The sequence below is a fragment of the Bufo bufo genome, chromosome 8 (assembly GCF_905171765.1).
Source record: "Bufo bufo chromosome 8, aBufBuf1.1, whole genome shotgun sequence".
NCBI classification, from domain to species: Eukaryota; Metazoa; Chordata; class Amphibia; order Anura; family Bufonidae; genus Bufo; species Bufo bufo.
Window position 1 is genome coordinate 1,656,838 of NC_053396.1, and position 117,410 is coordinate 1,774,247.

At 49.7% G+C, this 117,410-nt stretch overlaps 2 protein-coding genes and 1 long non-coding RNA gene across 10 annotated transcripts; 1 reads left to right on the top strand and 2 right to left on the bottom strand.

The window, feature by feature from the left end:
- Positions 1-38,897: 38,897 nt before the first annotated feature.
- On the bottom strand, positions 38,898-45,786 carry B3GALT9 (beta-1,3-galactosyltransferase 9). Its single transcript, XM_040405435.1, has 3 exons — positions 45,726-45,786; positions 45,521-45,664; positions 38,898-40,162 (listed from the first exon to the last, which is right to left on the bottom strand). The coding sequence occupies exons 1-3, from the start codon at positions 45,784-45,786 to the stop codon at positions 39,048-39,050; spliced, it is 1,320 nt and encodes a 439-aa protein (XP_040261369.1). The 3' UTR covers positions 38,898-39,047.
- Positions 45,787-46,834: 1,048 nt separating this feature from the next.
- Positions 46,835-98,679, bottom strand: VAV2 (vav guanine nucleotide exchange factor 2). Of its 5 annotated transcripts, none has more exons than XM_040406011.1 (27): positions 98,424-98,679; positions 87,461-87,577; positions 69,366-69,424; positions 66,649-66,717; positions 63,667-63,763; positions 60,267-60,362; positions 60,108-60,176; positions 59,926-60,023; positions 57,346-57,445; positions 57,170-57,265; positions 56,551-56,619; positions 55,573-55,659; positions 54,944-55,029; positions 54,729-54,861; positions 52,649-52,758; positions 50,740-50,841; positions 50,530-50,618; positions 50,433-50,449; positions 50,183-50,204; positions 49,586-49,713; positions 49,442-49,507; positions 49,296-49,333; positions 49,104-49,220; positions 48,919-49,006; positions 48,088-48,202; positions 47,483-47,637; positions 46,835-47,070 (listed from the first exon to the last, which is right to left on the bottom strand). In XM_040406011.1, exons 1-27 carry the CDS (start codon positions 98,625-98,627, stop codon positions 47,020-47,022), a joined length of 2,478 nt encoding a protein of 825 aa, XP_040261945.1. In that variant the 5' UTR covers positions 98,628-98,679; the 3' UTR covers positions 46,835-47,019. The 5 variants fall into 5 exon arrangements, 4 of the variants coding, with proteins under 4 accessions (XP_040261945.1, XP_040261946.1, XP_040261944.1 ...); XM_040406012.1 differs by having other exon boundaries at positions 49,296-49,330; positions 60,267-60,365; positions 98,424-98,627; XM_040406010.1 differs by having other exon boundaries at positions 46,836-47,070; positions 60,267-60,365.
- Positions 98,680-98,726: 47 nt separating this feature from the next.
- Positions 98,727-99,851, top strand: LOC120977878. Of its 4 annotated transcripts, none has more exons than XR_005773985.1 (3): positions 98,727-98,840; positions 98,873-99,264; positions 99,339-99,851. It is a non-coding gene; the product is annotated as an uncharacterized LOC120977878 (long non-coding RNA). The 4 variants fall into 4 exon arrangements; XR_005773988.1 differs by lacking the exon at positions 99,339-99,851 and having other exon boundaries at positions 98,873-98,928; positions 98,961-99,314; XR_005773986.1 differs by lacking the exon at positions 99,339-99,851 and having other exon boundaries at positions 98,755-98,840; positions 98,873-98,896; positions 98,929-99,314.
- Positions 99,852-117,410: the final 17,559 nt, after the last annotated feature.

Sequence of the window (117,410 nt, forward strand, 5' to 3'; positions counted from 1 at the left end):
CTTAACCTGCTTAGCACACACCTCATTTATCAGAGCTTCTATACTGGTCCAGAACGCTTTAATCTTTTCACAGTGCCACCAAATGTGTGACAGAGAGCCTACGTCTTTTCTACACCTCCAGCACTCACTTGGGAAATCTGCATTAAGCCTATGCAAGAACTCCGGGGACTTGTACCATCTCGTGAGCAGCTTATACGAGTTTTCTTGTACCTTAATACAGCGGCTAAAGCCGTGAGAGTGTGTAAGGACAAAAGCCCTTTCCGGGTCTGTAAGGTGGATGGACAATTCCCTTTCCCATGAAGAAAGGAAATGTAGCTCAGGAGGGGAGGCTGAGAGTAACTCCTTATATATAGTAGACAGCGGTTTAGGGATCCTACGGGCATCTGATAGTCTCTTAGACAGCCAAGAGGGGGTTCCAGAGGTGGTGGGGGGTGGTAGCTTAATCATCTTAATTTCCTTCTGCAGGGCAAAACTCTGTAGGAAGGAAGCTTTTTTGACTTTAGGGTCATTCAAGACCGTGGACCAATCCAGGGACCCATCCGGGGACCTAATCTCACTTAAAGGGATCTCGGCCAAAAGAGGCCAGATACCTGAGGGCTTCTCGGCTTCCGGATGGACATAAAACTGTAAAGAGGAAAGCGGAGTACCCGGTATGGGAAACTCAAGTGTTCTATCCTTAAACTGCTTGGCCCACTCAACAAACATACCCTTCCATAGGAGTGGCAAAGAGGAACTACCCGGAGAACAAGGGGACAGCCCCCAGAGAATCCGCTTCATTCTAGTGGAGAGCAGAGAGCGCTCAAGACACACATATGGAGCACTATAAGTGCTATTGAGGAGGGATAGACCTCTAAATAGTTGAAAGGCCACATAGTAGGAACGTATGTCGGGCAGACCAAAGCCGCCAAACCTCCTCTCTCTGGTCAGCACCGAATAAGCAATTCTGGAGGGTTTACTTCCCCACAAAAAGAGGGAGAAAACTCTGCGGATGTCTACAAAAAATGAGTGCGGCAGCCAGATAGGCAACACCTGCAGAAGGTACAAAAATTTAGGAGCTATAAAGGTCTTGAGGTAGTTCCTCTTGCCACACCAGGAAATAAACGGCAGTCTAATAGAGTGCAGCTGCCTCCTAACTGAGGACAATAAGGGGGCATAATTCAGAGCAAATAAGTCCTTCGCCTGAGCCGGGACGTGCACTCCTAGAAATACTATGTCTTTTGTAGCCCAGTGAAAGGGGGTAGTAATCTGAAGGGCCTCTTTAACCGATTCTGGACAAGTAACGTTTAGGGCCATTGACTTGCTATAGTTGATTTTAAAGTTTGACACATAGCCAAACTCCTCAAAAAGAGACAAAAGCCTAGGGAAGGATGTTTCGGGATTGGAGGTCATGATAAGTAGGTCATCTGCAAATGCGGCTGTCAAGTGGGTCCGAGAATCAATGGTCAAGCCCCTAACCACAGGATCCTGCCGGATCTTACACAGCAAAGTCTCCATCACTATGACAAACAGAGATGGGGAGAGAGGACATCCCTGCCTCGTCCCATTGGATATGGAAAAGGAGGGAGAAAGCGTACCATTTATTTTGAGTTTGGCGGACGGGGCTGAGTACAGAGTGAAGATCGCAGATATAAACGAATCTGGGAAACCAAACCTCGACAGGGCCCGCGACATATAATGCCAACCGACCCTGTCGAAGGCCTTCTCCGCGTCCGTGCTCAGCAAAGCCAGAGGCGTAGAGGAGCTTCTAGCCCAGTCCATAAGATGGAGCAAACGTATTGTGTTTTCACAGCCCTGTCTGCCACGCACAAACCCCACTTGCTCGCTATCAATAAGATCCGGCAGGATCAGCTGTATTCGCTGCGCCAGAATCTTGGCCCACCACTTGACATCCGCATTCAGCAGTGAAATCGGGCGATAACTGCCACAGTGGAGGGGGTCTTTGTTTTCTTTATGGATTATAGTTATGTGGGCCTCTAACGTTTGGGGGGGTAGAGAACCTCCAGACAGGAGGAAATTACAGAGTGCCTGAAAATGAGGAGTCAAAACGTCTTTGAAGGTCTTGTAATACGATATAGGGAGTCCATCCGGGCCTGGACTTTTACCTGAAGGAATGGAGGAAAGGACCTTGCCAATTTCCTCTCTTGACACAGGGGCGACTAGTTGGGAAGCTTGTAGGGGACTAACAGAGGGCAGCTTCAGAGTGGACAGGAACTCATCTGTGGCTTGCTCAATAGAGGCTGAACCAGGACGGTCTGGAGTGGGGAGGTTATATAGATCCGCATAAAAAGCACTAAACGCTTTCGCTATATCGTGAGTCGACTTGTGCTTATTGCCTTTCGCATCTAGAATAGCAGGGATAAATGAATCCGCGTGGCGTTGCTTAGCCATGGCAGACATCAGTTTATTCCCTTTGTTCCCATGAGCATAAGCTTTAAACCTGGAGCGGAATATAAGTTTCGCTGATTTGGCGTTGAGCAAGTTTTTCAGTCCCGTCCTGGCCTCCGCTAATTCAGCAGCCACAGCCTGAGCCTGGGTTTGCTTATGGGTCAGTTCAAGACTCGCTATGCGGGACAGCAGGTCATCTACAGCCTTGGAGCGCAACTTTTTAACATGCGAGCCCAGGGAAATTAATTCTCCTCTAACCACCGCCTTATGAGTCTCCCACAAGATGGAGGGAGAGGGAGGAGGGTCGCCCACAGCATTAAGAGAGAAGAATTCAGACATAATCCGGGAGATTCTAGCTGCATTGGTAGGGTCGGAGATCAATGTGTCATTAAGACGCCATATTCTCTCTCGTTTAGGAAGAGCTGTCATAGACACTCGGAGAAATACTGGGGCGTGATCAGAAAGCGTAATGTTCCCAATCCTCGTGTCTACCACCTGAGAAATATGGGGGGAGGATAAAAACAAGTAGTCCAACCTATGGAAGGATTTTTTAGCGTTTGAATAAAACGTATAATCCCTACCAGAGGGATGCATAGTGCGCCACACATCAATAACCCGCAACTTCTTCAGCGCAGTCTTCAGACGTCGTAGAAGTTTGTGGGATAACTCAGATCTCTGAGAGGACGAGTCAAGGTCAGGCTCCATAGTCACATTAAAGTCACCTCCTATAGTAGTTATATTCTTGTACATAGGAGCAGTATTATAGTAGTTATATTCTTGTACATAGGAGCAGTATTATAGTAGTTATATTCTTGTACATAGGAGGCAGTATTATAGTAGATATATTCTTGTACATAAGAGGCAGTATTATAGTAGTTATATTCTTGTCCATAGGAGCAGTATTATAGTAGATATATTCTTGTACATAGGAGGCAGTATTATAGTAGATATATTCTTGTACATAGAAGCAGTATTATAGTAGTTATATTCTTGTCCATAGGAGCAGTATTATAGTAGTTATATTCTTGTACATAGGAGGCAGTATTATAGTAGTTATATTCCTGTACATAGAGCAGTATTATAGTAGTTATATTCCTGTACATAGGAGCAGTATTATAGTAGTTATATTCTTGTACATAGGAGCAGTATTATAGTAGTTATATTCTTGTACATAGGAGGCAGTATTATAGTAGTTATATTCTTGTACATAGGGGCAGTATTATAGTAGTTATATTCTTGTACATAGGAGCAGTATTATAGTAGTTATATTCTTGTACATAGGAGCAGTATTATAGTAGTTATATTCTTGTACATAGGAGGTAGTATTATAGTAGTTATATTCTTGTACATAGGAGCAGTATTATAGTAGTTATATTCCTGTACATAGGAGCAGTATTATAGTAGTTATATTCTTGAACATAGGAGCAGTATTATAGTAGTTATATTCTTAACCATATTTCTTTTTATTGAGGTAAGAAAACAAGGCCACATGCCTACATAAGACATCAGTATCATAACATTAAAAGTTACAGTAGTTATCCATCATACAAGTCATATGTAGACAATACTAGCGATTATCATCATCATCATCACCATAAAACAAACATCAAAAGGAGGAGAAAAGGGGGGAGGAGGGGGAGACAATGGGTTAGGTGGGGGAGGGGGCAGAGAAGTGAGGGGATCCTGCTCTATCATGTGAAATTCCTGTGTGATTTCCATGGGGACCATAGCTTTAGGAAACAATGGCGAGAGTTTGTTTCCCAATGCGCCAGTTCCTCAAAGCGGTAGATATGATCTACCTTGTCCGTCCACATCTCTAGATTTGGTGGGGAATCAGTTTTCCACAAAAGGGGAACCAGTAATCTCGCAGCTGTGATCAGCATTGTAGGGAGATTATTCTTAGCAGGGGTTATCGTGCTATTAGGGCACCACAATAGGATAAGTTTGGCATCTAATAGGACTTTAGTTTTGCAAACGCTATTAATCATTGATTCTATCAATTTCCAAAACGGTTGAATCTTATGGCAGAGCCACCAGATATGTGATAGTGAACCGGTTTCTATGCCACATCTCCAGCACACCTCAGGTACCTCAGGATTAAGTTTGTGCAAGAATTCAGGAGTTTTGTACCATCTACTTAGTAGCTTAAAAGAATTCTCCTGAATTCTTACACAGCGACTGAAGCCATGAGAGTGGGCTAAAACAAAGGCCCTCTCTGGTTCCGTCAGGATCATAGAAAGCTCTCGCTCCCATGAAGTCACATAACCGAGCTCTGGAGGTAAAGAGGAAAGCAATTCCCTATACATCTGGGATAATGGCCTAAGAGGAGGCCTAGGGGCCAAGATTTTCTTTTCAAGCCAGGAAGGGGAGCTATTACTAGCAAAGTTCACTACGCATAACTTAGTATCTCTCTTAAAGTCTGCTAAGTGGAAGAAAGGAGCTGACTTGATTTCGGGGCGATCCATTATTAAATCCCATTGCAAACTACCGTCTGGGAGAAGGACATCCCGCAGGTACAAACCAGCGAGCCTAGCCCAAATCCCGGAGGGGTTTGACACAGAAGGATGAATATAGCTCTGTAACAATTTAAGAGGCATACAGGGGTTAGGGAAGTTAAACTGCTGGGATTTGACCATTTTAGACCATTCTACTAGCATTCCTTTCCAAACCGGGGAAGAGGAGTAGTGATTGGCTGAAAAGGGCCTAACACCCCATAGAGTGAGCTGATCTTGGCTGGTGAGTAGTGCAGATTCGAGCCGTGAGCAAAGAGAGTTAGATTTGTGGGTCAGGGCAGATATACATCTACATAACTGAACAGCAGTGTAATATGACTTTACATCAGGCATCCCAAAGCCTCCAAACTTCTTGTCCCTTGTAAGGACAGAGTAGGCAATGCGTGGAGACTTACCATTCCAGAGGAAGCGCGTGAACACTCGGCGGACTTCTGAGAAGTATGAGTTTGGCAGCCATATGGGAATGGCTTGCAGCAAATAAAGAAATTTGGGGAGAATGAAAGTTTTCAGATAGTTTTTCCTCCCTATCCACGAAACAAAAGGGAGTTTCAGATTCTGTAAATAGGTGCGAACCTCTTGCAGGAGTGGGGCATAGTTAAGGGAGGCTAGGTCTTGAATATTGGCCGAAACCCGTGTTCCTAAAAATGTAATGTCTCTGGAGGCCCAGGTAAATGGGGTGGCTTGTTTTAGACTATTGACTACAGATTGGGGACATGAAATATTCAGTGCCATGGATTTCCCATAATTTATTTTAAAATTGGATACAAATCCAAAATCCTCAAAAGTATTCAACAACTTGGGCAAGGCCTCTGTAGGGTTGGAGGTCATGACTAAAAGGTCATCCGCGAATGCTGCAGTAACATGGGTTTGCGAGCCAATCTGAAGGCCTTTGATAGCAGGATCTGACCTAATTTTACACAAAAGGGTCTCCATGACCAGCACAAACAGTGCCGGGGAGAGGGGGGACCCTTGTCTTGTTCCGTTTGTGATGCGAAATGGTGGGGACAATGCTCCATTGACTTTGACCATGGCAGAGGGGGCCGAATAAAGGGTGTTAACAGCACTAATAAATTGGTCCGGGAGGCCAAACTTCGACAGGGTCCGCGACATAAAGAGCCAGCTGACCCTGTCGAAGGCTTTTTCCGCATCCGTGCTCACCAGGACTAAAGGTTTAGAGGATCTCTTGGCCCGATTCACAAGATGTAGAAGCCGCACCGTATTCTCCGACCCCTGTCTGCCATGGACAAAACCTACTTGTTCCTCATGTACAATGTCGGGAAGAACATCCTGAAGCCTGGTAGCCAGAATCTTCGCCCACCACTTCACATCATTATTGAGTAAAGATATTGGCCTATAGTTACTGCAGCATGTTGGGTCTTTGTTTTCCTTATGGAGGACAGTGATGTGCGCCAATAAGGAATGAGGAGCAAGAGACCCCCCTGTCAGAAGGTAGTTGCACAAGTTCCTGAAACGTGGGATTAACACATCCTGAAAGGATTTATAGTATGCAATGGAAAATCCATCCGGGCCCGGGCTTTTACCCGATGGGATAGACATAAGGACCTTGCGCACCTCCGAGTCTGAAATAGGCTTAGTCAGGAGGGAAGTTTTTAATGGGGATACAGAGGGAAGATCTAGAGACTGCAAGAATTTATCAGTGGCCTCGGATAAATCTCCTGGTGTAGTCCCATTAGGGGGCGGCAAATTATATAAGGCCTCATAGAAGGTACAAAACGCCTTAGCGACATCTGGGGTGGACTTATGTGTTTTGCCCTTGGAGTCTTTAATAGAGGAAACAAAGGAGTCAGAGAACTGCTTCTTGGCAATTGCCGACATCAGTCTGTTTCCTCTATCCCCATGTGCATAGGCCTTAAATCGGGAACGAAGTATCAACTTTGCTGAGGTGACATTCAATAGATTTTTTAGTTTTGTTCTGGCTTCAGTTAGTTCTGCTAGGGTGCTTATAGCCCGAGATTCCTTATGGGAGGATTCTAAACGGGTTATGTTCGCCAATAAGGCGTCCAGGGCTAGTGTCCTTTGTTTTTTCAAAAAAGCTCCCAAAGCTATAAGCTCCCCCCTGAGGACCACCTTATGGGATTCCCATAATATAGAAGGAGAAGGAGGCGACTCTGGGGTATCATTAAGCGTGAAAAATTCAGATATTGAGGCCTTAATTTTGTCTGCATGTCTGGGGTCTAGAATCAGGGTATCATTGAGACGCCACAAGCGCTCCCTTCTCTGTGGTCCAAACAGGGAAAAACTAACAATGACAGGGGCATGGTCGGACAATGTTATATTACCTATCCGGGCTCCAGAGACATTACGCACGTGAGAACTGGACAGGAAAATGTAATCTAATCTGTGGAAAGACAGTTTAGCATGTGAATAAAAAGTATAATCTCGGCCATTGGGGTTTAGGGCCCGCCAGACATCTAGTACTTTAAGTTTCCTCAGGGAGATTTTTAATCTTCTCAGGAGCCTGTAAGATACTGAGGGTCTGCCCGCCGAGGTGTCCACCGCTGGCTCCAGGGCAACATTGAAGTCGCCCCCCAAAACTAGTAAGCCCTCAGAGAAGGAGGACAGCGCATTAAGGGTCTGAACGAGCCATGGTACTTGGCCTTTATTGGGTGCGTACACGTTGGCAAAGGTCACTGGAGATTCGCCCAGTAAACCCCTTACAAAGATGTACCTGCCCTCTGGGTCCGCTGAGATAGCCGAGTGCTTAAAGGGGAGGCATTTATGCACAGCTATACTAACCCCTCTACTGGTGGAATCATGAGTACTGTGAAACCACTGGACAAATTTCTTGGGGGGAAGTTTAGGAACTTTGCCTGTTCTAAAATGGGTCTCTTGCAAAAAGGCTACAGAGACCTTATCTTTCAGAAGGAGAGATAGAGTTTGAGACCTTTTACATGGCTCGTTCAGCCCGTGCGCGTTTAGTGAGGCGACTGTTATAGAAGACATTTCTGAATACATTCAGGTGAGTAAATGCATAATACATCCATGGAAGTATGAAAGAGCACACAGATGATATGAGCAGGAGAAGGGAAGGAAGGTAAGGGAAGTACAAAAGAACAAAAAATGAGTAAGAGAACATTAAACATGTCAAGTTGACAAATGAGTGACTCAGACAAGATACCGGTCCGAGGAGGGTTAGGCACTCTACCTATCACCAGCCAAGACAGGATTGGACTGGCGAGGGGGCAAGTAAAGCACCTGTGGTCTGAACAAAAGAGACCAAAAACGAAAGATGTGTCCAGCATCTTAATCTATCCGGCCATCGCCCTGCAGTGAGGAACAGAATGCAATGTTCTAGAGGTAGCGTCCTGTAGCAGCCATGACACGGCACAAGGCCCTTTAAACATAACATTGGGCCCAGTAGGCCACAAAAATATAACACTAGAAATGTAGAAAACATTGAAAATGTAGGAAGATCATGTCCGCCTTCAATAACCTGTATAACACATAGGTGAGCATCAGTCATCTCCTATTCTGTGGAGGTAGAAATATCAGCAGGGTATGCTTACAAACACCTCTAATCAGGTGGGATCCCTTTCCATCCTGCTGCGTCCCGAACGGTCCGACTTGCCCGCAGACGCTGTTTGCCAAGCGTTGACACGAGGTGGTATGGGGAGGGCGCCATCTTGGTCAGCCGGTAACCATGAGGGGATTTCCATCGGAGGAACGTCCAGGGACCGCCAGACAGATTCCAGGTCAGCAGGTGAACGCACGGTCAGTAGCTTACCATTCCTGGAAATCGCCAACCCAAAGGGGTATAACCAGCGGAATGGGGTCGAGGTTTTTCTCAGGATATCCAGGAGAGGCCTGAGAAGGCGCCGCTTAGCCAGGGTGGATGGCGCGATGTCCTGGAACATCTGGATCGGGGTATTTTCGTATTCCAGTACCTCTAATTCTCTTTGGCTTTTGAGGATGGCTGCGGTATCAACGTAACTTAACAAGCCACAGATTACATCACGTGGCGGTTCTTGCGGTTTAGGCCTGGGGCGCAGCGCCCTGTGTATGCGCTCCACCACGATTCCCGCCGCTCTGTCAGGGTCCAGCAGCTTAGAGAACAATTCACGTGCCACTGTCGGTAAGGCCTCCGCTGCAAACGACTCAGGTAGGCCGCGGATGCGGATATTGCGCCGGCGGCTACGATTTTCTTGGTCTTCCAATTTTAGGAAGGCATCATTTAGCAAGGCCTTGTGAGACGCCAGCACCTCCGACGCTTTACTCTCATATGTCATGATGGCCTCCTGAGTGGCTTCTAACGCCACCACTCTCTGCCCCAGATGCTTCATGTCGTCCTTGATATCAGACAGGTCTTGTTTTAAGGGCGAGAGGGCAGATTCAAGGACCCGGCGCAGGGTTCGCTCTGAGAGAGGTGGGTCTCTGGGTCTCTTGTCCGAGACATCGGAGCCGCTGCCTGCGTCTGACAATTCCCCGGCGTCAGAGTCCTGTGCAGCAGACGTCGCCATATTGGGGCCTTTCTGCGCCGTGAACCTCGACGTTTTCCGGAGAAACTTCTCCATCTCTGGCTGTTTGGAGCGCAGTGGGGTGGACTCTGAGCTTCCTCTGTTCTTTTCTCTGCCAGGTTTCCCCATAATCAGGCAAATTATGAGCTTTTATAGGGCAAATGAGCCGGAGTGCTGGAGGAGCTCAAGCTCGTGCGGCCATTCAGCAGCGTGGCTCGGCTCCGCCCCTTCTATAGTAGTTATATTCTTGTACATAGGAGCATTATTATAGTAGTTATATTCTTGTACATAGGAGAAGTATTATAGTAGTTATATTCTTGTACATAGGAGCAGTATTATAGTAGTTATATTCTTGTACATAGGAGCAGTATTATAGTAGTTATATTCTTGTACATAGGAGCATTATTATAGTAGTTATATTCCTGTACATAGGAGCAGTATTATAGTAGTTATATTCCTGTACATAGGAGGCAGTATTATAGTAGTTATATTCTTGTACATAGGAGGCAGTATTATAGTAGTTATATTCTTGTACATAGGAGCAGTATTATAGTAGTTATATTCTTGTACATAGGAGCAGTATTATAGTAGTTATATTCTTGTACATAGGAGCAGTATTATAGTAGTTATATTCTTGTACATAGGAGCAGTATTATAGTAGTTATATTCTTGTACATAGGAGCAGTATTATAGTAGTTATATTCTTGTACATAGGAGCAGTATTATAGTAGTTATATTCTTGTACATAGGAGCAGTATTATAGTAGTTATATTCTTGTACATAGGAGCAGTATTATAGTAGTTATATTCTTGTACATAGGAGCAGTATTATAGTAGTTATATTCTTGTACATAGGAGCAGTATTATAGTAGTTATATTCTTGTACATAGGAGCAGTATTATAGCAGTTATATTCTTGTACATAGGAGCAGTATTATAGTAGTTATATTCTTGTACATAGGAGCAGTATTATAGTAGTTATATTCTTGTACATAGGAGCAGTATTATAGTAGTTATATTCTTGTACATAGGAGCAGTATTATAGTAGTTATATTCTTGTACATAGGAGGTAGTATTATAGTAGTTATATTCTTGTACATAGGAGGCAGTATTATAGTAGTTATATTCTTGTACATAGGAGGCAGTATTATAGTAGTTATAGTCTTGTACATAGGAGCAGTATTATAGTAGTTATATTCCTGTACATAGGAGCAGTATTATAGTAGTTATATTCTTGTATATAGGAGGCAGTATTATAGTAGTTATATTCTTGTATATAGGAGGCAGTATTATAGTAGTTATATTCTTGTACATAGGAGCAGTATTATAGTAGTTATATTCCTGTACATAGGAGCAGTATTATAGTATTTATATTCTTGTGCATAGGAGCAGTATTATAGTAGTTATATTCTTGTACATAGGAGCAGTATTATAGTAGTTATATTCTTGTACATAGGAGGCAGTATTATAGTAGTTATATTCTTGTACATAGGAGCAGTATTATAGTAGTTATATTCTTGTACATAGGAGGCAGTATTATAGTAGTTATATCCTTGTACATAGGAGGCAGTATTATAGTAGTTATATTCCTGTACATAGGAGGCAGTATTATAGTAGTTATATTCTTGTACATAAGAGACAGTATTATAGTAGTTATATTCTTGTACATAGGAGCAGTATTATAGTAGTTATATTCTTGTACATAGGAGGCAGTATTATAGTAGTTATATTCTTGTACATAGGAGCAGTATTATAGTAGTTATATTCTTGTACATAGGAGCAGTATTATAGTAGTTATATTCTTGTACATAGGAGCAGTATTATAGTAGTTATATTCTTGTACATAGGAGCAGTATTATAGTAGTTATATTCTTGTACATAGGAGTAGTATTATAGTAGTTATATTCTTGTACATAGGAGCAGTATTATAGTAGTTATATTCTTGTACATAGGAGGCAGTATTATAGTAGTTATATTCTTGTACATAGGAGCAGTATTATAGTAGTTATATTCTTGTACATAGGAGCAGTATTATAGTAGTTATATTCTTGTACATAGGAGCAGTATTATAGTAGTTATATTCTTGTACACAGGAGCAGTATTATAGTAGTTATATTCTTGTACATAGGAGCAGTATTATAGTAGTTATATTCTTGTACATAGGAGCAGTATTATAGTAGTTATATTCTTGTATATAGGAGCAGTATTATAGTAGTTATATTCCTGTACATAGGAGCAGTATTATAGTAGTTATATTCTTAACCATATTTCTTTTTATTGAGGTAAGAAAACAAGGCCACACGCCTACACAAGACGACTGTTTCATAACATTAAGAGTCACAATAGTTATCCAGCATACAAGTCATGTGTAAGCAATACCAGCTATTATCATCTTCATCAAAAACATACATCAAAAGAAACGAAAAGAAGGAAGGAAAAAGGGAAGGAGAAGTGAGGGGATCCTGCTCTATCATGTGAAATTCCTGTGTGATTTCCACGGGGACCATAGCTTTAGGAAACAATGGCGAGAGTTCGTTTCCCAATGTGCCAGTTTCTCAAAGCGGTAGATTTGATTTACCTTGTCCGTCCACATATCTAGATTTGGAGGGGAATCGGTTTTCCACAAAAAGGGGACTAGTAGTCTAGCTGCTGTAATCAGCATTGTAGGGAGATTATTTTTGGCCGGGGTTATCGTGCTATTAGGGCACCATAGTAAGATAAGTTTAGCATCTAGTACGACTTTGGTTTTGCACACGCTATTAATCATTGATTCTATCAATTTCCAAAACGGTTGAATCTTATGGCAGAGCCACCAGATATGTGATAGTGAACCGGTTTCTATGCCACATCTCCAGCACACCTCGGGTACCTCAGGGTTAAGTTTGTGCAAGAATTCAGGAGTTTTGTACCATCTACTTAGTAGCTTAAAAGAATTCTCCTGAACTCTCACACAACGACCAAAGCCATGAGAATGAGCCAAAACAAAGGCTCTCTCTGGTTCTGTCAGGGTCATAGAAAGCTCTCGCTCCCATGAAGTCAAATACCCAAGTTCTGGTGGTAAGAAGGAAAGCATTTCTTTATACATCTGGGATAATGGCCTAAGAGGAGGCCTAGGAGCCAGGACTTTCTTCTCAAGCCAGGAAGGGGAACTATTACTAGCAAAGGTTCCAACGCATAATTTGGTATCTCTCTTAAAATCTGCCAAGTGGAAAAAGGGAGCTGTCTTGATTTCGGGGCGATCCAATATTAAATCCCACTGCAAACTACCATCTGGGAGAAGGACATCCCGCAGGAACAGGCCAGCGAGCCTAGACCAAATCCCAGAGGGGCTTGACACAGAAGGATGGATATAGCTCTGTAACAGTTTAAGAGGCATACAGGGGTTAGGGAAGCTAAACTGCTGGGATTTGACCATTTTAGACCATTCTACTAGCATTCCTTTCCAAACCGGGGAAGAGGCGTAGTGGTTGGCTGAAAAGGGCCTAACACCCCATAGAGTGAGCAGATCTTGGCTGGTGAGTAGTACAGATTCGAGCCGTGAGCAAAGGGAGTTAGATTTACATGTTAGGGTAGATACACATCTGCATAACTGAACAGCAGTGTAATATGACTTTACATCAGGCATCCCAAAGCCTCCAAATTTCTTGTCCCTTGTAAGGACAGAGTAGGCAATGCGTGGAGACTTACCATTCCAGAGGAAGCGCGTGAACACTCGGCGGACTTCTGAGAAGTATGAGTTTGGCAGCCATATAGGGATGGCTTGCAGCAAATAAAGAAATTTGGGGAGAATGAAAGTTTTCAGATAGTTTTTCCTCCCTATCCATGAAACAAAAGGGAGTTTCAGATTCAGTAAGTGAGTGCGAACCTCTTGTAGGAGTGGGGCATAGTTAAGGGAGGCTAGGTCTAGAATATTGGCCGAAACATGCGTTCCCAAAAACGTAATGTCTCTGGAGGCCCAGGTAAATGGAGTGGAACGTTTTAGACTGTTGACTACAGATTGGGGGCAAGAAATATTCAGTGCCATGGATTTCCCATAATTTATTTTGAAGTTGGATACATATCCAAAGTCCTCAAAAGTATTCAACAACTTGGGCAAGGCTTCTGCAGGGTTGGAGGTCATGATTAAAAGGTCATCCGCGAATGCTGCAGTAACATGGGTTTGTGAGCCAATCTGAAGGCCTCTAATAACAGGGTCTGATCTAATTTTACACAGAAGGGTTTCCATGACCAGTACAAATAGAGCCGGGGAGAGGGGGCACCCCTGTCTTGTCCCGTTGGTGATGTGAAATGGTGGGGATAATGCTCCATTGACTTTGACCATGGCAGAGGGGGCCGAGTAAAGGGTGTTGACAGCACTGATAAACTGGTCCGGGAGGCCAAACTTCGACAGGGTCCGCGACATAAAGAGCCAGCTGACCCTGTCGAAGGCTTTTTCCGCATCCGTGCTCACTAGAACTAAAGGCCTAGAGGATCTCTCGGCCCAATTCACAAGATGTAGAAGCCGCACCGTATTCTCCGACCCCTGTCTGCCATGGACAAAACCTACTTGTTCTTCATGCACAATGTCAGGGAGGACATCCTGAAGCCTGGTAGCCAGAATCTTCGCCCACCACTTCACATCATTATTGAGTAAAGATATTGGCCTATAGTTACTGCAGCATGTTGGGTCTTTGTTTTCCTTATGGAGGACAGTAATGTGCGCCATTAAGGAATGAGGAGCGAGAGACCCCCCTGTCAGAAGGTAGTTGCACAAGTTCCTGAAACGTGGGATTAACACATCCTGAAAGGCTTTATAGTATGCAATGGAAAATCCATCCGGGCCCGGGCTTTTGCCCGATGGGATAGACATAAGGACCTTGCGAACCTCTGAATCGGAAATAGGCTTAGTCAGGAGGGAAGTTTTTGATGGGGATACAGAGGGAAGATCTAGAGACTGCAAGAATTTATCAGTGGCCTCAGATAGATCTCCAGGGGTAGTCCCATTAGGGGAAGGCAAATTATATAAGGCCTCATAGAAGGTACAAAACGCCTTAGCGACATCTGGGGTGGACTTATGTGTTTTGCCCTTGGAGTCTTTAATAGAGGAAACAAAGGAGTCCGAGAACTGCTTCTTGGCAATTGCCGACATCAGTCTGTTTCCTCTATCCCCATGTGCATAGGCCTTGAATCGGGAACGGAGGACCAGCTTTGCTGAGGTGACATTCAATAGATTTTTTAGTTTTGTTCTGGCTTCAGTTAGTTCTGCTAGGGTGCTTATAGCCCGAGATTCCTTGTGGGAAGATTCTAGACGAGATATGGTCGCCAATAAGGCGTCCAGGGCTAGTGTCCTTTGTTTTTTCACAAAGGCTCCCAAAGCTATGAGTTCCCCCCTTAGGACCACCTTATGGGATTCCCATAGTATAGAAGGAGAAGGAGGTGAATCTGGGGTGTCATTAAGTGTGAAAAATTCAGATATTGAGGCCTTAAGTTTGTCTGCATATCTAGGGTCTAGAATCAGGGTATCGTTGAGACGCCACAAGCGCTCCTTTCTCTGCGGGCCAGACAGGGAAAAATTTACAATGACAGGGGCATGGTCGGATAATGTTATATTACCTATCCGGGCTCCAGAGACATTACGCATATGTGAACTGGACAGGAAAATGTAATCTAATCTGTGGAAAGACAGTTTAGCATGTGAATAAAAAGTATAATCTCGGCCATTGGGGTTTAGGGCCCGCCAGACATCCAATACTTTAAGTTTTTTCAGGGAAATTTTCAATCTTCTCAGGAGCCTATAAGATACAGAAGGTCTGCCCGCCGAGGTGTCCACCGCTGGCTCCAGAGCCACATTGAAGTCGCCCCCCAAAACTAGTAAGCCCTCAGAGAAGGAGGACAACGCATTAAGGGTCTGAACGAGCCATGGTACTTGGCCTTTATTGGGAGCGTACACGTTGGCAAAGGTCACTGGAGATTCACCCAATAAACCCTTTATAAAAATGTATCTGCCCTCTGGGTCTGCTGAGATAGCCGAGTGTTTAAAGGGGAGGCATTTATGAATAGCTATACTAACCCCTCTACTAGCGGAGTCGTGAGTACTGTGAAACCACTGGACAAATTTCTTAGGGGGAAGCTTAGGAATCTTGCCCGTTCTGAAATGGGTCTCTTGCAAAAAGGCCACAGAGACCTTATCTTTCAGAAGGAGAGATAGAGTTTGAGACCTTTTACATGGCTCGTTCAGCCCGTGCGCGTTTAGTGAGGCGACCACTATAGAAGACATTTCTGAATACATTCAGGTGAGTAAATGCATAATACAACCATGGAAGTATGAAAGAGCACACATATGATATGAGCAGGAGAAGGGAAGGAAGGTAAGGGAAGTACAAAAGAACAAAAAATGAACAAGGGAACATTAAACATGTCAAGTTGACCAGTGAGTAATTCAGACATAACACCCGTCTGAGGAAGGTTAGTACTCTACCTATCACCAGCCAAGACAGGGTTGGACTGGCGAGGGGGCAAGTAAAGCACCTGTGGTCTGAACAGAAGAGACCAAAACAAAAAAAAAGTGTCCAGCATCTTAATCCGTCCGGACATCGCCCTGCAATGAGGAGCAGAATGCGTTATCCTAGAGGTAGCGTCCCGTAGCAGCAATAATACAGTACAGAACCGTTTAAACATAACATTAAGCCCAACTAAGAGATAGGCCATAAAAATAAAAACTCTAAGAATGCAGAAACCTTTAAAGTGTAGAGAGGCCAAGTCCGCCTTTAGTAACCTGTGTAACAGAGGTGAGTAACAGTCATCTCCTATTCTGGGGAGGTAGAAATATCAGCAAGGTATGCTTACAAGCAACTCTAATCAGGTGGGATCTCTATCCATCCTGCCGCGTCCCGAACGATCCGGTTTGCCTGCGGACGCCGTCTGCCATGCGGTCACACGAGGTGGTGCGGGAAGGGCGCCATCTTGGTCAGCTGGTAACCATGAGGGGATCTCCATCGGAGGAACATCCAGGGACCGCCAAACAGAATCCAGGTCAGCAGGAGAGCGTACGGTGAGTAGCTTACCATTCCTGGAAATCGCCAACCCAAAGGGGTATAACCAGCGGAATGGGGTCGAGGTTTTCCTCAGGATATCCAGGAGAGGCCTGAGAAGGCGCCGCTTGGCCAGGGTGGATGGGGCGATGTCTTGGAACATCTGAATCGGGGTATTTTCGTACTCCAGTACCTCCATTTCTCTTTGGCTTTTAAGGATGGCTGCGGTATCAACGTAGCTCAATAAGCCACAGATTACATCACGTGGCGGTTCTTGCGGTTTAGGCCTAGGGCGCAGCGCCCTGTGTATGCGCTCCACCACGATTCCCGCCGCTCTGTCAGGATCCAGCAGCTTAGAAAACAATTCACGTGCTACAGTCGGTAAGGCCTCCGCTGCAAACGACTCAGGTAGGCCGCGGATGCGGATATTGCGCCGGCGGCTGCGGTTTTCTTGGTCTTCCAATTTCAGGAAGGCATCGTTTAGCAAGGCCTTATGAGACGCCAGCACCTCCGACGCTTTACTCTCATACGTCATGATGGCCTCCTGAGTGGCTTCTAACGCCACCACTCTCTGCCCCAGATGCTTCATGTCGTCCTTGATATCAGACAGGTCTTGTTTTAAGGGCGAGAGGGCCGATTCAAGGACCCGGCGCAGGGTTCGCTCTGAGAGAGGTGGGTCTCTGGGTCTCTTGTCCGAGACATTGGAGCCGCTGCCTGCGTCTGACAATTCCCCGGCGTCAGAGTCCTGTGCAGCAGACGTCGCCATATTGGGGCCTTTCTGCGCCGTGAACCTCGACGTTTTCCGGAGAAACTTCTCCATCTCTGGCTGTTTGAAGCGCAGTGGGGTGGACTCTGAGCTTCCTCTGTTCTTTTCTCTGCCAGGTTTCCCCATAATCAGGCAAATTATGAGCTTTTATAGGGCAAATGAGCCGGAGTGCTGGAGGAGCTCAAGCTCGTGCGGCCATTCAGCAGCGTGGCTCGGCTCCGCCCCTTCTATAGTAGTTATATTCTTGTACATAGGAGCAGTATTATAGTAGTTATATTCCTGTACATAGGAGCAGTATTATAGTAGTTATATTCTTGTACATAGGAGGCAGTATTATAGTAGTTATATTCCTGTACATAGGAGCAGTATTATAGTAGTTATATTCTTGTACATAGGAGCAGTATTATAGTAGTTATATTCTTGTACATAGGAGGCAGTATTATAGTAGTTATATTCTTGTACATAGGAGCAGTATTATAGTAGTTATATTCCTGTACATAGGAGCAGTATTATAGTAGTTATATTCTTGTACATAGGAGCAGTATTATAGTAGTTATATTCCTGTACATAGGAGCAGTATTATAGTAGTTATATTCTTGTACATAGGAGCAGTATTATAGTAGTTATATTCTTGTACATAGGAGGCAGTATTATAGTAGTTATATCCTTGTACATAGGAGGCAGTATTATAGTAGTTATATTCCTGTACATAGGAGGCAGTATTATAGTAGTTATATTCTTGTACATAGGAGCAGTATTATAGTAGTTATATTCTTGTACATAGGAGCAGTATTATAGTAGTTATATTCTTGTACATAGGAGGCAGTATTATAGTAGTTATATTCCTGTACATAGGAGGCAGTATTATAGTAGTTATATTCTTGTACATAGGAGCAGTATTATAGTAGTTATATTCCTGTACATAGGAGCAGTATTATAGTAGTTATATTCTTGTACATAGGAGCAGTATTATAGTAGTTATATTCCTGTACATAGGAGCAGTATTATAGTAGTTATATTCTTGTACATAGGAGCAGTATTATAGTAGTTATATTCTTGTACATAGGAGGCAGTATTATAGTAGTTATATCCTTGTACATAGGAGGCAGTATTATAGTAGTTATATTCCTGTACATAGGAGGCAGTATTATAGTAGTTATATTCTTGTACATAGGAGCAGTATTATAGTAGTTATATTCTTGTACATAGGAGCAGTATTATAGTAGTTATATTCTTGTACATAGGAGGCAGTATTATAGTAGTTATATTCTTGTACATAGGAGCAGTATTATAGTAGTTATATTCTTGTACATAGGAGGCAGTATTATAGTAGTTATATTCTTGTACATAGGAGCAGTATTATAGTAGTTATATTCTTGTACATAGGAGCAGTATTATAGTAGTTATATTCCTGTACATAGGAGCAGTATTATAGTAGTTATATTCCTGTACATAGGAGCAGTATTATAGTAGTTATATTCTTGTACATAGGAGCATTATTATAGTAGTTATATTCTTGTACATAGGAGGCAGTATTATAGTAGTTATATTCTTGTACATAGGAGCAGTATTATAGTAGTTATATTCTTGTACATAGGAGCAGTATTATAGTAGTTATATTCCTGTACATAGGAGCAGTATTATAGTAGTTATATTCCTGTACATAGGAGCATTATTATAGTAGTTATATTCTTGTACATAGGAGCAGTATTATAGTAGTTATATTCTTGTACATAGGAGCAGTATTATAGTAGTTATATTCTTGTACATAGGAGGCAGTATTATAGTAGTTATATTCTTGTACATAGAAGCAGTATTATAGTAGTTATATTCTTGTACATAGGAGCAGTATTATAGTAGTTATATTCTTGTACATAGAAGCAGTATTATAGTAGTTATATTCTTGTACATAGGAGGCAGTATTATAGTAGTTATATTCTTGTATATAGGAGCAGTATTATAGTAGTTATATTCTTGTACATAGGAGGCAGTATTATAGTAATTATATTCCTGTACATAGGAGTAGTATTATAGTAGTTATATTCTTGTACATAGGAGGCAGTATTATAGTAGTGATATTCTAGTACATAGGAGCAGTATTATAGCAGTTATATTCTTGTACATAGGAGCAGTATTATAGTAGTTATATTCTTGTACATAGGAGCAGTATTATAGTAGTTATATTCTTGTACATAGGAGCAGTATTATAGTAGTTATATTCTTGTACATAGGAGCAGTATTATAGTAGTTGTATTCTTGTACATAGGAGCAGTATTATAGTAGTTATATTCTTGTACATAGGAGCAGTATTATAGTAGTTATATTCTTGTACATAGGAGCAGTATTATAGTAGTTATATTCTTGTACATAGGAGGCAGTATTATAGTAGTGATATTCTAGTACATAGGAGCAGTATTATAGCAGTTATATTCTTGTACATAGGAGCAGTATTATAGTAGTTATATTCTTGTACATAGGAGCAGTATTATAGTAGTTATATTCTTGTACACAGGAGCAGTATTATAGTAGTTATATTCTTGTACATAGGAGGCGGTATTATAGTAGATATATTCTTGTACATAGGAGCAGTATTATAGTAGTTATATTCCTGTACATAGGAGCAGTATTATAGTAGTTATATTCCTGTACATAGGAGCATTATTATAGTAGTTATATTCTTGTACATAGGAGCAGTATTATAGTAGTTATATTCTTGTACACAGGAGCAGTATTATAGTAGTTATATTCTTGTACATAGGAGGCAGTATTATAGTAGTTATATTCTTGTACATAGGAGGCAGTATTATAGTAGTTATATTCTTGTACATAGGAGCAGTATTATAGCAGTTATATTCTTGTACATAGGAGCAGTATTATAGTAGTTATATTCTTGTACATAGGAGCAGTATTATAGTAGTTATATTCTTGTACACAGGAGCAGTATTATAGTAGTTATATTCTTGTACATAGGAGGCAGTATTATAGTAGTTATATTCTTGTACATAGGAGCAGTATTATAGTAGTTATATTCTTGTACATAGGAGGCAGTATTATAGTAGTTATATTCTTGTACATAGGAGCAGTATTATAGTAGTTATATTCTTGTACATAGGAGCAGTATTATAGTAGTTATATTCTTGTACACAGGAGCAGTATTATAGTAGTTATATTCTTGTACATAGGAGGCAGTATTATAGTAGTTATATTCTTGTACATAGGAGCAGTATTATAGTAGTTATATTCTTGTACACAGGAGGCAGTATTATAGTAGTTATATTCCTGTACATAGGAGCAGTATTATAGTAGTTATATTCTTGTACACAGGAGGCAGTATTATAGTAGTTATATTCTTGTACATAGGAGCAGTATTATAGTAGTTATATTCCTGTACATAGGAGCAGTATTATAGTAGTTATATTCTTGTACATAGGAGGCAGTATTATAGTAGTTATATTCTTGTACATAGGAGCAGTATTATAGTAGTTATATTCTTGTACATTGGAGCAGTATTATAGTAGTTATATTCCTGTACATAGGAGCAGTATTATAGTAGTTATATTCCTGTACATAGGAGCAGTATTATAGTAGTTATATTCCTGTACATAGGAGCATTATTATAGTAGTTATATTCTTGTACATAGGAGCAGTATTATAGTAGTTATATTCTTGTACATAGGAGGCAGTATTATAGTAGTTATATTCTTGTACATAGGAGGCAGTATTATAGTAGTTATATTCTTGTACATAGGAGCAGTATTATAGCAGTTATATTCTTGTATAGGAGGCAGTATTATAGTAGTTATATTCTTGTACATAGGAGCAGTATTATAGTAGTTATATTCTTGTACACAGGAGCAGTATTATAGTAGTTATATTCTTGTACATAGGAGGCAGTATTATAGTAGTTATATTCTTGTACATAGGAGCAGTATTATAGTAGTTATATTCTTGTACACAGGAGGCAGTATTATAGTAGTTATATTCCTGTACATAGGAGCAGTATTATAGTAGTTATATTCTTGTACACAGGAGGCAGTATTATAGTAGTTATATTCTTGTACATAGGAGCAGTATTATAGTAGTTATATTCCTGTACATAGGAGCAGTATTATAGTAGTTATATTCTTGTACATAGGAGGCAGTATTATAGTAGTTATATTCTTGTACATAGGAGCAGTATTATAGTAGTTATATTCTTGTACATAGGAGCAGTATTATAGTAGTTATATTCTTGTACACAGGAGCAGTATTATAGTAGTTATATTCTTGTACATAGGAGGCAGTATTATAGTAGTTATATTCTTGTACATAGGAGCAGTATTATAGTAGTTATATTCTTGTACACAGGAGGCAGTATTATAGTAGTTATATTCCTGTACATAGGAGCAGTATTATAGTAGTTATATTCTTGTACACAGGAGGCAGTATTATAGTAGTTATATTCTTGTACATAGGAGCAGTATTATAGTAGTTATATTCCTGTACATAGGAGCAGTATTATAGTAGTTATATTCTTGTACATAGGAGGCAGTATTATAGTAGTTATATTCTTGTACATAGGAGCAGTATTATAGTAGTTATATTCTTGTATATAGGAGCAGTATTATAGTAGTTATATTCTTGTACATAGGAGCAGTATTATAGTAGTTATATTCCTGTACATAGGAGCAGTATTATAGTAGTTATATTCTTGAACATAGGAGCAGTATTATAGTAGATATATTCTTGTACATAGGAGCAGTATTATAGTAGTTATATTCTTGTATATAGGAGCAGTATTATAGTAGTTATATTCTTGTACATAGGAGCAGTATTATAGTAGTTATATTCCTGTACATAGGAGCAGTATTATAGTAGTTATATTCTTGTACATAGGAGGCAGTATTATAGTAGTGATATTCTAGTACATAGGAGCAGTATTATAGCAGTTATATTCTTGTACATAGGAGCAGTATTATAGTAGTTATATTCTTGTACATAGGAGCAGTATTATAGTAGTTATATTCTTGTACATAGGAGCAGTATTATAGTAGTTATATTCTTGTACATAGGAGCAGTATTATAGTAGTTGTATTCTTGTACATAGGAGCAGTATTATAGTAGTTATATTCTTGTACATAGGAGCAGTATTATAGTAGTTATATTCTTGTACATAGGAGCAGTATTATAGTAGTTATATTCTTGTACATAGGAGGCAGTATTATAGTAGTGATATTCTAGTACATAGGAGCAGTATTATAGCAGTTATATTCTTGTACATAGGAGCAGTATTATAGTAGTTATATTCTTGTACATAGGAGCAGTATTATAGTAGTTATATTCTTGTACACAGGAGCAGTATTATAGTAGTTATATTCTTGTACATAGGAGGCGGTATTATAGTAGATATATTCTTGTACATAGGAGCAGTATTATAGTAGTTATATTCTTGTACATTGGAGCAGTATTATAGTAGTTATATTCTTGTACATAGGAGCAGTATTATAGTAGTTATATTCCTGTACATAGGAGCAGTATTATAGTAGTTATATTCCTGTACATAGGAGCATTATTATAGTAGTTATATTCTTGTACATAGGAGCAGTATTATAGTAGTTATATTCTTGTACATAGGAGGCAGTATTATAGTAGTTATATTCTTGTACATAGGAGGCAGTATTATAGTAGTTATATTCTTGTACATAGGAGCAGTATTATAGCAGTTATATTCTTGTATAGGAGGCAGTATTATAGTAGTTATATTCTTGTACATAGGAGCAGTATTATAGTAGTTATATTCTTGTACACAGGAGCAGTATTATAGTAGTTATATTCTTGTACACAGGAGGCAGTATTATAGTAGTTATATTCTTGTACACAGGAGCAGTATTATAGTAGTTATATTCTTGTACATAGGAGGCAGTATTATAGTAGTTATATTCTTGTACATAGGAGCAGTATTATAGTAGTTATATTCTTGTACACAGGAGGCAGTATTATAGTAGTTATATTCCTGTACATAGGAGCAGTATTATAGTAGTTATATTCTTGTACACAGGAGGCAGTATTATAGTAGTTATATTCTTGTACATAGGAGGCAGTATTATAGTAGTTATAGTCTTGTACATAGGAGCAGTATTATAGTAGTTATATTCTTGTACATAGGAGCAGTATTATAGTAGTTATATTCCTGTACATAGGAGCAGTATTATAGTAGTTATATTCTTGTACATAGGAGGCAGTATTATAGTAGTTATATTCTTGTACATAGGAGCAGTATTATAGTAGTTATATTCTTGTATATAGGAGCAGTATTATAGTAGTTATATTCTTGTACATAGGAGCAGTATTATAGTAGTTATATTCCTGTACATAGGAGCAGTATTATAGTAGTTATATTCTTGAACATAGGAGCAGTATTATAGTAGTTATATTCTTAACCATATTTCTTTTTATTGAGGTAAGAAAACAAGGCCACACGCCCACATAGGACATCAGTATCATAACATTAAAAGTTACAGTAGTTATCCATCATACAAGTCATGTGTAGACAATACTAGCGATTATCATCATCATCATCACCATAAAACAAACATCAAAAGGAGGAGAAAAGGGGGGAGGAGGGGGAGACAATGGGTTAGGTGGGGGAGGGGGCAGAGAAGTGAGGGGATCCTGCTCTATCATGTGAAATTCCTGTGTGACTTCCATGGGGACCATAGCTTTAGGAAACAATGGCGAGAGTTTGTTTCCCAATGCGCCAGTTCCTCAAAGCGGTAGATATGATCTACCTTGTCCGTCCACATCTCTAGATTTGGTGGGGAATCAGTTTTCCACAAAAGGGGAACCAGTAATCTCGCAGCTGTGATCAGCATTGTAGGGAGATTATTCTTAGCAGGGGTTATCGTGCTATTAGGGCACCACAATAGGATAAGTTTGGCATCTAATAGGACTTTAGTTTTGCAAACGCTATTAATCATTGATTCTATCAATTTCCAAAACGGTTGAATCTTATGGCAGAGCCACCAGATATGTGATAGTGAACCGGTTTCTATGCCACATCTCCAGCACACCTCAGGTACCTCAGGATTAAGTTTGTGCAAGAATTCAGGAGTTTTGTACCATCTACTTAGTAGCTTAAAAGAATTCTCCTGAATTCTTACACAGCGACTGAAGCCATGAGAGTGGGCTAAAACAAAGGCCCTCTCTGGTTCCGTCAGGATCATAGAAAGCTCTCGCTCCCATGAAGTCACATAACCGAGCTCTGGAGGTAAAGAGGAAAGCAATTCCTTATACATCTGGGATAATGGCCTAAGAGGAGGCCTAGGGGCCAAGATTTTCTTTTCAAGCCAGGAAGGGGAGCTATTACTAGCAAAGTTCACTACGCATAACTTAGTATCTCTCTTAAAGTCTGCTAAGTGGAAGAAAGGAGCTGACTTGATTTCGGGGCGATCCATTATTAAATCCCATTGCAAACTACCGTCTGGGAGAAGGACATCCCGCAGGTACAAACCAGCGAGCCTAGCCCAAATCCCGGAGGGGTTTGACACAGAAGGATGAATATAGCTCTGTAACAATTTAAGAGGCATACAGGGGTTAGGGAAGTTAAACTGCTGGGATTTGACCATTTTAGACCATTCTACTAGCATTCCTTTCCAAACCGGGGAAGAGGCGTAGTGGTTGGCTGAAAAGGGCCTAACACCCCATAGAGTGAGCTGATCCTGGTTGGTGAGTAGTACAGATTCGAGCCGTGAGCAAAGGGAGTTAGATTTACATGTTAGGGTAGATACACATCTGCATAACTGAACAGCAGTGTAATATGACTTTACATCAGGCATCCCAAAGCCTCCAAACTTCTTGTCCCTTGTAAGGACAGAGTAGGCAATGCGTGGAGACTTACCATTCCAGAGGAAGCGCGTGAACACTCGGCGGACTTCTGAGAAGTATGAGTTTGGCAGCCATATGGGAATGGCTTGCAGCAAATAAAGAAATTTGGGGAGAATGAAAGTTTTCAGATAGTTTTTCCTCCCTATCCACGAAACAAAAGGGAGTTTCAGATTCTGTAAATAGGTGCGAACCTCTTGCAGGAGTGGGGCATAGTTAAGGGAGGCTAGGTCTTGAATATTGGCCGAAACCCGTGTTCCTAAAAATGTAATGTCTCTGGAGGCCCAGGTAAATGGGGTGGCTTGTTTTAGACTATTGACTACAGATTGGGGGCAAGAAATATTCAGTGCCATGGATTTCCCATAATTTATTTTAAAATTGGATACAAATCCAAAATCCTCAAAAGTATTCAACAACTTGGGCAAGGCCTCTGTAGGGTTGGAGGTCATGACTAAAAGGTCATCCGCGAATGCTGCAGTAACATGGTATAGTAGTTATATTCTTGTACACAGGAGCAGTATTATAGTAGTTATATTCTTGTACATAGGAGCGGTATTATAGTAGTTATATTCTTGTATATAGGAGCAGTATTATAGTAGTTATATTCTTGTACATAGGAGCAGTATTATAGTAGTTATATTCTTGTACATAGGAGGCAGTATTATAGTAGTTATATTCTTGTACATAGGAGCAGTATTATAGTAGTTATATTCTTGTACATAGGAACAGTATTATAGTAGTTATATTCTTGTACATAGGAGCAGTATTATAGTAGTTATATTCTTGTACATAGGAGCAGTATTATAGTAGTTATATTCTTGTACATAGGAGCAGTATTATAGTAGTTATATTCTTGTACATAGAAGGCAGTATTATAGTAGTTATATTCTTGTACATAGGAGCAGTATTATAGTAGTTATATTCCTGTACATAGGAGCAGTATTATAGTAGTTATATTCTGGTACATAGGGGCGGTATTATAGTAGTTATATTCTGGTACATAGGAGCAGTATTATAGTAGTTATATTCTTGTACATAGGAGCAGTATTATAGTAGTTATATTCTTGTACATAGGAGCAGTATTATAGTAGTTATATTCTTGTACATAGGAGCAGTATTATAGTAGTTATATTCTTGTACATAGGGGCAGTATTATAGTAGTTATATTCCTGTACATAGGAGGCAGTATTATAGTAGTTATATTCTTGTACATAGGAGCAGTATTATAGTAGTTATATTCTTGTACATAGGAGCAGTATTATAGTAGTTATATTCTTGTACATAGGAGCAGTATTATAGTAGTTATATTCTTGTACATAGGAGGCAGTATTATAGTAGTTATATTCTTGTACATAGGAGGCAGTATTATAGTAGTTATATTCCTGTACATAGGAGTAGTATTATAGTAGTTATATTCTTGTACATAGGAGGCAGTATTATAGTAGTTATATTCTTGTACATAGGAGGCAGTATTATAGTAGTTATATTCTTGTACATAGGGCAGTATTATAGTAGTTATATTCTTGTACATAGGAGCAGTATTATAGTAGTTATATTCTTGTACATAGGAGCAGTATTATAGTAGTTATATTCTTGTACATAGGAGGCAGTATTATAGTAGTTATATTCTTGTACATAGGAGCAGTATTATAGTAGTTATATTCTTGTACATAGGAGCTGTATCATAGTAGTTATATTCTTGTACATAGGAGGCAGTATTATAGTAGTTATATTCTTGTATATAGGAGGCAGTATTATAGTAGTTATATTCTTGTACATAGGAGCAGTATTATAGTAGTTATATTCTTGTACATAGGAGGCAGTATTATAGTAGTTATATTCCTGTACATAGGAGCAGTATTATAGTAGTTATATTCTTGTACATCGGAGCAGTATTATAGTAGTTATATTCCTGTACATAGGAGCAGTATTATAGTAGTTATATCCCTGTACATAGGAGCAGCATTATAGTAGTTATATTCCTGTACATAGGAGGCAGTATTATAGTAGTTATATTCTTGTACATAGGAGCAGTATTATAGTAGTTATATTCTTGTACATAGGAGCAGTATTATAGTAGTTATATTCTTGTACATAGGAGCAGTATTATAGTAGTTATATTCTTGTACATAGGAGCAGTATTATAGCAGTTATATTCTTGTACATAGGAGCAGTATTATAGTTGTTATATTCTTGTATATAGGAGCAGTATTATAGTAGTTATATACTTGTACATAGGAGCAGTATTATAGTAGTTATATTCTTGTACATAGGAGCAGTATTATAGTAGTTATATTCTTGTATATAGGAGCAGTATTATAGTAGTTATATTCTTGTACATAGGAGCAGTATTATAGTAGTTATATTCTTGTACATAGGAGGCAGTATTATAGTAGTTATATTCTTGTATATAGGAGCAGTATTATAGTAGTTATATTATTGTACATAGGAGCAGTATTATAGTAGTTATATTCTTGTACATAGGAGGCAGTATTATAGTAGTTATATTCTTGTACATAGGAGCAGTATTATAGTAGTTATGTTCCTGTACATAGGAGCAGTATTATAGTAGTTATATTCTTGTACATAGGAGGCAGTATTATAGTAGTTATGTTCCTGTACATAGGAGCAGTATTATAGTAGTTATATTCTTGTACATAGGAGCAGTATTATAGTAGTTATATTCCTGTACATAGGAGGCAGTATTATAGTAGTTATATTCTTGTACATAGGAGCAGTATTATAGTAGTTATATTCTTGTACATAGGAGCAGTATTATAGTAGTTATATTCCTGTACATAGGAGCAGTATTATAGTAGTTATATTCTTGATCAAATTTCTTTTTATTGAAGAAAACGCAAATAGTCATGTGACAAATCAATCACTTAAATACCAGGCGCAGCTGGACAAATGCTTATTCACTAAGCGCATCAATTCAAGTGCAGTGGCGACATGACTCAATAACACATTAACATGTGCATAAAAGTAATTAATACGGAAAAGTAGAGACAAGACATGGGAAGAGCGGAGGGGGGAGAGAAGGTAAGGGGGGGGGGGGGTAATAGATGTCTATCATATGCTTCGTGTGAATCTAGAAGTTACGGTAAAGCTTCCAAGGGGACCATGTTTTGATAAACTTTGCTCTAGAGTGAGTCTCCCAGTGTGCAAGCTCTTCAAACCTATAAAGCTGATCCACCTTCTCGGTCCACATCAAGAGGGATGGAGGAGAATCATTTCTCCATAACAATGGAATCAATAGGCGAGCTGCTGTTATAAGCATAGTCGGTAGATTTGACCTTGAGGGGGTCAGCGTGTCATTAGGACACCATAACATTAGGAGTTTTACGTCTAATCTAACCTGGTTTTTACAGGTCTTATTTATAGTATGAAACAATATACTGGGCACTCGCACTAAACGTGGAAACATACGACAATATAGTAGTTTAAACAGTTTATTAATAAGCTTGATGTGAATAATATAAAATAAAATAAAATAATACGCAATATACTACACTGGGCTTATTTAAAAGTCAAAAAATGGATACATTAGGTATAAAAACCGTGAAGTAACGTTAGACTAAAATTGATACAATAAATACAAAGAATTAATAGTGCAGTTGAAATAAAAGATAGCAGCGATGATGTTTCATAAGTAATGTCTCATTCCAATTTGGGAATAGATAGTAGGTTGGGAAAAGTCTCCGATTATTTCAAAGGACAAAGAAAGCAGTACTCTGTTGTAGTGAGTGTTTGGTTGCGGCGTCCCGCTTTTACTCACTGTTCAGTAGTTACTGATGTTAATGTCACTGCTGGGGTTCCGGTTCTCTGTGTCTCCGACTGCTCGCCTTCTGGTTATCTCTGCCTCCGGTCTATGTGGCTCTAGGCACCGCTCCGTGCGTTTTCAAGAGCCGATGTCCTCCAAGCCTCTATTTGCCTGCTTCCACACTGGTATGACTCTGCGGAAAAAAGAGCTTGTTCTCTGGATATGAGAACTACAGGCTCCTCGTGAGTCAGCGTGCCAGGTCCTCTTTGCTTGAGAAGCGTGCCGGATTTATAGCGCCAACCTAGAATGACTGCGGCAATGGGTACAACAGGAGTTCGTGTGTAGGTAAGCTGGGGGTCTTGAATCAAACGCGTTTCGGGGCTTCACGTTGCCCCTTCCTCAGTGATAAACAATCCCCCTTACAAAAGGCCTTTTTATTCCAAGATGTGCTGCTGAATCCAATTATCCAATTGTCCAATTTTGTGTTGCTCCTCCTATTTTCCACCTTATGATGACGATTAGTACGATATGTGTGTCCAAAGCTTTATTACTCTGTGTGGATCTACCTTATTACCAGTCATTTTGTTAAATTTGATCTATATGTAAGCCGCTTATTCGTTCATACGGCATGTTGTAGTAATACATAGATAAGGGATCATCCTGTACAACAATTGTCAAGGAGTAATAGTCACAAACTCCATAATAATCTGTATGTGACATCCATATACATAAAATGAAATAAAATAAAATAAAATGATAAACCAATACATCCTATTTAATAGTTGGGCTATTTCTATAGTTCTATATTTCTACCAGCACTATAAAAATGTCGCTAAATTAAAATGCGAAGCATCTATACTGGTCATATATTCAATAACCAATTGTTACTGGGCACACAGCGATAATAATAAGTATAATAAGTATATGTGTATACAGGGATAATCGATTAAATATTTAGAGACATTTGATAGCCTTACTATCTATAACAATAAATTCCACTGTATATCTTAAAACGGAGTGATATCTGACGATACTAGTAATAAAACTTAATGAATAAATAAATGAAGTAGTTGACGATCCTTATTTTTTCAAAAATACGTTAGTTCTATTAATTTGGTTGTCTTCTTGATTGTACACTGCACCTTTTTAATACTAGCGATGTTATTCCTTTCTTGTTGGCTTTAATAAATAATTCAACTTGTGACACTTAATGTCGAAAATGACAATGTGGGGTTAAGTGGTCTGTGGCTCTGAAAATATGATGTATGATGAATAAGTGGATGTGTCTCACTAAGGGCCGAACCCCCCAGCTTAAATACACTGAAAGGGGTTTTGCCGTCAGCGGGGCACATCCACCCAAATTCACAGAAACCCGAACAATTCAAATTCTGCGTTCAGTCCCCCCGGCATTAGAGTGTTAAGTTCGTAGATTCTTTGTGTCTCTAGCCTGGACATCTTGCTTATATGGTCCCCTCCCCTCCATCCTTTCTCTACTTTATCTATTGCTGCGAATATTAATCCTTTTGGATTCTTGTCATGTTTCAATTTAAAATGTTTAGATAAAGCATGTGTGTCCAAACCTTTTCTAATATTAGCTATATGTTCGGAGATGCGTTTCTTTAAGGTTCTTTTTGTTCTTCCCACGTACTGACGTCCGCATGGGCATTCAATAATGTAAATGACGTTATCCGAATTGCAAGTGAGGAATTCTTTTATTATATGTTTATGATTATTTGTCCTGGACATAATTTCTTTAGTTTTGCGGGGGAATGTGGTTTCCTTGCAATTCCCACATTTGCCACATCTATGGAAACCTTCCATATTTAACCATTTTTGGATACTTTGTGTATTCGTATCTTTCCTTTTTATCGTTGGAGCTACAAGAGTACCTAAGCTAGGGGCTTTAGTGAAGGAGATTTGTGGTTTCATTGGTATTAGGGTACCTATTAATTTGTCTTTTTGGAGTAAATGCCAATGCTTGCCTATTATTTTTTGTATATTTCTGTATTCCTCATTAAAGGGCAAAATGATTCTCAAATCTTCTTTCTCTCTTTCTTTATCCTTTTTACTCACTAGGAAGAATTCTTCTCTTTTCATACTCCTAACTTTATTTAGGGAACTGTTAATTAGTTCCTCAGGATAATCCTTCTCCAAAAATGCCTTCTTCATTTCCCTAGCTTCTTCCTCAAAATGAACGTCTGCTGTACAATTGCGCTTTATTCTACGGAATTGGCCCTGCGGTATATTGATTAGCCAGCTTGGTAAATGACAGCTGCTATATAAAATATAGCTGTTCCTAGTTGTGGGTTTTATATAAGTACAACTTTGCAGTGTTGAGCCTTTTGTAAAAATTTGTAAGTCCAAAAATTCAACTCTCTCTTTATTAATATTATGGGTAAAATTTAAGTTAAAATTATTAAAATTAATCTCTAATAGAAATTTTTCCAATGTTTCCCTACCCGACTTCCAAATAAAAAACACATCGTCTATATATCTTTGCCATAGTACCAGGTCCACCCCCAGTCGGGGGGCTATGATCCGCTCTTCCCACTCTGCCATGAACAAATTGGCATAACTGGGGGCGAACCTGGTACCCATGGCCGTACCCCGTGTCTGGAGATAAAAATCTGATTCAAAATTAAAATAGTTGTGCGTTAATATAAAATCGACACTCTGAATTAAAAAGTCTATTTGTCCTTCTTGCAATCTTCCTTCCTTCCTCAATTGTGTATCCACTGCTTCTTTTCCTTGTTCATGTCTTATGATTGTGTATAATGATTGAACATCAAGGGTGCCCATCCACCACTCATCCTCAAATTTCTAATTTTCTATAATATTAATTATTTGCGTGGAGTCTTTAGTATATGATGGGATTTTCTTGATCGTAGGTTGTAATGAGACATCGATGTATTTTGACAGATTGCACGTTAATGACTGAATACCAGAAACAATAGGGCGGCCGGGTGGATTAATACTGTCTTTATGAATTTTTGGTATACAATAGAATACCGGCAATCTTGGGTATCTATTTAATATAAAATTGTATTCATCGTCCGTTAAAACCCCTTTATTCCTGCCGTCTTCCACTAGACCAGTTAATTCCATAAAAAAACGGTCTGTGGGATCCCCACATTTATCACTGAGGAAGGGGCAACGTGAAGCCCCGAAACGCGTTTGATTCAAGACCCCCAGCTTACCTACACACGAACTCCTGTTGTACCCATTGCCGCAGTCATTCTAGGTTGGCGCTATAAATCCGGCACGCTTCTCAAGCAAAGAGGACCTGGCACGCTGACTCACGAGGAGCCTGTAGTTCTCATATCCAGAGAACAAGCTCTTTTTTCCGCAGAGTCATACCAGTGTGGAAGCAGGCAAATAGAGGCTTGGAGGACATCGGCTCTTGAAAACGCACGGAGCGGTGCCTAGAGCCACATAGACCGGAGGCAGAGATAACCAGAAGGCGAGCAGTCGGAGACACAGAGAACCGGAACCCCAGCAGTGACATTAACATCAGTAACTACTGAACAGTGAGTAAAAGCGGGACGCCGCAACCAAACACTCACTACAACAGAGTACTGCTTTCTTTGTCCTTTGAAATAATCGGAGACTTTTCCCAACCTACTATCTATTCCCAAATTGGAATGAGACATTACTTATGAAACATCATCGCTGCTATCTTTTATTTCAACTGCACTATTAATTCTTTGTATTTATTGTATCAATTTTAGTCTAACGTTACTTCACGGTTTTTATACCTAATGTATCCATTTTTTGACTTTTAAATAAGCCCAGTGTAGTATATTGCGTATTATTTTATTTTATTTTATATTATTCACATCAAGCTTATTAATAAACTGTTTAAACTACTATATTGTCGTATGTTTCCACGTTTAGTGCGAGTGCCCAGTATATTGTTTTGTATTGTTCATTTGTTAAAGGAAGGGCGAATCCTTTATTACTGAGAGCACCTCCCTCTGTGGTTTCACTCACTCCTGTGCGTCTCATATTAGCTACTCTCTTATTTATAGTAGTTTCGATCTCTATCCAGACAGGCCGGATCTTTTCACAATTCCACCATATATGAGAAAGAGAACCAACATCTCCTCCGCACCTCCAGCAACGGTCGGGGATATCAGGATTGATCTTATGAAGATATTCTGGTGTTTTATACCATCTCGTGAGCAATTTGTAGGAGTTAGCTTGTATCTTAATGCAACGGTTGAATCCGTGCGAGTGTGTGAGGATAAAAGCTTTCTCAGGTTCTGACAAAGTTATGGATAACTCCTTCTCCCAAGCTGAGAGAAACCATAGATCTGGAGGGGCGGAGGAGAGCAGCTCCTTGTATAATGTGGAGAGAGGCTTCCGCGGGCGTTGGCCTACTGAAATCTTCCCCTCCATCCATGAGGGATCATTTGTGGGTCGTGGGACCTTTTCAATAAGCTTTAGGTCCTTTTTAAAGGCCATAACTGCCAAAAAGGAAGCCTTTTGGACCTTTGGAAGAGCGAAAACATCACTCCAATTTAAAGCACCAGACTCAGATATAATATCTTGTAACCTTAAGCTAGATAGTAGGGCCCAAATTCCTGATGGTGCAGTGGTGGCGGGATGAATATGGGCCTGAAGCAGGTGCAGGGGGATATTCATACTAGGGAACTTAAGGACTGACGCCCGATATAGTTTGGACCACTCTAACAGTAAGCCCTTCCACAAAGGCGAGGCATAAATGTTATTAGCAGTACTTTTCCGCAAACCCCATAAGACCAGTTTATCTTTATAGGTGAGCATATCACACTCCAATTGGGAGGCAAGATTGAGAGGGCGCCAGGAGAGGAGGCTTAGAGCTCTGCTTAGCATTGACGCTTTATAATAAAGGTATATGTCAGGCAGGCCGAAACCTCCCAATCTTTTCTCCCGAGTAAGGGTGGTGTATGCTATTCTGGGGGACTTACCCGACCATACAAATGCTGAGAAGATTCTGCGGACCTCCACAAAGAAGGAATGGGGAAGCCAAATAGGTAGTGTTTGAATGAAGTAAAGTAGTCTAGGGACAATGAAGGCTTTAATATAATTCTTCCTTCCAATCCACGAAATGAACGGGAGTTTTAGGGATTGCAGGTGTGCTCTAATGGATCTAAGTAAAGGGGCTTGATTAAGCTCGTAAAGGTCCTCAGGATTCGCTGATATATGGGTGCCCAAAAATGGGATTGACTTGGGGGCCCACGTAAATGCCGTGGAGCGTTTGATCATTTCTATGGAAGTGGCTGAGCAGGAAATATTTAGGGCCTGTGACTTACCGTAATTGATCTTGAAATTAGAGACCAAACCATACTCCTCAAAAAGAGCTTGGAGCCTGGGAAATGAGGTCGTGGGATTGGACGTGATGACTAAGAGATCGTCTGCGAAGGCAGCTGTCATATGGGTATGAGATCCCAAGGTGATCCCTTGGATGTCCGGATCTTGCCTAATTTTGGCCAGCAGTGTCTCCATAACAATAACAAAGAGGGCCGGTGATAATGGGCAGCCTTGCCTCGTCCCATTGGTAATGGGGAAGGTTGGAGAGAGTGTGCCATTGATCCGAATCCTGGCAGAGGGGAGCGAATAGAGTGAGAAGATGGACTGGATGAACTGGTCCGGAAGGCCAAACTTCGACAGTGCCCGAGACATAAAATGCCAGTTGATCCTGTCAAAGGCCTTCTCTGCATCTGTACTGAGAAGGGCTAGCGGTATAGAATTCCGCCGAGCATGCGTGATTAAGTGTATGACGCGGACCGTGTTTTCACTCCCCTGTCTGCCAGAGACGAATCCCACCTGCTCCTTATTAATAATGTCAGGGAGAACCGACTGGATCCGATGGGCCAAAATCTTAGCCCACCATTTCACATCAGTGTTCAAAAGCGAAATAGGGCGGTAGCTCCCGCAGTTTAGGGGGTCCTTATTTTCTTTGTGAATTACTGTGATATGGGCCGATAGCGATTGTGGGGGGAGGGAGCCTCCTTGGAGTAAGTAATTACAAAGGATATTAAAATGTGGGATCAGGATGTGCTTAAAGGTTTTGTAGTAGGAGATGGTAAAGCCGTCAGGGCCTGGGCTTTTCCCGGAAGGTATGGAGGAGAGGACCTTGCTGATTTCAGAGTCCGTGATGGGGGATAGGAGCTGGGCCGACTGTGATGGGGTGATAGTAGGCAGCTGGAGGGAGGAGAGAAACTTCTCAGTCGCTTCCCCTATTTGGGCTGGGGAGAGTTGGTTTGGTGGCTCTAAGTTATATAGGTCCCTATAGAAGGCACAGAAGGAATCCGCTATGTCTGGGGTACTTTTATGTAACGTACCTTTGGCATCCTTGACAGCTGCGATAAAGGAATCCGCTTTCTGTTTTTTAACTAAGGCGGACATTAGCCTATTCCCCTTATCTCCATGGGCATATGACTGAAATTTGGCCCGTAAAAGTAGTTTGGCTGACGTGACATTCAGCAAATTCTTAAGCTTTGTGCGAGCCTCTGACAGGTCCGAGGCACATCTAAGGGCCTGCGAGTTTTTGTGCGTTATTTCTAGCGCCTGTATCTGGGAGAGGAGGGCCGCCACTGCTTGGTTCCGCTGCTTTTTAATATGAGCCCCTAGAGCTATCAGCTCACCTCTCAGAACCGCCTTGTGGGTCTCCCAAGTGATGGGGGGAGGAGGGCGCGTCCGGGCCTAGGGGGTTAAGTGTGAAAAATTCTGTTATGGTAGAGGACAATTTAGCGACATGGGAGGGGTCAGAGATAATGGTGTCATTAATACGCCAATTCCATTCCCTCTTTGGGAGGTCCTGCAGAGAAACACTCAGGAATACCGGGGCATGGTCAGACAGGGTGATGTTCCCTATGTGGGATCGGATAGCCCTATTAGCATGGGTTTTAGACAGGAATAGATAGTCGAGTCTATGGTAGGAGGATTTAGCAGCTGAGTAGAAGGTGTAATCCTTACTAGAGGGGTTTGTGGTGCGCCAAATATCTATTACACCTAACCTATGTAAGGCGAGTTTGAGGCGCCGTAAGCGTACATGTGTAATGGCGGACTTCCCATTTGAGGAATCTATGGAAGGCTCCAGGGTGACATTGAAGTCGCCGCCTAGAATCACCATACCTTCCTTAAAGGTGGATAACAAGCCAAGGGTCTGAACGAGCCAAGCAACCTGCCCTCTGTTGGGAGCATATACAGTTGCCAGGGTAACAGGAGTGTCAGCGATAGCGCCCTTAACAAACAGGTAACGGCCCTTAGGGTCCGAGGAGACGGCAGAATGCTTGAAGGGGAGCTGTTTGTGGATCGCTATGCTGACACCCCTGCTAGCCGAACCATACGTGCTGTGGAACCATTGGGAAAACCTTTTGGGGGGCAATTTGGGGGTCTTACCCTCTCGGAAGTGGGTTTCCTGGAAGAATGCTATAGACACTTTATCCCTTTGTAAAAGGGCCAGGATTTGGGACCGCTTGCAAGGCTCGTTCATTCCCCGGGCGTTGAGGGAAGATATCACAACGGACGACATTCTATAAGTGAGAGACAATAATCAGCATCTACATAGACTCTATATGACATCTGACTACAATGGGGAGGGGGAGACACAAGAGGGAAGGAGGGGAGACAAACGGTTAATGAACACAACAATAGTGCAAACAAAGCTTGTAACAGAAGCTCCACTGAGCACCTGACTGTGAGGCGACCCTTTCTCATCACGGCTACCAGCCGGGGTCTGTCAGGTGGGGGGTCCCGCAGAGCTAAAGAGGGCCAATGACTGACCATCAAAAGGGGAAGGGTGACCCGTAGGTAAAGCCGGGTTAACCCCTGCAGACTGAGGTGAGAGCAGGGAGTGGGAAATGACCAGACCATGGTAATAACCATAAAAGCCTGGAAGAAGAGGGATCCATTATTAACCAGTAAACAGACAATAAGGCACAGAGTCCCGTATACTTAGAGTGGAACTGGAACAGGAAACGCAGAGAACCTCTTCACGGTCCTATATTCAGGTCTAGTAGTTATATTCTTGTACATAGGGGGCAGTATTATAGTAGTTATATTCTTGTACATAGGAGCGGTATTATAGTAGTTATATTCCTGTACATAGGAGGCAGTATTATAGTAGTTATATTCTTGTACATAGAAGGCAGTATTATAGTAGTTATATTCTTGTACATAGGAGCAGTATTATAGCAGTTATATTCTTGTACATAGGAGGCAGTATTATAGTAGTTATATTCCTGTACATAGGAGCAGTATTATAGTAGTTATATTCTTGTACATAGGAGGCGGTATTATAGTAGTTATATTCTTGTACATAGGAGCAGTATTATAGTAGTTATATTCCTGTACATAGGGGGCAGTATTATAGTAGTTATATTCTTGTACATAGGAGCGGTATTATAGTAGTTATATTCTTGTACATAGGAGGCGGTATTATAGTAGTTATATTCTTGTACATAGGAGCAGTATTATAGTAGTTATATTCCTGTACATAGGGGGCAGTATTATAGTAGTTATATTCTTGTACATAGGAGCGGTATTATAGTAGTTATATTCCTGTACATAGGGGGCAGTATTATAGTAGTTATATTCTTGTACATAGGAGCAGTATTATAGTAGTTATATTCTTGTACATAGGAGCAGTATTATAGTAGTTATATTCTTGTACATAGGAGCAGTATTATAGTAGTTATATTCTTGTACATAGAAGCAGTATTATAGTAGTTATATTCTTGTACATAGGAGGCAGTATTATAGTAGTTATATTCTTGTACATAGAAGCAGTATTATAGTAGTTATATTCTTGTACATAGGAGGCAGTATTATAGTAGTTATATTCTTGTACATAGGAGCAGTATTATAGTAGTTATATTCTTGTACATAGGAGGCAGTATTATAGTAGTTATATTCCTGTACATAGGAGGCAGTATTATAGTAGTTATATTCTTGTACATAGGAGGCAGTATTATAGTAGTTATATTCTTGTACATAGGAGGCAGTATTATAGTAGTTATATTCTTGTACATAGGAGCAGTATTATAGTAGTTATATTCTTGTATATAGGAGCAGTATTATAGTAGTTATATTCTTGTACATAGGAGCAGTATTATAGTAGTTATATTCTTGTACATAGGAGGCAGTATTATAGTAGTTATATTCTTGTACATAGGAGGCAGTATTATAGTAGTTATATTCTTGTACATAGGAGCAGTATTATAGTAGTTATATTCTTGTACATAGGAGCAGTATTATAGTAGTTATATTCTTGTACATAGGAGGCAGTATTATAGTAGTTATATTCTTGTACATAGGAGGCAGTATTATAGTAGTTATATTCTTGTACATAGGAGCAGTATTATAGTAGTTATATTCTTGTACATAGGAGCAGTATTATAGTAGTTATATTCTTGTACATAGAAGCAGTATTATAGTAGTTATATTCTTGTACATAGGAGCAGTATTATAGTAGTTATATTCTTGTACATAGGAGGCAGTATTATAGTAGTTATATTCTTGTACATAGGAGCAGTATTATAGTAGTTATATTCTTGTACATAGGAGCAGTATTATAGTAGTTGTATTCCTGTACATAGGAGCAGTATTATAGTAGTTGTATTCCTGTACATAGGAGGCAGTATTATAGTAGTTATATTCCTGTACATAGGAGCAGTATTATAGTAGTTATATTCTTGTACATAGGAGCAGTATTATAGTAGTTATATTCTTGTACATAGGAGCAGTATTATAGTAGTTATATTCTTGTACATAGGAGCAGTATTATAGTGTGATGTGTTGAGGTCGCCCTTAGCTCTCTGGGTCTGTAGCGGTTATAATCTATCGCGGCTGTTTTTCTCTGCGTTGTCTTTTGGGTACAGGTGACGGGTAGATTTTCCTGTCTTGTGCTGTTGGTCCTTATGTGATAACTGGCGCCTGAGGTGTTTGCAGCCGCTTCTCTCCCCAATTCCCTCTGTTAGTGACATAACCTGTGCGTTCAGACGAGTTTTGCAGTCAGATCATCGGTTATTCCTTTTATTCTGGGAGACATTTTACATTCCACATGAGCAGCATTCGACAGCAGCACCGCAAGCATCAGATCTATACACAATGCAGGAGGAGAATGTGGCTGGAGCGTGAGGCACGGCGTGGCTGGAGCTCTGGATGTGACTGGAGCAGAGATTAGTAATGGATTTACTGAGCGCCGTCTCTTTATGACCCCGTTTTATTCTCATCTTCCTTCAGCTGTGTCCAGAAGATGAATCCATGGTTGTCAGGCCAGAGCCGGCTCTTCAGAAACCCCAACCCCCATCATTCCCTGAGTTGTAGTACTTGATCCTGTTCAGGTACGACCAGACCTTGCAGGACACCAGGCCATAGTAGGTCTGCAGTTTGGAGCAGCCCTCTCCTTGGCTCAGGTCTGTCCACACCTTGGACATGTCGTCGCCGCCGCCGACCGCGGCTGATGAGAAGATGACCCGGTAGCAGCAGCGATTGTAGCGGACGTGCTTGGCCCCAGAAAAGCGTGAGCTGTGGACGGGGAGGACTCCGGCCTGATGAGCACAGAGGCCAATGAAGACCTCGGCGGGCACAGCCAGGCTCACCCTGTCAGAGACCAGGTACATCTTCCTAGCCGCCTGCTGGGAGACCACCATGGCAGAGGCGCTGCAGTAGTCAGGATAGAAGGTGTCAGAATATGATGTCATGGGGACGAAGCTTTGACTGTGGGGGTCTCTGTCGGGTCGCGCTTGGTGTACGACCCTCCCAGTATAGATCTCGGCAGTGCGGGCCTCCAGGGTCAGCAGGTGACGGCTCAGACTCTCCACATTGACAAACACCTGGTCGTCAGCCTTCAGGATGAACCTGGCGCTGGGGCAGCTGACGATCCACTCCAGCATCATGGCGGCCTTCAGCGCTTCAGAAGGATCTGGAAAACATCCTTGCACCAAGTCCTGGTGGAGCTGAGCCTCATGGAGCAGGTTGTCCTGTGCAGCCTCCACCTGCGGCCTCCCCAGCATGAAGACGCGGGTGACCCGGAGGCCTGGCAGTGTTGTTGTGTTGGCCCAGGTCTGGCGGATTCTCTCCCGTCTGATCCTGTTCTCAGGAGAGCTGAAGACGACCAGGAGCAGGAAGAGGTTGCGGTCAGCGCAGCGCTCCGAGCCGCTGATCACGTATGACCTGGAAATGTTCTCCCGCTGGAGGCTGAGGTTCAGCGCCTGCGCTCGCTCTCTCAAATCCGCAAACTTGTCGTCAGTGTACGCAGATGGGGCAGAGCGCAGGAAATATTCCTCCAAGAAATCTGCGCCAAACATCAGAGCATGAAAGAGGGCGACATTGAAGAGGATGAAGCAGAGCTGATGGGTGCGGAGCCGGCACAGAGACACCTGCAAGGTAAGGCAGGGTGAGGGAGGCGGCCGCCGATACAGGAGGGGCAGTCACCCACAAAACACTCGGGGGTGAGGCCGATACAGGAGGGGCAGTCACCCACAAAACACTCAGGGGGTGAGGGGGGCGGCCGATACAGGAGGGGCAGTCACCCACAAAACACTCAGGGGGTGAGGGGGGCGGCCGATACAGGAGGGGCAGTCACCCACAAAACACTCCGGGGTGAGGCCGATACAGGAGGGGCAGTCACCCACAAAACACTCTGGGGTGAGGCCGATACAGGAGGGGCAGTCACCCACAAAACACTCTGGGGTGAGGCCGATACAGGAGGGGCAGTCACCCACAAAACACTCCAGGGTGAGGCCGATACAGGAGGGGCAGTCACCCACAAAACACTCAGGGGGTGAGGGGGGGCGGCCAATACAGGAGGGGCAGTCACCCACAAAACACTCAGGGGTGAGGCCGATACAGGAGGGGCAGTCACCCACAAAACAATCTGTGGTGAGGCCGATACAGGAGGGGCAGTCACCCACAAAACACTCTGGGGTGAGGCCGATACAGGAGGGGCAGTCACCCACAAAACAATCTGTGGTGAGGCCGATACAGGAGGGGCAGTCACCCACAAAACACTCTGGGGTGAGGCCGATAGAGGAGGGGCAGTCACCCACAAAACACTCGGGGGTGAGGCCGATACAGGAGGGGCAGTCACCCACAAAACACTCGGGGGTGAGGCCGATACAGGAGGGGCAGTCACCCACAAAACACTCGGGGGTGAGGCCGATACAGGAGGGGCAGTCACCCACAAAACACTCTGGGGTGAGGCCGATACAGGAGGGGCAGTCACCCACAAAACACTCAGGGGGTGAGGGGGGGCGGCCGATACAGGAGGGGCAGTCACCCACAAAACACTCTGGGGTGAGGCCAATACAGGAGGGGCAGTCACCCACAAAACATTCTGGGGTGAGGCCGATACAGGAGGGGCAGTCACCCACAAAACACTCTGGGGTGAGGCCAATACAGGAGGGGCAGTCACCCACAAAACACTCGGTGGTGAGGCCGATACAGGAGGGGCAGTCACCCACAAAACACTCAGGGGGTGAGGGGGGCGGCCGATACAGGAGGGGCAGTCACCCACAAAACACTCTGGGGTGAGGCCAATACAGGAGGGGCAGTCACCCACAAAACACTCTGGGGTGAGGCCGATACAGAAGGGGCAGTCACCCACAAAACACTCGGTGGTGAGGCCGATACAGGAGGGGCAGTCACCCACAAAACATTCTGGGGTGAGGCCGATACAGGAGGGGCAGTCACCCACAAAACACTCAGGGGGTGAGGGGGGCGGCCGATACAGGAGGGGCAGTCACCCACAAAACACTCTGGGGTGAGACCGATACAGGAGGGGCAGTCACCCACAAAACACTCGGGGGTGAGGCCGATAGAGGAGGGGCAGTCACCCACAAAACACTCGGGGGTGAGGCCGATACAGGAGGGGCAGTCACCCACAAAACACTCTGGGGTGAGGCCGATACAGGAGGGGCAGTCACCCACAAAACACTCGGGGGTGAGGCCGATACAGGAGGGGCAGTCACCCACAAAACACTCTGGGGTGAGGCCGATACAGGAGGGGCAGTCACCCACAAAACACTCAGGGGTGAGGCCGATACAGGAGGGGCAGTCACCCACAAAACACTCTGGGGTGAGGCCGATACAGGAGGGGCAGTCACCCACAAAACACTCAGGGGGTGAGGGGGGCGGCCAATACAGGAGGGGCAGTCACCCACAAAACACTCTGGGGTGAGGCCGATACAGGAGGGGCAGTCACCCACAAAACACTCGGGGGTGAGGCCGATACAGGAGGGGCAGTCACCCACAAAACACTCAGGGGGTGAGGGGGGCGGCCAATACAGGAGGGGCAGTCACCCACAAAACACTCTGGGGTGAGGCCGATACAGGAGGGGCAGTCACCCACAAAACACACGGGTGTGAGGCCGATACAGGAGGGGCAGTCACCCACAAAACACTCGGGGGTGAGGCCGATACAGGAGGGGCAGTCACCCACAAAACACTCGGGGGTGAGGCCAATACAGGAGGGGCAGTCACCCACAAAACACTCTGGGGTGAGGCCGATACAGGAGGGGCAGTCACCCACAAAACACTCTGGGGTGAGGCCAATACAGGAGGGGCAGTCACCCACAAAACACTCAGGGGGTGAGGGGGGCGGCCGATACAGGAGGGGCAGTCACCCACAAAACACTCTGGGGTGAGGCCAATACAGGAGGGGCAGTCACCCACAAAACACTCGGTGGTGAGGCCGATACAGGAGGGGCAGTCACCCACAAAACACTCTGGGGTGAGGCCGATACAGGAGGGGCAGTCACCCACAAAACACTCGGGGGTGAGGCCAATACAGGAGGGGCAGTCACCCACAAAACACACGGGTGTGAGGCCGATACAGGAGGGGCAGTCACCCACAAAACACTCAGGGGGTGAGGGGGGCGGCCGATACAGGAGGGGCAGTCACCCACAAAACACTCTGGGGTGAGGCCGATACAGGAGGGGCAGTCACCCACAAAACACTCTGGGGTGAGGCCGATACAGGAGGGGCAGTCACCCACAAAAACACTCAGGGGTGAGGCCGATACAGGAGGGGCAGTCACCCACAAAAACACTCAGGGGTGAGGCCGATATAGGAGGGGCAGTCACCCACAAAACACTCAGGGGTGAGGCGGATACAGGAGGGGCAGTCACCCACAAAAACACTCTGGGGTGAGGCCGACACAGGAGGGGCAGTCACCCACAAAACACTCAGGGGGTGAGGGGGGCGGCCGATACAGGAGGGGCAGTCACCCACAAAACATTCTGGGGTGAGGCCGATACAGGAGGGGCAGTTACCCACAAAACACTCTGGGGTGAGGCCGATACAGGAGGGGCAGTCACCCACAAAACACTCTGGGGTGAGGCCGACACAGGAGGGGCAGTCACCCACAAAACACTCAGGGGGTGAGGGGGGCGGCCGATACAGGAGGGGCAGTCACCCACAAAACATTCTGGGGTGAGGCCGATACAGGAGGGGCAGTCACCCACAAAACACTCGGGGGTGAGACCGATACAGGAGGGGCAGTCACCCACAAAACATTCTGGGGTGAGGCCGATACAGGAGGGGCAGTCACCCACAAAACACTCGGGGGTGAGGCCGATACAGGAGGGGCAGTCACCCACAAAACACTCTGGGGTGAGGCCAATACAGGAGGGGCAGTCACCCACAAAACACTCCAGGGTGAGGCCGATACAGGAGGGGCAGTCACCCACAAAACACTCGGGGGTGAGGCCAATACAGGAGGGGCAGTCACCCACAAAACACTCTGGGGTGAGGCCGACACAGGAGGGGCAGTCACCCACAAAACACTCAGGGGGTGAGGGGGGCGGCCGATACAGGAGGGGCAGTCACCCACAAAACACTCTGGGGTGAGGCCAATACAGGAGGGGCAGTCACCCACAAAACACTCGGTGGTGAGGCCGATACAGGAGGGGCAGTCACCCACAAAACACTCAGGGGGTGAGGGGGGCGGCCAATACAGGAGGGGCAGTCACCCACAAAACACTCGGGGGTGAGGCCGATACAGGAGGGGCAGTCACCCACAAAACACACGGGTGTGAGGCCGATACAGGAGGGGCAGTCACCCACAAAACACTCAGGGGGTGAGGGGGGCGGCCGATACAGGAGGGGCAGTCACCCACAAAACACTCTGGGGTGAGGCCGATACAGGAGGGGCAGTCACCCACAAAACACTCTGGGGTGAGGCCGATACAGGAGGGGCAGTCACCCACAAAAACACTCAGGGGTGAGGCCGATACAGGAGGGGCAGTCACCCACAAAAACACTCAGGGGTGAGGCCGATACAGGAGGGGCAGTCACCCACAAAACACTCAGGGGTGAGGCGGATACAGGAGGGGCAGTCACCCACAAAAACACTCTGGGGTGAGGCCGATACAGGAGGGGCAGTCACCCACAAAACACTCTGGGGTGAGGCCGACACAGGAGGGGCAGTCACCCACAAAACACTCAGGGGGTGAGGGGGGCGGCCGATACAGGAGGGGCAGTCACCCACAAAACATTCTGGGGTGAGGCCGATACAGGAGGGGCAGTTACCCACAAAACACTCTGGGGTGAGGCCGATACAGGAGGGGCAGTCACCCACAAAACACTCAGGGGGTGAGGGGGGCGGCCGATACAGGAGGGGCAGTCACCCACAAAACATTCTGGGGTGAGGCCGATACAGGAGGGGCAGTCACCCACAAAACATTCTGGGGTGAGGCCGATACAGGAGGGGCAGTCACCCACAAAACACTCGGGGGTGAGACCGATACAGGAGGGGCAGTCACCCACAAAACATTCTGGGGTGAGGCCGATACAGGAGGGGCAGTCACCCACAAAACACTCGGGGGTGAGGCCGATACAGGAGGGGCAGTCACCCACAAAACACTCTGGGGTGAGGCCAATACAGGAGGGGCAGTCACCCACAAAACACTCCGGGGTGAGGCCGATACAGGAGGGGCAGTCACCCACAAAACACTCCGGGGTGAGGCCGATACAGGAGGGGCAGTCACCCACAAAAACACTCAGGGGTGAGGCCGATACAGGAGGGGCAGTCACCCACAAAACACTCAGGGGGTGAGGGGGGCGGCCGATACAGGAGGGGCAGTCACCCACAAAACACTCAGGGGGTGAGGCCGATACAGGAGGGGCAGTTACCCACAAAACACTCTGGGGTGAGGCCGATACAGGAGGGGCAGTCACCCACAAAACACTCAGGGGTGAGGCCGATACAGGAGGGGCAGTCACCCACAAAACACTCAGGGGGTGAGGGGGGCGGCCGATACAGGAGGGGCAGTCACCCACAAAACATTCTGGGGTGAGGCCGATACAGGAGGGGCAGTCACCCACAAAACACTCGGGTGTGAGGCCGATATAGGAGGGGCAGTCACCCACAAAACACTCGGGGTGAGGCCGATACAGGAGGGGCAGTCACCCACAAAACATTCTGGGGTGAGGCCGATACAGGAGGGGCAGTCACCCACAAAACACTCGGGTGTGAGGCCGATATAGGAGGGGCAGTCACCCACAAAACACTCGGGGGTGAGGCCGATACAGGAGGGGCAGTCACCCACAAAACACTCCGGGGTGAGGCCGATACAGGAGGGACATGGTTCTCATTTACTGACAGCAAGCAGAGAACCAGATCACGCTGAGGAATTTGTTGTAGCCATCTGAATCGTGTTGACAGTAGCTTCACCCCAAATTCCTGAGCGTGATCTGGTTCTCTGCTTGCTGTCAGTGAATGAGAACCCTGTGCACCTGCTCTCAGCTGTGGACGCTCACCTGCATGGTGCCAACGGTACGACAGCTCCTCGCGCAGCTGCTTTCTCACGTCCTCTGTTTTTGGCTCACAGGGTAAAGTTACTTCCTGGGAACCTGACCCGTCTGCAGCGTCCGGACCAGAGCCGCGGTAATGGGACACCGACCCTACAGGTGAGGACACACCCGTCACGGTCTGCAGGGGCGCCCTCAGTACCAGTGCACCGACCCTTGATGTCGTCACCCTGCTTTTCTGTTCTTGTATCTGCAGTCATGGAAACATTGTGCATGCTCTGGGGTTGCCATGGTAACCTGAACAGCCCAATTGCATGGATTTCCTGTCATGTGACTTCCTATTAGGAATTTATTCTCTGAAAGGTGGTCACATTCAGGCAAGTCTGTTCATGTTACCATGGCAACCCCAGAGCGAGCAGGATACTCCCGGGGCTGTTCTTATACGAGGACGTCCACCCAGAGGACTGCTTGGATGATACTTCTTTGTGTGCCCGACCACTGTATTGATGGATGATGGGAGTTGTCTGCGCTCTTCTATACTGATGGTTGATGGGAGTTCTGCCCTATAACTATATTAATGGATGATGGGGGTTTTCTGCTCTATGTGTCCTATAAATATATTAACCCCATCATCTCCACAGCTGTTGTGCTCTGTAATTATACTGACAGATGATTGGAGTTATGTTGCTCTGCGTGATTAAACTGTACCGATGGATGATGGGAGTTATATGGCACAAACCATTGCAGATAACTATACTGATGGATGATGAGTGTGATCTGCTCTGCTTGTTGTGCTCTAAACTCCCATCATCCATCAGGCTAGAGCACGCATAACTCCCATCATCCATGTGTTGCTGTATGTGCCCTCTTTCACCTCATGGACTCTACCCCCAGACGGCGCACAATCAGGACCAACCGGCCTCTCCAGCTCCAGAACCCATGACATTTACAAATCTTTACTGCAGTGCTGCAAGAGTTAATGGCGGCAGTTTCGCTTTAGCTCCTGGTCGCTATAGAATAATGAAAGTGACTGCCCTGCACTGAAGGAGTTAACGCTCAGCTTCACTTCTGAATGTCATCTCTAAAATGTCCTGTGCTCTAGTCCCAACCAGAGCTGCAGTCACATGGCCTGTGAGCGCTGCTCATGCACTGGATAGTGGGGGTTGTAGTCCTCTATCCGGCTGCACATACTGTAGATAGACTCCACACCTCTCACGATGCAGGGGCAGCAGTGGGCGCCGCTCCTCTATCCTCAGCGAGCGGCGACCGCGTCCATTCATATGCAAGAGACAAGCGTCAGAAATGGAATGACTTTTATTCCCTTTAAAATCCGAACCCCCTCCCCCTCCTCGTACATTGCCGCTCATCAGAATTATAAATCTTATATACAAGTAATACCAGCGAGGAAGACCCCCTCCCCCGGCGCAAGCGCCGCCGCGAGGAATCGGAACCGCGTCCCTTCTGTGCAAACAAATCCGTGTGAAGAAAGCAAAGATTTCATCTGGAAGTCACTGCACCCCCCCCTCCTCCTCGACGTAGGTGGACGGGAACCAGCCGATCTGCAGAGACAGAGCTGAGGGGTCAGTACAGTGTATCATCACAAGTGCGCATTCACAAACAGCAAGCAGAGATCTTGGTCATCTCCAGGACTGACTGCAGGTATTTATAAACTGGTGCAATGAGTGGATAAATATGTGACCCCCCCACATCTCTATGCCCTTACATGGGACTTCACCGTGCTCGGCTATTGTCTTAAAGGGGTCGTCTGAGATAATTACAGATCTGACATCCGTCACGTACTCGCCCCGTGGTGGTCACTGCTGCGGTTTCCAGGAGTGAGGGGCGAGTACGTGATGTCCTTAGATTTCTTAGACGATCCCTTTAAGGGCCATAACAGTGAACGGCCCCAGGTGCAGCGGTTGGCGTATCCCTTTAAGCACGTGTCCCTCCGTGTACACGATAAATACGCACTTTGCCGTTGGTCTCGCCTTTCCACCATCCCTGATCCCCTCCGATCCGGCTGTAGATTTTCACCACGTCGCCTTCCCGCAGCGACAGCTCCCTCATGTCTCTGGCTGCAAAGTTGTACCTGGCGACAGCGGTTCCTACAGGACGTGGCGTGAAAACTGCCGAGAGAGGGGAAAACAAAGGGGGTGGAGTTACTACACGGACACCCGAAAACGGCAGCCATGTTCTCATGTGACAAATGGTGGATTCACGAGGTGATGATGATGATGATGATGAGCATCCGCTGCCTAGAAATGGCGCAGATGGCGGTGTAGTGAAAAGTTCTGGAACACACTGTAACAACCCCCCAGCTGATTAGTCTAATAGAGCGGGAGAAGCGGCAGTACCTGACCAGAAGGGTGTGGACGGGTTCTGACAGGGAAAGCTGAGACCCTGAGGACTGAGAAAAGAAAAGTTGTAGGAAGCGCAGGAGGCTGGAAGAGTCCAGAGAGCGGAAGAAAAAAGGGTTAAACTGCGGGAGACAGAGCAAAGCAAGTAAACAGTGCGACTACTGCAGAATGTGCTGCTGGGAGTTGTAGTAGTCAGTGGCACATGGGGCGCCCCCTCACCTGGGGACTTGGGGGTGCTGCGGCTCTTCTGCAGTTTGTAGGGGAACTTTAACGTCGTGTCCAGCTGCTTGAAACTTTCCTTCAGTGAATGCGTCTGGTAATATTCCACCAGCTCCTGCAAAATGTCAGCGGCCCATGAGCCCCCCGTCAGTACAGCAGCCTCCCCCCCTCCCGTCAGTACAGCCGCCTGCCCCGCCCCCCCCGTCAGTACAGCCTCCTCCCCCCTCCGTCAGTACAGCCTCCCCCCCCCCCGTCAGTACAGCCTCCCCCCCCCCCCGTCAGTACAGCCTCCCCCCCCCCGTCAGTACAGCCTCCCCCCCCCCGTCAGTACAGCCTCCCCCCCCCCCCCCGTCAGTACAGCCTCCCCCCCCCCCCCGTCAGTACAGCCTCCCCCCCCCGTCAGTACAGCCTCCCCCCCCCCCCGTCAGTACAGCACCCCTCCCCTCCCCCCCCGTCAGTACAGCACCCCTCCCCCCCCGTCAGTACAGCCTCCCCCCCCCCGTCAGTACACCCCCCCCCCGTCAGTACACCCCCCCCCCCGTCAGTACACCCCCCCCCCCCGTCAGTACAGCACCCCCCCCCCCCCCCCGTCAGTACAGCCCCCCCCCCCCCGTCAGTACAGCACCCCTTCCCCCCCCCCGTCAGTACAGCACCCATCCCCCCCCCCCGTCAGTACAGCCCCCCTCCCCCACCCCCCCCGTCAGTACAGCACCCATCCCCCCCCCCCCCCGTCAGTACAGCACCCATCCCCCCCCCCCCCCCCGTCAGTACAGCACGCCTCCCGCCTGTGCCCCCCCCCCCCCCCCCCCGGTCTCCCCAGTAGGCCTGTACCAGTAAACTTTCAAACTTCTTGGCCTCGGTGATGTGGATCCAGCCGTCCTTCTCCACCACCTTTATGTGCTTTACTTCATCGTTGAATCTGTCCAAAAAAAGAGAGAGGCCATGAACCTGGAGGCCACAACTACCACCCCCATCATCAGGCGGCCCCTGATATAACTTTTACATAGGACTCGCACTTGATGCTGATGGCGAATCGCTCGGCCTCGGCTGGTCGCTCGCGGATGAGGTAGGTGCCGCTCAGATGGGACTTCAGGAGGTTATCCGCTTGTGGACGCTCCACGTTCCCCGCAAACCTGGAAGAGAGGACGAGATGTGAGGCACGAGGCGCCGCCTGTCGGGAGGAAGGAGCGGCCGAGGTCAGCACCTACCAGGGGTGTCTGCTGTAATCCGAGCGGGTCACCGGCTGCTGCAAAACACACGTTAGGTCAGTGGATGATGGTGGTTCTACTCCCAGAAACTGGAGGTGCCCCCCACCCCCTCCCCCTCCCGGGGTCTCCTCTCTGGGGCCACTCACCACAGGACAGGGCTTGACGGAGGAGCTGGGGAAATAGCCGGATTTCCTGGTGAGTAGTAACCGTCCCTGCGGACACGAGAAGAGTGCGGTTAGTGGCCCCGCGCCCCGTCACCAGCGCCCTGTTACTATGGGGGTCACACTCACCTCCCACCACTGGGAATCGGGGTCCCCTCGCAGAAGCTCCATCACTTCTCCCGTCTGGAAGGTCAGCACCGGTTTCCCGGGAGGCGCCGGGTTCCCGTGGTAATTCTGGACGGCCAACATCTTGGGCCCTGGAGTCCGTGAACACAAAGGACACTGAAAACGGAATCGCAGTACGTGTGCGCCTTCTACTCTAGTCACAGCCAGAGCTGCAGGCACAGTTTTGCAATGGACTGAGATCCCACAATGCACCTCCCGATTCCTGTTGCAGCAGAGCCATGACCAGAACAGCTCTGCTGCATGTGTGTCCATTTCCCAGATCTCTGCTGCTGTCAGTGAATAGTGTCAGTCATTCTCCCGTCCAGTTTACACAGCTGAGGGTTTGCTACATTGTATTCAACTGGAATGTAACAGATTTCTGCTGCTACACTGTAACAAACCCCAAGAGCATCAGGTCTGAAGAGGGATTCATTCACTGACAGCGAGCAGAGGTCTTAAAACATGAAACAACACAAATCTGCTGATAAATACGTAAGAAAAATCTATAAAAGTGCGGAGAAAAGCGGTAAAATGAGAGAAACGACTGAGGGCGATCCTCACCTGAGACATTGATGACCGAATCCTGCAAGAGAAGAATACGTGTTATCGGCCGCCGTCTTGTGCCCAACTACAACCCCCATCATCCCCCGGAAAGCAGTACAGTGGTAATGTGTTACCGTGACAACCCATCATCACAGCAGGCATCCTGCCTCATTGTAACCTTATTCTTTCTGCAGGTCACATGTCTGGTAACTAGCCCCGCCCACTGCAGACTGGGGCGACACATGAGTGGGGGGTCGGGGGCTCTTACCATTTCATCCACAGGGCCTAAAACCAAAGAAGAAAAACCGCCATGAATACTGAGCGGCGACGGCGGGAGAGAGCGCGGAGGGCGCAGCGAGACTCACCGATCCTGCAGGGGGCGATCTTCTCCAGGCACTCCTTATGGACCCCGATGCCGCACTTGGTGCAGTAATATCCCTGATAGAAGGTTCCCCTGGAGGAAGAGAACGAGTGTCCGATTCAGCGCGGCACCTGAGGGCCACACCCCCTGCCTGAGAGCCCGCCCCCCCACCTGAGGGCCACTCCCCCTGCCTGAGAGCCACGCCCCCGCTCACCTCAGGAACATCCTGCAGGCTTTACAGCTGGTGGTCCGGTCAAACGTGAACATCTGGAAGTTGTGGTGATTCGCCGTCGCTTTGTCCGGTTTGATGTTGGAGCTGAGAATACAGGATGTGGTGGAGATCAGCGGCAGCGGCCATATTATAAGCCACTCCACCAGTCACTCGTCATGCTGACGGTCACCGCTACACCAGTCACTCGTCATGCTGACGGTCACCGCTACACCAGTCACTCGTCATGCTGACGGTCACCGCTACACCAGTCACTCGTCATGCTGACGGTCACCGCTACACCAGTCACTCGTCATGCTGACGGTCGCCGCTACACCAGTCACTGGTCATGCTGACAATCACCGCTACACCAGTCACTCGTCATGCTGACGGTCGCCGCTACACCAGTCACTCGTCATGCTGACGGTCACCGCTACACCAGTCACTCGTCATGCTGACGGTCACCGCTACACCAGTCACTCGTCATGCTGACGGTCGCCGCTACACCAGTCACTGGTCATGCTGACGGTCACCGCTACACCAGTCACTCGTCATGCTGACAATCACCGCTACACCAGTCACTCGTCATGCTGACGTCGCCGCTACACCAGTCACTCGTCATGCTGACGGTCACCGCTACACCAGTCACTCGTCATGCTGACGTCGCCGCTACACCAGTCACTCGTCATGCTGACGGTCACCGCTACACCAGTCACTCGTCATGCTGACGTCGCCGCTACACCAGTCACTCGTCATGCTGACGTCGCCGCTACACCAGTCACTCGTCATGCTGACGGTCACCGCTACACCAGTCACTCGTCATGCTGACGTCGCCGCTACACCAGTCACTCGTCATGCTGACGGTCACCGCTACACCAGTCACTCGTCATGCTGACAATCACCGCTACACCAGTCACTCGTCATGCTGACGTCGCCGCTACACCAGTCACTCGTCATGCTGACAATCACCGCTACACCAGTCACTCGTCATGCTGACGGTCACCGCTACACCAGTCACTCGTCATGCTGACGGTCGCCGCTACACCAGTCACTCGTCATGCTGACGGTCGCCGCTACACCAGTCACTCGTCATGCTGACGGTCGCCGCTACACCAGTCACTCGTCATGCTGACGGTCACCGCTACACCAGTCACTCGTCATGCTGACGTCGCCGCTACACCAGTCACTCGTCATGCTGACGGTCACCGCTATACCAGTCACTCGTCATGCTGACGTCGCCGCTACACCAGTCACTCGTCATGCTGACAATCACCGCTACACCAGTCACTCGTCATGCTGACGGTCACCGCTACACCAGTCACTCGTCATGCTGACGTCGCCGCTACACCAGTCACTCGTCATGCTGACAATCACCGCTACACCAGTCACTCGTCATGCTGACGGTCGCCGCTACACCAGTCACTCGTCATGCTGACGGTCACCGCTACACCAGTCACTCGTCATGCTGACGGTCGCCGCTACACCAGTCACTCGTCATGCTGACGGTCACCGCTACACCAGTCACTCGTCATGCTGACGGTCACCGCTACACCAGTCACTCGTCATGCTGACGGTCACCGCTACACCAGTCACTCGTCATGCTGACGGTCACCGCTACACCAGTCACTCGTCATGCTGACGGTCGCCGCTACACCAGTCACTCGTCATGCTGACGGTCGCCGCTACACCAGTCACTCGTCATGCTGACGGTCGCCGCTACACCAGTCACTCATCATGCTGACGGTCGCCGCTACACCAGTCACTCGTCATGCTGACGGTCACCGCTACACCAGTCACTCGTCATGCTGACGGTCACCGCTACACCAGTCACTCGTCATGCTGACGGTCACCGCTACACCAGTCACTCGTCATGCTGACGGTCTCCGCTTCCATTTGCCGATCTCCTGGTACGTACATCGCCATTTCGAACTGCTCCATCCATTTGCGCTTCATGTCCTCCGTCTTGCAGAAGAACTGGAATCCCTGCTTCCCCTGTAGGTGAATCAAGTAGAATCCGTACGACCACTGCGGAGAGAGCGGAGGTGAGGGTCGGGGCGCCGCCATGTTGTCACACGCGCAGCGGACGTTATGGGGAGGGGGGTCTTACCATTTTGCCGTGTGACTGCCGCAGCGTAAAGAAACCAGAAAGAAGGAGCGTAAAGTGCGAGAAACCATGGAAACGAAGCATCGCTCCCGGCAACCAGAACCCAACAACCAATCCCAGGGGTTCCGAGGTTACTGCCCTGTAAATGCGGCTTCCGATGTAACCAATGAGGGGGCGGCGCCCGCGGACCGCCAATCCGGTCACAGAACCGCGGCGATCACCGGAGCAGAAGAGAAGGAGGCGACTGCAGCGCAATCATCTCCCGTCATCTGCACGGGAAGCGCCATTTACACGGCAGCTGCAGACTCCCCGCGACCCATCTCTGCCCCCGTCTGTACCCGGTATCTACCCCTCCCCCCACCCGGTATCTCTCTATCTCCCTCCTCTCCCCCCCCACCCGGTATCTCTCTCTCTCCCTCCTCTCCCCCCCCACCCGGTATCTCTCTCTCTCCTCTCCCCCCACCCGGTATCTCTCCCTCTCCCTCCTCTCCCCCCCCACCCGGTATCTCTCTCTCTCCCTCCTCTCCCCCCCCACCCGGTATCTCTCTCTCTCCCTCCTCTCCCCCCCCACCCGGTATCTCTCTCTCTCCCTCCTCTCCCCCCCCACCCGGTATCTCTCTCTCTCTCTCTCTCCCTCCCTCCTCTCCCCCCCACCCGGTATCTCTCTCTCTCTCCCTCCTCTCCCCCCCACCCGGTATCTCTCTCTCCCTCCTCTCCCCCACCCGGTATCTCTATCTCTCCCCCTCCCCTCCCCTCCCCCCCACCCGGTATCTCTCTCTCTCTCCCTCCCTCCTCTCCCCCCCACCCGGTATCTCTCTCTCCTCTCCCCTCCCCTCCCCCCCACCCGGTATCTCTCTCTCTCTCCCTCCCTCCTCTCCCCCCCACCCGGTATCTCTCTCTCCTCTCCCCCCCACCCGGTATCTCTCTCTCTCCTCCTCTCCCCCCCACCCGGTATCTCTCTCTCTCTCTCTCCCTCCCTCCTCTCCCCCCCACCCGGTATCTCTCTCTCTCTCTCTCTCTCTCCCTCCCTCCTCTCCCCCCCACCCGGTATCTCTCTCTCTCTCTCTCTCTCTCCCTCCCTCCTCTCCCCCCCACCCGGTATCTCTATCTCTCCCCCTCCCCTCCCCCCCACCCGGTATCTCTATCTCTCTCTCTCTCCCTCCTCTCCCCCCCCACCCGGTATCTCTATCTCTCCCCCTCCCCTCCCCCCCACCCGGTATCTCTATCTCTCTCTCTCTCCCTCCCCCCCCCCCCACCCGGTATCTCTCTCTCCTCTCCCCCCCACCCGGTATCTCTCTCTCTCTCCTCCCCCCACCCGGTATCTCTCTCTCCCCCCCCCCCCCCGGTATCTCTCTCTCCCCCCCCCCCCCCCCCCTCTCTCTCTCCCCCCCCCCCCCCACCCGGTATCTCTCTCTCCCCCCCCCCCCCCCACCCGGTATCTCTCTCTCCCCCCCCCCCCCACCCGGTATCTCTCTCTCTCCCCCCCCCCCCACCCGGTATCTCTCTCTCTCCCTCCCCCCCACCCGGTATCTCTCTCTCTCCCTCCCCCCCACCCGGTATCTCTCTCTCTCCCTCCCCCCCACCCGGTATCTCTCTCTCCCTCCCCCCACCCGGTATCTCTCTCTCTCCCTCCCCCCCACCCGGTATCTCTCTCTCTCCCTCCCCCCACCCGGTATCTACCCCTCCCCTCCCCCGTCTGTACCCGGTATCTCCCCCTCCCCTCCCCCGGTATCTCCCCCTCCCCTCCCCCGGTATCTCCCCCTCCCCTCCCCCGGTATCTCCCCCTCCCCTCCCCCGGTATCTCCCCCTCCCCTCCCCCGGTATCTCCCCCTCCCCTCCCCCGGTATCTCCCCCTCCCCCCCCCCGGTATCTCCCGCTCCCCTCCCCCCACCTTCTTGATGTCCTTGTTGTAGGTGGGGTCGTCGGACATCTTGTGGTACAGCAGTTCTATCATCTCCTTCAGCTCGTAGTTGTCTCCTTTCCTCTTACAGACGATGACGACTTTATCAAACAGGAAGAGATATCTGCGGGGAGAGCGGCGGTGACATCATCACCAGGGGGCGGGGCCAGGACCCCAACCACCTCCGCAGGCCGACCCCCGCTCACCTGTCCTGTTTCGCCTGGTTTACGATCGATCGGACCTTTAATTCGCCGTCGATCTTTGGTCGCCCAAATTCTTCCAGATTCACCTGCTGTAAGAGACAAACAGCAGAGTTGGGGCTCATTCAGGCGACCGCGAAACACGGATACCGGCCGCGTGCGTGCCGCATTCTTTGTAATGGAACGTCCAGTCCTATCTTCTAATAGAAGTGCTGACACAAATATACAGGACCCCGGTGACCTCCGGAGCGGACCCCGTAATAGGGGCAAAACGTGGCGGCTGTGACCCCATGACAACACTTCCTGACGTGGACCGCGGCCCTATGACAACACTGGAAACGAGAGGAATGAGAACAGGAAGTGCTGTCAGGAGCCCAGCCGAGCGCGGGAGGAAACGACCCCCGTTACATAATATCATTATTACAAGACGCTTCTAAACCAGAGCTGCAGACACAAATCTGGTCCATCATATCTTCTACTCCAGTCACATCCAGAGCTGCAGCGTTCCTGTAAGTCTATAGGACATCCTTCCTGCTGACAGAGTGACAGCAGAATAGTGAGTGCAGCTCTGGATGTGACTGGAGTAGAAGAGGGTCAGGGTTTCTGTTGCAGCAGAGCCGACACATCTCGCTCACCAGGTTTTCGATGGAGTTCTGGAAGTCGCTGATCTTCTTCAGGGTCTCCTTGTCTCTCTTCACTTCATTAATATACATGGCCAGATCCTGGAAGAGAAAAGGGGGTCAGGGGTCAGCGCAGTGGATGATGGGGGTTCTTGGCTGCTGCTGGTTGGATGGATCCAGCTGTGCAGGAATGTGCTGAGTGCGGCCGCCCCCGCAGACAGACGCCGATCCTCGTTATTGGGGTCACCTCAGGGACAATCACTGTCAGGATCTCTGCTTACTGCCAGTGAATGAGACTGTCGCTGTCCTGCACAGCTCGTCAGTGAGCGTCCCCCCCCACCGCTGATGACTGACTGTCGTCTCTTCTGTGCTGCCCTCAGTGACAGGGTCATCATGAATCCTGCCACCAATCTAGGTCCAAGAGTCAAATCTGCTCATCCCCTGATCTCATCCGGACAGACGCCGCGAGCTCCGCGCCAGAACACAGGAACCGGCGGCAGCAACGAGAGCGAGTGAAACCCATCACAAAGCCGGGACCGCAAGGAAACAGCACCTACATGCACCACGTCCGCACCCTCCCATCTACTAAACATTATCACTGACAGCAAGCAGAGTTTTTAAAAATAGCAACGAAGGGGGGGGGGGGGGACTTTGTGGACATTTAGATTACATAAAGGTTTAAAGGGGTTCTCCGGGACTTCACTACTGACGACTCGTCGATGGGATAGCTCCTGAGCATCAAATCGTCGGGGTCTAACAGGAACAGGACAGCTCCACATACTGCATGGTAGCCATGCTGGTTACTGCAGCGCTGCTCCCGGCCATTCCACAGTGCACAGAGCTGTGGAGTTCTGGTGCGGAGGCTCCTGAAAACAGCTGATGGGTGGGGTGCAGGAAGTCGGACCCCCATCATCCATGAGAAGGTCTCAGAAAACCCCATTTAGGAGACTGGGCAGCAGGTGGAGGGCGGTTTATTGCAGCACGGACACTTACCTGCATGGCTTCCAGCGCTTCCTTCAGGATAAATCGCTCCGGACAGTCCGCTGTGTGGCTCAGCAATTCCTGTGAAGACAACGTTACAATAAAACCCCAGTTCCAGCCCAGCATGCCCACCTAACAGGGGCTCAAACAAGACCCCTGCCAAAAACGTCACTCTGATCCACACAGTTCTGGCGGAAGCTCCAACGTCCGCGCTGCCGAGACCAGAGAGAGAATCACTGGGGACAGGAGCACCCATGTTGTTGATACACCCGCCATCCTCCCCCCACCGTGCTGCAGATACACCCGCCATCCTCCCCCCACCGTGCTGCAGATACACCCGCCATCCATACCCCGCCGTGCTGCAGATACACCCGCCATCCTCCCCCCGCCGTGCTGCCGATACACCCGCCATCCTCCCCCCACCGTGCTGCAGATACACCCGCCATCATCCCCCCCCCCCGGCGGTGCTGCAGATACACCCGCCATCCTCCCCCCACCGTGCTGCAGATACACCCGCCATCCTCCCCTGCTGTGCTGCAGATACACCCGCCATCCTCCCCTGCTGTGCTGCAGATACACCCGCCATCCTGAACATGTCACAATGTAAAGGGGGAGGGGCTTGCGGCTGTACCTTTAGCAGCAGGTGATACTTCAGGACCCTCTGCATGGGAATCACCATCAGATCCTGCAGCTTGAACTTCCCGTCCTGAACCTTCATGGAACATTCCTGGAAGAGAAGAGCAGAAAGATGGACCCCAGAGATCCATGGACTCTAGGACTACAACTCTCAGTGGAGCCTGCACCCACCTCAATCTTTAATCGGACTTCATCCCGGGTGGCGATCAACTGGTCGAGCGTCTTCTGGGAATATTCAATGTGGCTGCAGTACTCGCCATAAATCAGCAGCCTGCGGGAGACACGGGGTTAATTCTCAAATCACACAAGACCCGGGAGCTCCGCCCGTACATCCGGGATAAGAGTAGTAGTACTGCGCACCGCCCATACGTACAGGATAAGAGTAGTAGTACTGTGCACCGCCCGTACATCCAGGATAAGAGTAGTAGTACTGCGCACCGCCCATACGTACAGGATAAGAGTAGTAGTACTGTGCACCGCCCGTACATCCAGGATAAGAGTAGTAGTACTCTGCAGGGTGCACTGATAGCAGGGTACATGTGCGGTACATGTGCAGTACATGTCTAGAACACGGGACAGTCCGTGTACAAGAGCGCAGTGAGCAGAGGATTTAACTCTTCAAGCACCGGCTCATGGATCCTGCACTGATGAGTTAGACGGGACAAATGCTGAGGTTACTGGTGACATTTCACCTTCCACCACTAGAGGGCGATCGTGAGGGAGAAGCGAGAGTGTTGTGCTTTTTCAGAAGTGTATAAAACATTTATCTAAATATCCTAATTATAGTGGATTTTATTATATATACCTATAAGATGCCATATTGCTAGATGTATGTATTTTAAAGATGGCCGAGAGAGGGTCATGGGAATGACAGTTCAGATAACATTTCTCCTCATGGACGTACCAGCCTTCTCGTCTCCTTATGGATTTATGACAGGAGATCAGGGTGCTCTCCAGACGCAGCTGGTGCTAATTACCTCTGCAGTTTGGTATTTATTAATGAGGCAGAAAATCTGTAATATCTATATACGCTTATAGTCAACCTTAGTTTTGTATAAGAAAATCAATAAGACATATGTATCAGTTTATATTGTTACGTATTCTTAAGGACGTTTATGTATCTGTTATCATATATATTTCTCAATAGGAAAGCATATATTCCTATTATGAAGACAATTTGGGGTATGGACTTTATTAATGAGTATCTGTAAAGATGTGGTGTTTTTACTAAATCAATTAACCGTTGGTGTAGCAGAGGAGGCACAGATATCTCTGTGAGAAAACAAGGCTCATTCATATTATCATCGGTCCCATAAATTAACAGTGTGAGAAACATTAAATTGGGCGCCTAGAAGTCTGTCCTTAATTGGTAGAAGTGTCAGAATTAATTCCTCTAGCTTTGATTTAGTTTCCATGTGTATAGAATGTGAGATAAAGTCATACTTGGATATTTAACCCTTAATAGAATGATACTAATATAGCTTAGGTAATAGTGTCACCCAGGGGTAAATGAGTAACATTACACCAACAGCAGAAGTGCATTTTGGGTAATACAATGACATCACAGTCCTTATCATATGTACACGCCTAGCCGACAATGATTGGAAAACTCCAAGCAAGGAAGGTGTGTCTAACTGATAAGTTTGTGATCATAAACCACACACACACATGAGAGAGAGGGACTACACCAATATTTTCACTATTCAGTAAAGATGCATATTACTGAATAAAAGATTGATTTCATAGGAAATTCTCTGATTGAAATAATTTCATTCCATAGTCCATACCAGGCTTGATAATTTAGATTGCTACCCCATTATCCGAGATTTGTCATAGTTGGGTGCAGAGCAAGGGTTCGTATCTTTTATTAACGTTATTGAGTTTTTATATCTCAAAAGTGTGGTTGGGACGTTATATTTCATCTTATGTCTGAGAGGTACTGTGTACAAGCTGGTATTTGTGTTGGTGCCATCTAGTGGCGTATTTTGGGTACTGCATATCACTGTGTACAATTGCAGATTATTGAGTTTCACATTGATTAATCTTTGACTGTATTTTCAATTATTGAATAATAAATCATTTATATTTTTGTATAGATGCTTGTACCTTGTTTTACTGATTGCACAATATAATTAAATAACCGATCAAACTCTTTTGAGGTGTTATATATGTCCACCTCGAGGATCAATAATCTTTTAAAATCTTTTATTTGATCCTTTCTTTTATATAAAGCCTTTTGCTTTATATCCCCGACAAGAGGCTGCACAGAAAACAACCAGCAGAGGTGCACCACTACACTGTAATGACAGTCGCTCTGCTGCAAAACATGGAATCTACAAGACATGATCCCCAATGATCTGTCTTATTCTGTATGAATAGGCGGTGAACACTACTCTGCATGCTGGGGTTTATCCTGGGTGCACGGTACTCTGCATGCTGGGGGTTATCCTGGGTGCACGGTACTCTGCATGCTGGGGGTTATCCTGGGTGCACGGTACTCTGCATGCTGGGGGTTATCCTGGGTGCACGGTACTCTGCATGCTGGGGGTTATCCTGGGTGCACGGTACTCTGCATGCTGGGGGTTATCCTGGGTGCACGGTACTCTGCATGCTGGGGGTTATCCTGGGTGCACGGTACTCTGCATGCTGGGGGTTATCCTGGGTGCACGGTACTCTGCATGCTGGGGGTTATCCTGGGTGCACGGTACTCTGCATGCTGGGGGTTATCCTCTTCCCATGATCATAACTCACTTCTCTTTAAAGTCCAGGAAGACTTGGCCGATGCTGCCGCCGGGCGTCATTGACAGCTCAATGGTTCGCAGGAAGTTGAGATGAACCTTTATAAGTTCCTGGGGGGCACAGAACATTGTGAGGTCAGGTCATGTGACCCAGGGTGACACACGAGGCCCCGGAAACCTCAGCGAGGCGCTCACCTCCAGGTTGATGAAGATGACGGCGATCTCGGTCGGGGTCAGGATCTGCTTCAGGGGTAACATGTAATTCTGGAAGAGAAGAGGCCGATCAGGTCACATGACAATGGCAGGTCGCACCTCTGGCCTGTGACCGCGTGGAGGCCGCCGCGGCGCACTTACCTGCCGGATCTCCTCCAGCGTGCGGTAGTAGCGCTCCTCGGTGTCGCGGATCTCCAGCAGGCAGCAGTTCCTCTTGTCATCTTCGGTCATTCCCATCTTCTGATTGAGAGAAAGGAGGTAAATGATCACAAGGCTCTGTCCACTGCGCCATCGGAGCGTAATCAGCACGGTCCATAGATCTCTGCTTGCTGTCAATGAATTAAACCATTCAAAACACATCCTGCTCAGACAGCTGGGGGATTGGTACAATGTATCTGACATCTGGGCTGTTTAGCTCAGAGGATACACTGTAACAAACCCCCAGCTGTGAAGTCAGAACAGGTTTTTGTCTCTAGATATAAATAAATGCTTTCATTCATAGACAACATGCAGAGATCTTGAAAATAGTGAGAAAGCGATGATGGGTGCAGTTGGTCGAATCTTTAATGATCTATGTTAAGTGCCCAGATGCCCACATAACCCCCCCCCCCCTTCTGCCCCCCACAAAGACATGTTACACAAGGCAGCACCCGGAGAGCAGCCTTACCTGCATGTACCGAATCTGCAGCATGGGGGAGGGGAAGAGAAGAACGTTTGTATTATACAGAGGGTCATCCATGTGAGGGGAAGGCCGCAGAGGGAGCATCGCGCAGAGCGCAGGGGAAGGCCGCAGAGGGAGCATCGCGCAGGGGAAGGCCGCAGAGGGAGCATCGCGCAGGGGAAGGCCGCAGAGGGAGCATCGCGCAGAGCGCAGGGGAAGGCCGCAGAGGGAGCATCGCGCAGAGCGCAGGGGAAGGCCGCAGAGGGAGCATCGCGCAGGGGAAGGCCGCAGAGGGAGCATCGCGCAGGGGAAGGCCGCAGAGGGAGCATCGCGCAGGGGAAGGCCGCAGAGGGAGCATCGCGCAGGGGAAGGCCGCAGAGGGAGCGTCGCGCAGGGGAAGGCCGCAGAGGGAGCATCGCGCAGGGGAAGGCCGCAGAGGGAGCATCGCGCAGGGGAAGGCCGCAGAGGGAGCATCGCGCAGGGGAAGGCCGCAGAGGGAGCATCGCGCAGGGGAAGGCCGCAGAGGGAGCATCGCGCAGGGGAAGGCCGCAGAGGGAGCATCGCGCAGGGGAAGGCCGCAGAGGGAGCATCGCGCAGGGGAAGGCCGCAGAGGGAGCATCGCGCAGGGGAAGGCCGCAGAGGGAGCATCGCGCAGGGGAAGGCCGCAGAGGGAGCATCGCGCAGGGGAAGGCCGCAGAGGGAGCATCGCGCAGGGGAAGGCCGCAGAGGGAGCATCGCGCAGGGGAAGGCCGCAGAGGGAGCATCGCGCAGGGGAAGGCCGCAGAGGGAGCATCGCGCAGGGGAAGGCCGCAGAGGGAGCATCGCGCAGGGGAAGGCCGCAGAGGGAGCATCGCGCAGGGGAAGGCCGCAGAGGGAGCATCGCGCAGGGGAAGGCCGCAGAGGGAGCATCGCGCAGGGGAAGGCCGCAGAGGGAGCATCGCGCAGGGGAAGGCCGCAGAGGGAGCATCGCGCAGGGGAAGGCCGCAGAGGGAGCATCGCGCAGGGGAAGGCCGCAGAGGGAGCATCGCGCAGGGGAAGGCCGCAGAGGGAGCATCGCGCAGGGGAAGGCCGCAGAGGGAGCATCGCGCAGGGGAAGGCCGCAGAGGGAGCATCGCGCAGGGGAAGGCCGCAGAGGGAGCATCGCGCAGGGGAAGGCCGCAGAGGGAGCATCGCGCAGGGGAAGGCCGCAGAGGGAGCATCGCGCAGGGGAAGGCCGCAGAGGGAGCATCGCGCAGGGGAAGGCCGCAGAGGGAGCATCGCGCAGGGGAAGGCCGCAGAGGGAGCATCGCGCAGGGGAAGGCCGCAGAGGGAGCATCGCGCAGGGGAAGGCCGCAGAGGGAGCATCGCGCAGGGGAAGGCCGCAGAGGGAGCATCGCGCAGGGGAAGGCCGCAGAGGGAGCATCGCGCAGGGGAAGGCCGCAGAGGGAGCATCGCGCAGGGGAAGGCCGCAGAGGGAGCATCGCGCAGGGGAAGGCCGCAGAGGGAGCATCGCGCAGGGGAAGGCCGCAGAGGGAGCATCGCGCAGGGGAAGGCCGCAGAGGGAGCATCGCGCAGGGGAAGGCCGCAGAGGGAGCATCGCGCAGGGGAAGGCCGCAGAGGGAGCATCGCGCAGGGGAAGGCCGCAGAGGGAGCATCGCGCAGGGGAAGGCCGCAGAGGGAGCATCGCGCAGGGGAAGGCCGCAGAGGGAGCATCGCGCAGGGGAAGGCCGCAGAGGGAGCATCGCGCAGGGGAAGGCCGCAGAGGGAGCATCGCGCAGGGGAAGGCCGCAGAGGGAGCATCGCGCAGGGGAAGGCCGCAGAGGGAGCATCGCGCAGGGGAAGGCCGCAGAGGGAGCATCAGGCAGGGGAAGGCCGCAGAGGGAGCATCAGGCAGGGGAAGGCCGCAGAGGGAGCATCAGGCAGGGGAAGGCCGCAGAGGGAGCATCAGGCAGGGGAAGGCCGCAGAGGGAGCAGAGCGCAGGGGAAGGCCGCAGAGGGAGCAGAGCGCAGGGGAAAGCCGCAGAGGGAGCAGAGCGCAGGGGAAGGCCGCAGAGGGAGCAGAGCGCAGGGGAAGGCCGCAGAGGGAGCATCAGGCAGGGGAAGGCCGCAGAGGGAGCATCAGGCAGGGGAAGGCCGCAGAGGGAGCAGAGCGCAGGGGAAAGCCGCAGAGGGAGCAGAGCGCAGGGGAAAGCCGCAGAGGGAGCAGAGCGCAGGGGAAGGCCGCAGAGGGAGCAGAGCGCAGGGGAAGGCCGCAGAGGGAGCAGAGCGCAGGGGAAGGCCGCAGAGGGAGCAGAGCGCAGGGGAAGGCCGCAGAGGGAGCAGAGCGCAGGGGAAGGCCGCAGAGGGAGCAGAGCGCAGGGGAAGGCCGCAGAGGGAGCAGAGCGCAGGGGAAGGCCGCAGAGGGAGCATCAGGCAGGGGAAGGCCGCAGAGGGAGCATCAGGCAGGGGAAGGCCGCAGAGGGAGCATCAGGCAGGGGAAGGCCGCAGAGGGAGCATCAGGCAGGGGAAGGCCGCAGAGCGGCAGGGGAGGCACAGAGCGGCAGGGGAGGCACAGAGCGGCAGGGGAGGCACAGAGCGGCAGGGGAGGCACAGAGCGGCAGGGGAGGCACAGAGCGGCAGGGGAGGCACAGAGCGGCAGGGGAGGCACAGAGCGGCAGGGGAGGCACAGAGCGGCAGGGGAGGCACAGAGCGGCAGGGGAGGCACAGAGCGGCAGGGAAGGCACAGAGCGGCAGGGGAGGCACAGAGCGGCAGGGGAGGCACAGAGCAGTAGAGAGCAGGGGAAACATGGGGCAGAGGAGGCAGCATTGGCACTTGTAGTCAGATGTGGCGCCACCTCTGATTAATAGGACAGAGGTGCGATGGGCAGGACACCTGGCGCTGTACATTTCGGCCGCACTCACCATCGGCTGCTGATTTTCCACTTTGATGATGTCTTCGTAAATGTCGTCCTCCTCGCACGGAACGTCATACGTGTCGTTCTCCCCCAAATCATGTTCACTGTGGCGGGAAAACAACCATCAGTGCGACCGGAGGCACACCATTAACCCCTCCGCGACCAGTCACCTATAACGACCCCAATATTAATCCCTCCACCACCAGTCACCTATAACAACCCCAATATTAACCCCTCAGCCGCCAGTCACCTATAATGACCCTAATATTAACCCCTCCACCACCAGTCACCTATAACGACCCCAATGTTAACCCCTTTGCCACCAGTCACCTATAATGACCCCAATATTAACCCCTCCGCCACCAGTCACCTATAACGACCCCAATATTAACCCCTTCACCACCAGTCACCTATAATGACCCCCACCATTAACCCCTTCACCACCAGTCACCTATAATGACCCCCACCATTAACCCCTCCACCAGTCACCTATAATGACCCCAATATTAACCCCTCCACCACCAGTCACCTATAACGACCCCAATATTAACCCCTCCGCCACCAGTCACCTATAATTACCCCCACCGTTACCCCTCCACCACCAGTCACCTATAATGACCCCCACCATTAACCCCTTCACCACCAGTCACCTATAATGACCCCCACCATTAACCCCTAACCCTCATATTTTCCGTACATTAAAAATTTAGTTGACAATACACAGAAAAACTGGGAAAAACAGAAACCGTCGCTGTGCCCGAAGCGCAGACGGAGCAGCGGGTGACATATTGTGGGTGACAGACGGTTACGTGTCCAGGAGTGCCGCGCCAATCATTACATTTATAATAAACCCTGATAAACGCCCAGAGGCTGGCACAGACGGGCAGAGCGCGGCACACAAGGTCACCCCTCCCCCACCCTCACCACAGGGCGCCGGGATACTAGGAAATGGCCATGTGACCGCGGTGGACAAGCTGTCAACACCGCAGAGGTGCCAATCACAGACCGCGACCCCACCGGTTATTAAAGGGCCAGCACAGGGTCATGTGTATCCGTAGACCGCACGTTTCACATTTGGCAAGTTGTTACATTGTATCCATCCTCCAGACCGTTACATTTTCCTGCACTGATACACTGTAACAGACTGTCAGGACAGGGGTCTGGGCGGACACACTGTAACAATTCGCCAGCTGTGAGCACAACCGATCATTATTACACACTGATCAGCAGACGCCATTACTGATAGTGGAGCAGAACGGCGCACCGTGCGGTACGAGGGCTATTACCGCCATTTGTTATTTTCAAGGATCAAAAAAAATATTTTTTCGACAATTAACCCCACGATGACCATCACATTCATGACACAGATGTGCCCCCCTTCCCCCGCCAAAAAAAAGAAATTGTCGCTGTCACATATTTGGTCATACTCTGCTTATCCGGAGCAGCGCTCGGTCTCCAGTGCAGCTCTGCAGGGGTTAACAGCCTGCGACACCCCCTCCCCGCGGCCAGTGGAGCGTGCACTCAGCGCAGGTTGTCGGCACGGCTCAGCCGGCTGCTGCTTCTGCCTCCGGCGGTGACTCGGGAGCCGCGAACCTCGCTGCCCGGAGGCCAAAACATGTTGGAAGAGCGCGTCCGGAACAAATCTGTGCGAGCGCCACCTCAGCCACTGATCCAGCAGGGGGTGCTACAACTGTGACTGCAGCTCTGTGTGTAACTGGAGGATAAGACAAAATGTAACAGCAGAATTGTGGCCGCAGCTCTGGATGTGACTGGAGGATAAGACATGATGTAACAGCAGAATTGTGGCCGCAGCTCTGGATGTGACTGGAGGATAAGACGTGATGTAACAGCAGAATTGTGGCCGCAGCTCTGGATGTGACTGGAGGATAAGACATGATGTAACAGCAGAATTGTGGCCGCAGCTCTGGATGTGACTGGAGGAAAAGACGTGATGTAACAGCAGAATTGTGGCCGCAGCTCTGGATGTGACTGGAGGATAAGACGTGATGTAACAGCAGAATTGTGGCCGCAGCTCTGGATGTGACTGGAGGATAAGAAGTGATGTAACAGCAGAATTGTGGCCACAGCTCTGGATGTGACTGGAGGATAAGACATAATGTAACAGCAGAATTGTGGCCGCAGCTCTGGATGTGACTGGAGTATAAGACATGATGTAACAGCAGAATTGTGGCCGCAGCTCTGGATGTGACTGGAGGAAAAGACGTGATGTAACAGCAGAATTGTGGCCGCAGCTCTGGATGTGACTGGAGTATAAGACATGATGTAACAGCAGAATTGTGGCCGCAGCTCTGGATGTGACTGGAGGAAAAGACGTGATGTAACAGCAGAATTGTGGCCGCAGCTCTGGATGTGACTGGAGGATAAGACGTGATGTAACAGCAGAATTGTGGCCGCAGCTCTGGATGTGACTGGAGGAAAAGACGTGATGTAACAGCAGAATTGTGGCCGCAGCTCTGGATGTGACTGGAGGATAAGACGTGATGTAACAGCAGAATTGTGGCCGCAGCTCTGGATGTGACTGGAGGATAAGACATAATGTAACAGCAGAATTGTGGCCGCAGCTCTGGATGTGACTGGAGTATAAGACATGATGTAACAGCAGAATTGTGGCCGCAGCTCTGGATGTGACTGGAGGAAAAGACGTGATGTAACAGCAGAATTGTGGCCGCAGCTCTGGATGTGACTGGAGGATAAGACATAATGTAACAGCAGTATTGTGGCCGCAGCTCTGGATGTGACTGGAGGATCAGGTGACGCAGTTTCTGTGGTGTTCTCGGCATTTACTAATACTGCTTTACATTGGTGATCACATGACCATTAAAGCAGGCTCCGCCCATTACATCCCACTTCAATCCATATCCTCCCCCCCCCCAGACAGATATAATCCTGGACTCTGGGAAGGGCAGGTGGTCATGTGATCTCTGGGGGCGGGGCCCGGGTATAACGAGTCGGTGATGACGCTACTCACTCGGCGAGCTCCTCCAGACTGCGGTACACGTCGTCGTCATTTTCTGCTGTGTCTTCTGATGGGAAGGATCTGGAAAGAGAAGAGACAGGAGGGGGTTAAACCTGATCGGCTCCTACAGAGGACGCGGCAGGACAGTCACATGACCAGGCGGGATGGCGGCCAGCACGGAATTGCGCGGCTCCTGTTTACTGATCTCATATCGGATTACGGAAGGGAAACCCCCATCATTGTACAAGCTGCAGCAATGACCCCTGTGCCCCAGGCCACGCCCCCTCACAGAGGCCCCTCCCCTTCTATGAGGGCCTGTAGGCTATAGTCTCTGCTCATACACAGCAGCCAGTGCAAACAAGCGGAGCTGCAGTGTAAAGTATAAGGGACAGAGTGCTGCAGGAGACTGGAATTCAGACTCCAGAGCAGCTAAATGCTGAGGATAACCTGTGACTGACAGCAAGCAGAGATCCTATAAATGGCTTAAGTCTAGAAATCAGCAGCAGTACTCTCCAGTGATGAAGCCTCGTCCGCTCCCTCAGGTCAGATCGGCGGGGGAGGGGGCGGCGAGCGCTCGGTGACCAGGTGCGTGCCAGCCGCAAGCATCCACCAGACGCGCAGGTTGAGCCGTCAGTTCCTTGCCGCTCGTCACCCGGAAAGACGGAGCCGTTACGACGTCTAACAATCGCTGCATCAGAAGACATGAAGCGAGCGAAGGAGGAAGAGACGCCGGGGGCGGAGCAACCACCGCCAGCGAGAACGGAGAGGACGTCTCCGCATCAGTATGAGGTCAGGTCACGGTGCGGGTCACGGTCAGGTCACGGTGCGGGTCACGGTCAGGTCACGGTGCGGGTCACGGTCAGGTCACGGTGCGGGTCACGGTCAGGTCACGGTGCGGGTCACGGTCAGGTCACGGTGCGGGTCACGGTCAGGTCACGGTCAGGTCACGGTGCGGGTCACGGTCAGGTCACGGTGCGGGTCACGGTCAGGTCACGGGGCAGAGGTCAGGTCACGGGGCAGAGGTCAGGTCACGGGGCAGAGGTCAGGTCACGGGGCAGAGGTCAGGTCACGGGGAAGAGGTCAGGTCACGGGGCAGAGGTCAGGTCACGGGGCAGAGGTCAGGGCACAGGGCAGAGGTCAGGGCACAGGGCAGAGGTCAGGGCACAGGGCAGAGGTCAGGGCACAGGGCAGAGGTCAGGTCGTGACATCACTTGTCCAAGTCCCATGATCTAGCAAGCAAAGCTGGGGGTTCACTGCTGTCTACTACGACCCCCATCATCTCCTGAGAACTGAAATATCGCACGTGGACTGAATGGTCTTCTAATGAAACCAATCCTGAGCCTTCTGATTCATGAACAGAATGCTAGAACCACAGTGCAGACTGACGCACCATTTACAGCCATGTCTTTGGGCAGAGCTACTCCTGGCTCATGAATACCATGCCAGTGCTTACAGTGAAGACTGACACTACCAGGAAGGAACAGGAGGAGGATGTACACAGGCTGCTGCTCCATTCAGGGTTTTGGAAAAGTTGGGTGAAATCCCCGGCGTCCTGTATACGTGACCGCCCGCGGTGCGCCATGTGCAGCGGGGGAGGGGTGTCCATCAGTATTTAGGTCAGTTCACAGTTACATTATCCGTGAAAATCGCAGGTGCGACCAGCGAGGCGACAGACGGCGCCCGAGCGTGAAAACAAGAGAGAAACAATCGGAAACGTGGCGGCGCCATTCTCATTGCCGGATGCACGGCTCAGCAGCAGCCAAGCGCTGGTCACCCAGCTTTCCCAGACCCCCCCACCATCTGCTGCACAGGACTCTAGGAGAGCGGGGGCCAGTCTGTAGGAACGGCAGCCATGTTGTCACCCAGCTTTCCCAGAGTCCTGACCCCCCCACCATCTGCTGCACAGGACTCTAGGACGGCGGGGGCCAGTCTGTAGGAACGGCAGCCATGTTGTCACCCAGCTTTCCCAGAGTCCTGACCCCCCCCCCACCATCTGCTGCACAGGACTCTAGGACAGCGGGGGCCAGTCTGTAGGAACGGCAGCCATGTTGTCACCCAGCTTTCCCAGAGTCCTGACCCCCCCACCATCTGCTGCACAGGACTCTAGGACAGCGGGGGTCAGTCTGTAGGAACGGCAGCCATGTTGTCACCCAGCTTTCCCAGAGTCCTGACCCCCCCCCCCCCCCCCCCCCATCTGCTGCACAGGACTCTAGGACAGCGGGGGTCAGTCTGTAGGAACGGCAGCCATGTTGTCACCCAGCTTTCCCAGAACCAGATGGGAGTTAGGGTCCATTCACACGTCCGCAAAATGGGTCCGCATCCGCGTTCTGCAGATTTGCGGAACAGGTGTGGACCCATTCATTTTCAATGGGGCTGGACTGTGCTGTCCGCATTTGCGGATCCGCAAAAGAAATAGAACATGTCCTATTCTTGTCTGGCATTTTCTGCTGGCGATGTGCCGTCCGCAAAATACGGAACGCACATTGCCGGTGTCCGTGCTTTGCGGATTCGCAACACACATACGGATGTGTGAATGGACCCTAAAGCTAGTCGCCATATGATGTCATCGCTTAACTCTTCAGTGACTGTGACCGCCATTGGGGGGGAAGCAAAAGGTCAGGACTGAGGAAACCGGCAACAATCACTGGGAGATCTGTGCTGATTGGCTGTGAGGGCGCAGAGGGCGGGGCAAGGGTCACATGGGGAGAGGATGATAGGAATATAATTACCGGATTCCTTTGTTCTGGGCGATGATGTGATGCGAGATCTTGGAGAGCGCCGAGATGACCTGCAAGAGAGAGACAGGTGATCAGAGACAGGCCCCGCCCATCACACGCCCGCCAGCCCCTCCCCCGCCCATCACACGCCCACTGGCACCTCCCCCGCCCATCACACGCCCACTGGCACCTCCCCCGCCCATCACACACCCACTGGCACCTCCCCTGCACATCCGTCAGTCCATCCCCCAAATAGCAGTCATGTAGAGCAGTGCATTGAATAAGTCCTCACACCCCGCCGCTCCATGTAAGAGGTGTGTGATCGGCGCATCCACGCGCGGTGGGCGGGGCCCCATCATTCATCTGTGGGCGCTGCGCGGACAACGAGCTCGTTAACAAGAATCTCTTGTATCTGAGGAACATGAATATTAATCCAGACGCAGAAGGGGCGCAATTAGGAGCAGACGCTTCATTAACCCCTTATGTCTCCGACCCGCGTCGTTCTAGGCTCCTCCCACCGCCCTCTAATTACGTGACAGCATCAGTAATTCACCGTTGTGCAGCTTCAGAGCTGAACTCTCCCAGCATTCCCTGCTTCTTCAGTGTCTCTGGTGCACTGCATGCTGGGACGCAGAATAAGGAGCGCAGCTCTGGAGCGGGGTTTGGACATTCGTTCTCCCAACCAGCACTCGAGGGGTTTCTGTTGTCAGACTCAATTGGACACGGGGCCCCCATCTACTGACTGTGTCCCGCATGGCGGGGGCAGTACCATCTGCGCTGTGATTGCGCTGAACACCAGCTGCCCCCCATTATTATAATTAATGCCCCCCCCCATCGGATGATGTCATCACTCAGGATCTCTCTGCACAATGAGGTGACGGCTGAACGGCGGCGTCCATCATCCATGAGGACTGGGGGGGCGCACAGTTCTCTTCTATTTGAGGGGGGTCATTCACATCTATACTTTTTATATTTGTTTTGTGTCACAGGAGGGGCTCGGGGGTAATCAGCTACCTGTAATGGAGCCAAGGGGGGCCCCTCCCTCTAAAATGCAGACCCCAGAGCCTTGTCCTGCAGGACGGAACTGGAGACAGTCAGCAAGCTTGTAGACAGACCCCCATAACAGCTCAGCTCCTGGGCGGGGGAGGATTGTGGGGGATTTCTGCTCCCACCCGAGTTCCTTCACAAAGGTGCAGATTTGGATTCCACCTTAGAGAAAGCCAGGGACGAGCCAGCAAAGTGGACGCCGTGTTCTCTGTCTCCTGCACCCAATCTGCTAATCAGGATCCTGGGAAAGCTGGGTGGAGAGAGGAAGGGCGGAACCCCACGGCACTGATGGGGTAAAGTGCGGGCTGTGAGGACGAGGAAGCTGCCAGCAAGGAGACCTCCAATATGGATACCGAATCCTGGCAGATCATGGAGAGGGTGAGAGGGACCTCATGGGCCGAGGTGGAAAAAGATGGGAGAGTTCCTCCAGGGTGGGACACCGCACAGGACGGGCAGGAGCGCAGCAGTCAGCAGCCCAGGACGGGCAGGAGCGCAGCAGTCAGCAGCCCAGGACGGGCAGGAGCGCAGCAGTCAGCAGCCCAGGACGGGCAGGAGCGCAGCAGTCAGCAGCCCAGGACGGGCAGGAGCGCAGCAGTCAGCAGCCAAGGACGGGCAGGAGCACAGCAGTCAGCAGCACAGGACGGGCAGGAGCGCAGCAGTCAGCAGCCCAGGACGGGCAGGAGCGCAGCGGTCAGCAGCCAAGGACGGGCAGGAGCGCAGCAGTCAGCAGCCCAGAACGGGCAGGAGCGCAGCAGTCAGCAGCACAGGACGGGCAGGAGCGCAGCAGTCAGCAGCCCAGGACGGGCAGGAGCGCAGCAGTCAGCAGCCAAGGACGGGCAGGAGCGCAGCAGTCAGCAGCCCAGAACGGGCAGGAGCGCAGCAGTCAGCAGCCCAGGACGGGCAGGAGCGCAGCAGTCAGCAGCACAGGACGGGCAGGAGCGCAGCAGTCAGCAGCCCAGGACGGGCAGGAGCGCAGCAGTCAGCAGCACAGGACGGGCAGGAGCGCAGCAGTCAGCAGCACAGGACGGGCAGGAGCGCAGCAGTCAGCAGCCCAGGACGGGCAGGAGCGCAGCAGTCAGCAGCCCAGGACGGGCAGGAGCGCAGCAGTCAGCAGCCCAGGACGGGCAGGAGCGCAGCAGTCAGCAGCACAGGACGGGCAGGAGCGCAGCAGTCAGCAGCCCAGGACGGGCAGGAGCGCAGCAGTCAGCAGCCCAGGACGGGCAGGAGCGCAGCAGTCAGCAGCCAAGGACGGGCAGGAGCGCAGCAGTCAGCAGCACAGGGCGGGCAGGAGCGCAGCAGTCAGCAGCCCAGGACGGGCAGGAGCGCAGCAGTCAGCAGCCCAGGGCGGGCAGGAGCGCAGCAGTCAGCAGCCCAGGGCGGGCAGGAGCGCAGCAGTCAGCAGCCCAGGACGGGCAGGAGCGCAGCAGTCAGCAGCACAGGACGGGCAGGAGCGCAGCAGTCAGCAGCACAGGACGGGCAGGAGCGCAGCAGTCAGCAGCACAGGACGGGCAGGAGCGCAGCAGTCAGCAGCACAGGGCGGGCAGGAGCGCAGCAGTCAGCAGCCCAGGACGGGCAGGAGCGCAGAAGTCAGCAGCCCAGGACGGGCAGGAGCGCAGCAGTCAGCAGCCCAGGGCGGGCAGGAGCGCAGCAGTCAGCAGCCCAGGACGGGCAGGAGCGCAGCAGTCAGCAGCACAGGACGGGCAGGAGCGCAGCAGTCAGCAGCACAGGACGGGCAGGAGCGCAGCAGTCAGCAGCACAGGGCGGGCAGGAGCGCAGCAGTCAGCAGCCCAGGACGGGCAGGAGCGCAGAAGTCAGCAGCCCAGGACGGGCAGGAGCGCAGCAGTCAGCAGCACAGGACGGGCAGGAGCGCAGCAGTCAGCAGCACAGGACGGGCAGGAGCGCAGCAGTCAGCAGCACAGGACGGGCGGAAGCACAGCGGTCAGCAGCTGGAGATGAAGAGGCCGCACATCCAGCATTCACTTCTATATGTTGGCTTCACATAAGTGTGATGCGGCACAGTTTACGATATTACAGGCGGCAGACGCCGTCACTGCGCTGGGACAACAGAAGGCACCAAGTTTCAGCCAAAATACTTTTGGCACTAGACGGCACCCCGAGCCCTGACTGTTCCCAGCAGCTGTGTGTATAGAGTAGGGCGTGCATTATATACACACAGACAATGCGGGCGTCAGAGCTCGCCCCATACATGGAGGTCTCCACACCTCTGGTCCCTTCATCGCTCTTGGTACTGAGCTAACCTTGTGTAAGTTTTCTGTAGCGCAGAGTGTTTAAGGAGCTCTGTCACATGCGGTCTACGAGGGCTTCGTGCAGGAATCTTTCCGCTCCGGTGGAATTTTCGCGGTCGTCATAAATAATTAGAATTATGGCAGCGCCTGGTATCATCGTTATCTCCTCGCTCATCTGGACGCTGCTTCCTGAAATCATGAAATATTCATCCCCACATCTCTGCCGATGCCACGTGCGGTCAGCGCGCCGCTTATCGGGGTTATTCTGGGCTCTGGGAGAGCTGGGTGACGATAATGGCAGCTGTAAATCTATCACTGCAGGCAGAGTTCGTCTCCTTCCCCATAAAGTCTCCTCAAAAGCTGCAGCTGGGTATGAATCCCTCCATGCTGAGCCTTGTAGTGCTCATAACAGGGCACCTTATTACTGAGGGGGTGGTAACACAATGAAGGAGCAGCGGCGCCCCCTGTCACCTCCTCTATTCTCTTCAGGTAGATGGGAAAATTACAAAGTTACAAATTACTGAAATTTCCAGGAAATTAAGTCCACAGTGAAGAGAAGCGCAATTACAGGGGCGGCGGGCATGCATCACGCGTGATAAGGGGGCACATTATCAAACGCCCCACACCCAGGAGTTATTCCTATTCATATCCTGGCGAGCCCGGTGACAAAAGGGAGACGTCAGTGAGAACAAAGGGGGAAGGTAGAATGTAAGCTCCTGGGGCGAATGGATACAACTCCTGTGTGATCATCCATAGAGGAGATGCAGTGACTTCCACTGACACATTGCAACAACCCCCACGCTGCGCAGCCGCCTTAGGAGCAGGAAATACTGAACACACTGTGTCAACGCCACAGAAGATGTGAGCGGATAGAAGTATACAGAGAACCCCCAGCCGGTCAGCTAATGGTCCGTCACTGACGGCCAGATGCCGCATGGACTCCCCGCGGGCCCCCATCAGCACACATCTCCGGGGCCTCAAAACACAATGTGACAATGTGTGTGGGGGGATCTCATTACATGACGGCCCCTTCCTGTGTCTCATCTAATGGAACGTCAGCTCCTGGGTCCAGTGTTATATTCTGTACACAAGAAGTATCCAGCCCTAGATGGGGGGGGGAGGGGGGACGACATCTGAGACCAGTGATACGTGAAGGGTGTGATAACTTATACAATGGGCACCACATCGAGTACAAGGCTGGTCAATGGAGGACAACAGTCGCACAGCTGCCACTACTGACAAACCACAAAGAAACACCAGTAGAGGGGCACCGACAACTACCAGGAGGGTTGTCAAGAAGGGGTATTCTCCTGTCCTACAGTCATCCTCCCCCCTGAAATGGCTGATAACAGGGGGCAATAGACTGTATTCTCCTGTCCTACAGTCATCCTCTCCCCTGAAATGGCTGATAACAGGGAGCAGTAGACTGTATTCTCCTGTCCTACAGTCATCCTCTCCCCTGAAATGGCTGATAACAGGAGGCAATAGACTGTATTCTCCTGTCCTACAGTCATCCTCTCCCCTGAAATGGCTGATAACAGGGGGCAATAGACTGTATTCTCCTGTCCTACAGTCATCCTCTCCCCTGAAATGGCTGATAACAGGGAGCAATAGACTGTATTCTCCTGTCCTACAGTCATCCTCTCCTCTGAAATGGCTGATAACAGGGGGCAATAGACTGTATTCTCCTGTCCTACAGTCATCCTCCCCCCTGAAATGGCTGATAACAGGGGGTAATAGACTGTATTCTCCTGTCCTACAGTCATCCTCTCCCCTGAAATGGCTGATAACACAGAGCAATAGACTGTATTCTCCTGTCCTACAGTCATCCTCTCTCCTGAAATGGCTGATAACAGGGAGCAATAGACTGTATTCTCCTGTCCTACAGTCATCCTCTCCCCTGAAATGGCTGATAACACGGAGCAATAGACTGTATTCTCCTGTCCTACAGTCATCCTCTCCCCTGAAATGTCTGATAACAGGGAGCAATAGACTGTATTCTCCTGTCCTACAGTCATCCTCTCCCCTGAAATGTCTGATAACAGGGGGCAATAGACTGTATTCTCCTGTCCTACAGTCATCCTCTCTCCTGAAATGGCTGATAACAGGGGGCAATAGACTGTATTCTCCTGTCCTACAGTCATCCCCTCCCCTGAAATGGCTGATAACAGGAGGCAATAGACTGTATTCTCCTGTCCTACAGTCATCCCCTCCCCTGAAATGGCTGATAACAGGAGGCAATAGACTGTATTCTCCTGTCCTACAGTCATCCTCTCTCCTGAAATGGCTGATAACAGGGGGCAATAGACTGTATTCTCCTGTCCTACAGTCATCCTCTCCCCTGAAATGGCTGATAACAGGGAGCAATAGACTATATTCTCCTGTTCTACAGTCATCCTCCCCCCTGAAATGGCTGATAACAGGAGGCAATAGACTGTATTCTCCTGTCCTACAGTCATCCTCTCTCCTGAAATGGCTGATAACAGGGGGCAATAGATTGTATTCTCCTGTCCTACAGTCATCCTCTCCTCTGAAATGGCTGATAACAGGGGGCAATAGACTGTATTCTCCTGTCCTACAGTCATCCTCTCCCCCCTGAAATGTCTGATAACAGGGGGCAATATACTGTATTCTCCTGTCCTACAGTCATCCTCTCCCCTGAAATGGCTGATAACAGGGGTAATAGACTGTATTCTCCTGTCCTACAGTCATCCTCTCCTCTGAAATGGCTGATAACAGGGGGCAATAGATTGTATTCTCCTGTCCTACAGTCATCCTCTCCCCTGAAATGGCTGATAACAGGGGACAATAGACTGTATTCTCCTGTCCTACAGTCATCCTCTCCCCTGAAATGGCTGATAACAGGGGGCAATAGACTGTATTCTCCTGTCCTACAGTCATCCTCTCCCCTGAAATGGCTGATAACAGGGAGCAGTAGACTGTATTCTCCTGTCCTACAGTCATCCTCTCCCCTGAAATGGCTGATAACAGGGGTCAATAGACTGTATTCTCCTGTCCTACAGTCATCCCCTCCCCTGAAATGGCTGATAACAGGAGGCAATAGACTGTATTCTCCTGTCCTACAGTCATCCTCTCTCCTGAAATGGCTGATAACAGGGGGCAATAGACTGTATTCTCCTGTCCTACAGTCATTTTCTCCCCTGAAATGTCTGATAACAGGGAGCAATAGACTGTATTCTCCTGTCCTACAGTCATCCTCTCCTCTGAAATGGCTGATAACAGGGGGCAATAGACTGTATTCTCCTGTCCTACAGTCATCCTCTCCCCTGAAATGGCTGATAACAGGGAGCAATAGACTGTATTCTCCTGTCCTACAGTCATCCTCTCCTCTGAAATGGCTGATAACAGGGGGCAATAGACTGTATTCTCCTGTCCTACAGTCATCCTCTCCTCTGAAATGGCTGATAACAGGGGGCAATAGACTGTATTCTCCTGTCCTACAGTCATCCTCTCCTCTGAAATGGCTGATAACAGGGGCAATAGATTGTATTCTCCTGTCCTACAGTCATCCTCTCCCCTGAAATGGCTGATAACAGGGGGCAATAGACTGTATCCTCCTGTCCTACAGTCATCCTCTCCTCTGAAATGGCTGATAACAGGGGGCAATAGATTGTATTCTCCTGTCCTACAGTCATCCTCTCCCCTGAAATGGCTGATAACAGGGGGCAATAGACTGTATTCTCCTGTCCTACAGTCATCCTCTCCCCTGAAATGGCTGATAACAGGGAGCAATAGACTGTATTCTCCTGTCCTACAGTCATCCCCTCCCCTGAAATGGCTGATAACAGGGGGCAATAGACTGTATTCTCCTGTCCTACAGTCATCCTCCCCCCTGAAATGGCTGATAACAGGGAGCAATAGATTGTATTCTCCTGTCCTACAGTCGTCCTCTCCCCTGAAATGGCTGATAACAGGGGGCAATAGACTGTATTCTCCTGTCCTACAGTCGTCCTCTCCCCTGAAATGGCTGATAACAGGGGCAATAGACTGTATTCTCCTGTCCTACAGTCATCCTCTCCCCTGAAATGGCCGATAACAGGGGCAATAGACTGTATTCTCCTGTCCTACAGTCATCCTCTCCCCTGAAATGGCCGATAACAGGGGCAATAGACTGTATTCTCCTGTCCTACAGTCATCCTCCCCCCTGAAATGGCTGATAACAGAGGGCAATAGATTGTATTCTCCTGTCCTACAGTCATCCTCTCCCCTGAAATGGCTGATAACAGGGGACAATAGACTGTATTCTCCTGTCCTACAGTCATCCTCTCCCCTGAAATGGCTGATAACAGGGAGCAATAGATTGTATTCTCCTGTCCTACAGTCATCCTCTCCCCTGAAATGGCTGTTAACAGGGGGCAATAGACTGTATTCTCCTGTCCTACAGTCATCCTCTCCCCTGAAATGGCTGATAACAGGGGGCAATAGACTGTATTCTCCTGTCCTACAGTCATCCTCTCCCCTGAAATGGCTGATAACAGGGGGCAATAGACTGTATTCTCCTGTCCTACAGTCATCCTCCCCCCTGAAATGGCTGATACCAGGGGGCAATAGACTGTATTCTCCTGTCCTACAGTCATCCTCTCCCCTGAAATGGCTGATACCAGGGGGCAATAGACTGAATTCTCCTGTCCTACAGTCATCCTCTCCCCTGAAATGGCTGATAACAGGGTGCAATAGACTGTATTCTCCTGTCCTACAGTCATCCTCTCCCCTGAAATGTCTGATAACAGGGGGCAATAGACTGTATTCTCCTGTCCTACAGTCATCCTCTCCCCTGAAATGGCTGATAACAGGGGGCAATAGACTGTATTCTCCTGTCCTACAGTCATCCTCTCCTCTGAAATGGCTGATAACAGGGGGCAATAGACTGTATTCTCCTGTCCTACAGTCATCCTCCCCCCTGAAATGGCTGATAACAGAGGGCAATAGATTGTATTCTCCTGTCCTACAGTCATCCTCTCCCCTGAAATGGCTGATAACAGGGGACAATAGACTGTATTCTCCTGTCCTACAGTCATCCTCCCCCCTGAAATGGCTGATAACAGGGGGCAATAGACTGTATTCTCCTGTCCTACAGTCATCCTCTCCCCTGAAATGGCTGATAACAGGGGACAATAGACTGTATTCTCCTGTCCTACAGTCATCCTCTCCCCTGAAATGGCTGATAACAGGGAGCAATAGATTGTATTCTCCTGTCCTACAGTCATCCTCTCCCCTGAAATGGCTGTTAACAGGGGGCAATAGACTGTATTCTCCTGTCCTACAGTCATCCTCTCCCCTGAAATGGCTGATAACAGGGGGCAATAGACTGTATTCTCCTGTCCTACAGTCATCCTCTCCCCTGAAATGGCTGATAACAGGGGGCAATAGACTGTATTCTCCTGTCCTACAGTCATCCTCCCCCCTGAAATGGCTGATACCAGGGGGCAATAGACTGTATTCTCCTGTCCTACAGTCATCCTCTCCTCTGAAATGGCTGATAACAGGGGCAATAGACTGTATTCTCCTGTCCTACAGTCATCCTCTCCCCTGAAATGGCTGATAACAGGGGGCAATAGACTGTATTCTCCTGTCCTACAGTCATCCTCTCCCCTGAAATGGCTGATAACAGGGGGCAATAGACTGTATTCTCCTGTGCTACAGTCATCCTCTCCCCTGAAATGTCTGATAACAAGGGGCAATAGACTGTATTCTCCTGTCCTACAGTCATCCTCTCCCCTGAAATGGCTGATAACAGGGGGCAATAGACTGTATTCTCCTGTCCTACAGTCATCCTTTCCCCTGAAATGGCTGATAACAGGGGGCAATAGACTGTATTCTCCTGTCCTACAGTCATCCTCTCCCCTGAAATGGCTGATAACAGGGGGCAATAGACTGTATTCTCCTGTCCTACAGTCATCCTCTCCTCTGAAATGGCTGATAACAGGGGGCAATAGACTGTATTCTCCTGTCCTACAGTCATCCTCTCCCCTGAAATGGCTGATAACAGGGGGCAATAGACAGTATTCTCCTGTCCTACAGTCATCCTCTCCTCTGAAATGGCTGATAACAGGGGCAATAGACTGTATTCTCCTGGACTGTCAGTCTTCACCACAGCCCTGGCATGCTATTCATGAACCAGGAGGCTCAGACTGATCCCTGAAGTAATGCGATTATTTTGGAGCCAGATTCTATGGTCTCTGCGGTTGTTCGCCATCCTCGGACATGAAGCATCCGCCATTATGGAGAATCCTTACAAAGAAGAATGAAGAGGATGCACAGGGGGAAGCGGCGACGGCTGCCAAGAAAAACGCTGATCCCTGATAGAGGACAGGAAGGGGAAATCCAGAAATAACTCCCATCGGAGGGCTCCTTAGATGCACGCTGGACACAGCAGCTAACACCCCGGGGAGAGAAGTTTACAGAGCATGAGGGACACCCCCAACCCGAGTGACCTAACCGTGGCTGCGGGTCACCTGCCAGGCAGTCAGGGGTTAAACGTGGCCATGAAAACCAAAGAAAAAGGGAAAAAAATGTGTAGTCTGAAAGGGTTAACAGTGGCCATTTCCAGGAAACTTGCGCAGTGCGAAGACCGCTAGTGATGTGAATAATTATTCCACACCCCCTCGCCCCAAATATCCCCACTATCTGCCGCAGGAACCCCTTGATCACCCCAGTGCAGAAGTTTCCGCGCCCCCTATACTTGAAGGCTGGCTGCGCGAGGCTCCGCCATCTTGTGCTGTCACCTCCTGAAACGTCTTGATCCGCGCCATTGATGCAATTCCAGAAGCGAGCACATGAGACGGGTCTGTGGACGGATCTCGCTGCCCAGAATCCGCCATCTCCGCCGTGACCTATAAGGCGATTCGCGAGCGAGAGTGCTGACATTTAGCGGCCGCGGTTTCTGCTTGCTACTAGTACTTCGTGCAGGATGACAGCGATGCACCCACTGTATCATGGCCCGCCGCGCTCGGGCGCTCTCTCTGGAGGTAACATGATCTGGCAGATGAGCGGTCACAGACATGGGGGGTCAGATACGGAGGTCACGCCAGGGCGAGGAAGCTGCTGCGTGTACCGGAGAGCTGTTAATGGTGCCACGGATAGGAGGGCGAGGACGGCATGCAGAGCGTTAAAGCTACCTGACAAACTTGTTGCAGAAGCCACGTGATCACCTGCGAGGGGCGCCAAATACCCCAGAGGTGAGAAGTGACAATGAGACAGGACCAGCCCGGGACCGCGCGCCGCCACGACCTGCAGACCACAACAGAGTCCACTCCTGTGACATCAGCACCTCCGAGGGTACATGGGAATGAAGTAAAAACCGCCAACATGGCCGATCCACCCCAAGGGAGGGGAGGTGCAGAAACAGACGGTGACGGAGTTAATAGTTGGTCGCATCCTTTAAAAAGCGGCAGCCAGTGTTTGTCTATTGCAGTGACACGCGCCGGGAGGTCAGCGCCCCCACAACACAGGCGGCCCCTCCCCCTTTATTTCAGACCACCTGGGACGGGACATTCCATTGTGTCCACAGCTGAGCCCGCCATGACAATGACAAGTCTGGGAGCCGGCGCCATCCACTGCCACAACAGAACCGACGGCGGAGGAGCAAAATGTGCAGGGCATCAGGACGCTCTGCACGTTACCGCTGCCAGGTCTCGTTACATTGTATCACATGACGCTCTGTGCGTGGTCTCGTTACATTGTATCACATGACGCTCTGCACGTGACCGCTGCCAGGTCTCGTTACATTGTATCACATGACGCTCTGTGCGTGGTCTCGTTACATTGTATCACATGACGCTCTGCACGTGACCGCTGCCAGGTCTCGTTACATTGTATCACATGACACTGTACGTGGTCTTGTTACATTGTATCACATGACACTGTACGTGGTCTCGTTACATTGTATCACATGACTCTCTGTACGTGGTCTTGTTACATTGTATCACATGACTCTCTGTACGTGGTCTCGTTACATTGTATCACGACACTGTGCGAGGTCTCGTTACATTGTATCACATGACACTGTACGTGGTCTCGTTACATTGTATCACATGACGCTCTGTACGTGGTCTCGTTACATTGTATCACATGATGCTCTGTACGTGGTCTCGTTACATTGTATCACATGATGCTCTGTACGTGGTCTCGTTACATTGTATCACATGATGCTCTGTACGTGGTCTCGTTACATTGTATCACATGACTCTCTGTACGTGGTCTCGTTACATTGTATCACATGACGCTCTGTACGTGGTCTCGTTACATTGTATCACATGACTCTCTGTACGTGGTCTTGTTACATTGTATCACATGATGCTCTGTACATGGTCTTGTTACATTGTATCACATGACTCTCTGTACGTGGTCTCGTTACATTGTATCACATGATGCTCTGTACGTGGTCTCGTTACATTGTATCACATGACTCTCTGTACGTGGTCTCGTTACATTGTATCACATGACGCTCTGTACGTGGTCTCGTTACATTGTATCACATGACGCTCTGTACGTGGTCTCGTTACATTGTATCACATGATGCTCTGTACGTGGTCTCGTTACATTGTATCACATGACGCTCTGTACGTGGTCTCGTTACATTGTATCACATGACGCTCTGTGCGTGGTCTCGTTACATTGTATCACATGACGCTCTGTACGTGGTCTCGTTACATTGTATCACATGACTCTCTGTACGTGGTCTCGTTACATTGTATCACATGATGCTCTGTACGTGGTCTCGTTACATTGTATCACATGACTCTCTGTACGTGGTCTTGTTACATTGTATCACATGATGCTCTGTACGTGGTCTCGTTACATTGTATCACATGATGCTCTGTACGTGGTCTCGTTACATTGTATCACATGACTCTCTGTACGTGGTCTCGTTACATTGTATCACATGACTGTACGTGGTCTCGTTACATTGTATCACATGACTCTCTGTACGTAGTCTCGTTACATTGTATCACATGATGCTCTGTACGTGGTCTCGTTACATTGTATCACATGATGCTCTGTACGTGGTCTCGTTACATTGTATCACATGACTCTCTGTACGTGGTCTCGTTACATTGTATCACATGATGCTCTGTACGTGGTCTCGTTACATTGTATCACATGACTCTCTGTGCGTGGTCTCGTTACATTGTATCACATGACTCTCTGTACGTGGTCTCGTTACATTGTATCACATGATGCTCTGTACGTGGTCTCGTTACATTGTATCACATGACTCTCTGTACGTGGTCTCGTTACATTGTATCACCCCATTTCTCTGCGGCTCGGGGAGGTTTCTCATCTTCTATCAGGTGATTACGTTGCAGGCCGCGGTCTCGTCGCTGTGTTCCACGCTGTAGATGGGGGGATCCCGGGGTGGGGGCAGTCTGTCACCCCGCGTCTCCTCACCATCTCCAGAGAGACAGGATCAGCTGTAACATCTGTCTCTCTATTACATTCCAGGATTCTCCCAGCCCAGAGAGCCTCCAATATCTGCCGAGGAGAGGTGAAGTGTGCGCTGCCGGCGGTCACCAGTGACAGTCGCTCAGTATCAGACATCGCACAGCCCACCGCAAAATAAGAATCCGTATTCTGAGGATCGCAGAACGTCTCATAACCATGTGTGCACCTGTCTATAGCGCGCTCCGCCAGTGACTGCTCTCTATACTGCGTGCTATGGCTGTGGCCCCGGGGGAAGTAGGGCAACTATGGCTGTGGCCCCGGCCTTCAGAAGAAGTGTTGTTGAGCAGATCCTTCCATTCCGTCACAATGAATGAGAACAGTGTTTGGGGCAAGAGTCGCCCAGGAAGAGGTGACTCAGACGCCTGTAAACCCTGCGGGCACCGGGGAGTCATAAGAGGGGAGCAGGGGTAAAGGGGGGAACTTTAACCCCTTCACTTCCTGCCTGAAAAGACAGAGACCTCGATTCACACTGCACACCGGGGTCTGCGCCATGTCCCTGCGGTGAGGACCGGGTGCGACAAAGACTTCATTCATCACACTGTGTGCGGAGATAAGAATCCTTGGAGGCCGCAGAGCTCCCCCCAGATCCCTGCAGTGGAATAGTCCGGTCGTTATACATAGTGGCCGCAGAGCTAGCCCCCCCGCCAGATCCATAGAGTGGAACAGTCTGGCTGTTAAACATGGCGGCGACTTACAGCCATTGAATGCTGCACTGTCCCACTGCACGGTGTACGGGGGAGCCGTGACCAGGACGGTGCGTGCATACATTGCCGTACACTGCGACCGCAAATCTGAATGAATGGTAACGAAAGCAGGCGCTGCACAATTCTATATTCCAGAAGAACATGGATAGAAGAGGCCGAGCGGCGCAAACACCAAAAACACAGCGAAAAATGGATGCACGCCACACAGCGCCGACTGACACCACTGTGAGCAGCAGTGATCACGACTGGACCCGTAATACGGAAACAACCGCCATCTGCTCAACGCCGAAGAGCACAAAGATGAGTCCCCAGTGCTGAGCCGCAACACAATAAATACACTACAGCCCCCTGTTATCAGCCATTTCAGGGGGGAGGATGACTGTAGGACAGGAGAATACAGTCTATTGCTCCCTGTTATCAGCCATTTCAGGGGGGAGGATGACTGTAGGACAGGAGAATACAGTCTATTGCCCCCTGTTATCAGCCATTTCAGGGGAGAGGATGACTGTAGGACAGGAGAATACACTCTATTGCCCCCTGTTATCAGCCATTTCAGAGGAGAGGATGACTGTAGGACAGGAGAATACAGTCTATTGCTCCCTGTTATCAGCCATTTCAGGGGAGAGGATGACTGTAGGACAGGAGAATACAGTCTATTGCCCCCTGTTATCAGACATTTCAGGGGAGAGGATGACTGTAGGACAGGAGAATACAGTCTATTGCTCCCTGTTATCAGCCATTTCAGGGGAGAGGATGACTGTAGGACAGGAGAATACAGTCTATTGCCCCCTGTTATCAGCCATTTCAGGGAGAGGATGACTGTAGGACAGGAGAATACAGTCTATTGCCCCCTGTTATCAGCCATTTCAGGGGAGAGGATGACTGTAGGACAGGAGAATACAGTCTATTGCCTCCTGTTATCAGCCATTTCAGAGGAGAGGATGACTGTAGGACAGGAGAATACTGTCTATTGCCCCCTGTTATCAGCCATTTCAGGGGAGACGATGACTGTAGGACAGGAGAATACAGTCTATTGCCCCCTGTTATCAGCCATTTCAGAGGAGAGGATGACTGTAGGACAGGAGAATACAATCTATTGCCCCCTGTTATCAGCCATTTCAGGGGAGAGGATGACTGTAGGGCAGGAGAATACAGTCTATTGCTCCCTGTTATCAGCCATTTCAGAGGAGAGGATGACTGTAGAACAGGAGAATACAGTCTATTGCCCCCTGTTATCAGTCATTTCAGGGGAGAGGATGACTGTAGGACAGGAGAATACAGTCTATTGCCCCCTGTTATCAGCCATTTCAGGGGAGAGGATGACTGTAGGACAGGAGAATACAGTCTATTGCCCCCTGTTATCAGCCATTTCAGGGGAGAGGATGACTGTAGGACAGGAGAATACAGTCTATTGCCCCCTGTTATCAGCCATTTCAGGGGAGAGGATGACTGTAGGACAGGAGAATACAGTCTATTGCTCCCTGTTATCAGCCATTTCAGGGGAGAGGATGACTGTAGGACAGGAGAATACAGTCTATTGCCCCCTGTTATCAGCCATTTCAGGGGAGAGGATGACTGTAGGACAGGAGAATACAGTCTATTGCCTCCTGTTATCAGCCATTTCAGGGGAGAGGATGACTGTAGGACAGGAGAATACAGTCTATTGCCCCCTGTTATCAGCCATTTCAGGGGAGAGGATGACTGTAGGACAGGAGAATACAGTCTATTGCTCCCTGTTATCAGCCATTTCTGGGGAGAGGATGACTGTAGGACAGGAGAATACAGTCTATTGCCCCCTGATATCAGCCATTTCAGGGGAGAGGATGACTGTAGGACAGGAGAATACAGTCTATTGCCCCCTGTTATCAGCCATGTCAGGGGAGAGGATGACTGTAGGACAGGAGAATACAGTCTATTGCTCCCTGTTATCAGCCATTTCAGGGGAGAGGATGACTGTAGGACAGGAGAATACAGTCTATTGCCCCCTGTTATCAGCCATGTCAGGGGAGAGGATGACTGTAGGACAGGAGAATACAGTCTATTGCCCCCTGTTATCAGCCATGTCAGGGGAGAGGATGACTGTAGGACAGGAGAATACAGTCTATTGCTCCCTGTTATCAGCCATTTCAGGGGAGAGGATGACTGTAGGACAGGAGAATACAGTCTATTGCTTCTGTTATCAGCCATTTCAGGGGAGAGGATGACTGTAGGACAGGAGAATACAGTCTATTGCCCCCTGTTATCAGCCATTTCAGGGGAGAGGATGACTGTAGGACAGAAGAATACAGTCTATTGCCCCTGTTATCAGCCATTTCAGAGGAGAGGATGACTGTAGGACAGAAGAATACACAGTCTATTGCCCCCTGTTATCAGCCATTTCAGAGGAGAGGATGACTGTAGGACAGGAGAATACAGTCTATTGCCCCCTGTTATCAGCCATTTCAGGTGAGAGGATGACTGTAGGACAGGAGAATACAGTCAGTTGCTAAGATCTTGCTTCCACCTCAAGCTGCCGGATACACCCCCATCCCCCTGACAAGCACCGTTGTCACCCTGCACCCATCGCTGTTTTTAATGTTATGACTGTTCCTGTTATAACTCTACAGCTGCTATTTAGGGGTAGTGTCCCTTTAAGGCGAGGCGGTATATGGACTGAGGGAGGGCACTGCTCACATCTCCGTGTTGATAAGCGGCGTCTGGTGCGGTATCAGTGAGGTATCGGATGGCTCGGCGGCGCTCATTTCCTGTGATCTCCGCACAATGAGACATGTAATATTACAGAGCGGTTATTATCAGACGGAGGTGGCGGTGCGGACGCCCGATAATTACCCGCTGTATTGTGAGGATAATTAGAAGGCAAGATTGCTCCCCGCCATGAGACGACAGATACTGACCCCCAGGACCGGAAACACAGATGGATGACTGCCAATATGTCCACTGGCTGCTCCGTACTCCTGGATCTCAATCACCATCTGCTCTGCTGGTGTCAGTCTTCACTGTAGTCTTGGCATTCTATTCATGAACTAGAAATGTCAGAATGAACAGAGCAGCAGGTCTGTGAGCTCTGGAGGGTCCATCTGCCCCTGCACAATTCCTGAGATTTCATCAGAAATTTTCCACAGCCGATTTCCACTCTGTCGTGACAATGTGTCAGTTCCACCTGTCCGTATGTGAGGTCAGAGACGCGGTGGCGGTCATGTGATACAAGCACAGGATATGATGTAGCAGAGATGTGTGTGCAGTAATGTTACCCAACGAGGACCTTACGATGCAGCGCGGCTCTACGTGCTGAGCGATAAGAGTGCAGAGAAGCGTCTAGCGAGTGCGCAGCGTCCTATTAATGGTATGCAAAGCCTCGTCTCCTGCGCGGGCAGCGGCGGTACCTGTGGGGGGCTGATTGTGCGCAGCTCACCGCCGATTGCTCAGGGCTTTATTTCTTATAAGTTGTCGTTTTTCAGAGACGGCAGAATAAAAGATGAACGATGCCGGCCTGAGATAAGCGGCACAGGGCGCCGCTGGCATGCCGATCAGGAGCTGACACAATGGCTCTGCCCAGCACCCCCCTCCCACCACCCAAAACCGCCAGACACGGCAAGAAAATTTCCATATTAATGACTCGAGCGGCCAGAAAAGCAATAAACATAAGAAAGGCAGTAACTGCTGAGAGATGGGGGTCCCGGCCGCTGCCCCCCACCACAGCTCTACTGAGGGACGGCGACTCCGCCCGAGCACCCACCGCAGGAGGAGACTTACCTCCCACCACCACCAGTACATCAGGAGCCTGGGAAAGCTGGGCGACCCCTGCCGCCCCCAGGAGGGTAGATGTCAACCAAGGGCCCAAATCTAATGACCCCCCACCTCTGATTCACCATTTAGGGGTCTGGGAATGTGGGGACACCCTAACGGGAAGGAGGGTGTCTGCGGCCATTCAGAGGGCTGCAGGATTTACAGTCCAGGGCGCCGCTCGTCTGTACAGGGGCAGATGGAGGAGATCAATCACACAAAGTGCAGGGGTCAGAGGTCAGGCAGAGGTCGCTAGCCCCTCCCCCATACAGACATTAACCCTTCAATCAAACATTCCCCACAGACCCGGGGTCTACATTGTCATCTAGGGGCCCGGGACCCTCATCAGGATCAGAGAATAGCAACATGGATGCCTGACGACACTGCACTTCAGTTCTATCTCCCCCCCCACCAGTGAGGTCGGGGCCCCGCTCTGACGGGGGGTCTTCACCTCCACTCTTCTGCTCCGTTAGAGGACACCGTGGCAACACGAAATCTAAGGCGCGAGAGCACCTGCCATGATGGGGCCTAAGAAGGCGGGAGACAGGTGTATAAAGCATGGGGGAAAATGGCAGCCTGTCAGTGAACGCAAATAGGAGGAACTAACCTGACCTAATCCTGCTCGCATAGCTGAGGGCTTGTTACAGTGTATCAGTGCAGACAAGCCTCTGTGAGGGCAGACATCAGTCCGGGCATCCAGGCTGATCGCTCTCACCTGCACACTGCACCAAACTGCAGCTGTGAGAAGCATCCAGCCAGAACAAGGTTTCAGGGGTTAGCGGCTGAAGCACCGTAACGCAGATGACAGAACGGTGCCCCAGGACTGTGGGGGCGATTCTATTAACCCTTCACATTCACTTACCTTCCCGAAATCCCGGACATCGAAGAGGTCAAAGGGGTCGAAGAGGTCGCAGCTCCGTAATCCAAACTTATCATGGCAAACCTTCAGGAAGGTCCGGATGTTCTTCAGACACAAGAACTGTGGAGGAGAGAGACGGCATTAAAGGAGGACTCCGTCCACTGCGGCAACCACACACACACTGCGGCAAATCCCCCCCTCCCACACACACACTGCGGCAACTCCCACACCCACACTGCGGCAACTCCCCCCCCCCCCCCACACCCACACTGCGGCAACTCCCCCCCCCCCACACTGCGGCAACTCCCCCCCCCCCCACACTGCGGCAACTCCCCCCCCCCCCCCACACTGCGGCAACTCCCCCCCCCCCCACACTGCGGCAACTCCCCCCCCCACACTGCGGCAACTCCCCCCCCCCCCCACACTGCGGCAACTCCCCCCCCCCCCCACACTGCGGCAACTCCCCCCCCCACACTGCGGCAACTCCCCCCCCCCCCCGCGGCAACTCCCCCCCCCCCCCCACACTGCGGCAACTCCCCCCCCCCCCACACTGCGGCAACTCCCCCCCCCCCCACACTGCGGCAACTCCCCCCCCCCCCCCACACTGCGGCAACTCCCCCCCCCCCCCACACTGCGGCAACTCCCCCCCCCCCCACACTGCGGCAACTCCCCCCCCCCCCAACACTGCGGCAACTCCCCCCCCCCCCCCAACACTGCGGCAACTCCCCCCCCCAACACTGCGGCAACCCCCCCCCCCCAACACTGCGGCAACTCCCCCCCCCCCACACTGCGGCAACTCCCCCCCCCCCAACACTGCGGCAACTCCCCCCCCCCCAACACTGCGGCAACTCCCCCCCCCCACTGCGGCAACTCCCCCCCCACACACACACACACACACACACACACACTGCGCCATAAAGAGACAGCACCGTCCGAGCGCATGAACAGGAGGCACAACAAGACCCCCAACCCAGACCTATAACAGGATAAGGCGACCTGACAGCCTCCAAATATCAAGACAAATCTGCCCCCAGGAACGAGACCTGGAGGGACCAGCGGTCACAGGGACAAATGACCGATCATCAAGATCAATGGGAGCTGTAGACACCTGTATGTAGTGAGCTCCCCCTAGCGGTGACTGTATATTCTGTATGTAGTGAGCTCCCTCTAGTGGTGACTGTATAATCTGTATGTAGTGAGCTCCCTCTAGTGGTGGCTGTATAATCTGTATGTAGTGAGCTCCCTCTAGTGGTGACTGTATAATCTGTATGTAGTGAGCTCCCCCTAGCGGTGACTGTATATTCTGTATGTAGTGAGCTCCCTCTAGCGGTGACTGTATATTCTGTATGTAGTGAGCTCCCTCTGGTGGTGACTGTATAATCTGTATGTAGTGAGCTCCCTCTAGTGGTGGCTGTATAATCTGTATGTAGTGAGCTCCCTCTAGTGGTGGCTGTATAATCTGTATGTAGTGAGCTCCCTCTAGTGGTGACTGTATAATCTGTATGTAGTGAGCTCCCTCTAGTGGTGGCTGTATAATCTGTGTGCAGTGAGCTCCATCTAGTGGTGGCTGTATAATCTGTATGTAGTGAGCTCCCTCTAGTGGTGGCTGCATAATCTGTATGTAGTGAGCTCCCTCTAGTGGTGACTGTATAATCTGTATGTAGTGAGCTCCCTCTAGTGGTGGCTGTATAATCTGTATGTAGTGAGCTCCCTCTAGTGGTGGCTGTATAATCTGTATGTAGTGAGCTTCCTCTAGTGGTGGCTGTATAATCTGTATGAGCTCCCTCTAGCGGTGACTGTATATTCTGTATGTAGTGAGCTCCCTCTGGTGGTGACTGTATAATCTGTATGTAGTGAGCTCCCTCTAGTGGTGACTGTATAATCTGTATGTAGTGAGCTCCCTCTAGTGGTGGCTGTATAATCTGTATGTAGTGAGCTCCCCCTAGCGGTGACTGTATAATCTGTATGTAGTGAGCTCCCTCTAGTGGTGGCTGTATAACCTGTATGTAGTGAGCTCTCTCTAGTGGTGGCTGTATGATCTGTATGTAGTGAGCTCCCTCTAGTGGTGACTGTATAATCTGTATGTAGTGAGCTCCCTCTAGTGGTGGCTGTATAATCTGTATGTAGTGAGCTCCCCCTAGCGGTGACTGTATAATCTGTATGTAGTGAGCTCCCTCTGGTGGTGACTGTATAATCTGTATGTAGTGAGCTCCCTCTAGTGGTGACTGTATAATCTGTATGTAGTGAGCTCCCCCTAGCGGTGACTGTATAATCTGTATGTAGTGAGCTCCCTCTAGTGGTGACTGTATAATCTGTATGCAGTGAGCTCCCTCTAGTGGTGACTGTATAATCTGTATGCAGTGAGCTCCCTCTAGTGGTGGGTGCAGGCAGTGTGAATGTGATCATGTACCGTATGGCGTTTTGTGGGGAGCGGAGGACGCGGCTCTGTAATGAGATATTATGGAATAATTAGCGCAGAGCGCTTGTCTAAAGCCTGTAGTCCCAACCAAATCTTCTGCGAGGTCCCCTGGGTCAGAGCCAGCGGCTGGTGATAGGACAGAATCAGGTCACCATCTGCTTCCTGCTTAGTCTGGAGATTTATTTCACTTTGAAATGTGACTTCCTGCTGAACTACCACTCCCAGCAGAGTAGAGGATGGGTGTCGCTGCAGCTCTGGGCGCAGACGCAGAGCTGGTGGATGAATAATTCACCCTCAGAGACCTCGTCTTATTATACACAGATTACAGATCTGACACATTACAGCTGTGCTGCCCCGAGAGACGCCGGCGAGCGGAGGGATCGAAATACAGAAAGACATCGCCGCCACCGGACCACCCTTATAACGCTCCAGCCACATCGGGGAACATATCAGGCTGTGGAGACAAACAGCTCTGGATGTGACTGGAGTACAAGACAAGATGTAGCCGCAGAATTGTAGCTGCAGCTCTGGTTGTGACTGGAGTATAAAACATGATGTAACAGAATTGTGATCACAGCTTTGGATGTAACTGGAGCATGCCAGGATGTAACCATAGAACTGTAGCTGCAGCTCGTACAGAACTGAGGGACATGTGGCTGCAGTCACACCCAGAGCTGCAGCTACAATTCTGAGTGTGGGATATAAATGGCGATTTTCCTTGCGTCGGGCGCTCGGGCCGCGGAGAGACCCAATCAATAGAGCGGAATAAGGGCAAAAGTAAAAATCATTGTCGGATTCTGCAAGGAAAACTGCACAAATAACAGCAGCCAGCGCGGCTTCACATTCACTGACAGGAAGCAGAGGTGTGTAACTAGTGGAGGTACGAGGAAGCAGCAGCCCTCCCCGCGGTCAGGTGACGCGCTCCGATCAGTCGCCCTGAATCCGTTTGTCCTTGAACTACAGGTAATTCCCAATAAATTCTGGGAAAATCATCGAGCGCAGAACGGAGGAGCCGCTAATCCGCTAATCTCCAGCGCCGCACGGCCGAGCGCGCCAGATTAGAGCATGCCCGGAGCAGGGCATTATGGGAAGGACGGGGGTCATTATAACAATTCCCACCTGAGCCCACAGGACCAGCAGCACAGAGCACTTCAGGAGGAGCTGATCTGGTCACAGTTACACAGGAGAGGAAGCAGGTCACCCCCAGCAGCACAGAGCACTTCAGGAGGAGTTGATCTGGTCACAGTTACACAGGAGAGGAAGCAGGTCACCCCCAGCAGCACAGAGCACTTCAGGAGGAGCTGATCTGGTCACAGTTACACAGGAGAGGAAGCAGGTCACCCCCAGCAGCACAGAGCACTTCAGGAGGAGCTGATCTGGTCACAGTTACACAGGAGAGGAAGCAGGTCACCCCCAGCAGCACAGAGCACTTCAGGAGGAGTTGATCTGGTCACAGTTACACAGGAAAGGAAACAGGTCACCCCCAGCAGCACAGAGCACTTCAGGAGGAGCTGATCTGGTCATTTTAACCAGGAGAGGAAGCAGGTCACCCCAGCAGCACAGAGCACTTCAGGAGGAGCTGATCTGGTCACAGTTACACAGGAGAGGAAGCAGGTCACCCCCAGCAGCACAGAGCACTTCAGGAAGAGCTGATCTGGTCACAGTTACACAGGAGAGGAAGCAGGTCAGCCCCAGCAGCACAGAGCACTTCAGGAGGAGCTGATCTGGTCACAGTTACACAGGAGAGGAAGCAGGTCACCCCCAGCAGCACAGAGCACTTCAGGAGGAGCTGATCTGGTCACAGTTATACAGGAGAGGAAGCAGGTCAGCCCCAGCAGCACAGAGCACTTCAGGAGGAGCTGATCTGGTCACAGTTACACAGGAGAGGAAGCAGGTCAGCCCCAGCAGCACAGAGCACTTCAGGAGGAGCTGTTCTGGTCACAGTTACACAGGAGAGGAAGCAGGTCACCCCCAGCAGCACAGAGCACTTCAGGAAGAGCTGATCTGGTCACAGTTACACAGGAGAGGAAGCAGGTCACCCCCAGCAGCACAGAGCACTTCAGGAGGAGCTGATCTGGTCACAGTTACACAGGAGAGGAAGCAGGTCACCCCCAGCAGCACAGAGCACTTCAGGAGGAGTTGATCTGGTCACAGTTACACAGGAGAGGAAGCAGGTCAGCCCCAGCAGCACAGAGCACTTCAGGAAGAGCTGATCTGGTCACAGTTACACAGGAGAGGAAGCAGGTCACCCCCAGCAGCACAGAGCACTTCAGGAAGAGCTGATCTGGTCACAGTTACACAGGAGAGGAAGCAGGTCAGCCCCAGCAGCACAGAGCACTTCAGGAGGAGCTGATCTGGTCACAGTTACACAGGAGAGGAAGCAGGTCATCCCCAGCAGCACAGAGCACTTCAGGAGCATAGTAAAAGCAGCAGTTGGCCGCCATGTTTGCTGCGATCAGCGATGACCTCTCAGTCGCGGGTCATCAGAGAATCGCTGACTAGACAGAAACTGCAAACTCTGCACCAAAGTAATCAGAGGAATCTTCCCCAGAACCAGTCGAACAGGAAGAGCTTAGAAAATATTCCAGTACCAGACGCCGACCTTTATCCCGGAGCCGACCTCTGCCCCAACCAGCACGGGGAAGTACAGGCCGAGAATCTGGACCCGGAAACGTACAACTCACCGCACTGTGCGGCATGAAGGATTCGCCACGCACAAGATGGCGTCACGCCGCCATTACTAAAACGCAGTTGACAAGTCAGTCACAAGGGTAAAATGGCGCCATCAGGTTAAAAAACGTGGTGCAGCTCAGATTCTGCTGCGGCTCCCGGCGCCATTTCTACGGACGATGTTGGGGGGTGAGGAGACAGGTGGCGACTGTTCCCGGTTAACGGAATGCACGCCACCACGATGCTCCGGGATCCGGGGATAACTCCTGAAGAAATCCTGAAGAATTCCAGGCAGAGGACACGTGGAGGGGCGATCGCCCGCTTCCAGGACGGTGGCGTTTCGGAAAGGTCACCATAGAAGACTTGGCCAGGCTCCATGTTTCCTGGCTCATCGCCCACCGTCAGTAACGCCAGCGCCGGTTGCTAAGTAATGGCTGCAGAAGAGATAAACACACACGAGGACATGCAAGATGGACGCCGGACCCAAGAACTGGCAATCTACAGGCCAGGAAGGGCGTTCTTACTGTGCAGCACCCTGCGGGGGCGACAAATGAGAGGGGCAACCTGTCAGACGAGGAAGAGCGCGATCAGCGCGAGGCCCCTCCCCATTTCACCGATAATCAGCAGGTCACATGACCATAATCCGCAAGATCAACTCCCACTTAACCAAACCATGAGAACAGCAGCACAGAGGATGTCAGCCACAAGTAAAGGCAAAGCATTAAACTGGTAAACGTCCGAACGTATGGCGGCCATGATGGGAGGAAGAGTGCAGCTGTGGAGCCGAGCTGTCAGCGAGCAGGCGTCATCACTGCCTCTCACAGATCAATATGGGGCCACTGTCTGGTCACCCACAGAAACCAATCACAGCGCGGCTTTCATTTTACCACAGAAACCAATCACAGCGCGGCTTTCATTTTACCACAGAAACCAATCACAGCGCGGCTTTCATTTTACCACAGAAACCAATCACAGCGCGGCTTTCATTTTACCACAGAAACCAATCACAGCGCGGCTTTCATTTTACCACAAGTGAAAGCTAGGACATGAATGGTTGCTATGGGTAACGGCAGTGATTGGTAAATGAGGCCTATGAATCAGGCTTGTAGCAGGACATGCTGGGAGTTGTAGTTCTTGCACTCATACCGTCCCCCAGTGAAATCTCCCATGATGTGGAGTCATCGTCCAGGAGGAAGAATCTGACAAGTAAGTGACGGAAGTGTCTGGAATCTGAAACACCCCAACAAGGACCCCTGACTTGCCCCTGGTAGGGGCCACAGGCTCCAGATCCTATAATTACTGTAAATCAAGTGTTGACTGCGGCCAAGAGGGAAGATGGCAGCTGAAAAACATGGCTCAATGTCACAGAGATCCGTTATCATGGCGACCCGGACACCAGTACATTATAATACCCCCCCACTGTACTTTATAAGGACCATTAAAGAATCCTGTACCATGAGGGTCATGAGACAGGAAACATGTCAGCAGCATCTCTTGGGGGGTCCTTAAACGAGGAGAGGGGGGCACAGTATTCAGCCTGTGTCGGTGCCATCAGCACGCAGCTCACGGATGATTAGCGCCGGATTCACGAGTGCAGTCGGGTCTGATAGTCCGCCATCCAATAACCCCCCCAGTGGAGACATGGCTGGTACTCCGCGGTACCCTCCCTGTACACCAGTAGTGTAGCCCTGGATACAACGGCACGACAATCCGCTGCGGCGCGTTTCTTCAGGCGTGCGCTGCGGTAACCCGATTCTATGCATCAGCCAACGACCATAAAGATGGCGGCTGCAGGCGAGGCGTCACATGACCAGAAACCTCTACAGAATCATTTCTGGGATTGATTGCTTCTCTCTGATCAGTAGCTGAAGCGATCAATAAGAGTGCCGGCATCAACGCAGGGAGATCGCCGCACGCCAACATTAACCCCTGAGGAGGAGGGACTGAAGGACCCTTTAATCGTCACCACAGACCACCACTGGTTGAGGTACCTGTAACTGGGTGTCAGTCCCTACTGTAGAGCTAGCATTGTATTCATCAAGCTGGAGTCAGACATTTCCCTCACGCCTCTTGATTTTGGGGACACGGACCCTACTTGCCCTGAGGTCTGCATCCGGAGAGGACGTGGAGGAGAGCAGAGATCGGACGCAGATCTTCACGTCTCCGTCAGTGTGTCTGTAGGGTCGAGGCAGAAGATGGCAGATCGCTCCCAATCAAACTGAATAAGGGGTTAACCCCCCTCGCAGGGCACTGCTCATGGGATTTGGAGCTAATTCCACTTGACGCGGACGGTTAATGACTTTCTCCGTATCCATGTCGGGTCTAAGCCGATTTCCCGGGCACCAGATGTCGCTGTGATCAGTAATTACCCGTCCAATCGCCCTCCTGACCCTGCAGCGGCAGATTCACTCCAGATGTCTCGCCAGTTTCTCCCACGTTCCTTTACTGCTAGTGAGACAATCGAATTACCGCAACCAGGTGGCATCAGTATCACCACGCCAGCCGGCCGCACCCACCAACGTGGCGCTCACCTCCCGAAATATGACACCAAGTGTGCCCACCCGAGCCCGGCAGCTGCACTGACCGCGGGCACTGGCGCTGTTGCCAGATGTCTAAAGGACAACAGCACCACCCGTACCTGCCGCCATCACCATGACAACATGGCCAGACCTGGACAATGTCCTCGCCGCGACCAGGGGGCAAGAGGCTGACAACTTGGGGTACATGGTGTCCATAACAAAACTCATCCCGACACCCCAAAATCACTAAATCGTCCTGAACCCAGAGTGTCAGCGTCATTATCCTGTACCCCGAGTGTCAGCGTCATTATCCTGTACCCCGAGTGTCAGCGTCATTATCCTGTACCCCGAGTGTCAGCGTCATTATCCTGTACCCCGAGTGTCAGCGTCATTATCCTGTACCCCGAGTGTCAGCGTGTCATTATCCTGTACCCCGAGTGTCAGCGTGTCATTATCCTGTACCCCGAGTGTCAGCGTGTCATTATCCTGTACCCCGAGTGTCAGCGTCATTATCCTGTACCCCGAGTGTCAGCGTCATTATCCTGTACCCAGAGTGTCAGCGTCATCATCCTGTACCCCGAGTGTCAGCGTCATCATCCTGTACCCCGAGTGTCAGTGTCATTATCCTGTACCCCGAGTGTCAGCGTCATTATCCTGTACCCCGAGTGTCAGCGTCATTATCCTGTACCCCGAGTGTCAGCGTCATTATCCTGTACCCCGAGTGTCAGCATCATTATCCTGTACCCAGAGTGTCAGCGTCATTATCCTGTACCCAGAGTGTCAGCGTCATTATCCTGTACCCAGAGTGTCAGCGTCATCATCCTGTACACCGAGTGTCAGTGTCATTATCCTGTACCCCGAGTGTCAGCGTCATTATCCTGTACCCAGAGTGTCAGCGTCATTATCCTGTACCCAGAGTGTCAGCGTCATCATCCTGTACCCCGAGTGTCAGCGTCATTATCCTGTACCCCGAGTGTCAGCGTCACTATCCTGTACCCGGAGTGTCAGCGTCACTATCCTGTACCCGGAGTGTCAGCGTCATTATCCTGTACCCCGAGTGTCAGCGTGCCACTATCCTGTACCCCGAGTGTCAGCGTCACTATCCTGTACCCCACTGTTCTTCCTCTGATCTGTATGCAGTGTAATGCCATTAAAGGTCAGGTCACTGCTGTCAGAAGGCTATGGATGAGGTCTTGTCTGTGCCTCACGGATCCATGTCCCGCAGAACACGATGTTCACATTCACAGCTTCCTCTGGTTTTTACACATTAAAGTAATAATATAAAAAAATCTAATAAAAAGAGTGAAACGGGTCGGCACTAAATGACGGTGACCGAATCCACCAGAAGACAGAGCGGCGGGAAGGGGAGAGTGCGGCTCGGATATGTGATGAGACCCCCTGTCGGGAACAAGCAGAGCCCGTCAGCCAATCAATAACCGCCGGAGGAGCTGCGACCACCCCGTTGGTGAACTGGGGGAAGGGAACTGCCGGACCCAAGGAAAAGGGGTCCCTAACAACACTCATCATCATTTTCAAGATCTCTGCTTGCTACCAATGAACGAGAACACTCTTGTTTACATCCCAAGGATGAAAACCTAATGCTTACCACAGATGAGAGGTTGTTACAACGTATCAGTCTACACAAAGTTTATAACCCCCTGTGATATTTTGTTACAATTGTATCAATCTGGAGACCATACAGGAGTGTCTAGAAAGGATACATTGTAACAAACCCTCAGCTAGGTGAGCAGGACTGGGCCAGGAAGAATTCTCAACCTTTCAGATATAAACATGACTGACAGCAAGCAGAGATGCTGTAAATGCTGAGGAAACACAAAGCACTTTTCCCTCAGATAAGGAAGAGTTGACTGCGGAGAATTCCAGACCTTCACCTGGAATGAGGAAGAGGCTTCTCGTGGGCGTGGCTAACCCGGCAGCAGCGGTCACATGACTAAGAGTCAGCTTTATGCTGCGATATTGAAACCAAAAGGAAATCGCACTATGGCGGCATCTCTGCCCCCCCCCCCCGGATATGGCGCCAGGGATATGACACGTGAAGGAGAAGACGATCGGCAGCGACAAAGTAATGAGGATACGGAGCAGACCCAACATGGCCGCCGCACCATCCAGCTTTTCCAGACACCTGAACGCTAAGGCTACAATACGTCGTGCGACACGTAGGGCACAACTACACTGCAACATGTGTTGTACGATGTCGAACCAATGTCGCGCGACGATTTTTATAATGATAGTCTATGGTGTCGCCATCTTGGATGGATTTTTTTGCTACTGTCGTGTCGCAGTATGACGCAGTGCTGCACCTGCGAGGCGCGCCGATAACGCCAGAGACGCGGTGGTGAACACACGGTACAGTCCCCATAATCGCCAGGAAACAGATCAGGAAGAAAGAAGTGAGAACGATTTGCATCACGTCGCAGGTGTGTAATAGTGAAAGCACGCCGCGCACGACCACCCCGAGGAGTCACATCACACCAATATGGCGGCGAGGCGGACACCCCTTACCACACCGTGATCGTTCACCAGCCACTGAACCGCAAAAACCAGAACCTTCCGGTGTAAATGACGGGGCCCCCGCCAGAGAATCAGATATTGGCGAGATACGGGCGTATCCGAGCACGACTGGATAACCCGTCCAGAGGCAGTGAATGCAGCACTGTGCCCGGCAGCCATGACAACGTAACCGGATCGTCATGGATTTGGGGGTCATTATCTGCACATCACGTGACAGGTTAATGGTTATAGCGCCACAATTATCTCCTCCCAGCGATGCTCAGATATTTTGCCGCCATCTTGTCGTTATCGCAGAGCTGCCCCTGGCGCTGGAGGATCATCCCAAGAATGGGGCGAGCTGCCCGTCCCAGGCACAGGGGGCGAGGACTCTATACATGGACGCAGCACGGATATCGGGGGTCAGGACAGAGCGCCGTGTTGAGTCACATGACCACTTCCATGCAACTTTCCTCCTATAGGAGTAAATGAAAACGCCACTGACCGCGGATGCGGCAGACAAGCGCACAGAATCGTCGCCGTCACACTCGCCCTCGGTCACTAACTTCACACGGGCAGGACCGGCGTGGGTCACTCACCGGAGAGACGTATCAGGTGCGCCGGCGTCATGTGACAGACAAGCCGGTAACGCCACACCGCATCCGGTCTACGACAAGACGTGCAATCACACCGGTCTGCTGAGCGTGGCAGTCCGGCACTATTAACCCATTATACACCATACAATGAGCGCACCGCAGGAGATGGAGAGACACAAGCAGAGTGAGCAGCGACCATGCTGCCGGATGACACAAAGACAGGAGCCCCCCAGGGACGGACCCCTCCCCCATACCTGAGACATCTGGGGCCTGAAGTTGATGTCCTTGAGGTCGATGGATCCCGGCGACAGGTTATGGAGCAACTGGCACAGCAGGACGCCATCCCGAAGAGCCTGGGCCAAGTCAAAGACCACCGCAGAGGGCCAGACCACCCTGTGGTCGGGGGGCAGCACCTTACAGTCTATCAGCCAGCGACCGCACTGCCTCCACTCCTCCATGCTGGCAGCACAAGCGGGCGACTCAGCGGGCAGGCTCAAACCATCGGGCACCTCATGGCACAGGCGATCGGGTATTGTCAGGTGGAAGAGGGTATCAGGGGTGCATGAAGGGTGTGAGGGGGATGGAGGGTGTGAGGGGGTATTGGGGTGAAGGTGGTAGGGTGTATGGAGATGTCAGGGGGTATCAGGGTGCAAGCAGTGGGGTGTATGGAGGTGTCAGGGGACAAGCAGTGGGGTGTATGGAGGTGTCAGGGGGTATCAGGGAGGGGGTATCAGGGGACAGGCAGTGGGGTGTATGGAGGTGTCAGGGGACAGGCAGTGGGGTGTATGGAGGTGTCAGGGGGTATCAGGGAGGGGGTATCAGGGGACAGGCAGTGGGGTGTATGGAGGTGTCAGGGGGTATCAGGGAGGGGGTATCAGGGGACAGGCAGTGGGGTGTATGGAGGTGTCAGGGGGTATCAGGGTGCAAGCAGTGGGGTGTATGGAGATGTCAGGGGGTATCAGGGTGCAAGCAGTGGGGTGTATGGAGATGTCAGGGGGTATCGGGGTGTAAGCAGTGGGGGGTATGGAGGTGTCAGGGGGTATCAGGGGACAGGCAGTGGGGTGTATGGAGGTGTCAGGGTGTATCAGGGAGGGGGTATCAGGGTGTAAGCAGTGGGGGGTATGGAGGTGTCAGAGGGTATCAGGGGACAGGCAGTGGGGTGTATGGAGGTGTCAGGGGGTATCAGGGTGTAAGCAGTGGGGGGTATGGTATTAGGGAGGTGCAGACAGGGAGTGGACATTAGGGGTGCTGAGCCGGGAGAGGCCAGCACTGGGGTGCAGGCTGTGACTGGGGGTAGGATTTGGGGAGCAGCCTCCTGTCAATGTGAGGGGTGCAGTGCGTGGCCGGGGTTCTTTCAGGGGTGCAGCAGTGTTGAGCCGCAGGGGGCCATCATTGGGCTGTCCTAGGTCGGGTTGAGGCCGCTGGCTGCTCCGGCAGGACGCTGCTCCCGGCGGCTCGGTCTGGGCTCCTCTCCTCCGGCGGGGGCCCCGCTGCTCCCCTCTGTCTCCCGGAGCTCACGGCTCTGATTCAATGCTCGTCCCCGCTGCAGCGCCGGAGCCGCGCGGCCTGGGAGGAGCCGATGAGAGGGCGGTGCCCGGGGAGGAGCCGATGAGAGGGCGGGGCCAGAACAGAGCGCGACGGAGACTGCGGGAGAGGGCTTGCCGTGACGTCACAGTGGGAGGGGCCTAGCGGCTGACACCGGCGGACAGCAGCGCAGAGGTCGTCATTCGTGGGGCAGAAACTAAACTACTAGTCTGCAGTGAACTGTCTCCCGCCTCAGAACGTCTGCCAGAAGATTAAAACCACTGGGGGCGAAGAGCGGCGATTATCTGGAGGCCTCAGCGCCTGTCAGCAGGGGGATGAGGGGAAAGTGGACTAGGAATTATCGGAAGCAGGAAGGACCGGGCGACTCTGACACCGCGGGTGTGGGGTGTACTGGGAGAGCAGGGTCACTGATGTGGGGTGTACTGGGAGGGCAGGGTCACCGATGTGGGGTGTACTGGGAGGGCAGGGTCACCGATGTGGGGTGTACTGGGAGGGCAGGGTCACCGATGTGGGGTGTACTGGGAGGGCAGGGTCACTGATGTCGGGTGTACTGGGAGGGCAGGGTCACTGATGTGGGGTGTACTGGGAGAGCAGGGTCACTGATGTGGGGTGTACTGGGAGGGCAGGGTCACCGATGTGGGGTGTACTGGGAGGGCAGGGTCACCGATGTGGGGTGTACTGGGAGGGCAGGGTCACCGATGTGGGGTGTACTGGGAGGGCAGGGTCACCGATGTGGGGTGTATTGGGAGGGCAGGGTCACTGATGTGGGGTGTACTGGGAGGGCAGGGTCACCGATGTGGGGTGTACTGGGAGGGCAGGGTCACCGATGTGGGGTGTATTGGGAGGGCAGGGTCACTGATGTGGGGTGTACTGGGAGAGCAGGGTCACTGATGTGGGGTGTATTGGGAGGGCAGGGTCACTGATGTGGGGTGTACTGGGAGAGCAGGGTCACTGATGTGGGGTGGACTGGGAGGGCAGGGTCACCGATGTGGGGTGTACTGGGAGGGCAGGGTCACCGATGTGGGGTGTACTGGGAGGGCAGGGTCACCGATGTGGGGTGTATTGGGAGGGCAGGGTCACTGATGTGGGGTGTACTGGGAGGGCAGGGTCACTGATGTGGGGTGGACAGCGGGGGCAGTATCCCCTCTATATATACGTCTTCTGTATGAATGGAAATGTATGTACTGTACAGTCGTGGCCAAAAGTTTTGAGAATGACACAAATATTAGTTTTCACAAAGTTTGCTGCTAGACTGCTTTTAGATCTTTGTTTCAGTTGTTTCTGTGATGTAGTGAAATATAATTACACGCACTTCATACGTTTCAAAGGCTTTTATCGACAATTCCATGACATTTATACAAAGAGTCAGTATTTGCAGTGTTGGCCCTTCTTTTTCAGGACCTCTGCAATTCGACTGGGCATGCTCTCAATCACCTTCTGGGCCAATTCCTGACTGATAGCAACCCATTCTTTCATCATCACTTCTTGGAGTTTGTCAGAATTAGTGGGTTTTTGTTTGTCCACCCGCCTCTTGAGGATTGACCACAAGTTCTCAATGGGATTAAGATCTGGGGAGTTTCCAGGCCATGGACCCAAAATGTCAACCTTTTGGTCCCCGAGCCACTTAGTTATCACTTTTGCCTTATGGCACGGTGCTCCATCGTGCTGGAAAATGCATTGTTCTTCACCAAACTGTTGTTGGATTATTGGAAGAAGTTGCTGTTGGAGGGTGTTTTGGTGCCATTCTTTATTCATGGCTGTGTTTTTGGGCAAAATTGTGAGTGAGCCCACTCCCTTGGATGAGAAGCAACCCCACACATGAATGGTCTCAGGATGCTTTACTGTTGGCATGACACAGGACTGATGGTAGCGCTCACCTTTTCTTCTCCGGACAAGCCTTTTTCCAGATGCCCCAAACAATCGGAAAGAGGCTTCATCGGAGAACATGACTTTGCCCCAGTCCTCAGCAGTCCATTCACCATACTTTCTGCAGAAGATCAATCTGTCCATGATGGTTTTTTGGAGAGAAGTGGCTTCTTTGCTGCCCTTCTTGACACCAGGCCATCTTCCAGAAGTCTTGGCCTCACTGTGCGTGCAGATGCGCTCACACCTGCCTGCTGCCATTCCTGAGCAAGCTCTGCACTGGTGGCACTCCGATCCCGCAGCGGAATCCTCTTTAGGAGACTATCCTGGCGCTTGCTGGACTTTCTTGGCGCCCTGAAGCCTTCTTAACAAGAATTGAACCTCTTTCCTTGAAGTTCTTGATGATCCTATAAATTGTTGATTGAGGTGCAATCTTAGTAGCCACAATATCCTTGCCTGTGAAGCCATTTTTATGCAACGCAATGATGGCTGCACACGTTTCTTTGCAGGTCACCATGGTTAACAATGGAAGAACAATGATTTCAAGCATCACCCTCCTTTTAACATGTCAAGTCTTCCATTTTACCCAATCAGCCTGACATAATGATCTCCAGCCTTGTGGTCGTCAACATTCTCACCTGAGGTAACAAGACGATTACTGAAATGATCTCAGCAGGTCCTTTAATGACAGCAATGAAATGCCGTGGAAAGGTTTTTTTGGGATTAGGTTAATTTTCATGGCAAAGAAGGACTATGCAATTCATCTGATCACTCTTCATAACATTCTGGAGTAGATGCAAATTGCTACTATAAAAACTTAAGCAGCAACTTTTCCAATATTTATGTAATTCTCAAAAATTTGGGCCACGACTGTACAGTATACGTCCTCTGTAGTATATATACAGTGGATATAAAGTCTACACACCCCTGTTAAAATGTCAGGTTTCTGTGATGTAAAAAAATTAGACAAAGATAAATCATTTCAGAACTTTTTCCACCTTTAATGTGACCTATAAACTGTACAACTCAATTGAAAAACAAACTTCAAATCTTTTAGGTGGAGGGAAGAAAACAAAAAAAATGAATAATAATGTTGTTGCATAAGTGTGCACACCCTTAAACTAATACTTTGTTGAAGCCCCTTTTGATGTTATTCCAGCACTCAGTCTTTTGGGTCTGAGTCTATCGACATGGCACATTTTGACTCTTCTTTGCACAAACCCAGGAGATGCGAGGGCATCTCCTGGGCACAGCCCTCTTCAGATCACCCCACAGATGGTGAGGGCATCTCCTGGGCACGGCCCTCTTCAGATCACCCCACAGATTGCGAGGGCATCTCCGGGGCACGGCCCTCTTCAGATCACCCCACAGATTGCGAGGGCATCTCCTAGGCACGGCCCTCTTCAGATCACCCCACAGATTGCGAGGGCATCTCCTGGGCACGGCCCTCTTCAGATCACCCCACAGATTGCGAGGGCATCTCCGGGGCACGGCCCTCTTCAGATCACCCCACAGACTGCGAGGGCATCTCCTGGGCACGGCCCTCTTCAGATCACCCCACAGACTGCGAGGGCATCTCCTGGGCACAGCCCTCTTCAGATCACCCCACAGACTGCGAGGGCATCTCCTGGGCACAGCCCTCTTCAGATCACTGCACAGACTGCGAGGGCATCTCCTGGGCACAGCCCTCTTCAGATCACCCCACAGACTGCGAGGGCATCTCCTGGGCACAGCCCTCCTCAGATCACCCCACAGATTGCGAGGGCATCTCCTGGGCACGGCCCTCTTCAGATCACCCCACAGATGGTGAGGGCATCTCCTGGGCACGGCCCTCTTCAGATCACCCCACAGATTGCGAGGGCATCTCCGGGGCACGGCCCTCTTCAGATCACCCCACAGATTGCGAGGGCATCTCCTAGGCACGGCCCTCTTCAGATCACCCCACAGATTGCGAGGGCATCTCCTGGGCAAGGCCCTCTTCAGATCACCCCACAGATTGCGAGGGCATCTCCTAGGCACAGCCCTCTTCAGATCACCCCACAGATTGCGAGGGCATCTCCTGGGCACGGCCCTCTTCAGATCACCCCACAGATTGCGAGGGCATCTCCGGGGCACGGCCCTCTTCAGATCACCCCACAGACTGCGAGGGCATCTCCTGGGCACAGCCCTCTTCAGATCACTGCACAGACTGCGAGGGCATCTCCTGGGCACAGCCCTCTTCAGATCACCCCACAGACTGCGAGGGCATCTCCTGGGCACAGCCCTCTTCAGATCACCCCACAGATTGCGAGGGCATCTCCTGGACACAGCCCTCTTCAGATCACCCCACAGATTGCGAGGGCATCTCCTGGGCACAGCCCTCTTCAGATCACCCCACAGATTGCGAGGGCATCTCCTTGACACAGCCCTCTTCCGATCACCCCACAGATTGCGAGGGCATCTCCTGGGCACAGCACTCTTCAGATCACCCCACAGATTGCGAGGGCATCTCCTGGGCACGGCCCTCTTCAGATCACCCCACAGATTGCGAGGGCATCTCCTGGGCACGGCCCTCTTCAGATCACCCCACAGATTGCGAGGGCATCTCCGGGGCACGGCCCTCTTCAGATCACCCCACAGACTGCGAGGGCATCTCCTGGGCACAGCCCTCTTCAGATCACTGCACAGACTGCGAGGGCATCTCCTGGGCACAGCCCTCTTCAGATCACCCCACAGACTGCGAGGGCATCTCCTGGGCACAGCCCTCTTCAGATCACCCCACAGACTGCGAGGGCATCTCCTGGACACAGCCCTCTTCAGATCACCCTACAGACTGTGAGGGCATCTCCTGGGCACGGCCCTCTTCAGATCACCCCACAGATTGCGAGGGCATCTCCTGGGCACGGCCCTCTTCAGATCACCCCACAGATTGCGAGGGCATCTCCTGGACACAGCCCTCTTCAGATCACCCCACAGATTGCGAGGGCATCTCCTGGGCACAGCCCTCTTCAGATCACTGCACAGATTGTCAAGCGAAAACAGGTCTGGGCTCTGGCTGGGCCATTCCACAACGTTCATCTTCTTCTGGTGAAGCCATTCCTCTGTTGATTTGGATGTCTGCTCTGGGTCGTTGTCATGCTGAGAGATGAAGTTCCTCTTCATGTCCAGCTTTCTAGCAGAAGCCTGAAGGTTTTGGGCCAATATTGACCGGTATTTGGAACTGTTCAGAATTCCCTCCAGCTTAACTAAGGCCCCAGTTCCAGCTGAAGAAGAGCAGCCCCTTGGCATGATGCTGCCCCCACCATGCTTCACTGTGGGGATGGGGTTCTTTTGGTGATGTGCAGGGTTGTTTTTGCACAAGACATATCTTTTGGAATTATGGCCATAAAGTTCCACCTTGGTTTCATCCGACCATAACACCTTTTCCCACATGCTCTTGGGAGACTTCAGATGTGTTTTTGCAGAATGTAGCCCGGCTTGGATGTTTTTCTTGGTAAGAAAAGGCTTTCATCTTGCCCCTCTACCCCATAGTCCAGACATACAGTCCTGATCAAAAGTTTAAGACCACTTGAAAAATGGCAACAAATCCTATTTTAGGCTACTTTCACACCTGCGTTCAGGTGTCCGCTCGTGAGCTCCGTTTGAAGGAGCTCACGAGCGGCCCCGAACGCAGCCGTCCGGCCCTAATGCATTCTGAGTGGAGGCGGATCCACTGAGAATGCATCCGCCTGCCAGCGTTCAGCCTCCGCTCAGTGAGCGGACACCTGAACGCTGCTTGCAGCGTTCGGGTGTCCGCCTGGCCGTGCGGAGGCAGACTTATAATGGAAGTCAATGGGGACGGATCCGCTTGAAGATGACACCATATGGCTCAATCTTCAAGCGGATCCGTTCCCCATTGACTTTCAATGTAAAGTCTGAACGGATCCGCTCAGGCTACTTTCAGACTTAGAAATTTTTCTAAGTTATAATGCAGACGGATCCGTTCTGAACGGATGCGTCTGCATTATAGGAGCGGATCCGTCTGATGAAACAACAGACGGACCCGCTCTGAACGCTGGTGTGAAAGTAGCCTTACATTGTTGGATCTTAACAAGGTTCCAAGTGGAGCTTCAACATGCAACAAGAAGAAATGAGAGGGAGACAGAACATTTTTTGAGCATTCAATTAATTGAAAATAACGAATAAACTGAAACAGGCTGTTTTTCAGCTGATCAAAGTTCAGGACCACATGCCTTTAAAAGGCCAAATCTGTGCAAAGATGTGGATTCATTGTCATTTTCTGTCAGGTAGTCACACGTTGTGATGGCAAAGGCAAAAAAACTCTCCCTTTTTGAACATCATAAGCAGTGTCTCTCACAGCGCGCCATCGCTGCTGAGGTGGGACGCAGGAAGACAGTCATTTGGAATTTCTTAAATGATCCTGAGGGTTATGGAACAAAAAAGTCAGGTGGAAGACCCAAAAACATTTCACCAGCCCTGAGCCAGAGGATCCAATTGTCTGTCCGTCAAGACACTGGACGATCCTCGACCCAAATTAAGGCCGCTACTGGTGCTGACTGCAGCCCCATAACCATCAGACGGCATCTGAGACTGAAGGGCTTCAGAAACAAAAAACGTCTTCAAAGACCTCGACTCCTTGAACGCCACAGAACTGCTCGTCTGGACTTTGCAAGAGAGCACCAAACATGGGACATTCAAAAGGTGGAAGAAAGTTTTATTCTCTGATGAGAAACAATGTAACCTTGATGGTCCTGATGCAGTGCTCCAGACTAAAAAAAATACCTAGTAGCCATTGACTCCTGAACTGAGAAATTTAGGAGCCAAATTAAATTTTTAGTCGCCAAATGGAAACCGAATAAAAATTTTGGTATCGTGACAACGCTACGCCGATCAGACCGGCGTAGGGTTGTTTCGATACCAAAATTTTGATTCGCTTTCGTCACCATAAAAAAGTATTGTGATACTCAATACCACGCAAAAAAAAAAGCTGTGTGCATTTCGCATTTTATTAAACGTTCGGCCCATAATGGAACAGTCCTATCCTATTTTTTTGGGGGACAAAGTGACAAAAAAATTGCAAATGCTCACCGCATAGGAGATATTTTTTATAATTTAATAGTTTGGACTTTTCGGACACAGCGCTATGTAATATGTTTATTTATTGTTTATATATTTTATATGTAAAATTGGGAAAAGGGGGAATTTAAACTTAATATTTTAGGGTACTTTCACACTAGCGTTTTTCATTTCCGGCATAGAGTTCTGTCCTAGGGGCTCTATACCAGAAAAGAACTGATCAGGCATATCCCCATGCATTCTGAATGGAGAGGAATCCGTTCAGGACGTCTTCAGTTCAGTCATTTTGACTGATCAGGCAAAAGATAAAACCGCAGCATGCTACGGTTTTATCTCCGGCAAAAAAATGCTTGCCGGATCACACTGCCGCAAGTGTGAAAGTAGCCTTAGGGCTCATGCACACGAAAGTATTTTGCGTTCAGTATACTGGACGTTTTTTGAGTTCAGTATGCGGTACATACACTGAACCATTCATTTCTATGGTTCAGCAAAAAATACTGAAGTGTCTCCGTGTGCATTCCGTTTCAGTATTTCCGTACCGTGAAAAGATAGAACATGTCCTATTCTTGTCCGCAAATCACGGTGCTTGGCTCCATTCAAGTCAATGGGTCCTCAAATACAACGGAACATACGGAAATGCATTCGTATGTCTTCCGTATCCGTTCCGTTTTTGCTGAACCATCTATTGAAAATGTTATGCCCAGCCCAATTCTTTCTATGTAATTACTGTATATGGCATACGGAAAAACGGGAAACAAAAAAACGGAACGGATCCGTAAAAAATGGACCGCAAAACACTGAAAAAGCCATACTGTCGTGTGCATGAGCCCTTAGTGTTTGTGTTTTCTTATTTTATTTACTATTAGCCCCCTTAGGGGCTGGAACCCTATTCACCCTTAGGCCCCTTTCACATGGGTGAGATTTCTGCGCGGGTGCAATGCGTGAGGTGAACTCATTGCACCCGCACTGAATCCGGACCCATTCACTTCTATGGGGCTGTGCACATGAGCGGTGATTTTCACACATCACTTGTGCGTTGTGTGAAAGTCGCAGCATGCTCTATGTTGTGCGTTTTTCATGCAACGCAGGCCCCATAGAAGTTAATGGGGCTGCGTGAAAATCGCAAGCAAGTGCAGATGCGGTGCGATTTTCACGCACGGTTGTAAGGATGAAAGTCTATTCACTGTGTTATTTCCCCTTATAACATGGTTCTAAGGGGAAATAATAGCATTCTTTTATACAGAATGCATACTAGAAGGTCAATAAACATATACACCCCAGTATAATAAACATTGGTGGCGCAGTGCGCCCCCCCCCCCCCCCAACACCCCAGTATAAAAAACATTGGTGGCGCAGTGCGCCCCCCCCCCCCAACACCCCAGTATAATAAACATTGGTGGCGCAGTGCGCCCCCCCCCCCAACACCCCAGTATAATAAACATTGGTGGCGCAGTGCGCCCCCCCCCCCCCAACACCCCAGTATAACAAGCATTGGTGGCGCAGTGCGCCCCCCCCCCAACACCCCAGTATAATAATTATACGCTGCAGTTAATCCCTCTGGTACCGCACCTGAAGGGTTAACTGCCGCTGATCGCAGCTCCCTGTCATAGAGGTCGGGTGCCGGCTATTTGATTCCGCCTCCTGTATTTGTATTAGCAGGTCAGTTATCTTCATTGGTGGCGCAGTGGCCACAGCCCCTCCCTCCTCCTCCCCTCTCTCTTCTCATTGGCGGCAGCAGCACAGGGGGAGGGAGAGACTCCTTCTCCACTGCGCTGCCGAGAAGAATACGGCGGCGGGGCAGAGAACTATCATCTCCTGTGCCCGCCGCTGTACTCAACTGCAGAGCTGCGGCGGCAGGTCTAGTCGCAAATGGCGACAAGACTAAAAAGTCTTGTCGCCATTTGTAAATTCTAAGTCGCATTGGCGACCATTTTGGTCGCCATCTGGAGCCCTGTGATGGTTTCCACCGTTACTGGCATGACAAGCAGATCCCACCTGAGATGTTTTCTACGCGCCACAGTGGAGGGGGCGCCATAATGGTCTGGGGGGCTTTTTCCTTCAGTGGAACAATGGAGCTTCAGGAAGTGCAGGGGCGTCAAACGGCCGCTGGCCATGTCCAGATGTTGCAGAGAGCATTCCTCATGGCTGAGGGCCCTCGTCTGTGTGGTAACAGGACAACGCTACAGTACACAATGCCCGCAGGACAAGGGGCTTCTTCCAGGAGAATAACATCACTCTTTTGGCCCATCCTGCGTGTTCCCCTGATCTAAATCCAATTGGGAACCTTTGGGGATGGATGGCAAGGGAAGTTTACAAAAATGGACACCAGTTCCAGACAGTAGATGGCCTTCGTGCGGCCGTCTTCACCACTTGGAGAAATGTTCCCACTCACCTCATGGAAACGCTTGCATCAAGCATGCCGAAACAATAACGGCGGAGCTACTCATTACCGAGCTCATGTTTGGAGGTTGGATTTCTGTTTTGGGGGGGTTTAGTTGTTTTTTTGGAGGTTTGGTCCTAAACTTTTGATCAGCTGAAAAACAGCCGGTTTCAGTTTATTCGTTGTTTTCATTAAATTGATTGCTCAAAAAATGTTCTGTCTCCCTCCCATTTCTTCTTGTTGCATGTTGAAGCTCTACTTGGAACCTTGTGAAGATCCAGCCATGATACATAGGATTTTCTGCCATTTTTCAAGTGGTCTTAAACTTTTGATCAGGACTGTATGAAGAATACGGGAGATGGTTGTCCATGGACCACACGGCCAGGACTTGCCCGATATTCCTGCAGCTCCTGTAATGTTGCTGTCGGCCTCTTGGTCGCCTCCCAGACCAGTTTTCTTCTCGTCTTTTCATCAGTTTTGGAGGGACGTCCAGTTCTTGGTGATGTCCCTGTTGGGCCATATTTCCTCCACTTGATGATGACGGTCTCCACTGTGTTCCATGGTAGATCTAATGCCTTGGACATTCTTTTGTCCCCTTCTCCTGACTGATACCTTCTAACAATGAGATTCCTCTGATGCTTTGGAAGTTCTCTGTGGACCGTGGCTTCTGCTGTGGGATGCGACTAAGAAAACTTCAGGAAAGACCAACTAGAGCAGCTGAGCTTTATCTGGGGTTAATCAGAGGCCCTTTACATGATGGCCAGTGTCTGCTGACTGCTATCTAACAGGATTCTGAATGTGATTGCTTCATTCTGAACACAGCGACAGCCCCAGTTATAAGAGGGTGTGCACACTTCTGCAACCACATTGTTTTAGTTTTCTTCCCTCCACCTAAAAGATTTCAGTTTGTTTTTCAATTGAGTTGTACAGTTTATAGGTCACATTAAAGGTGTTTTTTACATAACAGAAACCTGACATTTTAGCAGGAGTGTGTAGACTTTTTATATCCACTGTATATGTGTGTGTATATATATATATATATATATATATATATATATACACCCTACTCACAAAAAGTTTGGATATTTGGCTTTCGGGTAAAATTTCTGGAAAATGTATAAAGTTCTGGCTCCAGTGATATTATCTTGTGCAATACCGGGTCAAGCGAAGCTGGCGCATGCACACTTCGTTCTGTGAGGCCAATGCCAGGACGCGATGCGGGCGCTGACTTGAGTATCCACGGCGCATGCGCGAGATTTCGGGCTCAACAAACACATTACGTCGGCGATGAGCAGTGAATAAATTAACAGTGGGGCGGCCCCTTGGGCTCCTTATTGAGGTAATTAGCATATGAATAAAAGCCAAATTACAAGACACAGGGCAGTAATACTAGTATATTTCAATGTAAATCATGGAGACTGATGTGGTGATGTTAATAGCTCACTAAGTGAAATCCAGGTGACGGTGTCCCTTTAAGTAGAAGCAGTAATGGTGATTTCCTTATCCCAAACAATTTATGGAGACGACACCAGGGGTGGGTATACCCCCACAAGAAATGTTAGCAACTTCTCCAAACTATTGGGGAGCAATTTCTCCTGACCATCCAGGGGCATCTTCTTCCAATCATCCAAGAGCAACTTCTCCCGACCATCCAGGAGTGATGTGGTGATCGACTATTCTTTTTCCAGCATAACGGAGACTATATCACAAAGCAAAAGTGAGAACTAAGTGGCTCAGTGAAGAAAACATTGAAATTTGGGTCCAGGACACAGCCCAGGGCTCAATCCCATTGAGAACCTTGATTGATCCTCAGAAAGCAGGTGGACAAAGAACAACCCAGAATTTGTGATAAACTCTAATCACTGATTAGACAGAAATTGGTTGTCAGCAGTCGGGATTGGGCCCAGAAGCTGATATCCAGCATCCAGTGCGAAGTGCAAGAAAAGGAGCAGTCAACACTGGAAATATTGAGTCTTTACAGAAACTTGATGGATTTGTCTAGAAAAGTGAAAACAACTTCTGAAATGCTGATAATTTTCCTTCAGTTACCATAGAAACATCTGACAAATAAGATCCATAAACACTAAAGAACAAACTATGTCAATCTCAGCACACGGCCACGACCGTAGACTATATTAGATAGAGAGATATTATATACAATTCTTTGCAAAAGTATTCCCCCCCCCCCCCCGTATTTTGTTACATTACAGCCTTAAGTCAATGTTTTGTTAATCTGAATTTTATGTGATGGATCAGAACACAATAATCTAAATTGGTGAAGTGAAATGAGAAAAATATATAAATAAAACTATTGTATAGAAAACAGAAATCGGGCATGTGCATATTGCGGGGGTTTTGCTCCGGTAGACAGGATTAGCGGACGCAGTATAGAGGCAACAACAAGTTCTTTGGATCAAACAGTTCAGTGTTTTATTCACACTTTAGGCAAGTGACAAAACAAGCGTCATAAACAAGCAAAAAGTCACCTTGCGGTGTTGGTGGTAATTCACACCATGCGGCAATTCTGCCTCAAAGAGTCCTAGCTGATAGCAGCACCAACCTGGTTTCACACTAAACAGGTAGCAAGCCTTCATCCAGATCCCAACAGAGACATGGCTTCTGAGACCAGCTGCCAATACCCAGATTGGCATTTAAAATCCGGTCCGGTATTTTACCTCCTCTGGCTGTACATCAGCCCAGCAGCACATCCTGGGAGGAAAATACCTGTTTTCCCAGACAAAACCTCTCACTGTGTCACAGTATGTATTCACCCCCTTTGTTAGGAAGCACGTAAAAAGCTCTGGTGCAACCAATTACCTTCAGAAGTCACATAATTAGTAAAATTATGTCACCTGTGTACAATCTAAGTGTCACATGATCTGTCATTACATATACACACCAGAGGCTGCAACACCTAAGCAAGAGGCATCACTAACCAAACACTGCCATGAAGACCGAGGAACTCTCCAAACAAGTAAGGGACAATGTTGTTGAGAAGTACAAGTCAGGGTTAGGTTATAAAGAAATATCCCAATCTTTGATGATCCTCAGGAGCGCCATCAAATCTATCATAACCAAATGGAAAGAACATGGCACAACAGCAAACCTGCCAAGAGACGGCCGCCCACCAAAACTCACGGACCGGGCATGGAGGGCATTAATCAGAGAGTCAGCACAGAGACCTAAGGTGACCCTGGAGGAGCTGCAGAGTTCCACAGCAGAGACTGGAGGATCTGTACATAGGGCGACAATCAGCCGTACGCTCCATAGAGTTGGGCTTTATGGCAGAGCGGCCAGAAGAAAGCCATTACTGTCAGCTAGAAACAAAAGGGCGCGTTGTGAGGTTGTGAAAAGGCCTGTGGGAGACTCCGAAATGTATGGAGAAAGGGGCTCTGGTCTGAGGAGACTAAAATTGAACTTTTCGGCCATCAAAGAAAACGCTATGTCTGGCGCAAACCCATCACATCACCCAAAGAACACCATCCCCACAGTGAGACATGTTGGTGGCAGCATCATGCTGGGGGGATGGGACTGGGAAACTGGTCAGAGTTGAGGGAAAGATGGATGGTGCTAAATACAGGGATATCCTTCAGCAGAACCTGCCCCACTCTGTGCGTGATCTGAGGCCAGGACGGAGGCTCACCTTCCAGCAGGACAATGACCCCAAGCACAGAGCTAAAGAAACATGAGTGGTTTAAGGGGAGACATGTAAATGTGTTGGAATGGCCGAGTCACAGCCCAGATCTCAATCCAATAGAAAATCTGTGGTTAGACTTAAAGGGGTTCTGCAGTTTTTTTAAACTGATGATAGATCATCAGCATCTGATCGGCGGGTGTCCGACACCCAGGACCCCTGCCGATCAGCTGTTTGAGAAGGCAGCGGCGCTGGCAGTAGTGCCGTGGTCTTCTCGCTGTTTACCGCAGACCTAGTGACGTCATGACTAGTATCAATGGCCTGGGCGGGGCTAAGCTCTGTTCACTTGAATGTAGCTTAGCTCCGCCCAGGCCATTGGATACCAGTCGTAACGTCACTAGGTCTGCGGTAAACAGCGAGAAGGCCGCAGCACTACTGCCAGCACCGCTGCCTTCTCAAACAGCTGGTCGGACCCCCGCCAATCAGATGATGATCTAGCCAGAGGTTAGATCTTCAGTTTAAAAAAACTGCAGAACCCCTTTAAAGATTGCTGTTCACAAGCGCAAACATCCGACCTGAAGGAGCCGGAGCCGTTCTGCAAGGAGGAACGGGCAACAATCCCAGCGGTCAGATGTGGTGACTGCTCCTAGAGACTTATCCAGAGCGACTTGGAGCTGTGATTGCCGCAAAAGGGGCTCCACAAAGTACTGACTTTAGGGGGGGTGAATAGTTATGCACATATTTAGTCCTATTAGTTGTTTGCTTCACAGTAATAAAAAAAATCATCTTCTAAGTTGTCGGCATGTTCTGTAAAATACATGATGCAAATCCTCAAACAATCCATGTTAATTCCAGGTTGTGAGGCACCAAAGTACGAAAAAAGTCAGGGGGGGGGTGAATACTTTTGCAAGGCACTATAGATAGATATGAAATAGATGAGCAAGCTTTATGCCAAACCACGGTCCACATCTACACCCTGCAGAGCCTCATTGTGAAGGGAAGAGAACAGGGGTCGGACAGGGCTGCAGCCTCAGTCCAACCATCTTCAACATCTACATTGATGACCTGGTGGTGGCTCTGGAGTCTTCCTTAGCACCAGGTCTCACCCTCTGCTTTATGCAGATGACCTTCTACTACTATCACCTACCATAAAAGGTCTCCCAAGATAACTGCAGAGAAATTCAGCACCACCAGGGCACTGCCCATCAATCCAAAGAAAACCAACATCATGGTGTTCCAGAAGAGAAACTAGAAACCAGCCGGGGCGTCCTCCCTTCCTGCTAAACAACTGTCACTTACAGAAACCAGCAGGTACACCTACCTGGGCCATGGAAACACTGAAAGACAAGGGGTGCAAAGCCTTCTATGTCATCAGAAGGCATCTGTATCATTTCAAGACACCAGTGACCATTAGGCTTAAAATCCTTGATACCATCATCGCCCCAATCCTCCTGTATGGCAGCAAAGTATGGGGTCTGGATACATACCCAGACTGGTCAAAGTGGGACTCTTGGCTGACAGAAATATAACACCTAGAAGTCTGCCTCCAGGTCCATTGGAGCACTTCTAACTGCGTCTGTCGAGCAGAGCCGGGAAGATTCACACTTTACCTTGCTGTCCAGAAGAGGGCGCTATCATTCAGAGCTCATCTACATAGTAGCAGTCCCAACACCTACCATTTCAAAGTCTTGCTAAACCAAGAAGCCCCAGAAAAACAAAACACCACCAACAAGTCACCCAAACCCAGCCTGACCAAGCCACCAACCAGTACAGGCTGCCCAGGCCACCAGGGGTATAACCTGACCTAGCCACTGACCAGTACAGCCTGACCAGGCCACTGACTAGTACAGCTTGACAAAGAAAGAGGAATATATCAGCATTTGGAGGAACGACATAAGAACATCACAGAAGCTAACAGTATACCAAAGCCTGCGGAGGGAGTACAAACTGGACCCATATGCAGAGAAACATCCCAACCCCAGAGACCGACAGATCCTGAGCCGGTACAAACTGAGTGCCCACAGCCTGCTCATTGAATACGGGCGGCACCGACAGGTGTATATGCCCAGAGAGAGAGAGCAGAATGTGCCACCAGGAGGCAGTGGAGAATGAGGTTTATTTCCTGCTGCAGTGCCCCAAATACTCAGCAGTGAGGGACAACCACTTCAGGAGACTGAATGATCTCTGCCCAGACCTCACCTCCATGAAGGAGTGTAACAACGGCTGCTGTGCGCCGCTGTTCCCCTGCTTACCGCCAGGGTCCTGGGCGCTGTGTTTAGCAGTGATCTGCTGCCAGTGTTTTCTTTCAGCCCTGGCCACAGCATGCTTACTGCTTGTTTCCTGCAGCATTTCCTTAAGGGCCGGCGCGCGTCACCTCCTGTGATTTATGGGTTGGATCATGTGACCTCGCCAACCAATCCTAGCCCTCCTGCACATATATAAGTGGCTCAGCCCCCTTCCCAGATGCCTCAGTGTCAAGGTTCTTGTGTCCGGCTAAGGTTCCTGATATTCGCTTCCTGACTCGTACTTGTGTTCCTGGACTCTGCTACCTGTTTGATCCCTGCCTGCTTGCCTTGACTCTCCTGTTGCCCAGCCGGATTGCCTGACCTGTGCCGCCTGTCTGACTTCGCTTCTGCCTCATCTTTCGGTCCTGCACTCCTGGTAACATCTCAGCCTGCTGACAACGCTTGTACCTCTGGTACCTTTCTCAGGTACCTCCTGGTCCGCTTGGACCAGCTGCCTCGTGTGCATATCCTCCTCAAGAGGTAGCGACCTGGTGTTCCCCTTGGGAAAGTCTATCCCCACCATCAGGGGTACTGTGAAGATCGAAGGGTTCACTTAGACAACGCCCTTAGAGGATGTAGGACACGTGGCACAATGGGTTCACACCCGCTGGTTCGTGACAAGGAGGAAGAGAGACTGTCCATTCTGCCGGGGGAAGAGGAGAACACAGCGGCACATAATATTACTGTTTGCCATAGACTGAGAGGAGCCCGATATACAATGGACTCCTATACCCCCACAATGGATATGTCCCCATTCACAATCCCTACCCACTTATTGCCCGCTTGCTTTGGCAATGCTAAAATGTATTTAGTCCTGCCAATAAAGCTGATTTGAATTAGATAGATATGAGATATAGTGTTGAGCGAAGCAAGCTTCAGAGGCTTCATCCGAAGTAGCTTCGTTCAAAGCTTCGGAATAATACTGTACGGAAATTCGTCTCTGTACAGTATTAGAATGTATGGGCTCTAACGAGACGAAGTAAGTTATTCACGAAGTCGCACGTAACTTCGTTGAATACCTTTGGTAGTTGATTTTTAAAGTGGAAAACCACTTTAAAACTTGAAACTGAACTCGGCTTTGGTTCTGACTAGTACCTTTGAACCGAAGCCGAGTTCGGTTTCAAGTTTTAAAGTGGTTTCCACTTAAAAAATCAACTTTGTGAATAACTTACTTCGGCTCATCGGAGCCCATGCATTCTAATACTCTAAGGAGTATTCTGAAGTTTTGAACAAAGCGACTTTGGAAGAAGCATCCGAAGCTCGCTTCACTCAATAATAATGAGGTACAGAATCTCACAAAAGTGAGTACACCCCTCACATTTTTGTAAATATTTAAAATCTTTTCCTAAGATAACACTGACGATCTGACACTTTGATACAATGTAAAGTAGTCAGTGTACAGCTTGTACAACAGTGTACATTGGGCGTGCCCTCAAAATAACTCAACACCCAGCCATTAATGAATGAACTGCTGGCAACAAAGGTGAGTACACCCCTAAGTGAAAATGGCCAAATTGTGCCCAATTAGCCATTTTCCCTCCCGGTATCATGTGACTCAGTAGTGTTACGAGGTCTCAGGTGTGAAATGGGGAGAAGCTGTGGTAAGGGTGATGTTATCGCTCTCACACTAATCATTGGAAGTTCAACATGGCAAAGAAGTCTCAGAAGATCTGAAAAAAAGAATCATTGCTCTACATAAAGATGGCCGAGGCTAAAAGAAAATTGTCACCACTCTGATGGGGGAGGGGGGGGGGGGGTCAGCCTGTCAGTGCTCAGCATCATATCCAGAGGTTGTATGAGTGCTGCCAGCATTGCTGCAGAGGTTACAGTGGTGGGGGGTCAGCCTGTCAGTGCTCAGCGTCATATCCAGAGGTTGTATGAGTGCTGCCAGCATTGCTGCAGAGGTTACAGGGGTGGGGGGTCAGCCTGTCAGTGCTCAGCGTCATATCCAGAGGTTGTATGAGTGCTGCCAGCATTGCTGCAGAGGTTACAGGGGTGAGGGGTCAGCCTGTCAGTGCTCAGCCTCATATCCAGAGGTTGTATGAGTGCTGCCAGCATTGCTGCAGAGGTAACAGCGGTGGGGGGTCAGCCTGTCAGTGCTCAGCATCATATCCAGAGGCTGTATGAGTGCTGCCAGCATTGCTGCAGAGGTGGGGGGTCAGCCTGTCAGTGCTCAGCGTCATATCCAGAGGCTGTATGAGTGCTGCCAGCATTGCTGCAGAGGTTACAGGGGTGGGGGTCAGCCTGTCAGTGCTCAGCCTCATATCCAGAGGTTGTATGAGTGCTGCCAGCATTGCTGCAGAGGTTACAGTGGTGGGGGTCAGCCTGTCAGTGCTCAGCGTCATATCCAGAGGATGTATGAGTGCTGCCAGCATTGCTGCAGAGGTTACAGGGGTGGGGGGTCAGCCTGTCAGTGCTCTGCGTCATATCCAGAGGTTGTATGAGTGCTGCCATCATTGCTGCAGAGGTTACAGGGGTG

What these genes read in the sequence shown, in the direction of transcription:
- VAV2 (XM_040406010.1), bottom strand. Translation starts at nt 98,627, where the DNA reads ATGGAGGAGTGGAGGCAGTGCGGTCGCTGGCTGATAGACTGTAAGGTG. An exon ending in AGTATCACCTGCTGCTAAAG is followed by an intron (nt 56,620 to 57,169) that starts GTACAGCCGCAA and finishes TTGTCTTCACAG; the next exon opens with GAATTGCTGAGCCACACAGC. An exon ending in CCGTCAAGCCCTGTCCTGTG is followed by an intron (nt 49,334 to 49,441) that starts GTGAGTGGCCCC and finishes TGTGTTTTGCAG; the next exon opens with CAGCCGGTGACCCGCTCGGA.
- B3GALT9 (XM_040405435.1), bottom strand. Translation starts at nt 45,786, where the DNA reads ATGCACAATGTTTCCATGACTGCAGATACAAGAACAGAAAAGCAGGGT. An exon ending in GCAGGGTGACGACATCAAGG is followed by an intron (nt 45,665 to 45,725) that starts GTCGGTGCACTG and finishes CCTCACCTGTAG; the next exon opens with GGTCGGTGTCCCATTACCGC. An exon ending in GTACCGTTGGCACCATGCAG is followed by an intron (nt 40,163 to 45,520) that starts GTGAGCGTCCAC and finishes GGCGGCCGCCTC; the next exon opens with CCTCACCCTGCCTTACCTTG.